Raw genomic sequence first — 144,179 nt, 5'->3', positions numbered from 1 at the left:
CAGGGCTCAGATACGGGATTCAAATCAAGGAGTCTGACTTCTGCCTATGCCCTGTGACTCAATAGTGCCTGACATGATGTGAGCACATGAACATGTTACCCGGAGTTAGTCACAAAACTTGGATTTGGGTCCTCCCTGGTGGCGCAAAGGGTTAAGCAGAGCACTGTGAAGCTATCCGCAACCTCTGCAGCATGAGCTCCATCCCCAGCCAGGGAGCTACCCATATGGTGTAGCAGACCTCTCCTGTCTTGCCCGCTGCTCCCCTCAGCAGTGCATTTCAGTCAGTCTGCCTATTCTGTTCCCCACTCTGTCTCTGGTGAATCCTCTCACCACCCGTACCTCTGGGCTGTACCCCAGCTCTTGTATGCATAAACAAATAAATCTTAAAAAAAAAAAAAAACTTGGATTCATCTAAGGAATTGGCATGTATCTACTGAAGTCTATTATTTACTCCACTGCAGACCTGGCTTCACAGAAATTCTCTGCTCCTTTTGCGAAGTCTTCATGGCTTCTTTTATCTCTGCACCTGCCCAGTATATTCTCGTATTATATATTGCTTTGTGCTTGGAAGAGCTTGTGCCCTCCCCTTGATTCTGCTGCAGCATGCTTTCCACATTTCAGCTGGAGGATAAATGCCCTCGCTTTGTATGGTTTATTTTCTCACCTCACAAGCTGATGTTGGGAAATAATGCTATTGGGAAAATTATTTGATTATATGTTGCACAATCCATTGAAAATTTCCTAAGAGATTCAAAATAAAAATAATTCTTTATCATATGCATTTTTACCACAATTTACTAGACATATTTTTCTTTCTGGTCAAGAGAAAAGGAAAGAATGTTTCCTTCAGTTGAATCAAAAGTCACAATCTCAGAAATCAATTATGTTATCCTATCTAGCCAATTTTTTAAATGTGATTTAGAAATAAACGAAAAATTTTTTTGGTTTAAGTGTTGTCTACTTCCTTTGAACTGATAAGTGGTTATGATGATAAAAATATATTTAATACATGTGCATGAGATGGTAAAAATAGAGACCAATTGTCTACAATCTAGAAGTAAGAAAAGGTCTCCAAGGATGGTGTTGAAAATATTTTTTCTCTAACCCAGGTTGTCTAAGTTGGCAATAAGGAATCCTATAGCCCTCCCAGGGAGGCTCGGAGAACAGAGAAACACAAAGTTGGAGCTCAGGGTTAGAACTGCATTGAAAAATAACAGGTATAATCAATGTCCATAAAATGTTTTCAAATATGTAGCTTCAAGCAAGGACTAACAATAATAAAGGTTCTAACTTATGTGCCATGTCTTGTTCCTTGGCATTAACAGCTCACCTGCCACTTGTCTCTCACAACAGAGGACCACTTAGGAATTTTCTCACACTTATATAAATGAGAAAATAACCTCCTGCTGTGCTAGAAGCACCATTAATTCTTCTTCCTGTGAAGATCAATTTACCCAAAAGAAGAACTAGGGTCACATTTTTTCTGTTTATTTTATAAATTCACAGAAAATAAAATGTTTATTTTATAAACAAATTTGTAAGTTTCTAAGTTTTTCTTACCTGGTTCCTGTTTTTTCCAAACTAATTCACATTGCTGGTTATATATGAAGGCTGAGCTTGGTCATTGTACTTCTGAACCCCCAAGGGCAAAGGCACTCCCTTTTCAGCAAAACCATCATGAGAGACATCACTAGACTTACATGGGAAATTTTTTGTGTGGAATAAGCTTCCAAATATATTTGCTAACTATTTGGAACTATAACATGGAAATATAGAAATGTGAGTAGAAAAAATATGAGAAATAAACCAGATATCTTTTTGGGTGATCTTACTGCATTGTGATTATTTCACTCAAAGAAGATTTGTTCAAGAAATATTTGTAGGGAAATTTACTTAATGTGACTGAAATTTCAAGGGGATCAATTTCCATTCCAATCTTGTGTGATAATTACACTATAGATTTCCTTTATGCCATAAAGAAGCATCTTTATGCTCTAAAAGATAAAATGCTTTTCATACCATGTATAGACTTTAATCTGCATCTTTTTTAAACTCCCATTGGGCTATATTCTAATATAATTTTACAGGAAAATTCCTATTAAGCCTGACTGAATTCCAATATAACATTAAAGCAATTAAACTTTATCAAAGGAATTGTGCTGTAGAATTACTCTGAATATGAATCAGGCCCAAAGGGAGTAAAACAACTATATCTAGGTCTCTGGAACTTAAGAAATGTCTTAAGTTCTACTGGCTCACTAAAGTTATACTGGTCCAGTTGGGGGCAGGCAGCAAGAAAAATCACAATAAGGCAGTCATTTATGCAGATTCACTTGTTTCAAAATACAGAAAGTTTCTTAAAACTCAATAGTGTCATTTCCAAATGAATATTCCTTTGCAACCTTAAGTATAAAACTTCTGTGGGCCTCCTGGTGGCACAAGAAGTTAAGCCTTGGCCCTATGAAGCTATCAGCAGCCACTGCAGCATGAGTTCAATCCCTGGCCAGTGAGCTAACCCACATGGTGCAGCAGATCTCTCCTACCTAGCCCGTGGTTCCCCTCAGCAGTGTATTTCAGTAGATCCACCTCTTCTGCTCCCCCTCTGTCTCTGATGAATCCTCTCACCTCGCCCACACCTCCGGCCTATGCCCCAACTCTTGTATGCATAAATATATAAATCTTTAAAAAAAAAAAAAAACTTCTTATAAACTTTATTAAAACATAACCTAATTCTGGTACAGCATAAAATTTGCAATTTAAAATCATTTCTTTTATGTTGCTTTTCTCTCTCTTAAAAATGTGTGAAAGATCATGTCTCACCACTTCCCTACCTGGGTGGTAAACAAAGGAGGGAACCTCAAACTTAAACAAAGGAGGGGACATGAAAAAAAAAAAGGAAAGACTGCTTCCTAGTACATAGCTTTAAGGACTCTATTACATCACTAATGTATAATGCCTCATCTTCTTCATAATATTCTGTACAGCCATCCAAAATTATACACTCTATTAAATTAGTTAAGTTGTTTTTATATAAAGATTTGCTCTATTAATATGTTCTAATAGAACATAGACTCATGGATGGAGTCAAAGGAAAAAAGTTTTATTGGATATCTATTTATGCCGTTTGGGAATTAAGTTTGTAGAGTTAAGACTTGAAAATCATTAATCAGGCCATACTAATTAACCATTTTTAATCAATTAGCTAAGAGAGAAAAATATGAGAGTAATTACCTGATTAAGTTAATAACTAATATTGTTCTATCAAGTTCATTTTCATTTTAAGAAATTTTAAATTAGGGGCCTCCCTGGGGGCACAAAGAAGGGGTTAAGCACAGCATGATGAAGCCGTCTGCAGCCTCTGCAATACAAGTTCGATTCCCAGCCAGCCAGGGAACAACCTACATGGCACAGCAGACCTCTCCTGACTCGCCCACTGCTCCCCTCAGCAGTGTACTTCAGGCAATCTGTCTGTTCTGTTCCCCACTCTGTATCTGGTGAATACGCTCACCCTCCTGTGCCTCTGGCCTATACCCCAGTGATTATATAAATAACATAATTTTTTTTAAAAAAAGGAAAGAAACTTTAAATTACCAAAAACATAACTCTATATTAAAAAACAATGATAATAGTTGCTACAAAACTTTGAAGAATATGCTTAAGCAAGTGAAAATTTCAAAAAGGAACTGATGCCCTGTCACTTTGAGTAATGCAGACTCAATGGCAATGTAAAGATTTCCAATACCTGCTAGTCACCAGTGAAAAACCATAAATGTTGGGATTGTAAAGAAGATATATATAAAGTGTTTGGAAATTCTATTATGGATATAGAGCACATGGAGAAACATTTATTCAAGAAATCCCCCAAATCTCATAAAAACAGTGACAGTACTTAATTTGAGCCACAAACACATACTCTCCCTCCCCATGTTTCACCTTAGCAAGATTAAATCTCTACTGTAGGTGGAGGATAGACCCCTTCAAAAGGGCTTCCCTCTTCCTATTAGCTCCCAGTAAAGAGATACTAAAAAGGTTGCAGAGATTAACTCTCTGAGGACTACAGTCCAAAAGGGCATTGTTCTCTTTCACCCAGCCCCCACTCACAGAGAAGCCCCATTACCCCAGGTAAGGGAAGCTAAGAACACTGGGGACTTGAGCACAGTCACCCCAGCTCACTGACACAAAAGTTCTACGCTGAAAGAGGCAAGTCACAAAGACCACAGGCTACTGTTCCTAGGCAGAAAGTTGTTAGCAAAACAGGAGTGTCATTACACAAGAAACAAACCACTGCCTTTAACTATAGCTCTAGAATTGTGTGTCAAAGGTTTTTGCTGAGGGCAACAGGCAGTCAATAAGAACAAAAAGTATAAATGCTCTCTACAAAAGGGCTGACCTTATTAGAAGTCTAAGCTTAATGATGCTTTGGAAAGCAGTGGGGATTTTGGTGACAAGTAATTAAAATGTCAGTAATATAAGGATAACAAGTTAAATGACCATCAAGAGTAACAGAAAGGGAAAGAACAATGTGGGGGGTTGGGGGGTATTTCCTTGGGAGTTAAAACAAACCTTAATACTATACTTGCAAAAGGGTATTAAAACTAATACCTGAATTAGTAGTGAAGAAATTTATGCATCAAAGCATTATCAAAAACAATAGAGGAATCAGCTAGTAATTAGTGGAGTTAAAAGCTACATTTGATAACAAAGGAGGCAGAAGTTTAGCAGAGAGATAAAGGAAAGAGACAGTAAAAGAAAGCCCTTTAAATCACTTCCATGACCCAAAACAAGTTTTAGTACCTACAGAAGGTGCACAATTAAAAAACTAAAATTAAATAAAACATAAGGAATTCAATGCCCTAAGTTACTACTACAAAGAGTTTTTCAAAATAAGGAAAACTAATGGCACAAATGAGCAGGCAAAATGCACACACACACGCACACACACAACAAGGCACCTTGAGACATCAAGGCATCAAGTGACTCTGACAGAACAAGATGAGAACAATTTTCTACTACCCACAAAGATATGGAATATTTGGGCCTCCCCTGGTGGCGCAGCAGTTGAGTGCCGGGCTGCGAAGCTGCCCGCAGCCTCTGCATTAACGGTTCAATCTCTGGCCGCTTCAAGGGTCCCACATGGCATGCAGAACTTTCCTGCAGCACCCGCTGCTCCCCTCAGCAGTGTATTTCATCACTCTGCCTGTTTTGCTCCCTGCTCTGGCTCTGGTGAATTCTCTCACCCTCCCGTGCTTCTGACTATACCCAGTACTTGTATAAATAAATAAATAAATCTTTAAAAAAAAAAAAAAGACATGGAATATTTTATCTTCCTATCAGATAGACAGTACAAAATTGTCTAGCAAATATCAGACTCCAACAATGTATCCATAAGATAATTCACCACGACCAAGTAGGATTCATTCCAGGGACATAAGGATGGTTTAACATCCGAAAATCAATCAACGTTATCCAACACATCAACAAAAAAAATATAAACACCATATGATAATATCAATAGATGCTGAGAAAGCTTTCAACAAAGTGCAACACCCATTCATGATAAAAGCACTTGAAATTCTTGGGATACAAGATACATACCTCAACATCATAAAGGCCATCTATGACAAGCCAACAGCCAGTATCATTCTCAATGGTGAAAAGCTGAAAGCAATTCCATTAAGATCTGGAACAAGACAAGGATGTCCACTCTCACCACTGCTTTTCAATATAATACTGGAAGTGCTAGCCAGGGCAATAAGACAAGAGAAAGACATCCAAGGAATCCAAATAGGAAAAGAAGAAGTCAAACTATCACTATTTGCAGACGATATGATAATATACATAGAGAACCCCAAAAACTCCACAGAAAAACTAATTCAACTCATCAATCAGTTCAGTAAAGTGGCAGGATACAAAATCAACATGCAAAAGTCAGTAGCCTTCCTATACACAAACAATAAATCTGAAGAAGAAGAAATAAAAAAAAATCCCTTTTATTATCGAAACAAAAAAAATCAAATATTTGGGAATAAATCTAACAAAAGAGGTAAAGGACCTATACAAAGAAAACTATAAAACACTGTTAAAAGAAATAGAAGACACAAAGAAATGGAAAGACATCCCCTGCACATGGATTGGAAGAATAAACATTATTAAAATGACCATACTACCAAAAGCAGTATACAGATTCAATGCTATTCCAATAAAAATTTCAATGTCATTCTTCAAAGAAATAGAACAATTATTGATGAAATTCATATGGAATCACCAAAAACCCCAAATAGCCAAAGTTCTCCTGAAAAAAAAAAAGAAGGGAATGGAGGCATCACACTCCCAGACTTCAAACTCTACTACAAAGCCATAATCATCAAAACTGCATGGTATTGGAACAAGAACAGACATACAGACCAATGGAATCGAATAGAAAATCCAGAAATAAACCCACAGATTTATGGTCAACTAATCTTTGACAAAGGAGCAAAGGATATGCACTGGAGCAAAGAAAGTTTGTTCAATTAATGGTGCTGGGAAAACTGGGTTGCTACATGCAAAAGAATGAAGCTTGACCACCACCTCACACCATACACAAAAATCAACTCAAAATGGATTAAAGAACTAGACATAATACCTGAAACCATAAAATATATAGAAGGAAATATAGGCGAAACACTACGTGATTTGCACATCAAAGACATCTTTACAGACACATCACCCAAAGCAGTGATAGTGAAGGCAAAGATAAACAGCTGGGACTACATCAAATTAAAGAGCTTCTGTACAGCAAAAGACACAATAACCAAAATAAAGAGAAACCCCACCAACTGAGAGAACATTTTTGCACACAACACTAATGATAAAGGACTGATCACAAAAATCTGCCAAGAGCTGATGAGACTCAACAACAACAAAGAAAATAATCCAGTCAAAAAATGGGCAGTAGAGCGAATAAGAAACTTCTCTGAAGAGAAAATGCAAATGGCCAACAAGCATATGAAAAAATGTTCAACATCACTTGTAATCAGGGAAATGCAAATCAAAACTACCATGAGATACCATCTTACACCAGTGAGAATGGCACATATTAAAAAAAACTAGCAACAACAAATGTTGGCGAGGATGTGGAGAAAAAGGAACACTTCTGCACTGTTGGTGGGAGTGCAAACTGGTCCAACCACTATGGAGAGCTGTGTGGAGATTTCTGGACCTACTAAACATAGAGCTTCCATATGATCCAGCAAGTCCACTCCTAGGTATTTACCCAAAGGACACAGAAACATCAATTCCAAAGAGCACCTGCATCCCTATGTTTATAGCAGCACTATTTACAATAGCTAAGCTTTGGAAACAGCCCAAATGCCCAAAAATAGATGACTGGATCAAGAAGATGTGGTACATATATACCATGGAATATTACTCAGCATTCAAAAAAGATAAACACATGCAATTTGCAGCAACATGGATGGCGCTGGAAGGGATCATGCTCAGCGAAATGAGCCAGAAAGAAAAAAAAATACCGGATGGTCTCACTCATAGCAGGAATCTAGAAAACTTAAATAAGGGACCAGGAAAATGAATAACTATAAGAAAGTGAAAATCAAAATCAACAAAAAACTATGAACCAGAGACACTCTTTGGGGGGGTGGGGGGAGGGAGGGGAGGGATTGGGGTCAGAATGGGGGGTTGCAATTGTATGGGGAATATAAAAATAAAATTTATTATTAAAAAAATTGTCTAGCAAAGAAAATCAAAGAAAATGCAGAAAATGCAGAAAAGAAAGTCAAAGTGATACAAGAACTCAGGGAAGTTAATCAAAATTCAGGAAGAAAAATGAATGACCAGAGAAATATAATTAACCAATAGAAAATAATAATTGAAGCTTTACACAAGAAAATAAGAGATACCTGGGATGCAAAAATCTTAATAGATGACATAAAAATTCTAGAGAAATCTGTGGAAACAGAACTGAACAAATAGAGATTCAAATCCGTGACCTGGAAGATAATAATGCACAAAGGACAGATATAGAAGAAGAAAGAGAAAAATCTGAAGAAACACGTCAAGAATTATCCCACTTCATAATAAAAGGCAACATAAGGATGATGGATACCCCAAAAGGGAAAAAGAAAGAGACAGGAAAAGAGACTATATTCAAAAAAATAATAGAGAAATACTCTCCAAAACTGGATAAGTATATTTGCTTAGCCAAATATAATGAAATTTACACAAAGACTCCTACCAGTGAAACTACCAATAGTTCATCAAAGAAAGAATAATGAAGGCAGTCAGTGAACCAAAGCAAGTAACCTGTAAAGGTACTCCCATATGGTTTTTTATCAAACTTCTCAGAAGAAACATTATAAGTAAGGAAAGAGTAGAATGACACATTGAAATCTTACTGACAAAACTGCCAGCCAATAGTACTATATCCTAAAACATTCTCCTTAGAAAGAGGGAAAAATAAGGGTGTGCCAATATATACATAATCTGAGTTTGCCAACACCAGACTTTCCCTACAAGAAATGTTGAAAGGAGTTCTCCTACTGAATTAGAATAGGAAACACACAGACACACAGACACATGACACAAAAAAAAAAAAATTTAACAAAGTAGTAGAACTGGAAAGCAAAGGTAAAATGGCAGCAGTAAAATCTCACATATCAGTAATCAACTAAGTGTAACTGGACTAAATTCAGCATTCAAATGCTACAGTGGTTGCTTGGGTCAGAAAACAACTCCTGTTTCCAGGAGACTCATCTGAGTTCCAAAGATAAACATAGGTTCAAAGTAAATGGTTGTAAAACAATCCTATGAGCTAATGTGACCCACCAAAAAGGCAAGAACAGCCATATTTATGTCAGAATAAATAAGCTTCCATTGAAAAAAATATAGCAAGAGGCATAAATGGACATTACAAAATGATTAAAGTATTAATCATGAGGAAGACAAGATTCTCATCAATTTATATGCACCAAATGTAGCACCATCAACACTTAAAAGGCAGTTATTGACAAATCTGAAAATAGACACTGGCAGCCACACAACAGTAGCAGGGAACTTTAATATCCTACTTTCATCAGTGGAAAGATAAACCAGACAGAAAATCAACAACAGCAACAACAACAAAAAAAAACAATAGCCTTAAGTGAGGAATAGAAAAGATGGTGTTAACAGACATTTATAGAGCACTGTACCACAAAAAGATGAGTACAAATTCTTCTCAAATTCAAAAGGATAGATCACAAGTTGGGTCACAAATAAGTGTCAATAAATTCATGAAGATTGAAATCACATCAAGCATCTTCTCAGATTACAATGGTGTCAACTAGAAATTAACCACCAAAAAAAGTGATAAGCTAATATGTAGAGAATAAATATCATACTACTGAGTGTAACAAGGAAATCAAATGAGAAATTTAAAAATATCTGGAGGCATATGAAAATACACATCCTACCAGAACCCAGACAATCAAAAAAGCAGTACCAAGAGAGAAGGATATATCAATAGGCCCACATAAAGAAAAAAAAAAAGTTAAAAAAAAAAACAAGCAAAATTTAAATTCAATAGATGGAAGGAAATAATAGAAATTAAAGGACAAAAAAAAATAGAAATCAAGAAGACTGTCCAAAATATTAAATGAAGCCAAAAGCTAATTCTTTTAAAAATTAAACAAAATAGACAAACTGCTAGATAATCTTGCTAAGGGAGAAAACTCTAATAAATAGAATTAAAAGACAAAAAAGAAGCTACAACACACATCTCAGAAGTATAGAGGATCATAAGAGACTACAATAAGCATCTTTATACCCATAAACTGGATAACCGAGTAAATAAGAACAAATTTTTAGAAGCACACTACCTCCCAAGACTGAATAGGAAGAAATAGAAAACCTAAACAGACCAGTTACAAGCAAAGAAATTCAAACATTTATCAAAACTCTTCCAATAAACAAAACTCAGGACGAGTTAGTTTTTTTAGTGAGTTCTACCATTTAAACCTTCAAATCTTTTCTTCTCAAACTCTTCCAAAATTAAAAGAGGAAATGCTCCCCCAAATTTTATGAGACCAACACACTGTCTGTCAGCAGACAGTAACATCACAAAAAATTAAGAGACTAATATCCCTGATAAACAGAAATAAAAATTCTTTTTAAAAAAAAAAAAGATTTATTGGGCCTCCCCTGGTGGTGAAGCGGTTGAGCGTTGGGCTGAGAAGCTGCCCACAGCCTCTGCAGCGCTGGTTCAATCCCAGGCTACCAGCCAGAGTCCCACATGGCATGCAGACCTCTCCTGCAGCACCCGCTGCTCCCTTCAGCAGTGTGTTTCATCAGTCTGCCTGTTCTGTTCCCCACTCTAGCTCTGGCGAATTCTCTCACCCTCCCACACTTCTGACTGTACCCAGTGCTTGTATCAATAAATAAATAGATCTTAAAAAAAATTATTTATGCACACAAAAGCTGGGACACAGGCCAGAGACCTGGGGGGGTGAGAGGACTCACCAGAGAGAGAGCGGGGAACAGAACAGGCAGACTGTCTGAATACACTGCTGAGGAGAGCAGCAGGAGTGGCAGGAGAAGTCTGCTGTGCACTGTGGGTTGCTCCCTGGCTGGCCAGAGATAGAACACACGCTGCAGAGGCAGTGGATTGCTTCATAGTGCGGCGGTTAACCCCTTGTACCACCAGGGAGGCCCAGAAGCAAAAATTCTTAATAAAATCTTAGCAAACTTAATTCAATAATACATAATAAAGCACTGTATCAATAAAAATGAAAAAGAAAAACTTTTTTAAAAGTATCATAAACCATGTGTAATTCACATTTATTCCAGGGATGCAGGACTGGTTCAAAATCAGCCAATCAATCAGTGTAATTCATCACATCAATAAAGATAAGAATTATGTGATCATACCAATATATGAAGCAAAAGCATCTGAAAAGATTCAACATCTATTTTTGATAAAAACTCTCAAAACTGGGGATAGAAGGCATATACCGCAACATAATAAAGATCATATATAAGAAACACACAGTGAACATCATAATTACTGATGAAAATGGAAAGCTTTTCTTCTTAGATCAGGTATAAAACAAGGATGCCCACTTTCACTATTATTTAACATGTTATTATAAATCCTAGATAAGAAACTAGGTAAGAGAAAGATATAAAAAGTATCCAAATTGGGAAAGAAAAATTAAAACTATCACTATTTTCAGATGATATGATAATATAGAGAAAACCCTAAAGACCCCAAAACCCCAAAACCCTAAAAACCTATTAGAAACAATATTCAGTACAATTAAGTGGCAGGTTAAAATATCAATATCCAAAAATTATTGCATTCTTACACATAAACAACAAACTACAATAGAAAAGAAATAAATCTTAAAAATCTCATTTATAACTACATCAAAGACAATGTAATACCTAGGAATAAACTTAGCAAAGGAGGTGAAGAACCTGCACAACAAAAACTGTAAGACATTGCTAAACCACACAGAAGAAGATCAAAAAAAAAAAGGTAAGATATTTCCTACTCATGGATGGAAGTATTAACCTCATTTAAAATAACCATCTAGGGTCAGGGGAGGAGAAGAAGGATTAGGGTCAGAAAAAGGGGGTGGGAATTGTATGGAGAATATAACCAAAATGAAAATGCATACATTATGCAAAAATAAAAAAATGATGTAAGAATTATATAAAATGAAATAATTCATTAAAAAAGTAACCAAAAAAAAAAAAAAGAGAGAGAGCAAGTTCCAGTGGTATATGATAAAGGGATATATGGGTGTTCTGGTGGTGGGTGTGACTTGGTGATATACATCTGAGGGTATGTGAACCTATTCCTCTAAATTGCATAGAATGCTATAAAGCAAAGTTACCTTAACAAAAACAAAATAAAATAAAGAATAAAGAAAAAATAAAAGAAATAACTTGATTATAAATAAAATAAAAAAAAACAATCATCTAACCCAAAGCAAAGCAGATTTTATGCAATCCCTATCCAAGTCATAGTAGCATTTGCCAAAGAAATGGAAAAGTATTACTGAAATTTATACAGAAACACAGAAGACCCCAAATAACCAAAATAATCCTGATGAAAAAAGGATACCAGCTCCCAGACTTCAAAATATACTGCAATAACAAAAAAAAAAGTATTAGAATAAAAAAAATAGACACACAGACTAATGGAATACAATGGAATAGAACTGAGAGCCCAGAATAAACCCACATTATATGGATAATCTATGACAAAGGAGCCAGAATATACAATGAAGAAAGAAGAATCTTCTTTCTTAAATGGTATTGATACAGTCAATTTCTAATTTGCAAAATAATCAAATGAGACCACTATCTCACAACATGCACAAAAATTAACTAAAAAAGGATTTAAGACCTGAATCAGGGAAATACATAGCAGAAAACAATCTGCAGCTTGGGATTCAGTGATGTCTTTGGGGCCTCAAATCTCACAACAAGGGTAAAACATAAAACCAAAAGTTTAAAAAATGGGACCACATTAAACTAAAAAGCATCTGCACAGCAAAAAGAAATGACCATTAAACTGAAAAAAAAAAAAAACATGCCAAATGGGAGAAAATATTTGAACATTTTACATCCCACAAAGGGGCTAAAATCCAAAGTCTACAAAGAACTTACACAACTCAACAAGATGAAAACCTAAAAAATCAAAAAAATGGGCAGAAGAGCTAAATATATACTTCCTCAAAGACATGTAATGACCAACAGACACAAGAAAAATTCCCATAGTCACTTTCATCAGGGAACTGCAAATCAAAATTACAATAAGATACCACCTCACCCCTGTGAGAATGACATATATTGAAGAGAAACAGCAAGTGATGGCAAGGGTGTGGCAATAAAGAAGCCCTCATATCCTGTTGGTGGGAATGTTGACCGGTCCGGTCCCCATGGAAAACAGTATGGAGATTTCTCAAATTATTAAATTTAGATCCACCATGGGATCCAGCAATTTTACCACTGTGTATTTAACTGAAAAATACAAAAACACTAATTTGAAGGGTAATTTGCATTTTTATGTTGACACTACTGTCAGCACTCTTTACAACAGACAAGCTATAAATAACTGAGGTGCCCACTGATTGACAAATGTATAAAGAAGATGTGGTATAGATGCATAACAGAATACTGCCTAAGTAGGAAAAAAAAGATGAAATCTTTCCATTTGCAGCAACATAGATGGAACTACAGGGTATAATAAATGAAGTAAGTCAAAAGGAGAAAGACAAACACAGGATTATTTCTCACATATGTGGAACACAGAGAAACAGAAGAAAGAACCAACAAAATTATACCAACTAGAAATATGACTTTAGAATTGAGCTGAGAGAGGCAGAGCGTAGGATGGGGAGCAAAGTGAGGAGCAGGTCCAATGGACTATGGTGGAGTATTACGAGTGCCTTGGTGATGCTATGTTATGTAACATACATGTGAAGAGATAGGAATCTATACCTCTGAAGCATATACAGATTTGTAAACCAATAGCACCTCAATAAAAAATAATATAATTACAACAAAACACTTGTCCATGAACACATATGGCATTGGTGCACTTGGTGACAGGGGTTACCTTTCAACTTATTTCTATGTTGAAAAAGAATTTTAATTGCACTTTTCAAAAACCGATAAGCATATTATTCACTGCCATGCCAGGGTGACTGCACACATGCTGAGTTGCAGCTTTCTGGGGAGACACATCATAAATGTCACATTTCAAAATGGTCTAGCCACATCACTAAACAAAAAATCAGGCACACAACAAATACATGTCCAGAAAAGGAAGGTGAGAAAATGACAGAAGCTCAGAGAAATATGAAGCTCTATTGAATGCACTAATGATGCATAATGGGAGCATCAGAAGAAAAGTGAAAGAAGTAGAAAAAAAATTTCAAAGAGGTAATTAGCAAAAAGACCCCAAATTTGATTTAAAATGTGAATCAAAGGAACGCAACAAACTCCAAGCAGGTTAAACATGAAAAGACAAATCATAGTAAGAATGTTGGGGGGTAAAAGAAAAAAGAAAAATTTGTAAGAAGTAAATAAAAATCATTGGTCATATAAAAGGGATCCACCATTCAATAGATAATATCTCCCAGAAACAATGTAGACCGAAAAGCAGTAAGATGTCATATTCAGAATACTGAAAGAAAAAGAAACAATCAGCAAAGAATCTTACACCACCTAAATTCTCTTTCATAATAGAGATGAAATAAACATATTCCCATATAAGAACTAAGAGAGTGTTGCTAGCACACTTGCCTTATATGAAACACTCAGGCCTGAAGGCAAGTGACCCACATAGCAATCTGAAAAGACTCTGAAAAACAAAGAGCACTGGTCCAAGCAAATATATAACTACAAAAGATAATATGCATGCGTATCTTTCCTGCTCTTATTTAAAAATAAATTCTATAAAATAATATTTTATAATAGTACTGTTAGGCTTAGAACCTATACATGTGTAACATATTTGACTATAAAAGCATAAAGGAGGTAGCTGAGAACAAAATATTTCAGTAAGAAAAGGACAGAAGATGGTAACTTATGTACCCAGCGCTTGTATATTGTATAAATAAATAAATAAATCTTTAAAAAAAAGAAGAAGAAGAAGATGGTAACTTGAATGCCTAAAACAAAACTAAACGAACAAGAAATGGTAAATAGGAAGATTAATATAAAAGATTATATTTATATAATTTCAAATTTTATATGTGTATGTGTGTGTACAGGCACATGTATATAATTGTCCTCCTTTATTACCTTCTGAACTGAATAAGTATTCAGTACTATAAAACAATAATGTTAAGACTATTTTGTTGGGATTGTCACATATATACATGTAGATATGACACGTAAAACAAGAGAGCACAAAGGTGGGTAAGAGGTAATAGAAAAAAACAGGGAGAACATCTCTAATTTTGCTTTACAATCAAGTTAATATGCATCTGAAGTTGATTCAGATAAATTAACAGGCATATTGTAATCCCTAGAACGACAACTGAGAAAATACACTCCACAAAATAAGTGAGGGAAAAATTAGAGCAATTGAAATCATACACTGGAAAATATTCACTTAATGCAAAAGAAAGCAATAAAGGAAAAATTGAGCAACATAAAAAAAGATGAGACATGCAGTAAACAGAAGGTAAAATGGTGGATATAAATCCAATTTTATCAGCAATAACATGAAATATGAATGGGTGAAGCAATCCAATGAATCTTAAATGAGATTGTCAGACTACAGAAAAAACAAGACCCAATTTTAAGTTGTCTTTAAGAGACACATTTGAGACTCAAAACTACAAATAGGTTGAGAGTAAAAAGTTACAAAAGACTTATATCATGCAAACAGCAACCATAAGCATGTTAAACTAATATCTAACAAAGTATATTTTAAGGCATATAGCGTTGCTAGAGATAAAGAGGACATTTCATAAAGACAAAATGATAACTCCATCAGAAAAAAAATATGACAATGAAACATAGATAAACCTAACAGAACCCCAAAATGCATGAAGAAAAAGATAATAGAATTGAAGGGAGAAACTATTAAACAATAACAATAAGAGACTTAAACATCCTACTTTTAGTTATAGATTAAAAATAGGGAGAAGATCAATAAGAAAATAGGAGATATGAATAATACCATGAACCAACTAGATCTAACAGACATTTGTAGAACAGAACATACCACCCAACAAAATACACATCAAGTGCGCATAGGCCATAAAACAAGACTCAATAAATTTCAAAGGAATGAAATGATACAAAATATGTTCTCTGACCACATGGAGGTAAATAATAAGTCAATAATAGAAATTAAGGTATTCATAAATTGTGGGAATTAAGCAATATACTCCTAAGTAATCACTAAGTCAAAGAAAAAAATCACATGGCAATTAGAAAATACTTTGAGATGAATTAAAATAAAATCATATCAAAACTATGGGATAGAGCTAAAATAATGTTTAGAGAAAATTTTCTAGTATAAATACCTTTATCTTATAAAATTATCTCAAATCAATAAGCTAACCTTATGACAATGGAAAAAACACAAACTAAACCCCAAAAAATCAGAAAAGAAATAATAAAGATTAAGACTTAATAAAATAGAGAATAGAAATAGTATAGAAAACCAACACAATCAAATGTTGGCTATTTGAAAGGTTCAAAAAATTGGCAATTCTTTAGCTAGATTTTCCAACAGAAAAAAAGAGAAGATTCAAATGACCTTCATTGACAAACATTTTCTGAGAACAATATTACTTGACACAGTCAGGTATATTAACTAGAATGAATCTGAAGTGCTTGTATTTGTGCAAATTATGTGACAAAGCACCTCAATTTATTGTCTTTTTTTCTTACTATAGGTGAACAAAATCCTGAATTAAATTTCAAGATCTATGAAATTTTCATTTATCTTTAGTTAACTCTTCCCCCTAAAAGAGTTTTGGGAGACTCCTTCCTCAATTTCCATCGTATAACTTTTACTTTTTTCCCATTTTGCCATCAAACAGGACAGAGTTGAGAGTAGTTACTTGAACTGAGAGCAATTACTTGACTGACAAATCATTCTTTCCAATTCATTCCAATAAAATGATCACTATAAACAGCATTCCTATTCAGAGTCTGAGGAATCTAGTTCTGAAATAACTTTCATGTGAAAGAATATTAAGCTTCCCCACAATCTCACCATAATCTGAATCAAGTAGCTCATTTCAGTTTTTTGTCTCAGCAAGTAAATTTGTTTCAATTTTTTAAAAACTTTTTTCCCAGAGGGAAATATGAGCAAATAGATACTATGCTGAAAGTCACCTGAAATTCATTTTTGTTTTTTATTTTGTATCTTTCAGATGTTGATGGCTGGAGATTACAAGAAGCATCAGAAGTCAAATCCCAGGACAGCCTCAGCTGCCCAATACCAACCCAATACCAGAGCAGAGAGGCTGGGTGCTGGTAGACTGTTCTATTCCAGGACCTGAACACAGGATTTACCAAAAGAGTGCTGACAGCGCTGCCTGGCTGGCCTCTTATCCAGGAAAGACGTTAGATTTCATCTTCTAACATTAACTACAAATGAAACTATAGCAGCAATGTTTGGTATGTGCATATCACTTTTAGTCTATAAGATGTAAATAAAAAATATGCCACAGTTTTTGTGCCATGTTTTAACATTTCTCCATTTTCGAAACTATAAAACTACAAAATGAAAGAATCTTTATCTACACTCAGAGGCTCTGCCTATTGCTATCTGGTCCGGTCCACCTCTGCTGACAGTTCCCTGACCTCACAAGTGTCATTTTTCCTCACAATGCTACAGCTCTAGTCCTTTCTCTCCCTGCCCCAGGCTCCACAATGAACTTTCTTTACTTCCTTTTTCAGGGATTTGTGGTGTGATTTTTATTTGTAGTTAATGTTTTCATTATTACAACTTCTACTCAACACATCCACATCTCTGAAAACATAGTTATTTCCACTGCATTAATTCTATTTCAAACCTAGATATTTTGCATCACAAAATTTCTCCAAATTAGGACTATGTGATGAAGTCATTAGCTTTACAACAGTAACAACAAATAACATTATTAGCATGTTTTGTGTCAGACACTCTACTAATTTACATAAATTATCTCATTCTGTCACATCTAACTGCAACTGATCTATGCTTAAATTTACCAGTAACACTTAAAATATTTATCATCTTTGAAAGAAATGTCTCAATACACTGAAGTGAAATCCATAGAATAAAAATCTCACAAAATGTGTAACACTCTATTATTACAGGATAATAATAAACTTACATTTTTATTCATGGAAAAAAAAACTACCCCTGGTATGTTGTACCCACCTTCTTTTTGTCCTATTTCTTTCTCAAATTCCTAGAAACCACAGTTTCTAAAATGTCAAATAAGTACAATTAGCAATTAAATTCTTTAAGATGGTAATATGTAAGTATTTTGTTCTTGCATTACTTCCAAATATTTTTCTATAGTAAAAAACCAGTCTGATATTGTGATATAAGTGGTGAAAAATGACAAAATAGGATTTTTACTAATCCTTTGCATTGAACTTTAAATTCACATGCTATTCTTGATCCAAACTCTTTATTTTATTGTCAAGAATTACATTTTTCTCCAGATGAGCAAATTTTCTGTCGTAGACAGGAAATAAAGGACAACTAATGCTTGGAATGTATTTTTCCTGTCTCAATATTAATATACTACATATATTCATATCACTAACAACTCTGACAACTAATTTTATTTCTTCTACATATAAGCAATAAACAGTATGTGAAAAAATATGAACACTAGCAGCAGTGATGTGGATATATAATATGGAGTTTCTTTTCAATGTACAGCCATTTCTAATATTTCATTAGAGCATGTATACAGGCAACTGTCACAGAAGTCCATCAGAGTTGGATTAAATGAAGACAAACAATGTTGGCTTTGAGAATAAACTGAAGTTGCAGCTCAAAAATTTCCACTTCTCATCCAAGGACATTTTCTTCCTCCTTTAGGCAAAAAGAATGAATCAATTATGTTACTGACATTTCTCCATAGCAGACTTAAAAGACTTTTTGCAGTCCAACCAGAGAGAGTAAAAATTAAAAATTTCTAATTTTAAAACTATCTTCAATCTTGCATTTGTCATTTCTGCAATTTTCCACAGTCTACCATATCTTTATTTCTATGGCAATACTTATTAATGTTTAACATCAAAAAAAATATTTTCAAACAAAATAGATAAATGTTTGAACTGTTTGCTAAAAAGTATGTATGACTAATAATGAATAAAAAAAAGAAGCGCTAAAATAGCAATAAGATAATTTCATGTGTAATCATCATAGATGGATACTAACCACAGACACAAAGAAAACTTCTTCCTAGTACCCAAATACCTCTAAAACTCTATTAACTAAATCAATATAAAATAACATATAAAACAATAGTACTTTTTGAGATAATAAATAAGTAGGCTTCCCATTTAGGAAACTGGCATCAGCAAAAATTTTTGTTGAATAAATAGTCATGTTTCTTGAGATAGCAGTGGGGAAACTAACAACTGTAAACTGGCCTAATGTTTTAGGAATAAAAAATATTACATTTAAAATGTGGGGAGGTAATCAAAGATGGCATCAAAGGAGGCTCCTTATTTTGTTCCCCAGAGGATCATCTAGGTTAACCAATGGAGTATTATAACTGGAGAGTCCGATGGCTTGGATTAAACTGGAACAACTCTTGGGACATCAGAGAGCAGGCAGATGGCACCAAGGGGACACAAAGATTCATGCCTGAGGGATCAAGAAGTGGTGGGCAGAGATGCTTGGAAGCTGTGGTCAGGAGTAGGACACTATGTAAATCTCAATGGAGGTACCAGGGAGGGAGAGCTGAATGGTGTGGATCCACACCCCTTTGACTAACATGACGGTCTTCAGTGAAAGGAACAAGGGCAGTGTTCTGGGGTGCTCTGCCTCTTTCACCCCTAGGACTGGTACTGACCTTGGGAGGCTCACTGAGAGTAAGCAGAGACCACAAAGACTTAGATCTGGAATTCCAGAGAAGAGGGCTCTAGGAGGTGCCACACACAGGAGCCTGTCCCCTCAACCAGAGTGCTCATAGCAGCAGCTTGACCACCACAAACACCTCTCCCTCCCCCTGACTCAGCAGCTGCAAGATCAGGTCTCAGATCTGGGGGAATCCCAGAAACGTTAAACATCCAAAATCACATAAAAACTACAATGCCACCTGCTGGAAAAGTAGAAGTATTTCAAATCTCTGGAGAGCCACTCTCCAGAATCCAAGCACAAAGATATGGACATTTGATTTTATTCAGTATAGTTGCCATCTGCAAACACATTTCAATTGATCACATTCTGGGGTACAGATTTGGAATCAGGGAGACCAAGTTCCAGTCCCAGCTCTGCCACCAACTTACTGTAAGATTTTAGGCAATCTAAGGGTTGAATCTCAGGCTAGCACCACCTGGGCCTGAGCTTGAGCAGCAGCTATGGAGCTAACCCACATGTAGCGCAGTCAACCTCTTATGTCTGGCCCACTGCTCCCCTCAGTTGTGTACATCGGTAGATCTGCCTGTTCTGCTCCCCACTCTGTCTCTGCTGAATCTACTTAACCCCTGTACCTCTAGCCTACACCCCAGTTCTTTCATGCATAAGTAAATAAATCTTTTGAAAAAATTTTTGAAAAGATTTTAGGCAATCTAGTTGCACTTTTTGAACCTCAGATAACAATACTTATTTTTGTAGGGTTCGTATGAGAATATAACATGACAATAGATATTATGTGACAATAGTGCCTCCCAGGCACATAAATGAGTTACTAATGACAATTTCAATTCATTTTACAGACATCTCACAAGCTAAAAGTTGAACTGCAGTATGACTGATTATTTTCCATAATACATGTTCGAAGTTTACTTTTCAGAATTTCAGAGAACACTTTCATGGGTCGAAATTACACTTTATCTCAACTGTACTTAGCTCCCAATATCCAGCATATTTGACCTAACACAAATACGCCAAGAAAATGCATGTGTGTGTTAAGTGTACATGTGTACATAAACATCTGTGTGCATGTACACATTTTAAAAGTGTAACAAAACAGTAATTCCCTATTTTTATTATTTTTTATTTGTATCAAAATTTGTATGGACATAGTTTAGAGGGTTAAATAATTCTGAACAGTTGTATCTATCAATTCTCTGTCCCATATGCCAGCAATTTCCTTTTCCTCCACTCTTTTGGCTGATTATTTTATTAACCCCTTAGAGTTAAGTAGCTTGACTGTATCTCTCCTATTCAATTTTCTATTTTAATACTATCTGTTGACTTTCCTATAACAAATGAACATTTGAACTTCTTTACTCTTGTCAGTCCCATGTCTCCACCCCACCCCCAAGCACACACACACACATACACACACATACACAATTATCATTTATACACATATAAACCTTTCTCTTCATTCTATCTTTCAAATATGGATATACAGTAATGGTCTGAGTTATTCAGTTTCTGTTGGTGTGGTGGTTTAAATATTATTCACAGCCAAAGGATCCTATCTGTACCAATATATCACTAATTTCCTCTCTTGCACAACTTTTTGTTTCTTTGGAGTAAATAATTTTTACTTCAGGGCTTTTTTCTTCCATCATATTTCTGTGTAATCAATCCAAAACTACCTATCAATTGCCTGATTCTTCCCTAAAGAAGTTAAAACCTATCATGTAGTCTATCAATTTCACCTTTCTGGAGAAAGCATTCTAGAACTTTCTCATCTGCTCTTTTGTTGGTACACCTAGACTGTACTTACAACCTCATTTCACCATCATTCCGGGAATTTCATTTGCTTTTTTTTGTTGTTGGATATCATTTATTTTTCTTGGCTTACTTCATTTTGGTAAAACACATCTTCTGGTAGCTTCTAGAAAATAAATTTTCTTTGCTTTTTTGGGAAGATTTATTTTTTATTTATACAAGAGCTGGGGTATAGGCCAGTTGCGCGGGAGGGTGAGAGAATTCACCAGAGATAGAGTGAGGAACAGAATAGCAGACTGACGAAATACACTGCTGAGGGGAGCAGCGGGCGAGACAGGAGAGGTCTGCCGCGCCATGTGGGTAGCTTCGAGGCCGGCAGGGATCGAACCGGCACTGCAGAAGCTGCAGACAGCTTCATAGCGCTGCGCTCAACTGCCTGCGTCACCAGGGAGGCCCAAGAATAAATTTTCAATCTAAAAATTATTCCTGAAAGTTTGACAGGGTGAAAAATTTTCCCTCAGAATTCTGAAGGCCACTTCAGTGACCTTTAACTTCCAGTGCCACTAAGTCTAATATGCAAATTCCAGGTACTTTAATATAATCTGTTTTTAACTCCTAGTAATTTTTCCTTCAGAGCAGAAATTTTTCAGTAATAGTTCCTTGATATGGCTGTATCTTGATCTGCTGGGCTGAAATTCAGTGGGACCTTTCAGTCTGTGAGTTTATGTCCATGTGTTCTGAAAAAAAAATGTGTTAATTGATTTTGTTGCTGGTTCCTCTCCTCCATTTTCTCTGATGTCTATAGTTTTTCTATAATTTGGATAATAGACCTCCTGGACTGGTACTCCAATTCTGATATTTTCTCCTCTTTTTGCTCTACTTTTTGCTCAGAAATCTTCAATTTCTTCAATTCTGCCACCCACAAAAAATTCACTACTGTTATCATATTTTCAATTTCCAAAACTCTCAATTTTTAAGTATTTCTTTTCTTAATAGCATCTTTTTCTTGTTTCATGATTCTTTGCCTCTCAAGATATGATTACTCTTTTGAAGTTTTTCTCTTCATAAGTATTTATTTCTTATACTTTGATTTCTGCTTCTTTTGGGTTTTCCAAAGTATAGGGGTTCTTTACAAAGCCTTAACAATTCAAACCTAAGAATGGAAACCACCACTACTGCAAGGGAACCAAACTGGAGGTGCTGAGCACAGCAGGGGCACTTACTGTTATGTCCCCACCATAGAAAGGCTGTACTAGTTTAGTAGAGAAGTTCCCAAGTTTGCTTAGATTCTCTGGGAAGATCTTTCCAGCTTCATGTAGGGAGAATAGAGGCCTTCCTGCCAATGTACTCTCCAGTGGAAGAGAAAGGGAGGGTGAGGTATGAGGATGTTGTTCAATAACAGATCTGCTCCACACATCTGCTAAATCTGTTACCATGAAACAATCTGATCTGCTTCCAGTTGCCAAAATAGTGTGGCCATCATCTCCCCCCACCCCCCCTTTTTTTTTTTTTGCTCTATTTTGGTAGGTATACTCACTTTAAAAAAAAAAAAAAAAAAACAAACAAAAAACAAACTCTTTACTGTTATTTTTAATGCAATTTCTGGTAAAAACAAAATTAATTGTCTATGGTCAATGGATTATTTGATACAAAAGTTCCTTTTATATATTTGGGTTTTTTGAAGTTTCTACAATACTACGTTACTGGATATCAGTTTATTTGGTAAAACAGTCTAAAGAAATGATACTTTGAATATATAAAGTTAATCAAGCTGACATTCTCCCTGCAGAACTTATTTCAAGTACCATTAATGTATGTATGTATGTATCATTCTATCTATAATAAAAAAAGTTTAACAATAAAAGGAAATGTTTTATTACATAATATCCATTGTTCATAATGAGACCTTGAAGTATGGCCATATCCTAAGAAGTCTTCTAAATCATCATCCATTTTAATATCTATCAATCTTTCATGTGACTATTTTTGAACCTTAAATTATCTTCTATGAAGAAACCCTAGGGTATGAGTGCAAATCAAATCACCACTGGAGAGGCCTACTGGTGGTCTAGGGGTTAAGTCTCAGTGCTAGCATGCTATCATCACTATAGTCTGAGTTCGATCCCCGGCCAAGGAGCTAACCCACGTGGCACAGCAGACATCTCCTGTCTGGCCCTCTGCTCCCCTCAACAGTGTATTTCAGTAAAATCTACCTCTTCTTCTCCTCACTCTGTCTCTCGTGAATCCTCTAACCCCCTACACATCTGGCCTACACCCCAGCTCTTCTATGAGAAAATTTAAAAAACAACAACAAATCACCACTGGAGAATTTCCTGAAAGCCATCAAAAATTTAAAAAGCATATGTGCATACATGTCCTTTTCAGAGGTTACCTCAGGTCACAGGACTGGCTTAGGTTCCAGTGAGTCCGGCTCAGCTACTTGATAATTCACTCAAGCACAACACTTAGTTTAGTATGGAATCTTCATGCTAAGAATTTCTTAAGAAATGGTGATGTGCTACACAAGAGCATACCTTTATGGACATGAGACCATTTCAGGATGCTCTTCTCCTATACTCCAGTAGGGAGTTTCAAGGGGCAGATTACACTTGCTTCTTTGATTTGAACTTAGTTGTATATCTGACTTATTCCCAACACTAATTTGTAAGCACCTTCAGGGTAGATCCTGTCTGATTATGCTTACATTTTCACACAGTCCCTAGAATACTGCCATACATAAAATAAAAGCTTAAAAAATAAATGACTTTCCATTAAAAGCAAGGGCATATTGCCATCTTTTGCAACATACCCACTAATAACAGAATTAAGTCAAAAGAAAGGAAAATAAAGATAGGTGAAAAGAGAAAGGAAAAAGTCAAGAGTGTTCAAATGCTTTTGAAGAGTTAAGGGAAAGAGAGGGGGAAAGCTATCACCTAATTTGAAAATAGAAATTCCAGCATATTAGAAATAACAAAGGTGTACCAGAAGCCACTGTTAATTGTTTATTATTCTTCTAGGAGTACTAGATGGTGCCAATAAAATAAGAAGTATAAAAGTTAGAAAGGAGGGGATAAAGTTGTCATTACTTACAGATGTGATAATGGTGTATTTAGAAACTCAGCAAAAAATGTTATTGGGGGGCCTCCCTGGTGGCACAAGGGGTTAAGCAGGGCACTGTGAAGCTATCCGCAGCCTCTGCAGCACGAGTTCGATCCCAGCCAGCCAGGGAGCTACCCACATGGCGCAGCAGACCTCTCTTGTCTCGCCCGCTGCTCCCTTTAGCAGTGTATTTCAGTCAGTCTGCCTGTTTTGTTCCCCACTCTTTCTCTGGTGAATCCTCTCACCACCTGCAACTCTGGCCTGTACCCCAGTTCTTGTATACATAAATAAATAAATCTTTAAAAAAAGTTATTGGAAACACTAAGAAGGTTAAGTAAGAAAATCAAAGACAAAAATCAATCCTTTTTTCAATGAAAAAGTATCAACCAACATATATGGGAATGCAAACTGGTCCCACCACTATGGAAAGCTGTCTGGATGTTCCTCAGACTACTAAAATGGAACTACCTTATGACCCAGCAGTTCCACCCCTAGGGTATTCCCAAAGGACACAAAAATGTTAATTTAACAGGATACCTGCACCCCTATGTTTACTGCAGCACTGTTTATAACAGGTAAGACTTGGAAACAACCCAAATGTCCAAAAATAGATGACTGGATCAAAAAGATGTAGTACATATACACAAAGGAATACTATTCATTAATTCAAAAAAGATAAACTCCTGCCATTCACAGCAACATGGATGGAGCTAGAAGGGATTATGCTCAGTGAAATAAGTCAGAAAGAAAAAGAAAAATATCGGATGGTTTCAGTTATAGGAGGAATATAGGGGAACCAGATAAAGGATCAGGGCTTCCTCTGGTGGCGCAGGCGGTTGAGCACAGTTGTTTTGAAGCTGTCTGCAGCCTCTGCAGCGCCGGTTCGATCCCAGCCCACCAGCAAGGGTCCCACATGGTGCGGCAGACCTCTCCTCTTGTGCCTTCTGCTCCCCTCAGCAGTGTATTTCATCAGTCTGCCTGTTCTGTTCCCCACTCTGTCTTTGGTGAATCCTCTCACCCTCCCGTGCATCTGGCCTGTACCCCGGTTCTTGTATAAATAAATAAATAAATCTTTAAAAAAAGGATTGGGGGAAAAATAATAACAATTAAAAAAATACAACAAAACAAAATAAACAGACAACTATAAGTCACAGACATTCTGCAGGGGATGGGGAGACAGAGAGATCAAGTTGGGAGCAGGAGGAGCACAAGGGACTATGATGATGGTGCATGGGTGAATTGGTGATGGGAATTCTATGGGACTACACTTGAGAAAAGAAAGCAAACACTGTAAAAAAAAAATCAAAAAAGAACAATGATGTAAAATATATATAAATAAAAAATATATATAAACAAACAAAAGAAAGTATCATCCCACATAATATAGTGGAAAATGACACTAATCAAAATTAATATGATAGCAATAACAATAGCAAAAGAAATAGAATAAATTCACATTTATCGATTGCTTATCATCTGCTAAGCACCGTGCTGTACATTTTACCATATTTCACTCAACCTTCACAACATCTCTAGGAGGTAAGATTCTTAATATCTTCACTTCATCGATGAAGTAGCTCCAGCTGAAAGAATACTAGCAATTTGCCCAAGTCGTGGAGTAGCAAATGGGGATGCCAGGTTCCCCATCAAGTCACACCCCACTCTGGCGCCAGATACCAAATTCACATCCTGCAGTCAATTAAGTGAGAAGAGAGAACCATCTAACATATGAATAACATTTAAAAAAAACACTCAATAAACTTTGATATATGCATTGTTCCTTGACAGAAAAGGTTCAATATTATAAAGACATTATTTCTCCATAAGGCACTCTATATTCAATGCAATCTACATGAAAAAGATAGCTAGCAAAACTTTTTTTCTCTTTTCTTTTTTTTCTGTTTCTCTTACTCTTTTTTTACCTCTTTCTTGTCTTCTTTATTTTAATGCTTCTGATAAAAATATTCTATAGTTCACCTGGAAGAACTAGACATGCCAGGAAAGTTCTGCAGAAGAGATAAGGGATCTTGTCCTAATAAACACTGAAACATGCACTAATGCTACAAGAATAGTGATTAATGCTCATGAATAGACAAATTAATGGAACAAAATAGGTACATCAGCAATAGAGCCAAACATTGACAGGACTTAATATAATGTAACAAATTATTATAATTTTAGTTCCTATTGGTGGGGGCCTCCCTGGTGGTGCAAGGGGCTAGGCACCGCACTATGAAGCAATCTGCAGCCTCTGCAGCACGAGTTCGATCCGCAGCTTCTGCAGCACGAGTTTGATCCCCAGCCAGCCAGGAAGCAACCCACATGGAGAGGTAGACCTCTCCTGTATCGCCCACTGCTCCCCTCAGCAGTGTATTTCAGTCAGTCTGCCTGTTCTGTTCCCCACTCTGTTTCTGGTGAATCCTCTCCCCCACCACATCTCTGGCCTGTACCCCAGCTCTTGTATGTATAAACAAATAAATCTTAAAATAAAAAAATAAATCAATCCTACTTGCAAAGATGAAAAAATTGAAAATATTCAGTGTCAGTAAAAATGAAGATGAATGTGGTTAGTGGGAATACAAACTCATACAACTTTTGGGACCAGCATCTTATATATAGATATTAAGTAATAATTAAACATATGTAATGTATGTGTACATATTTTACATAACAACTGAAACTCTCTAACCCAGTAATATCTTTGCTGAGAATTTTTAAGGAAACTGATGTATAAATTAGCTACAATATTGTTGACTATAAAAAAAATACTGGAAACAAACGTATGATAATAGAGCTATTGCTCAATAAGTTTTGGTACATATTAAAAGGTAATTTATGTGTGATTATTTCTATTCAATAACATGAAAATATATATCATCAGCTAGAAGTATTTGCTTAATATAAATTCCAGTAAGAACATTATATTCCTACACACCCATATTAGATGTGCAAAAAGTGATATCAAATGGGCAAAACAGTAATAAAGGTAATACATCAATGCTATACCGTGGATCAAAAATATTTTGAAACTTTAAATGTATACTCATTGCATCTTCACAACCATCCTATGAAGTAGGTTCTTCTATGGACTTCTTTGAATTGATGGATAAAGAGACTAAGAGATACTCGTAACTTTTTCAAGGTCACACACTAGCGAGAGGAGTCAGGAGGGAAGCCAAGTTATCCCTCACTGTGTTACAGTCCACATGTTCACCAGAAGATGTCAGTGTCAGTGAGTAGAGTTTAAGAAATGTTTGCTTCTTATTCATTTCATTCTGTATTGCCTGTTTTTTTCTAACATGAATGTATGTTATAGGATGACATGGAACAAAGAACAAAAATGTAAGAAATCAAGGTTGACTCTTGCCACAGAAACTTCAATAGGTAGATGGAGGGAAACACATCCCAACAAACTGGGAAATTAAAAAGGAGAATAGAGGTGGAGAGTATACCGAATGATTGATGAAAATGGCAAAAACGCCTTCTGTAAGATATTTAATCAAAGGTACGACATAAATGATCATCGTTATAGAGGTTATTTTAGCAATATGCTATACCCAAAACAAAAACGGGTATGTCCTTTTCCCCCAGAAATCTCATTCCCAGAATCTTATTAAACAGAGATAAGGAAGCAAGGATATACGAGGACTTCAGGAAGTGAGAGAGGGATTTTAAAAAATAAAAGGACTTCATAATTTTTTGTCCTTTGTTACTGCAATGTAGAATAGGGGAAAGAGCCCAGGGTTTGCAATTAAACCTACCTGAGTTTGAATCCTTGGTTTGCACTACAGGCTGTGACCTTGAGCAAGTTACTCAACCCCTCTCAGTCTCAGTTTATCTTTAAAATGAAAATAAAAGCATGTGCCTCACAGGATTGTGATAAGGATTAAATGAGATAAAAATATAGCACAGCATCTGATTTAAGAAACCATTTGTCCTTTTCCTTCGTTCACTCACTGTATATATATCTATTATGAATATATAAGCTTTCATCAAGTCCCTGGGACAAGTCATATAGCTTGATAATTTCTACATTATTTTTGCATCAAAATACCATAAAACATTAAACTTAGCTTTAAAAGTTATTTAGAAGTAAACCTATGTTATGATACTTTGATACTTTCTCAATCTCAATTAGCACTAAACTAATTAACAAAACTGTTTTATACACTACAGTGAGTCACATTTTTCTCTTTCTTCCCTAATCCCTGATGTGTTGTAAGGGTGATTGAGTATCTAATTACTTCTTAATTGAATGCACACATTATACATTTTTCACTAGTTCAAGCTTAATGCTTTTAGTCCAGAAATCTAAGTCAATGAAATTAAGTTGAATTGGGATTTGGGCACCTATTATAATGAGAGAAGGTTTGTATTACATCTAATTATAAGTAAATGTGGGTTTTAGCATAATTTCCTATGGAAATATTTCAGGTACAGGAATGTGGCATAAATGACTAATTTAGATGATTAATATCATTGTTATTTTTATTTACAATCTTTTACTCCTCATTACATTGATTTTATTGTTGGGACCCACTAAATAGAAAATCACTGGTTGTACCATACTAAAAATAAAATCAACACTCATATCTATGAATAATTATAGGAGTTTCTCTGCAGCATAAAGGTTATAAGAATCCTCACATGCAACTAAAAGAAGTAAAACATAAATCTTGGACTAGCTGAAATATAATCAGTTTTATTAATCAAAAACTTATTTTTAGCAACATAGAAATATTACTATCAAAATAGCATTCTGATTCAATTAAAACCTTAGGGTTAGAATATTTCAAGAGGATTTTTTTTTCCTGTTTGTATTAAGCAGGAGTGAAAGAAATTCTGAAAACAATATCCTTAGATAACAAAGGTTTGCTTGCTTGTTTCTACGTATGGGGAACCACCACCTGAAATACTGTAGTTGAAGAACTGTCAGGCAGAAGACTAAAGAATTTTTGAGATCCAATTGAACTCATGCTTCTAAGATGTCTCTGAAAATATTTTCTGAAGACAGGTCCTAAAGACTTTTACAAGTTTATAACACTAAAAGAACAAGAATTCAGAAATTTTAAAGGGGGTTAAAAATGTACTGTACTGGAAGGGGCGGAGCAACATGGCGGCGAGGAGACGCTGCGAGTAAGATCTCCCATTAAAAAAAGTTAATAGGGAGGAAAAGCGGCAGGTCCCAGTGAGAACCGGGACACGGAAGATAAACTGGCGACTCCAGCAAACTGCCCGAAGAAGAAAGTTGCCATAAAAAAGAGGACCAGAAGGGAGGGAAGCGCAGAACCCTGCTCCCCTCCCCCGCCCACAGAGTCGGCACTCTCCGACCGGCAGAGAGGAGGGAAACAACAAACCACAACGGCCAACAAGAACAAACGATGCAGCAAGCGGGACTGTGAGTGGAAAGGAACTATTGCAGCCACCACACCCCGTGAACGGGAGCTGTGGAGAACCCTGCAGGATCCGCCGCAGCGGTGAGCTCCGGGCGCCATTAAAGAGAGACCCCGCCCCCAGGGAGGAGGCCAGGACCAGCACACAGCCCCAGGCCGCCCAGTAAGCCTGTGCGGAAAAGCGGCGCGCTGGAAAAGCAGGCGCGGATCGCGGTCAGGATTGCGCACAAAAGCGGCGCGCTGGAAAACCAAGTGCGGATCGGAATCGGGATCGCGCGCGAAAAAGCAGTGCAGTTGAAAAGCAAACGGGATCCAGATCGCAGCTGCCCAGGTCCCTGCGCCTGCGACCTAGGCTTGCGGGGAGACGCGCGGAGGCCCTCACTGAGTGAGCAGGAACCAGGCACCCAGGCACGAGAGCGGGATTCAAAAGGCGCCATTCCCGCGCCACTGAACTGGGCTACAGCCTGAGTCCTGGAACTGAGGGCTTTGGAACTGACACCCGGGACACAAAATTAGGGGCGTGGGTTCCCCACGACGGTGGGGCACAAGGCAGACACAGCACCCCAAAGCCGTTGAGGTTTACCCTACCATTCCCGCTCTATTCCCTGTCCCACGGGGTGGAAAATCAGCTCCCCAAGGGCTCCAGGAGAGATCTCTGGCGCCACCTAGTGACTTGAAGTCAGCAGAGGCGCCTAGAGGAGCCAGTGGCCAGCTGGGGAGTTAGCCCACACCGGGCCCCTTCCGAACAAGTACTCTGAGCCCACAGGGAGAGCGAGCACCCACAGCCGGGGCAGACCAGGCGCGCAGAAGAGTGTGCCTGAGACCAGACGTGCAGGGAGTGTGTCCCACATCACCATCTTAGAACAGGGACATTTCTTCAGTAAAGACTACCTGCAGAAGGCTTCCTCAGGAGCCACAGGTGAGCGGGGTAAGTTCGCCCACGCCAGACCCCATCTGGCCTGCAGTCCAAGCCCAGAGGGGGAGCAGGAACCCACCGCTGGGGCAGACCAGGTGCACAGGGGAGTGTGTCCGCACATTGGCATTTTAGAACACGGACCTTTCTCCAGTAAAGACTGCTTGAAACTGACAGATGACTCCTGGAAGAACTAGAGGAGAGCAGAGAAGCTCACCCAAGATGCCGGCCAGTCCCAACTACACAGTGTCCCAACGCATACGGCAAATTAGAAAACAGACAGTAGGGAGGAGAAGAACCACACGCAACCTAGCCACTCCCCAGGGAAAAAGCACACCACAAAAAGAAAAGCAGCCCCCAGATTGCAACGACAGTAACTTGGAAGAACTTCTGAGCCTTCCAGAAAGAGAATTTAAAATTGCCGTGATTAAAAAACTGACAGAAGTCATAAAGGAAAACAATGATAAGGGAAAAATAATCAACGATCAGAAGAATGCAATTGAGTCCCTAGAGAGGGAAAACAATGGTCAGAAGAATGAAATTGAGTCCCTAAAGAGGGAAGTAAAAGAAATGCAGGAGATCAAAGAATTAATGGAAGAACTAAAGAATTCTGGGAAAAGCAATGAAAGCAGAATAGATGAAATGGAAGAACGAATAAGTACTCTTAAAGACACAGAAATAAAAAGAACCAAAACAGAAAAGGAAAGAGAAGTAAGAAGGAAAAAGAACGAAGAAAGACTTCGGGAACTATCTGACTCCATGAGGAAAGGAAATATAAAAGTTATAGGAATACCAGAAGGAGAGGAGAGAGATGTAGGAACAGAGAAAATATTCAAAGAGATAATTGAAGAGAACTTCCCAAATGTGAAGAAGGAGCTGAAAATTGATATACAAGAAGCAAGAAGAACACCAAACTTCCACGATGAAAGGAAAAATACAGCAAGACACATAATAGTAAAGCTCCCAAGAATCCAGGACAAGGAAAAAATAATGAAGCTGGCAAGAGGGAAGAAACAGATAACATTCAAAGGAAAGCCAATCAGGCTGACATCAGACTTCTCCGAAGAAACACTACGGGCAAGGAGAGAGTGGAGGGACATAGTCAACAGACTCCAAGAAAACAGATGCCAACCAAGAATTCTCTATCCCGCAAAGCTATCCTTCCTCTTTGAAGAAAGAATATGGACCTTCCCAGACAAACAGAAACTCCGGAATTTCATTACAACTAAACCCCCACTCAAAAAAATACTACAAGGAGTCCTAAAGCCAGAACCTCAGAGGGACGAATAACAATGAAATAAGGCCAAAAAAAAAAAGTTATTAAAAGAATAAATAAAATCAAAGGAAAGACAAACACAATGGCAAATACAGATGCTAACATATCAATATTAACTCTAAATGTAAATGGACTAAACTCTTCAATAAAAAGACACAGAGTTGCAGCCTGGATTAAGAAACAAAACCCAACCTTTTGCTGTCTCCAGGAAACACATTTAGCTACAAAAGATAAAAATAGGCTCAAAGTTAAAGGATGGAAAACAATCCTACAACAAATGGACCAAAAAAGAAAGCAGGAACAGCTATACTTATATCAGATAAAACAGATTTCAAACTCAAAAAGATAAAAAGAGACCCCAATGGTCACTACATTATGATCAAGGGAACAATACTTCAAGAAGAAATAACACTCATTAACATATACTCACCAAACGAAGGAGCACCAAAATATATCAGACAACTGTTGTCCTCTATAAAAACAGACATCAGAGAAAACACATACGTAGTGGGAGACTTCAACACACCACTATCAACAATGGATAGATCAACAAGACAAAAAATAAGTAAAGAAACCAAAGCTCTAAATAAGGACCTAGAGCAATGGGGCTTAACAGACATCTATAGAACACTAAACCCCAAAAAAACGGAGTACACATTTTTCTCAAGCGCACATGGATCATTCTCCAGGATCGATCACATACTGGGGCACAAGGCAAACATCAACAGATACACCAAGATTGAAATCATATCAACCATCTTTTCTGACCATGAAGGCATCAAACTAGAAATAAACCATAAAAAGAAGGCAAGGAACTTTCTTACCTCATGGAGATTAAAAACCACACTACTGGAAGACCACTGGACTAATGAGGAGATCAAAGAAGAAATTAAAAAATTCTTTGAATTGAACGACAAGGAGGACACCAATTTCCTAAATGTATGGGATGCAGCAAAAGCATTAATAAGAGGAAAATATATAGCAATAGAAGCTCACATCAAGAAACAAGAAAGAACTCAAAGAAACAACCTAATCTCGAAGCTCAAAGATCTAGAAAAAGAACAACAAAAAAACCCCAAAACCAGTAGAAGAAAAGAAATAATAAAAACCAAAGCAGAAATAAATGAAATTGAAACTAAAAAAACAATCCAAAAGATCAATGAAACCAAGAGCTGGTTCTTTGAAAAAATCAATAAAATAGACAAACCCCTAGCCAGGCTCACAAAGGAAAAAAGGGAGAAAGCACAAATAAACAGGATCATCAATGAAAGGGGAGAAATCACAACGGACACAGCAGAAATCAAAAGAATAATCAGTAACTACTATGAACAGTTATATGGAAACAAGTTCAACAATCTAGAGGAGATGGACAAATTCCTACAACTCTACAATCACCCAAAGCTAGATAAAGAAGAAATAGAACACCTAAACAGACCAATTACAATTAGCGAAATTGAAATGGTAATAAAAAACCTCCCCAAAAACAAAAGCCCAGGACCTGATGGATTTACAAATGAATTCTACCAAACATTCAGAGACGAATTAGTGCCTATCCTTCACAAACTCTTCCAAAAAATTGAGAAGGAAGGGACAATACCAAACACGTTCTATGAAGCCAACATTACACTAATACCAAAACCGAACAAGGACAACACAGAAAAGGAAAACTACAGGTCAATCTCCCTAATGAACACTGATGCAAAAAACCTCAATAAAATTTTAGCTATCAGAATCCAACAATGTACCCATAAGATAATTCACCACGACCAAGTAGGATTCATTCCAGGGATACAAGGATGGTTTAACATCTGAAAATCAATCAACATTATCCAACACATCAACAAAAAGAAATATAAAAACCATATGATAATATCAATAGATGCTGAGAAAGCTTTCGACAAAGTGCAACACCCATTCATGATAAAAGCCCTTGAAATTCTTGGGATACAATGAACGTACCTCAACATCATAAAGGCCATATATGACAAGCCAACAGCCAGTATCATTCTCAATGGTGAAAAGCTGAAAGCAATTCCATTAAGATCTGGAACAAGACAAGGATGTCCACTCTCACCACTGCTTTTCAATATAATACTGGAAGTCCCAGCCAGAGCAATAAGACAAGAGAAAGACATACAAGGAATCCAAATAGGAAAAGAAGAAGTCAAACTATTACTATTTGCAGATGATATGATAATATACATAGAGAACCCCAAAAACTCCACAGAAAAACTAATTCAACTCATCAATTAGTTCAGTAAAGTGGCAGGATACAAAATCAACATGCAAAAGTCAGTAGCCTTCCTATACACAAACAATAAATCTGAAGAAGAAGAAATTAAAAAAACCATCCCTTTTATTATCGAAACAAAAAAATCAAATATTTGGGAATAAATCTAACAAAAGAGGTAAAGGACCTGTACAAAGAAAACTATAAAACACTGTTAAAAGAAATAGAAGAAGACAAATAGAAATGGAAAGACATCCCCTGCTCATGGATTGGAAGAATAAACATTATTAAAATGGCCATCCTTCCAAAAGCAATATACAGATTCAATGCTATTCCAATCAAAATTTCAATGTCATTCTTCAAAGAAATAGAACAATTATTGATGAAATTCATATGGAATCACAAAAAACCCCGAATAGCCAAAGCTCTCCTGAAAAAAAAAGAAGGGAATGGAGGCATCACACTCCCAGACTTCAAACTATACTACAAAGCCATAATCATCAAAACTGCATGGTATTGGAACAAGAACAGACATACAGACCAATGGAATCGAATAGAAAATCCAGAAATAAACCCACAGATTTATGGTCAACTAATCTTTGACAAAGGAGCAAAGAATATGCATTGGAGCAAAGAAAGTTTGTTCAATAAATGGTGCTGGGAAAACTGGGTCGCTACATGCAAAAGAATGAAGCTTGACCACCACCTCACACCATACACAAAAAATCAACTCAAAATGGATTAAAGAACTAGACATAAGACCTGAAACCATAAAATATATAGAAGGAAATATAGGCGAAACACTACGTGATTTGCACATCAAAGACATCTTTACAGACACATCACCCAAAGCAGTGATAGTGAAGGCAAAGATAAACAGCTGGGACTACATCAAATTAAAGAGCTTTTGCACAGCAAAAGAGACAATAACAAAAACAAAGAGAAACCCCACCAACTGGGAGAACATTTTTGCACCCAACACTAATGATAAAGGACTGATCACAAAAATCTGCAAAGAGCTGATGAGACTCAACAACAACAAAGAAAATAATCCAGTCAAAAAATGGGCAGAAGAGCTTAAAAGAAACTTCTCTGAAGAGGAAATGCAAATGGCCAACAGGCATATGAAAAAATGTTCAACATCACTTGTCATCAGGGAAATGCAAATCAAAACTACCATGAGATACCATCTTACACCAGTGAGAATGGCACATATTAAAAAAACTAGCAACAACAAATGTTGGCGAGGGTGTGGAGAAAAAGGAACTCTTCTGCACTGTTGGTGGGAGTGCAAACTGGTCCAACCACTGTGGAAAGCTGTGTGGAGATTTCTGGACCTACTAAACATAGAGCTTCCATATGATCCAGCAATTCCACTCCTAGGTATTTACCCAAAGGACACAGAAACATCAATTCCAAAGAACACCTCACCCCTATGTTTATAGCAGCACTGTTTACAATAGCTAAGCTTTGGAAACAACCCAAATGCCCAAAAATAGATGACTGGATCAAGAAGATGTGGTACATATATACCATGGAATATTACTCAGCATTCAAAAAAGATGAACACATGCAATTTGCAGCAACATGGATGGCGCTGGAAGGGATCATGCTCAGCGAAATAAGCCAAAAAGAAAAAGAAAAATACCGGATGGTCTCACTCATAGCAGGAATCTAGAAAACTTAAATAAGGGACAAGGAAAATGAATAACTATAAGAAAGTGAAAATCAAAATCAACATAAAACTATGAATTAGAGACACTTTTAGGGGGGCGGGGTGGGAGGGGAGGGATTGGGGTCAGAATGGGGGGGCTGTAATTGTATGGGGAATATAACAATAAAATTTATAAAAAAAAAATGTACTGTACTGGAAAGCAGAGTCATCTAAAAGCAAGGTTATTTCATTGTTTTAACTATTTATTTTGAGAATGTTACCTTGTAGCAAATTTCTTCATTGAAGAAACCTCTATATTATTTAACAAATATTTTAGATTCTGTCCAAGATTTTGGGGATTGTTTAGATTATTTTAGCTTGGTATGTTATCCGAACAAGTTTTAACTAGAATGTTTAATTAACACTGAAGCAGACAAAAAAAATAAGGCAAACCTATTTGACCTAACATAGAAATACCTCCAAGACCTACATAATTAAATGAAAATTTTGTGTATGGTAGCTTTGTTTAAAGCTTTTTAAAATACATTATTTCTCATATCCATGAGGGTCAAGCCAGTAGCTAGCTTTCTCTTACATGGTTTATTCTCTAACTTACACCTTTGCCTTCTCTAGGAGATAGTTTCTGTCCTTAATAAAGTGGCCTGAGTTAAATTCCTTCACACTATCATGCCATCATACTTTCCTCACCTACATGTCATTTCATTTCCATGCCAAGATGTCAGCTTCCCTAGATACAGGCAATCTGCTAGCTACATTCATCAGCTACATTATTTCAGATAATGAAATAAAAATATTCAAAAGAGGGTAGATCAGAGGACTTTGGTTAATTCATCATATTTCTATATTTGGTTAATTAATACCTAGCTACATCTCAGTGGATCTAATGCAAATATATTTTCCACAGCCCATTTTCAAGACTCTGTACCTTTACAGTGTGACATTTAAAACAGATGCCAATAATGCTATTTTTAATTCTGGATGTCAGTAATAAAATAAATACCAACAACAACAACCCCCAAAGACAGTTGCTTCCAGTTAGTCATGTCACACTTTCCCACAATGTCCAGATGCAGCTCCAGAACCCTTCTCAACACATTTGGGACAGATCATAACAACCAAAGTTGACACGAAAGTTTGAGTGCTTTGTATTATCCTTGTCTTTTATAAATCTTTCTTTAACAACCCTATGCAGAAGAGAGGGAGGATGTTCTTGATACATTCTACATGGAAGATGAAGCTAACTTTATAGGTTGTGATGATGGAGATGGAGACGAATGGATCTGGGAGCTATCACAGGCTTATCTGCAGAACTGGATGATAAGTTGGAAATAAGAGGTGAAGTGAGGAAGGCAGGTGCCAAGGTTGACTAGAGTTTCTAAGAAAAGTAAAAGAGAGCCAGGTCTGTGAAGGAAAGTCATAAATTCAGTTTTGTATATACTAATTATAACATGTCTTTGATACATCCGAAAGAACTTATTAGATCTGATCTAAGAATATAAACATAAATACTTAGTGATAACAGAAGTTGTGGGTATAAATGAGTAATCTAATTATCTACAAATTTCTGGTGCCACAAGCTAAGTGTGAGGACTCCAAAAATAAGTGGCCTCCTGGAAGTCCCTTTATAGTTCTGTAATGACTACTGCTTTCCTAAGTCTCTATGAATTTAATCACAGAAAAAAATAGATTATAGAAAAATTAAGGACAAATTTAAATGACTGCTTCTTTATGAAAAAGGTGTTCCTAAGAAGTCTCAAATTAGAAAAATAAAACTAAATAATTCATTTGAGAAAATTAACAAAAATGAGCATCCATGAGCTACAATACATAATAAAACATGTTTAACCTGGTCTCAGTGGGCTTCATGATTTAAAATCATGAAATCTACTATATTGAAGGTATCAGAGTACATTAATGTTCAATATATTGGTTAATGACTGCAAACTGTTCTCTTTTCTTCTTTGTAAACACAGTTCTACTTTAATTTATGGGGGGAAACTAAATCATTCAAGAATCTTTATCCATAATAAACTGATGTTTCTTAAACATAAAGAGGATAAAAGGACAGATTTGAAGGCACTTATTTTCCTTTTTCAGCCATCTTGCGGACAAACCTATACAGCATTGACATTTTTCATTCTTGGATTAACAATAATTTTATATCACATAATCAAAACATAATACATATGTTGAACATCCTAGGGGTTTTGGCATTTTCCTCAAATCACTTTAAAACCATTTAGGAAATCCATTATATTTTTTATATGATACAGTAAATAGAAAACAGCTGTATCTACTGACCTCTCATTTCTCACCTTAATGCTGTGCATCATGTTAAATTATTAGTGTGAGTAGAGAGCAAATTCTATTGACTGAAAAATATGGCTTTGAGCCTTGCACTTACCTGTCAGGATAATAGCTTTTACCTACTTGCTCATTCAGAGTTGAGATTCTCTCTTTTCCCCCATGTAATGCCCTCCTTTCCTATAATGCTTTATGATCTTTTAACCTTTTATAACTCTTTTAGATTATAAAAATTGGTATGAAACTGATAGCTATAGCTTTATTAAAGTTAAGAAGACACCATCATTAATTGCAAAAGTGTGTGTGTGGAAGTCCAACAGAGAAAGATGACTACAAAGATCCAGAAAGAAAAATAAGGACAAATTTGACAAGGGGATTGTTCAGAGAGGCTTGCTTAATAATCCCTCTATTTTCTCCCTCACTTTTTTCTGTTTTCATTCCTAATTTATTTGAGGCATGTATTTTTCCTTTCTAAGGAGTAAAAAGAGGAAACTATCTCAAGAGGTTTGCAACATTGGTTTTTAAACAAAGTAAATAATTATGATTATATTTATAGTCGTGTGTAGTTCAACAATATGAGTCACAGGGGAAATAGACAAGTCTTGGAATAATCAGAATCATTTTTTTAATGGGCTAATATATAATGAAGCAAGTAGACAAACAATCATTTTATTGGAAGATTAGTACCAATGTTAAGATCTCAAGGGCAACAAGTAAACTGGAACTAAAATTTTGTCTTATTTTTTATTTGGTGTTTCTAAGATTTGATTCTCCTACATCATAAAGAAAGCTTAATGAGTAAAGGATCATTTAATGTCATTTGGATCCCAGAAATCTGAACTAGCATGGCTGAACTAAAGAATTTCAGCACCTGGATGAGTAATGTGCTAATTTTTTAAACAAGTACAAAACCATAGTTCACACTTCAAATGGTAATATAAAAAGTCACAGATTATTCATGGAAATAATAAGTCTTGGTTATCATAGCCATCCAGATGTCTAGACATGTCATGTAAAAGATGTAATTTTAAGTCCAAAAATTAAAATTATTTTAGTAAAACATAGCTAAAATAAATCTGAATTATTTTAAACATTTTTAGAAGACTACCAGAATTTTTTTTCCTTTTCAGTTGCAAGAGCTTAAATGAAACATTCATGCATTAAATTCAAAGCCTGACTGTCAAATAATTTCACTTTAATAAAAATTTGAATTACCTGCCTTAGGGCATTATTAAATATAAAATAAAAAGCACACATTCATAAGCTTGATTTCCCAATATAATTTTCATGTAGAACTATGCCTAGATTTGTATTACATATTTCAAGATAAAAGGATCAAAAATGTATTCATAAATGAATGAAGCCAGAATGAGTCCTCTGAAAGAATTTCTCATCATTTGTAGGAATTTGGGGGAAAATGACCCCTTTTAAGTAATCTCAGCCACAAAGATAAGGACACATATCCATCCTCTTTTTAAAAATACCTAAATTATAGTTAATTTAAGACTTTGAAAATTGCATACTATTCTCCTATATATAATGAATATGAAGCATCTAAAATATATATGATCTCATAAAAACATTTCAGTCTGTGTGCATTAAAAAAAGAGAGATAAAGCAGTGATAGCTATTTAGACATGTAGAGAGGCAACTCTGGTCTAGGATCAGATATGGATCAAAAATTCAAAGCAATAATCTTATTTCATAAAGTGTGATTCACAGTGTCTGGTAGTGACAGAGAGCATACTAAACCTGCACTGGAGAAACTGATAAATTCATGTTCACCAAACCTCATGGTACCTCACTGCCTGTCCCTCTTACTATAGCTCAGGCCAGTCTATCCTCCACCTTCCACCCTGCTCCAATCTCCCATCTTCTCTGCTGCCCTTGCCTCTTCTAGCTGCTACCTCATTCGTCCTTAAACAATGAGCAAGTAGCAGAAACACTAAAACTATAAATGACCACCTCCTACATCCTTTCTAGGTCTGCACAGACCTAGAATTGTGGGTCCAATTTCCAGCTCTGCTGTTCAATGACTGCATTTCTTTGGGCAAGTGATCTAAGTTCTCTGAGCTTCAGGTAACCATACAGTGTTGTGACCCAATGTTACTTTATTTTAAAAAAATTATGAAGATAATGAGGTAAACCCTATGTAGCATTTGAACATTATACATATATGAGATCATACATATTAGAATATTATTCATGAATATAAACACACACATATATGAAACCTCTACGCCAACAATGCCCACATTCAATTTAGACTTATTTTCAGATCTCTACTCTCAAAATTCTAGTTACCTTTATGAACCTTTATTATGAGTATGATTGTAATGGACAGATCTCTCTTATTCAACATGCTGCAACTCAGCTCTTTAACTTTCCATCCACAACAGAGCCTCTCCGCCTTTCCTATGTCACACTCAATGATACTCCATCCACACCTACTAAAGTCCCAAACCCAGACGTTACCTTGATATTTCTATTTTCTTCCACCCTCATCTAACTTATCACCAGATATCACTTTCAGCATCTGCATCACACATAATAACTTCTCTCCAGCTCTATTGCTCTTATTCTCATGTCTGAGCTCCATGACTTTCTCCTTGGCTACCAAGCAGACTTCTAAACTGTCGACTCCTGCCCTGGCTCACTATAATCCAATCTACTCATTCTCCAGCAACCATGATCTACTGAAAATAATACTCAGCCCTGAGTATGTCTTTATAGGTCCTCTACACAACGACAGTGAAATACGGATGTTTACTGTGGCTGGCAAGGCCCTAAGATATGGCACTGCCTAAACTTCCCCTTTAATCTCTATACATAGAATCACGGGATCTCCTTTCAGGGATCTCAATGCATCAAATTCTTATCTCCCTCACTGGGAACAGCCCCTCACAACCTTCCCAAAAGATATTCCCTCTCTCTGAAATCTCCTTCACTGCATTTCTTTGTCCTCTCGCTCATGGAATTTATTATAATTTTTAAATGTGTATTTTTGAAGTGTTTATGTTTCCATTATCAGGCTCCTCACATCAGACTCAAAATTATTATGAGGGCAGAGAACACATGTGTTCCTCTTACTTAAGAAATTCAGCAACAATCACACAGTAGGTGTTCAATAATAATTTCGAAATGAGCATTATTTTAATCATTTAAGTCATCCATTATGATTCTTAACTTAAACACTGTTGTATTCTGCCCTACTACTATATATGACTTACTGAAAGTTTCTTCTCATTTCAATAAAAGTCATCTTTGCCTAGCCCTCATTAGATTCAAAATTAGGAGGATGGAATGCACTGGCTAACTTAGAAACTGAGAATGGAAAAATGACTGGAATGGGGTTGGTTGAAATACAACTTGCATAGATTTAAGGAATTTCTAATGTGTCTGAAGAGCTCTATGACACAAAGTATTATGGATCACAGAGGATTCAAAGTAAAATAAACATGTTTCAATCCTTAGGAAGCTTAAAATATTCTAATAAAGATTTCTCCCTAACAAAGAAAATAATACACAAATATTATGGAAGAAAATATGAAATGACAATTACACTGTGAGTGAGAAGCAGAAAGTTCATACTGGGTATTTGAGCTAGGTTGTAGGAGAGCTAGAATTTCAGTAAGCAAAAGGAAGGGAGGTAAAGACTGTGTGCACAAAGTACATTCACAAAAGAGAAAAGACAGACTCACTGAAGTATTGGGCACATAGAGTAATAACAGAGGCAAGAAAAATGGGTTGGAACACAGGACAAAATGGTCACTCCTACAATTTCTACTATGTAGATCATGAGACTATGAGCTCCTTGAGGCCAAAGATTTCTATTCATGTGAACTCCCCAGTCCACTGCACTACTAGTCAGTGTAGAGTACATTCTCACAATGGTCTGTTAAACATCTATCTGTCCTGCTCACTTAGGGAACTATTCCAATGGATGCTTTCCCCTTGGGGAAACAGTGATCTGTCAGCAAAGTACACTGACCTATGTATGCATGCTTTGTAATTTACAACCTAAAGAAATAATGGAATATAGCCATTACGTATATTTTCTCTCTTCCATGTTTATGATGTTTTACTTTGTTAGCTTCTTCAGGGTAAGAAATACCTATATTGAACTCAATATGTTAAATGTATAGATTGTGTTTCAATGACTAAAAAAGCTTATCATATTTGCATAATTAAAGAGAGCTCCTTCATCAGGTGAAAGTTCTTCCCTAGTATTGTAACTCATGCCAGATCTACCCTCACCTACCCCGATAAATGAGTAAGTCTGCATTAGACAATGAGGATCAACATTTAGGTTCACCCCAAGTTCTAGCCTCTTCCTTTATTCTCCTCTGCAGGGTTCAACAAAGTACTAAAGAAGTATCTACATATTACTGCTTCTCTAACTCAGGACACCTTTCTTATGAAAGTCAACATTAGAGCAAAACATAGAATAAAAGGCTGCTCTGGTGAGAAAACATAAGGATTACAGATTTTTTTCAGCACTGCATGAAATACAAAATATAACTGACTTTGTAAGTAACAGAGATTGAAAATGTCATAAATTATATAAAAATAAAGTAAATTCATACTGCTAAATTATTAGGATCACCATGAAAGTCACTTTGACATGATGCATTTACATAACTGTGTACCTTACTCTGCACATACCAAGGTGAAGACTGACTTATTTTTGTTCTCTTTGGCTACTGAAATGCAGCTCTGATGACTCTGTCACTAAGTGGCTGAGTGGGTCTAAAATTGTCTCCCAATATTCCATCACAGCCTTCCACCAGTTCTGCTCCCTTAACATGCGTCCTCAGCCTCCGAAATTCTTCAATCTGAAAAAAAGAAAAAGAAAACAGATGAATCACTTACCAAATATTAACAAGATTGGAGTTTCATAATGATCTAAAATATGCAAAAATAACAAATTTTTAAAAAAAATTTAAACTTCCAAATGAGAAAAACAGACTTAATTCTTCCAGCACAAAGGCATTAGACACAAGTCCTGCAAGAGAAATGAAGACAACAGAAGTAAAGGAATCAAGGTGTCCAGACAACCCAAAGAGCCATTGAACCCACTATATTTTCAAATATGAAAATGAGATACACTTCTCTCAAAAACACTTATACCCACCGGTAACCAAATAAGAGTGAGTGAACAAAAAAGTAAATGATCTTAAATGATTCCCAAGTGCATCTTTAATTAATGAACTTTGGTGTTAGTATATGTTAACATTAGATATTAAATTTGTTGGATAGAGATTTGCTTCATCAAAACACTCTGCTGCTTATGTCACCCTTTGAAAAGCAGAGGCTCAAACATTACCTCTAATTTTCCAAAAGTTTAAACCCAAATTCCTCCCTAGAAATATCAATATTTAAGTTTATCTCCTTCTTTCGGGTGTCCTCTCCAGGGCCTGTGGCTTCCCACCACTTGTGCAGGGGCTCCTGCAGAACCTCCTGAGAAACTTTCCCCACCAGCGACACTGCACGACTTTGGGATTGCCAGATCTGCAGAACTTAAGAACCCACAGTCACCCAGACATGACCCTCTAGTCATTGATTTAAATTAGAGACAGGCACATTCCCATTTATTATTTGATTTGCTGAGAAAACTTTTTGTTGCTTATTTTATTTTAATGCTCTAGTGCCAGCAGACACAGGGCAGGTTCTTTATTGATTTGGGCAGACGGATAAAGGAGAGTCCCGGATTCCTCAGTGGGTTGTTCTGGCTTCAATGATCTCACAGGGAGCCAGGAACACGGGCACACCGGGCAGGGAGGCTGGCAGGCAAGGAGGCAGGCAGGAAACTGAGCCTCCCACCCACTCCTCCATGCAAGAATTTTTATGTTCTTTCTATGAGCTCTCTCTGGTGTTTTTCTCATTCACATGTCCTCTTGTGGTCTCATGCGACCACAAGTCTGTAGTCATGCCACTCATCCTCACTGCTGCCACCGCTGAAGCTTTCATCCCCAGCTCCTGGCTCAGGTGTGCATACTTGCACATGTATGCACATCCTTACTCCACATGTGCCCTATGCCCATGCACCTTCTTCATTAACATGATCAATTCTGCAGGTGATAAAGCCACAGGGGCTAATGGTGCAAAAAGTCTGATTAATTCATTTACCCTACAAATGCCATGGAGTCACATGACACAGACAATATTTTTCACAATAGGAAAAACTGAAGCTCAAGAGGTTAAGATAGTTTCCAAATTAGGTAGATCTATCAATTCCAAGTTCAACTGCTCTATTCCCAGCTCCACAGCTACCTCTTCAGAAACCTTGGCAATTTAATTTAACCTATATCTGGCATATATCCCAGCAGGAGGAGCAAATGTGATTTGAGCATCACTGATCCATCCAAAGTTCACTATCAAAAGGTTATATCTATAACATTTCTTTACATGTAGAAAGAATATGTATAATTATTTCATTCATAAACTGAAATGAAATGAAATGCAAGATATCAGGTAATTCAGGGGTTCTAATAAAAGTCTAGAAATCCCTACAGACTTAAAGGGGCCCATGAGCCCACTGAACAACACACAAAATTTTATATGCACATTTTCCCAAGAAAAGGATCCCTGATTCCAAAAACATTGGATTCTAATTCAGTCTACTCATAACATGACAGGAAATAGAGCTGGGGAAAAATGGTTTGTTTAAATGGTTTGTTAGATTACAATCCAGGTTAGAAATCTGACCTAAGGTTTTATTTTTTCGTGCCTCCAAATACTGTTTTGATTTCCCTAACTAGGAAAGTCTGATCCAACAGTGATTGCTTTGTTTTTTTTTTATATATAATACCTATATTCAGAATTTATAAATGTCAATCAGACAAGCAAGTAGCTCTTCAGTTAGCTGTTTAATCTACAGAGTAGTTTTTCATTAGACTTTCTCACATTCTTAGGACTCAGTGATCAGAATGGGGAGCACCTATTGTTCGCTGAATATGAAAAATTTCCAGAGACAAGACTGCATAATTCCCTGTAGTTATTTGTGAAATGTAGGTTTACTTAGGTTTCTCAAGTATGAAGTGGGAAAAACTTGTCCAATCAGAGCCCCATGCTTTTTCAAATAAGCAAATATAAAGGTGAAGGCCATGGGCTTTGTGTCCAGAGGCCAGTTCGCATCCTGGCTCTGCCAAACTACATTTTCTCTTTAAGCTTCAGTTTCCAAACGTGTACAACAGAGAAGACAACAGCAATATTCAAAAGAATGGTTAAGAATTAAATAACATAGTTCATGAAAATCATTTAGCATGGTTCCAAGCTCAAAGAAAGGGCATGATAAATACTACCACAACTTCTGGAGTCAAACCATTAGGATTGTTTGAGATAAATATTTAACTACAATTTTTTTGTTTGATTGACTTGATCAATTTTCCCCCAAAAGTAAGTGCTTGTTATTTCATATAAATTTACTATTTTTTTTAATTTTCTTACATCTTTGTTAGTTTTTGGACAGTATTTTATTTCTCCCCTCAGGTGTAGTCCCCATAGGTCTCCCACCACCATAGTACCTATGATCATCACCAGAGCCCCTTGTGCTCTTCCCTCCCCAGTTTTGCTATAATTTTATATACAAAGGTAGACTTGAAATAATTAACTGAAGGAGTATAGAGTCAGGGTCTCCCTGGTGGCACAGGTGTTAAAGCCTCAATGCTATCAAGTTATCACCAGCCAATGCAGCATGAGTTCAATCCCTGGCCCGGGAGCTAACCCACATGGCGGGGCAGACCTCTCCTGTCTCGCCCGCTGCTCCCCTCAGCAGTGTATTTCAGCAGACCCACCTGTTCTGCTCCCCACTCTTTCTCTGGTGAATCCTTTCACCCCCCACACCTCTGGCCTAGAACCCAGTTCTTGTACGCATAAATAATTAAATATTTTTTTAAAAAAGAAAATTGAGAGTCATGTCCCCTAGCATTCACTTCCCATGTATTTGTAGGTAACAGCTGCAATTAGAATCTCTCTCTAATCTAACAGGGTTACTTATGAGTAGTGAACAAGAAACTTTATAGCCTAAACATATTTCAAGAAATACTTCATTTTATTGATTTTTAACCATTTTTAAAGCTAGATTAATTTTATATTTATATATTCTGAACTGAAGACAAAATTTTCAAGCCCTAGGTCTTAGCAAGGCACATTCTGTGAAAACAGATTCTTCTAGAAAAGATGATGTGAATCAACAGCCAGTCTGTCTCAAATCACCACATTCTTAGAGAGAACCATTTCACAAGAAATGTTTTTCTCTGATCATAGCAACACTTTGAAGACTTCAAACATCAACAGAGATTGAGGGAAAAACACATCTTTTTGAAATGCCAATTTTTCTGAAGTAACCACCCCTCAAAACCCTTCACTCACTTCAAATGGTTTCAAGAACAGCCTGCATTAAACCACACTGAAAGGACAGTGAGAAATGGGCAGAATAATATTTCAGGATAAAAGTCTTCAAAAAATTCAAATGTCAGGGCAGTACAGAGACTATATAACATTATCTCAGGGCATAAGATTTCATCGATTTTTAATGCTACTCTACTTAAAGATGGTATAAGTTTTTAACCAATTTGAAAGAGAGAGAGAGGACAGTGGTGCAAGAGTTCAGGGACAAATCATCATTTTCTGAAGGCAATAACTTTGGATGGATGCCAGGTTACAATGCAATTGGTCTAAGATATTCACTCCAATCTTCACTGACTCATAAACTAGATTATTCATTCAAAGGTCAGCTTTAAAACTGCTTTTGTGTTAGTGTATTTAAAGGGGCAGTTGAAACTTGGCACTGATTTTAGAAGTTCCCAATTTCCTGTACACACTCTCAAATAGACTTATTGTGACCTACATCTTATGTGTATTCATGTTAAAAGAAAAAAAATAACGTAAAAATTGGTATTCACGTATTATTTTTTCTTCCTAGACAAAGAACTAGAGTAATATAATTCCTATGATGTCAATCAAATAAGAGTCAAAAAAGCAAACTGTACTAAAACAGCCCACATGTGTATACATAGTGAAATTTATATACATGACACACACATGTGACATATATGTAACACATGAGTCTCCAACTTTCATGTACTAGAGCCTGTTGTAGCCATTTCCTTTTCTTCTATCCATGTTCTAACTTTCTAAAATCATTGTTCCCTCTTTCTTACTGGCCTCTCACCCACAAACCAACTGTCACTCTGTCACTGACTCATTAATCAGATCTTTTCAGTATTTTTGAGGAAGAATTGAGAAAAGAGAACCTCCTTCCCCCTAGTAACCACGATGGTACGCTTCCTCCTATTCCAGTTCCCAGGCCTGATCTCTGCCACTGTCCTCTCTTCATCACTTTAGGGTGGTTACTGATGATCCACCACAGCAAAACTTACTCAGGAATTAGAGATTACAGAGTTCATGACCACAGGGGAAGTGCACTCTATTATGGTAGACACTAAAGAGATACAAAGTTTCCCACAAGTGCCTAAAATAACACCTTTTGAGAAAGGGAGAAAGGAGTTCTCTCAGGAGAGAAAATCCTATCACTGAACTGTCCAATAAAGAGCTCACTAGCCTGTGTGGCCACTGAGCATCAGTCTAGTCTGAATGGAGACGTCTTCAAAGGGCAGAATGTACACTGAAAGTAGGGCTTTGTAATCAGCACCAGAAGATATGAGGAAAGAGTTTCAGTTGGTGGGTCCCCCTCATGCATCACCTTTCTTGTGTTCACCAGTAAATGGCGATATCACCGGGATCAAGAAAAGGACATTTGGGAAAATAGAAAACAAAAGTATGATCTGATTAGGGGGTCTGGAGAGGTGGATTCGTGTCTAAATCTCTTATCATAAATAGTTCCATAGCCTAGGTGATGCCAGTGACCTCTGCCCCTCAGGGTCTGCTTCTTCATATGGAAAATAAAGAGTAGGACTTCAAAAAAAAAATGAAAGAAAAAAAGTAAGGCTTTGTAGGAAAATAAAGATAAAATAACCTCATCAATGATTTCTTATAGATTACATGTTAAAGTGACATATTGGATGTGTGTTACTTGAATTAATTCTACCCATTAATTTTGACATTTTTACTATAGCTAGTAGGAAATATACCTTTATATGTGTGGTTCCCATGATGTTTCCACTGGACAGGACTGGAGCAGTGGTGTCCAACATACTCACCTTCACAAACTAAGCATCCTGGTGTTAAGAGTGTGTATCTAAGCTACACATGAAGATAAATGAAGATTGATCAGAAGCATTGGTTCTCAAAGGGTAATTCCTGGATTAAGTTCCTATGCCAAACCTAATGAATCAGCCACTCTGGGGGTAGAAACCATCAATGAGTGTTTTATTTTTTTAAATTTATTTATTTATATTTTACATCATTGTTCATTTTTGTACAATGTAAGCTTTCTTCACTCAGGTATAGACCCTAAAAATTCCCACCACCAAATCACCCATACACCATCGCCATAGTCCCCTGTGCTCTTCCCTCCCCTGTTTTGATCCCTCTCCCTCCCCTTCCCTGCAAAATGTCTGATTTATAGTTGTCTGTTTTTTTAATTTATTATTATTTTTGATTATTTTTAATTTATTATTTTTTCCTGATCCTTTATTTGGTGCTCCTATATTCTTCTATAAGTGAAACCATCTGATATTTTTCTTTTTCTTTCTGGCTTATTTCACTGAGCATAATCCATAAGCTCCACCCTATGCAAACTCTTTCAAAAAATTGGGAAAAAAGGAACACTACCAAACACATTTTATGAAGTCAAGATTACACTAATACCAAACCAAAGACAACACATACACACACATACCCACACACATACCCAAAAAAAACCAAACAAACAAACAAAACTACAGGCCAATCTCCCTAATGAACACTGATGCAAAAATCCTCAGTAAAATCCTAGCCAATAAAATCCAACAAAGCATCAAAAAGTAATACACCATGACAGAGTGGGATTTTTGCAGGGGTGATGAGTATTTTAACAACCCCTCCAGGAGATGCTGCAGCACACTCTTCTTTGAGAATCACAGATACAAAAAAAAAAAAAAAATGTACCACAAATGTTCCAGATCATTTGAAATCATTTTCAAAAATGATCATGATGAGCATTTGGTCTTTATAATAATAGCCCCTCAACTACCAAAGGAAAAAAGGCCTGCTGCTGCGTCCTGGACATGATCAGACCTTCTCAGCCACTTAGGACCAGGGGTATACCCAGGTCCCAGGTGCCAAATATGGGCAACTGCCTGGTGGAGCTATGAGGGCCCCGTTTCTCAACATGTAGAAAATCATGGAACAGAAAGGAAGAAGAAAAGGCAAACAAAAAAATGAAAAATGATGAAAAAATAAATGAAATAGACAAACCTCTAGCCAGCCTCACAAAGAAAAAACAGGAGAAAACACATATAAATAGGATTATAAATGAAAGAGGAGCAATCACAACAAACTCAGTAGATATCAAAAGAATAATGAGAGATTACTATGAACACTTAAATGCAAACAAATTCAACAACCTAGAAGAAATAGCCAAATTCGTAGAACAATATAATCATCCAAAGCTGGACAAAGAAGAAATAGAACATCTAAGCAGACCAATTACAAGCAGCAAAATTGAGGCAGTAATCAAAGCACTCCCCAAAAACAAAAGCCCAGGTCCAGATGGCTTCACAAGTGAATTCTACCAAACATTCAGCTGTGAATTAGTACCTATCCTACATAAACTCTTTCAAAAAATTGAAAAAGAAGGAATACCACCAAATATGTTCTACAAAGCCAACATTAGCCAAAAAAGAAAATTACAAGCCAATCTCCCTAAAGAACACTGATGCAAAAATCCTCAACAAAATCCTTGCCAACAGAATCCAACAATGCATCAAGGGATAGTACACCATGATCAAGTGGGATTCACCCCAGACACAAGGATGGTTCAACATACGAAAATCGATCAGTGTAATCCAACACATCAACAAAATCATATGGTTATATCAGTAGACGCTGAAAAAGCATTCGACACAGTCTAACATCCATTTATGATGAAGGCCCTTGAAATTCTCAGGATAGAAGGAACACACCTTAACATGATAAAAGCCATATACGACAAACCCATTGCCAACATTATTCTCAATGGCGAATAGTTTAAGGCCTTTCCTTTAATATCAGGAACAAGACAAAGATGTCCTCTCCCACCACTGCTTTTCAATATAATACTGGAGGTCCTAGCCAAGGCAATAAGACAAGAGAAATAAATACAAGAAACCCAGATAGGGAAAGAAGAAGTAAAACTATCACTATTTGCAGATGATATGATCATATACATAAAGAACCCTAAAAACTCCACAGAAAAATGACTCAAAATAACAGCCAGTTCAGTAAAATAGCAGGATACAAAATCAACACACAAAAATCAGTAGCCTTACTATACATATTCAATCAATCTGAAGAAGAAGCAATCAAGAAAACCATCCCTTTTATAATTGAAACCAAAAAAATCAAATGCTTGGGAATAAACCTAACAAAAGAGGTGAAAGACCTATACAAAGAAAATTATAAAACACTGTTAAAAGAAATTGAAGAAGACACAAAGAAATGGAAAGTCATCCCTTGCTCAGGGATTGGAAGAATTAACATTATTAAAATGGCCATCCTCCCAAAAGCAATATACAGATTCAACACTATTCCAATAAAAATCTCAATGACATTCTTCAAATAAATAGAACAAATATTGATGAAATTCATATGGAACCACAAAAAACCATGAATAGCCAAAAGCCCTACTGATGAAAACAAAGGAGAAAGGAGGTATCACACATCCAAACTTTGAGCTATACTACAAAGCCATACTAATTAAAACAATTTGGAATTGGAACAAAAACAGACACACAGAAAATGGAACCAAACAGAGAGCCCAGAAATAAAACCACACTTATATGGACAACTGATCTTTGACAAAGGAGCAAAGAATATGCAATGGAACATGGACAGTTTGTTCAATAAATGGTGCTGGGAAAACTGGACCACCACATGCAAAAAAATGAAACTAGACCACTACCTTTTACTGTGCACAAAAATAAACTCAAAATGGATAAAAGAACTGGACATAAGACCTGAAACCATAAATTATATAGAAGAAAATACAGGTAAAACACTACAAGACATACATCGCAATAACATCTTTAAAGACTCATCGCCCAAAACAAAGAAAGTCAAGGAAAAGATAAACACCTGGGATTACATCAAACTGAAAAGCTTCTGCACAGCAAAAGAGACATTTACCAAAACAGAGAGACACCCCACTAAACTGGAAAAAAATCTTTGCACTCCAGTCAACTGATACAGGATTGATCACAAAGATATACAAAGTACTCACATGACTCAAAAAAAAAAAAAACAAAATAAACAATACAGTCAAGAAATGGGCAGAAGAACTTAAAAGACATTTCTCCAAAGAGGAAACGCAAATAGCCAACAGGCATATGAAAAAGTGTTCAACATCCCTTATAATCAGGGAAATGCAAATTAAAACCACATTGAGATACCACCTTACACCAGTAAGAATGTCACATATCAGAAAAACAAGCAACAACAAATGTTGGCAAGGATGTAGTGAAAAAGGAACTCTCCTACATTGCTGGTGGGAGTGCAAACTGGTCCAACCACTATGGAAAGCTGTCTGGAGGTTCCTCAGTCCTAAAAATGGAGCTACCACACAACCCAGCAATTCCACTACTAGGGATCTACCCAAAGGACACAAAAACATTGATTCAAAAGAACACTTGTACCCCTATGTTTATTGCAGCACTATTTACAATAGGTAAAACCTGGAAACAAACCAAATGCCCAAAAAATAGATGACTGGATCAAGAAGAAGTGGCATATATACACAGTGGAATATTATTCAGCAATCAAAAAGATAAACTCATGCCATTTGCAGCAACATGGTTGGAACAAGAAGGAATTATGCTCAGTGAAATAAGCCAGAAGGAAAAAGAAAAATATCGGATGGTTTCACTTATAGCAGGAATATAGGGGAACCCAATAAGACATCAGTGTTAAAAAAAATAATAACAGTACATAACACAACAAAGCAAAAATAGACAATTATAAATCAAAGATATACTGTCAGGGAGGAGGAGGAAGAGGGATCAAAGGGAGGGAAGGAGGAACACAGGGGACTGAGGTGATGGTGCACGGGTGCATTGGTGAAGGAAACTCTATGGGGACTACATCTGAGGAGGTGGGGGGGAAGCAAATATTGTTTAAAAATGAACAATGCTGTAAAAAATAAAATATAAAATAATATAAAAAATAAAATTTAATTTAAAAAAATAAATGAAAACAAAAGAGAAAATTAAAAATGGCTTTCAGAGTTATACTATATATGCACACAGTGAAAAACAATAAATATATTTACATTCCTTTGTTTCACTGATGTGCCCTGAAGTTGAAAGAGAAAGGAGGTGGGGGGGGGGGATTTAATTTGAGAAAATAATTAAGAAACAGAAATAGTTAGGTAAAGGGGAAAATAAGTAAGGGGAAAATACAAGAAAAGAGGGGGGTAAAAATATAAGGAAAAGGAAAGTAAAACTTAATGACCAATCCATTTCTCTGTGTGCATGCTGTGTGTGCATATGTATTTATACATATACCACTATATCTATACATATGCCACTACATCAAAGACCACATTTTATCAATTCTGAATCATGTTCACATTTGGGAACTGTAAAATCAGAATGTTTCTTACAATTTCTCCTGTCAGATTTGATAAAATTTGGGAGTTTTATTCTGTTCTTGAAATCTCATCCAAATGTAACAATCCAGGGCCTCCCCTGCTGGCGCAGCAGTTAAGCGCTGGGCCACAAAGCTGCCTGCAGCCTCTGCAGTGCCGGTTCAATCCGTGGCCACTGGCGAGGGTCCCACATGGCGTGACAGACCTCTCCTGCCACGCCCGCTGCTCCCCTCAGCAGTGTATTTTGTCAGTCTGCCTGTTCTGTTCCTTGCACTGGTTCTGGTGAATTTCTCACCCTCCCATGTTTCTGACTGTACCCAGTGCTTGTATAAATAAATTAATAAATCTTAAAAAAAAAAAGTAACAATCCAGCTGAAAAAAAAAACTAATTTTCACTTCCTAATGCTTATACCATTTTAAAGTAATAATAATGGATCACAACAAATAAAAGAAAATTACATTCACTCAAATCTATTGGTCATATTTTCTGCTAATATATGGTATACTAACCAGGAATAATATGAAAAATTCAACTAAGCAGATGCTTCCAGGTACATATTCTAGAGTTTACAATACTCCGGAAGTTGTAAATGGTTCACAAAAGGGTTGAACCCTCAATACTACACTTCAGTAGAAGACTACTACTCCTTGAATCCAGATGCTGTGCATTTCATAGGAAAGGCATCACGATTTAGAGTTTTTCTTTATTGATACTAGCACAGATGCTATTATCCCATGGAAGATGATGTGCTTCAAGCTACCAATTGTTCCCATAATACCCAGCAGCTTAATTATACACATTAAGCCTACGGTATAGGAAGAAACATTTTTTTCTTCAATATAAAGTTTGACAATTCTCAATATAATCAGCTATGTAGAGACTGCAGCAATTCCTTTTGTTACTTTAGTCATCAGACTTCCTCTCTCTCCTTGTATCCTCACTTCCCCTTTCTCTTCCTCTTTAACTGCTGGTCTAGATGGTAAAATCTCATCTTTTCCCTTTACTTCCCCTCACTTTTACTGCCCTCTGTGGACCTTCTCTGTTTTTCCTCTGCTTTCTCTGAAACTACATGACATGCCTGTGGGTGTGCGTGTGTGTGCGTGTGTGCATTAACTTCTCTGCCCTTTGAACAGATGCTATAATGGAGTTATGTGCTATTAGCATCTTAATCTTTTTCCTTCAGCTAATTGAAAAGTCATCTATTTTCAACAGCAGCTGAGATTATAACTTTAAGTACAGATTCCTTCGGTTTGGGATTCCCTTTTGGAAAATACAGCTATTTCTCAATAATCAAAGAATATGACTCAGTGAGTTAGGGTTAGACTTTGTCAAGGGTTCATTCATAGGGACTCTACAAAGTCAAGTCCTCTTTGAAACCAGTCAGACTTAGAGATACAATGATTTGCCTCTGGATGTTAGCCTCACACTGGTGAACACTAGAGCTCATGTTCACAGAGCATCAGCAAACAGTCATGATATAGTTCAACATTAACATTCCCAATGCTTTGCTAGCAAGAGAATCCTTAGAATTCTAAGTGGAATTCAGCATTTTCTTTTGTGTGGCTTAGCAAGGTTAATCCTGACTTTTAATAAATAAATATTGTGGTTATTGAGAAAATTTTTTTTCAATGAAAGGTTTGTTCTATATTTAGGAAATTACCCTTAAAGTAATGATAAATGACTGTGACCACAGACCCTAAGCTGCTTCTACTTCATTGCTAAGCCCAAGATCTTTCCTTGTGATTAAATCCAATAACCACTTTGCAGTCCTTTATTTAATGTCTGTGCAGAATCTAAAACTCTTCCTCTCTCTATTCCTCCATCTTAAGTCTCACACTTCCAGTGAGTTCCAGATATCACATTTATCTCTGACTTTTCCCACTTTTTAATTCATTCCTAAAGGACAACCCCTTACCTGTTGCCACTCCCCAAATTCTATACACCCCTTCTTTTCTCTCCCTGAAGGATGTCCTCTTCTGCACTTCAACCATCAGCTACATCCTTTCTTGGATGTATCAAACGCATCTCAAACTCTCAGCATTTACAACCATAAAGTCATAACATTTTCCATAAAACATGCTCTTTCTTTTTAATTCTCTGCTATGGAAAACAGCAATATCTTACACTCACCAGTCTACCCATTTAGTCCAAACCTGTATCTTTGCCATCAGATTCAAATTTCTAATTTCTCCCCTCTCCTTCACTATACTAACTCCCAATATTTTTCAGGAATGACTCTTTGGGTCACCCCTGCCCCTCCAGCCTGGGTGGGTGTCTTCCCTACATGTCTCTGGGGCACTTTTCTTGTCTTAACATACATGAGCAACAGTCTGTGTCCCCAACTCTATGGTGAACTTTTTGAGGGTAAAGCCTGTCTTTTAATCCTCTGTATCCTCTCTGCCCAGTTGGCACTTGAGAATAGTTTCTTGTCAGAACAAATAAAGCAATTCAGATTTGCTACATTAAAAATATGAAGGCCCAAAGGTAATATGATCAAAGTTTATGAAACAATGAAAGGATGGAGAAGCTAAATAGGCAACATTTAAAATTAATCCTTAGAAAAAGGAGAGGAAACTGTTAAATGTTGAAATAGGAATTTAAAGATTTACAGACAAACAAAAGAAGGCTTTACTGGGTAGTTAGTAAACTTGAACTTCTTGTAAAACAATAAGGGGTATAGTAAAAGTTTTCAAATGGATACTTGGTTTATTTAAAGTTTTTTCCAAACCTTTTGAGGTAGATTATGAAGAGAAAATACTACCTTCTAGAATACATTCCTTAGAAGGACCCCTGGAGAACAGGAGACATTTACAGTACCTTTCTTGTAATAATATCAAAATCATTGTTTAAACACATCAGAGTGATGTCCCCTCATGTTCCAATAGCTAACATTCCAGCGACAATTCACCTTAGTGCCTCCATACACCAAGTATTAGCATTTAGAGCACTGATGCAGAGAACAAGGTATGAGGGAGGTGACCAAAAGTCTAGAAATTTCCAAAGCATTTTCTCTAGACCCCTCACCTCTCTCCATACAGAATATTCTTGTGCAAGCCAAGGAACAACTATTACAAAGTCCACATATGACTTACAGAAATAACCTGTGTTCTTATTTTACATTCAAGATCTTTTTCCTCTGCGTGCCTGGAAAAACCCACATAAAGGGATAACTAGACTAATCAAAAGCCAACTATTTCAGTGACTTCAACTTACTCTATGAAAGCCAACTCCTAAAATACAAATGATAAATCCAGATCATAACTGGATTTTGTTCATCCTTTCTTGACCTTTTAATTGTTTTCACTGCTTCATGACATTTAACTTTCATCTGAAGATGTGGCTGATCTAAAGGAAGTTACATAAACATAAAATAGACACTTGCCTTTTTTAGAAACAATATTTAACCTTTAATTCAGAACCTCATGCAGAAATATTTAAAGTACTGTACTCACCTGTAGCTGGGATATGGTTAAAGGATATCGGAATAATATCCAGGTAACGCCTTCACTGCAAGGTGGAATGGTAAGAGAGCCTTCATACACCCAATAATCCCGCAGCAAAGGATCTGTGCAACCACGTGGACATGGCACAGAAAGACAAGTTAATTAAGAATAAGTTTGAAGATTCCAGCAATTATTTTCACAATTACAATGTTTCCAAATAATGACATCACACTGATGTCATTTTCATCTAGAGTCTCACATATGTATTCTTAAACTAACATCATGGAGAAAATAATCAATGGAAAACATGATGAGTCTTCTATTTGTAGTGATTTCTATCAATGCATCACCATAAAAATGCAAATCAAGATAGTTAATAAGGAGAAGTGCATACCAGATTTGGGCTTTTTTTTTTTTAAGTTTAATGGAGGATTCACCTGACTTATTCTTACCTAATATTTATTTACTTCTTAAACATGTGTGTTACTAAGCATTTGACTGATTTAGACCTCATTGAGTCCTATTATTAGCCCTATTTTTCAGATGGAGAAACTGATCACAGAGGGTTATGTAATTTGCCTAAGGTCACTCAGCTAATAATTGGCAGAACCAGGATTCAAATCCAAGCAGTCTATCTTCAATACCTCTTTTTTCAAGCATTCTGTTCTAGCTACCTCCTTGTTCTTGTCTAGAAAATATTATATTTTCTAGATATATATTTTTTCTAATATATGATATCTTTTCCAATATATCATATTATGCTTAGAGAGAATTAATCACTCTAATGAAACCTTTTAGATATTGAGGAATTCATGATTAAATATGACTGCAAAATGTTTAATATATGACAAAAACTGTTTACTATAAAGCAATTAAATGTAAAAAGTAAAAGATACACTGTATCGACCTATTCGATTTTGCTTGAAACACCAAAAAGTGGCACATAATTTAGAGAAGAGAAAGGTAAAGACCAAAATTTTGAATAAAACAACCTTTTCTGAGTATTGTATTCTGAGTATTATATGTACAATAATTCTAACTTTTTTCAAGCATTCCAAAATAACTAGAATAATATTATGTTATATTCCAAAATGTTATATTCCAAAATATTATGTTATATTCCAAAATAACTAGAATAATATTATGTTATAAAAATAATGTTTTATATATATAACATTTAAATAGTATCATTGCAAAGATGTTACCTTATAAAATTAAAATTTATATTTCCCTGGAGATGAATAAGAATTTCACTGATCAATGTTGAAGTATATGAAGGCTATGTTACTATGCAAATGCTTTACAAAAAGGCAGCAATTTTTATGAATGATAACCCTAAGAAAACCCTTCAAGAACTATCTAAAACTGGTACCTAAAGCAGAGAATGGTACAGAAATTTAATTAACTAATAATATATAGTGTTTTATATAATATATAATTATATTATATATTATATAAAACTACACATATATAAAACAATTCAGTTATACGCACAGTTAAAACTCATTTTATGCAATTCTCAGATGAACTCTTACCTGGTAATAAAGTGTTAGGATTAAAGCAAGGTATTGTTTTGGACTTCCCCTGAAAAAGAAAAGAATTCACCTCATCTTTACATATAAGCCAAAATTGTATAAATGAATTAAAAACATATTAGTGCTAAAAATTCAGTATGAAGTCTTTTTTGAATGACATCATGAACCCTCATAGATCTGTATCTTCTGTATTTTCATTGTAACAAAAGTGGTTGGTTCCAAGATTCTCCTGCTCTGAATCTATGGCTTACTATTTTGCTATTACAGTTCAATTTTTCCCATAGTTGCTGGTATGAAATGTAACAGTTGCCTGTCTACCATCTTTCAGTCCCATGGCAACTACTTTTCTGACTCCTACTTTTCCTTTTCAGTTAACAAATCCACATAACCAGAGAATTGGACCCTTGTGTAAAATCCCCAAACCCTTGAAATGACTTCCTCCTGCTGTTTTGAGCTCAGCTCCTAACCTACTTGCATTATAACCTGCTTCCCAATTTCTTGTTTTATACCATGTAGATTTGGTAACTCAGCTGTAGGATCTATTCTAGATGCTCTTCTCCAGAGAAAGAGATCTGACACTCAAAAGAAGACATTCAATGTCAATTAGCATTAATCAAACTAGATTTTGATTTCAAGGAAAATATTTGTACGCTTACTCAGTGATTCACCTTTATGATCACTATTTTAATAGTGCAGTTCCAGTTGCTCAAGTTCTAGACCTATCATGACAGATGGATATCTCTTGTAAGGTTCTATTAATGCAGATACAACAGGCAGCATTATGCATAATCTCTCCTCCTTACTTCTAAAGACTATTTGACATACCTGAAATTTGACTATGGACTGAGGCTACTACAGAAGCAAGGGAGGGGGAGAGGCAAGAGCAAGGAGGGGAGGGACCACAATGGATCATGGTGGTGAGCTACAGCAGTCCTGTTGGTAGCTGCAGCGTGATAACAAAACCTGACAGAGGAGATCCTATACTTCTAATACACAAATAAGGATGTAAGACAATGTTATAGCAAAACTAAAATAAATTTTAAAAAATTAATCCAGCCCTGTGCCCCTTCTACCAACTTCTTTGACTAGATTGTGCTTTCTCTTGGTAGTTGATTCATTCTGAGCCTACTCAGGAGATCTTCAGCAGAGATTCTTGCCTGGTTCAAGAAGGCCTGGCTTGTGTGCATATAGGTTTAATTGGACTTCATTCCCAAAATAAATATTCTTTAAAATATTTGTTTTGAAGAATGGTTTTTGTAATTTTTATTTGTTTCATTTTGACACCTTTCTTATAAATAATAGGTGTAAAGTTCAACTCAGCAGTCCTGAGTTGTTCAAATCCAGCACATCCACAAGAAAGACCTGTCTTCAAGATTGACCTTGGTTAGTTCCTGGGTGATAGCCTCTGAGTCCCAGGAACAGACTACAAGATAAGAGTGTTTTTGTATGTCTGAGGCCTTGGGCCATGCTATACCAGTTTGACCAGAGGAGTTCATCTTGACAATGTGATTTATGACAAAAGCCTGGTTTTGCTAGGACTTTGGGGCTGTGGGAGAAGAGACAGAGTCAGAAGGAACAAGAGAGGGGTTGAAGCAGAAATCAGATTAGCTAAGATCAGTCACAAACACTACCTCCTTATATAAATGCTGCCTAATAAAATCTCTGGACACCAAGGCTCTCATGAACTTCCCTAGTTGGTAACACTTTGTAGATGCTATGAAACATCATTGCTGAGAAAATTAGGTTCCTCCCCACATGACACCGCCCTGAGGAGACATCCAGAAGCTTGTGCTTGTTCTGTTGTAGGAACATTATGTCCTAAATGAATGCTACCACTGATGTTTTATGGACTCCACCCCACCTACACGCCAGAGAGATCCCAGGCGCTGAGGATTACACTTCTAAATGCCATTTGACTTCTTGAAGGGATGGGGGAGGAGGGAAGTTGCTGGGTACTAAGGGTGGAATTAAGCAGCCATGTTTGGTATAAAACCGAACACATGTGGGTTTTCCTTCTCTTGTTTTTTCCTGCTTTCAGCTTGTACCGGGAATGTCAGTTCGGATAATGTTACCAGTACCACATATTGGACAATTAATCTCTCTCTCTATTTTCCCTCTTCTCATTCCCTCTTGCACATATACCTTTTATTAACTTTTATCTGCATGGCTGCTTTTAAGTCTAATCCTGATTTCTTAAGCATGCAGGTGAGGACTCCCAATTTGGAATACCTTTTTTTATTTCTGGGGTTGCCTATTAATACTTTGAGCTAATCATTGAGCCTTAGGGTTGTTTAAGACTTCTTACATAGCCAGTACTTTCATTTTCTTTTAAATGATAACTTACCTTATACTGTATATCCTGGAGAATTTCAGTCACAGCCTTTAGGCCCACATGTTCTTTTCCTATCTGAAATATATAAATCACATATAAAAAATTCTAAATACCTAGGGTTTTTTTTTTAAAAAAGAGAGATTTATTTTTATTTTATTTATGCATACAAGAACTGAGGTATAGGCCTGTGGTGTGGGGGGTGAGAGGATTCACCAGAGACAGAGTGGGGAGCAGAACAGGCGGATCTACTGAAATACACTGCTGAAGGGTACAGAGGGCGAGACAGGAAGGTTTGCTGCAGCATGTGGGTTAGCTCTCTGGCTTGGGATAGAACTCAGGTCACAATGGCTGGTGATAGCTTGCTAGTGCTGAGACTTTAACCCCTGTGCCACCAGGGAAGCCCAAATCCTTAGGTTTTACTAACAGTAACTAACAGATGTGAGGCTCCAGTATATCTGATTGTCCTTGAATAATTAAATAACCTTTTATTAGTTATTATTAAAAAGTCAATGTCAACTAAAGTCAATTTACAAGAGATGCTAGTACAATGAAGTATTAGATATCTTCTCAGACATTTCTATGAATTCATTCTAAATTCATCTCACTGTGTATAGGTATCAGCCACTATAGAGATATCAAATGATATAGTAATACTGCAGTAAAAGTATTTCAAGGATATTGTTAATTTAAATTACTTAGTATTTGCCCAAATTTTACATTCTTTTTTACATTTGAAATTTACATTCAATTTTACATTTGAAATTCCTGGATCATTGTTATAAAGACACTATTTATGTTAAAACTTTATTAACGCAGAAAAGTGAGTATGTGCTTTCATATCTAGTAGCCAAAGTCAGAATATTTCTTGATTATGACTGTACATAATTCTAACTTTTTGTTCTTAAAAATATGCTGTTTAGAGCAATAAGACAAGAGAAAGACATACAAGGAATCCAAATAAGGAAGGAAGAAGTTAAACTATCACTATTTGGAGATAATATGATAATAGACATAGAGAACCCCAAAAACTCCACAGAAAAACTAATTAAACTAATCAATCCATTTAGTAAAGTGGCAGGATACAAAACTAACATGCAAAAATCAGTAGCCTTCCTGTACACAAACAATAAATCTGAAGAAGAAGAAGAAATAAAAAAAAAATCCCTTTTATTATTGAAACCAAAAAAAAAATCAAATACTTGGGAAAAACCAAACAAAAAAGGTAAAGGACCTATACAAAGAAAACTATAAAACACTGTTAAAAGAAATAGAAGAGGACACAAAGAAATGGAAAGACATCCCCTGCTCATGGATTGGAAGAAGTAACATTATTAAAATGGCCATCCTACCAAAAGCAATTTACAGATTAAATGCTATTCCAATAAAAATTTCAATGACATTTTTCAAAGAAATAGAACAATTATTGATGAAATTCATGTGGAATCACCAAAAACGCCGAATAGCCAAAGCTCTCATGAAAAAAAAAAAAAGAAGGGAATGGAGGCATCACACTCCCAGACTTCAAACTTTACCTCAAAGCCATAATCATCAAAACTGCATGGTATTGGAACAAAAAGAGACACACGGACCAATGAAATCAAATAGAAAATCCAGAAATAAACCCACAGATTTATGGTCAACTAATCTTTGACAAAGGAGCAAAGGATATGCACTGGAACAAAGAAAGTTTGTTCAATAAATGGTGCTGGGAAAACTGGGTCGCTACATGCAAAAGAATGAAGCTTGACCACTACCTCACACCATGCACAAAAACCAACTCAAAATGGATTAAAGAACTAGACATAAGACCTGAAACCATAAAATACATAGAAGGAAATATAGGTGAAACACTACATGGCATGCACCTCAAAGACATCTTTACAAACACATCACCCAAAGCAGTGATAGTGAAAGCAAATATAAACAGCTGGGACTACATCAAATTAAAGAGCTTCTGCACAGCAAAAGAGACAATAACCAAAACAAAGAGAAACCCCACTGACTGGCAGAAAATTTTTGCACCCAACACTATGATAAAGGACTGAGCACAAAAATCTACAAAGAGCTGATGAGACAAAACAAAAACAAAGAAAATAATCCAGTCAAAAAATGGGCAGAATAGCTGAAAGGAAACTTCTCTGAAGAGGAAATGCAAATGGCCAACAGGCATAGGAAAAAATGTTCAACATCACTTGTAATCAAGAAATGCAAATCAAAACTACAATGAGATACTATCTTACACCAGTGACAATGGCACACATTAAAAAAACTAGCAACAACAAATGTAGGTGAGGTTGTGGAGAAAAAGGAACTCTTCTGCACTGCTGGTGGGAGTGCAAACTGGTCCAACCACTATGGAGAGCTGTGTGGAGATTCCTCAGCCTACTAAAGATAGATCTTCCATATGATCCAGCAATTCCACTCCTAGGTATTTACCCAAACGTCACAGAAACATTAATTTCAAAGGGTACCTACACGCCTATGTTTATAGTAGCACTATTTACAATAGCTAAGCTATGGAAACAACCCAAATGCCCAAAAATATATGACTAGATCAAGAAGATGTGATACATATACACAATGGAATATTACTCAGCAATCAAAAAAGATAAACACATGCAGTTTGCAGCAACATGGATGGAGCTAGAAGGGATCATGCTCAGCGAAATAAGTCAGAAAGAAAAAGAAAAATACCAGATGGTCTCACTCATAGCAGGAATTTAGAAAACCTAAATAAGGGACCAGGGAAAAGACTAATTAATACAAAGTAAAAATCAAAAATCAACAAGCAACAATAAACCAGAGACACACTATAGCATGGCAGGGTGGGCGCCGGGAGAGGAAGGATTAGGGTCAAAATAAGGGGGAGTGCAATTGTATGGGGACTATAACCAAAAGGAAAATGCATGCAAAAATGAAAAATGATGTAAGAATTATATAAAATAAAATATTTTAAAAAAGAATATGCTGTTCGTAGTTTTCTATTTTAAAATATTCATGTCATTACATAGTTTATAAAATGTTCTGAAAATTTTGACACTGAAAAATAATCTGATATTAAGTATTCTTGACATTAACTTTCAAAATTATAAGTATAATCTGATTTCCATTTTTCAACCAAGTTACCGTGAAAATGTTCTACATGGTAATAAGAGGACAACAATAGTAGAGGTAATTTACAACCCTGGATAAGCAATCATTGTTATCATTTGCTTTATCTTCCACATAAATTTTTGGAGATGACCTATAAGGAGCTAGACAGGTGCTGTCCACATGTCAACATTTTCTCTCCCTCTCCCTGTGAAGCAATTGTGAAATATGCTAGGTAACAGGGAATCAAAAAGGAAAGAAAGACAAGAAACTTATATAATCTAAAGTCAATTCATGCAAAATAATCTAGATTTAACCTATTTTTCAAGTGTTCAAGATTCCCGAGATAAGCTCTGAAAACTAAAAATGAATTCTCTGAATTGAAAAAAAAAATTACCCGAGGCAAATTTTGCACTCATGAGTGCAAAAGCCCAAACCTTAAGAAAGAAGACATCACCAAATCTTCAAAGGAAATGGACCTTTCTTTGTTCTGTGGGTTTAACCATGCTATAACATTTGGATGCCTGCACCCATATCTGGGATCTGTTTTCATTTCATGTATCTCCCATCAGAATATAACCTTTTGAAGATACATATCTGAGTGTTGTAAGGCCACATAATTTAGAAGTCCAGGAGCAAGGTCACTTGTGTTGGATTCCTGAGTTCCGATCTTGACTCACTTTTTGCCTTGAGCAAATTTACTTAACCTCTATGTTCTTTGGCTTCCTCATTTATACAGTGGGGAGGATAAAAGTGATAGGGCTGAAGATAAGACTACATCAACAAAGAACTTAGAACAGGGTGCAGTGTATTGTCATTCAATTAATACCACCGCTATCATTCTTACCCAGCATGCCAAACATCATCAAATACAGATTTTACACATAGTAGTACTTAAGTGTTATTCCTGTCTTCTATCTATAAAGATTCTTTATGGGCAAAAGCTTTACGCCATGCAACAAACTCCAGCCCTCTCTCCATTTTTTACTAACAAACTCTCAAAGGAATGTTAACTTTCATTAAAGTGTGAAAGGCACCAGAACAGTGCAGTGGTTCTCAGACTTAGCTGCACCTTGGAATCACCTAGGAGTTTTACAAGACTATTGATGCTTTGATTGCATTCAATCAATATAGTGCAGCACTGGATTTCCATCTCTTCCCTTCTCTCCTCTGCCAAATTTCTGTATAAAGTGGCAACAATCACCAAAATCCAAGTCTGGATGCTACCCTGCGCTCCCAGGTCCTGAAATCCAGCAGCACAGGTGACTTTAATAATTCTATTAAAGTTCTCCACATTAAGAGTCTGTTTTGCCTTTGTAGGCACAGATGGCTGGACTCCTTTATAGCATGCAAGAATGGGGTTTCCAGGATGTCTCTTGGTCACACACTAACAGGTCAAACATTAACACTAACAAGTCTACCAGGAACTGTAAGCCCAGTGAACTTCCTACCTCTCACTTTTGTCATCTATCACAACGAACCAAAATGCAAACCAACTGGTCAAACTCCTCTCCTAGTATCTCAGTCCTGCACAGCCCTGTGTTTTTCCACTTCTAATCCAATTTGCCTTATTTTCCACCATGGAAATCACAAATGTGGGATCTGCATCTTTGATAAGCTCTCCCACAACCTCCTAATCTATATGAACCCCCTCAAGTGTCCCCAAGGTCACAGTGTTCCAGAGATATCTCCATTAAGGGGGGAGATACTATATTATCTGACCCCACTGAATGATGGGAGGAGCTGAGCAGACAGGTGAAGTTATAAAACACAGAAGGCAGGTGGGCTCTGGAGAGACAGAAGAACTCTTATTCTTGTGGCCCAACTTGCACCCTGGTAATGCTGCGAAAGAAAGGATATTTGGAAGGAGATTCTTAAAGGAGAGACACGTGGAGACACTTGAAGGAGACATGTGGGTGAGAGACATAGGGGGAAGGCTGACAGTGGCAGCCATTAGCTTGATGTGGTATCTCCTTCTGTCTCAACTTTCTGGGACCTGCTCTAGAGCCCTTTTTCCATGGCTCCCCTTCTCCTAGAAGGTTCCTTAGACTTGTGGCAAGCTTTCAGGCCTCAGCAGGGCTGCTTTGGGTCATCTCTGTTTGACTGGACATTTACCCACAGGGGATGGGCAACTTGGGGTATTTTATTGGGACACGAATATTCTTTCTTCTCTTCTATTAAAGTTCTATTAAAGTTCTCCACATTAAGAGTCTGTTTTGCCTTTGTGACACAGATGACTGGACTCCTTTATAGCATGCAAGAATGGGGGTTCTAGGATGCCTTTGGTCACTAACAACAGGTACCCACCACAGAGCTGAGATCTAAACTTTATATAGATTAATCCATTTGGTCTTTGCTGGTCTTATTTTACCAGGATTTTCTATAAGACACTTCAAATTACCTAGGAATGAAAATTATTAAAAACAAAGAGCTAAAGTAATCTATGATGTGATTATATTACTGATTTTCTCAGATTTTGCAGTAAGCCAGGATCCAAAAACATTTTTTGAAATTCTTTTTCATTAATATAATGAACTCTGCCTAGAAGACATCTTCTAAATCATTTCTTTAAGACCCTGAATGCCACTCTGTAGAAAACTTCTAATAAATAAACAAACCATTTTCTACCAATGAATATGACTGCTCTCTCATGACCCACAAAAATCAAGTTTCCTATTTTCAAATAATCAGTGTTCTCTGTATATATGTTTAATGTTACCTCTTAGTAACAAAATTGAGAGAGAACAAAAATCACACAGCAAAATGAATTACAAATAAAAATCCCTGGATATAACTACTGTATCAGGACATTCACCTGAACAAACAAAGCGATGATGGCGATTCCATGTGGCTTCCCCACAGCCTCATCAATGCTTCCAAACAGGGTGGAGTTCCAGTGTATCAGATGGAGCTGGGTGAACAACAAAAGAGAGGTCACCTCATTACTTAATGTACTTCTACTCAGAAAAACAATGACATAACTGTTCAAAGATAACTATATGGATACGGTGTCACAAGCAACAAGAGTATCAGATATAAACACAAATAAACTACTGTTTCAACACGTTTTCTGTATGAAATCCTGTCTTCTTATTTCTGAGCAGAAGTTATGCTTAATGGATTGCTGCCTTCTGAGTTCTGCTTTTGTCCTAATCAGGCGTACATGTAAAGAGACTCACAGATTTCACACTGCTTTAGTTGCATTTCTTTAAATGCCATGCCCTCTGGATCTCAATGGCACAGAACTCCAGGCCTGGGTACACATACTCGAACTCATCTAAAGAATTAGTACCTGAACAATCAAATACTGTGTTGCTCAGAGTTTCCATCAAGAGTAACACAAGACCAGTCTCAAATTCTGATAAATTATTTCACCTCTCTAAGAATATCCAGAGATAGCATCCTCTAAAAAGAAGGCAGTGTTTTTTAAGTCAGAGTAAAATAATAAATGCTGATGCAGAGCTCTTTAAAAAAAGGCCATTTCCTTCACTGGAGATAAAATTTTATCTGTGATGGGATGACAAACAATGCTCTGGAGGACTCCTTCACTCCTAGCCTCATAAAGCTCTACAGCTTTCAAGTTTATCTAGAATATGCACTTGCTCCTCTGTGCTGATAAAACACTTGAAAGAAGCTAAATTCAATTCTCTGGTTAAAATCAAACAGGCACTGAGGTTCTTAGTGTAACTTTAGCTAGGTAAACCTGCTTAGAATACTATCTTCATCACTGAGCTTTGAATCAAGTTATAATTGCATACCACCTTAAAACACTGCCTCATTGAAAAATTAGCTCTAATCAAAAATGACTTAGCTGAGAGTCAATCACCATGCCCTTTTACTATCCATATTAAAATATTAAGGAAAATTATTATGGGGATTGCCACAAATTTTGGTGTTCCTAATGCTGATTTGTCCAGATAGAATTCAAGATTATAAAGCTGACCACTAGAGGGAGGTAATGAATCCTCTGCAGGTAACAAAGGGTAATTTAGGGAAATACCAGGACTAGGCTAGATGAAGCTACAAAAAACCTCACATGGACTATGCCCTCCCAGTAAATGTAGCTGTCAAGTCACTGCCTTTAAGAAAACGATGCTCCTATTTACAATAGGTAAGCTATGGAAACAACCCAAATACCCAAAAATAGATGACTGGATCAAAAAGATGTGGTACATACACACAATGGAATACTACTCAGCAAATCAAAAAGATAAACTCATGCAATTTGCAACATGGATGGGGCTGGAAGGGATCATGCTCAGTGAAATAAGCCAGAAAAAAAAGAAAAATACCGGATGGTCTCACTCATAGCAGGAATTTAGAGAACCTAAATAAGGGACCAGGAAAAATATTAATCATAATAAACTAAAAATCAAAATCAACAAGCAACTATAAACCAGAGACACACTACAGGAGGTGAGGGGGGAGAGAATAGGATCAAAACAAGGGTGGTGGGAATTGTATGGGGACTATAACCAAGATGAAAATGCATACATTGTGCAAAAATGAAAAATGATGTGAAAAGTATATAAAATAAAAAATTTTTAAAAAGAAAACTGCTCTATTACTAATGAAAGCCAGATCAATTCTAACCTTTCCTTTTCTGGCTACAACAATAGCATAGGAGTCCCAGAATTATATGCAAGAACTGACTGCCTTATTTAAAACAGCAAAGAAGGTGAAATCTGTCTTTACTGGATAAATTACAAAGTTCAAATCAACACTTTTCTTACTTCTCATAGCAACATTATGGAGCATTTTTTCCTGAAACAAAAAATAAATGTAAAAGCATGGTTTATTTTGGGAGTGCTTTTCATAATTTAGCAACATCATTACTAACATCTGCCTTTCAAAAGCAGCTCCATATTTTTTGTGTTTACAAAATGAAGGTTCCGACTTCTTCCGTGTGTGCTGATAATGGTGACTTCATTTCAAAGAATGGGAGGCTGACTTTTGGTGGAGAAACCTGTCAGACACTGCCTGCATCAGCTGATTCATGTCAGTACCACCAGTCATCAAGCTGAGAATGGGCGCCCTTGATACCATGTCATGAAAATGGAATTTTACCTTTGTGGTTTTCCTCCTAATAACCTGTAACCCCAGTCCATCCATGAGAAACACATCAAGCAAATCTCCAGTAGGGGGACATTCTACCAAAAAACCTGACCAGCACTCATCAAGAACTGCCAGGGTCATCAGAAGCAAAGCCTGAGAAAATGTTTCAGCCAAAATGAGCCTAAGGAGACATAAGAACTAGATGGAACATGTTTCACAGGTGAGATCTTGGAACAGAAAAAGGACATGAGGTAAAGGAAATGGAATTAAATAAGGGTACAATGATATATTGATGTTGATCTACTACTTATAACAAATAAACAATTCTAATGCAAGACATTAATAAGGGAAATGGGATATGAGTTTTATGGGTACCTTCTGTACTATCTTTATAATTTTCCTGTAAATCAAATAGGTATTCTTAGTTTTTTAAGAAAAAGAAAGTAAAGAAAAATGAAGGAAAATGCAGGCAGTTCAGGCAACCCAACCTAAAAAGCATTAACGATAGTGAAAGATTGCTATGACACTACATGACTAAGCACAAGAACACAAAATGGAAATAGCAGAGAACCTCTACCAAGTGTCATTTATTCTGCTGATGGGGTCTTAAGTAATTACTTGAGACTTGGAGGTTCAGAGGAAGAAAGGATTCTTCCATCCCAGTCAACAAGGGACATAAGCTTTAAAAGCAAGGTTTCATCCTGGTACTTACTGAGAAACCCTCTTCTCTTGGAGGCTCTTTCTCTCATTTTAAGACCAAATAAAACACTAGAGATCCCCTTTCTACACCACTAGGAGATTATTAATTTAAGTATGAGGCAAACTTCCGACACATTCTGAAATCAGCTGTAATGTAGCAGTCAAAACATAGATGCAAAACCCACAGACACAACTCAATCATATTTTTGTTGACTCTCAGTTTTAACTGGCTCTTCTCCCTGAGGTCTTTCCCACTCCATCTGTATGAATCTGCTAGAACTGCTATAACAAAGTGCCATTGACTGTGTTTCTTAAACAACAGAAATTCATTTTTAATTTTCCTGTGCTTCACAACATAGGAAGTACATACACATGATCTGTGTTCCAAAATTTGTTTAAGAAACAAATGTGCATGAAAGAAAAGTGATATGATAATAAGAACATGGTCTAGAAAATGATCAAGTGCCCCAGTGAGTCTGTTAAAAGCAACAGACCCAAAATGAAGTCACTGTACTAAGCCCAGGTCACCAAACCAAGGTTTATCTTCAGTGCAGTTATAAGCCTGCTTGATTGCCTGGTATAACTTCCTTGTTACCACTCCCTCCCAACTATAAATGTCTTTCATTTTGTACAAACTCCTCAGAGCTCCTTTACATCTGCCAGATTAAATGCTGCCCTGTTCAAATCAATCTTTGCTCAAATAAACTCATAAAATTTTTGATATGCCTCAATTTATCTTTTTACAAGTATAAAAGAGGCTTAATAGAGGTCCAAGCAGACAGTTACTATCAGAAGAGGGAACTGGGAAGACTAACTTAAAAGCCTAACACTACAGATCCTCTCTGGGGTGTGTCTGGTCTTCAGCAGAATGTGGGATGGCAAGACAGAACACTGCACACTTATGCAACTCTGCCTAAAAATTCTTATAGGTAGCATTGCGCTCATAAAAGACCTCTGAGTTAGGAATCACAGTCTTACATTCTTGTTGCAGTTCCACTCTGCAGAACTGAAGTTCAGCTCTGCAAACTTCACAAGTCTTACTTCTTTGAGAGTCAGTCTCTGTCATATGAGAGTTAAATACTAATAGCTCAGGTTACACCTTTCTCTGTCCTTGGAGAGTACTCCCTTTGTTCCTGTGTTCTTATTACATTTTGCTGTGATAAGCATTTAGCTAGATGTAGCCTGAAAAGGCATAGAAGTGAGGTGATGGGAGCATGACTGAACACTTACAGTTTTGGGTGAAACTCAAAAGCTACATCTTACTGTTTCTAGAGAGGATAAAGGATAGGTAGTACATTATCACACCTGCTGCCTAAATGTAGACAGTCCTATGCTGTGTGGTCCCCTCGCTCCTTCAGGGTACCTCTGACTAAAGATGACTTGAGATTGGACTTAGTCTCACTAGGTCTTCTCTGCTTTGTAAACGCAGTGCAGCATGTGGTAGAGGAGTTAGTTATCTTGTACGGTTAGAACCCAAACTCCTCCTATGGCTACCAATAACAGTAGCTGGCATACAAATGAATGAGAATTCCTCAACTGAAACAATGGGCAACCCACTCTCCCTTCAGTCATTTTCCCTCAAAAGGCTAAAGTCCTTTGCTTCCTCCCAACACCAGCAGTGGAAGTAGGAGAAAGCAGTATTCTGTAACAATTCAAGCCAAATCTTCCTCAGTTCTTATCATCTTCTCCCTACCTAATTCAATATATGGCCACATGCATTCACAATGAGGTGTCACCTCACACCTGTGAGAATGAATATTATCCAAAGACACAAAACAGCAAGTGTTGGAGAGGATGTGGAGGCAGGACATCTTGTACATTGTTCTTGGGGATATTAAATTAGTGCTGCCATTTTGGAAAACAGTATGGATAGTCCTCAAAATATTAAAAATAGGAATGTCACACAATTCTGTTATTCCACTTCTGTGTATTTACCGCCCCAAACACAAAAACACTAATGCAAAGAAATATATATAAGCCCATGTTTACTGCAGCACTATTTATAATAGCCAAGAACTGGAAGCAATGTTAATGCCCACCAGTTGACAAATGGATAAAGAAGATGTGGTATGTATACCTAGTGGAATACTATTCAGTTATTTTATAAAAATGAAATCCTGCCATTTGCAACAATATGTTTGGACCTAGAAGGAATTATGTCTAGCAAAATAAGGAAGGACAAACACCACAAGGTTTCACTCATATATGGCACCTAGACAAAACCAACAAGGAGATGAATTAAATAAGACAAAAACAAGCCTTGGGACTTTGGGACTATTTAGTGGTTACCAGAAGGGATGGGGGAAGCAGAGTGGGTAAATTGGGGAAAAAAAAGGGGGGGGCAATGGTGCAGTGAAGAATAGAATTGGACTTTCAGTGGTGAATTTAAAGTACTGCATAGATGTTGATTCTCAATGATGAACACCTGAAATTTATATAATATTATAATATGTAATGTTACTTCAATTTTAAAAAATACAAAAATAATGTGTTGCAACGAAATAAAAAAATAAAGGTCCACTATTACTCTTTCAGCATCATGACCGTTATTCCTTCCTATTAAAAAATCTGACCTCAAGATAACTGTAAAATATCCTTCTATGGTTTCAAAAGAAAATCTTTGACTGAGCTCTTGCTATGGGGCTCACAAATTCAAATTTCCTGCAATTGATTATGCTGCTATGCCATTAGTACCTGTGAAACGTTAATCTTAATGTACTTAACTCATAGCTACAGATAAATTTGTCCAAAGTTATGAAACTGTGACAAGCCATAGCCTTATAATCATTTATTTGTCATCTAGAAAAATAAGTTTGAAGATTTCATGGCAGCCTAAGAGAAAGCTATCTTCAAGATAAATGAGGTTTATTATTAACATAAATAACATGACAGCATTAAAGTACAAACGAATGAATCATGAGAAATGGAAAAAGCAGTAAAAACTGAAAAGGCAATTATGACTCACAAATTTTTTTTCCCAATCCTGCACACTCACACAAGTTCCTACCTTCAAATGTATAGTAGACATTTTGTTTCAAATGGCTTCATCTCACTTCAAGCTATTTCTAGAACTAACATAAATTTCCTTCAAAAGTGCTTTCTTTCTTATTCTCTCTCAGTGGAACCTCCAACCTGCTGGGCTTTCAGCCTCCACCTTTTTATCTCCAAATGACCAGGCCTTTCCTGACCCTTAATCATTTGTATCACAAAGTTCAACTCATCTCTCTTTAAGGCAGCTTGCACCACTTTTTCTCCACAAGATGTGCCGCTTGGGCATGTGGATTATTTCAAGATAAGGTCAAGTGAAGATCCCCTCAGACTCAAGAAAAACTTTAACACTCCCTTGACTATCTAGAAGAACAAAATTAAGGTTATTACCCAGAATTAAGGTTACCCCTAGAAATAGCCTTTCTATCAGAGAAACCCACCTATGTGCAGAACAAACACATAATTATGGAGCATCTGGTCCTTTTGTCATGTGAGTGCCCCACTCCTATCTCCTTGGAGTCCCAGGCCCCTATTCCATTCCTTAATTCAGGATAGATATTGTCTTCCCCACCGAAAAGTGTGATCTTCATTCTTCATGTAGATTCCCTGTACATATGTAATTAAACTGATCTTTTTCTCCTGCTAATCTATCTGATGTTGTTTTGATTATTCAATCAACCAAAGAATCTAGAGTAGTAGAGGGAAATTTCCTCTCTGCCATTATACCATTAGCTACTCCCAAAATACTCAAAGTATAAGTCCTGACTCTTCACTTAGATGGAATGCTGTTTCACACCCTGTCCTGTCATTTATACAAATTCTACCTATCTTTCTAGGGCTCGACAAGCATTTGATAGACATCTAGATAGGCTGGAGATGGAGACAGCAACTTGAACCAACAGATATTAAGGAAAGAGGAACCTGGGGCTTCCATCCTAAATCACTTATCAATAGGAAGATGAGTTCAGTTTTAGATAAAATTTGAAATTTGTATTAGAAGAGTAGAATTAGTCTCCTAAGAGTAGGAGATAAATTAGGACTACCTTGAAAATAAAGGTACAGGTTGCAGATAACCTCAGATATCTACATTGTTAGCCAAATAGATAATCAGTTCACCAATGAATCAAGTCACCAAAAGGACTGACAAAGGGCCAAACACTGAGCTTTGGAAAATGGTCAGATGAGGAAAAGGGGAATATGAAATATACAAGCAGAAACCCAGAAAATTCCAAAGTCCTGTTAGAATAAAGACTCTCTAGAAGTGTAATCAAGAGTATCAAGACTATACTGGCAACAACATAACAGCAGCCACACAGGAGAAAAAAAATAAGGACAGAAGGGAGACTTGGAATATTTTTTAAGATAATTGTGTAACAGTATAATCTAAAAATGGGAGATTCCATAGTCCCTGTCCCACCTAGTGAAAGGTGAAGCTGAGCAGTGAGTAGAAACCAAAAAAGACTTGGAAGGGAAGGCTTAAGAGAGAAGACTTGGAGGACGTATTTATTTATTTATTTATTTATTTATTTATTTATTTATTTGTTTATTTTTATTTATTTGTTTATTTGTTTGTTTATTTATACAAGCACTGGGTACAGTCAGGAGCGTGGAAGGGTTAGAGAATTCACCAGAGCCAGAGCGGGGAGCAGAGCAGGCAGAAGGACCGGAGTACACTGCTGAGGGGAGCAGCGGGCAGCAGGAGAGGTCTGCGTGCCATGTGGGACGCTCCTCCGGTGGCCGGGGAGCAGCCGGGGATCAAACCAGCGCTGCAGAGGCTGCGGGCAGCTTCGCAACCCAGCGCTCAACCGCTGCGCCACCGGGGAGGCCAGGCAACCTTTATCTTGACTTGTACTTTCATTTTGCTCTTTTCCTATCAGACTTGCCTGAACGCTTCTGCCCCTATCCTGTGGTTCCCCAACCAGAAGGTGCCTTAGATTTGTGGCAGGCTTTTGGGCTCCAGTGGTCCTGTTTGGTTGGACATTTACCCACAAAGGAATGGGTGACTTTGGGTGTTTCACTAGATAACTATAGCCTGTCTCTTCTCTTCTTTCTATGGACACTAATTCTACTTAAGTCCTTTTCTACTGAAGGTCTTACACCCTAAGAGTATGCTTTGTCTTTATTCAGCAAATGGCAGAACTGACTTAGAGCATGCAAGTTTGGGAGTCTTGGGGTGCCCCTTAGTCTACCTACTAACAGTTGGAAATGCAGTTGCAGAGGACCAACATGAAGGCTTCTGGATAAAGGCAGGGGGGCCTTCATCCTGGAAATCAGGCAGTGAACATCAGAAAAGAGAAATCGAAAGGTAGCTGAAGCACGTGCTAAATAAATTTTTTTAACAAGGAGAATCAGTACTTTTGAGTTTAAGCAAAAGTGACCTTTCAACTTGGCATTCTTTTAATCTATTCTTTAAGTAAGCAAAATTAAAGCCCAAAGAAAAAGAATCGAGTTACTATAAATTTGGGAACTATTCAATATGGTAGGTAGAAAAGGATGTCCCACCGACAAACTCAGGTGTAATTGAACCTGAAAACCATTTTCCTGCCAAACCATACTTTTCCGAATTTTCCAGAGTTAGGTCACCTTATGGTATAAACTCAGGAGCAAATCCTGGTTACAATGTTCTGACTGCCCTGTTTTCCTCACTCCCAAAGAAATTCCATTAGAGTTACAACTGATCTCCAGCAAGATTCTGAGTTTCAGAAGTCAGGTATCTCACCTCACCCATACATTATTATTACCCTCAAGCTATCCATTCTCAGAGCATGGAGAAAACCTGTAAAATTAGAAAAAGCGTAACTAATGTCTCAACTATGCTTGTGATACTGGGGGGCTGAAAGAATGATGTTATTAGGTAATGGAATTTAAAAAATAAAGGAAAGGAAAATGGAACTGAGGTGTTGAATAATATAGGGGAGCAGAAATCTGTGCACCCCCCCATTACCCCCCCTCACCCTCTCCCCCCAAGTGTTTCAGGAAAGGATTTATTTCCTGGGAGGGGATCTGAAGGCTAAGAGGAGGTTGCTTTTATATGTAAATATAAACATCTCTGCAAGGGCCTCTCCCTTGAAGACCTAATCTCTCTTTTCAGAGGAGAAGAAAGAACATAAATCTGCATCTTAGTCTACTGTGCTTTCCCAGAAACCTCCCTGACACTCCCTTTTTGCCTGCCCTTACCTGCTCCCCAAAGTCCCTTGTCTTAGAGAAGGTATTTAAGACAAAGCCACTAGGGTGGGTTACGCAATCACACTGGGTCTCACCCATGTATACATGAGGTATACATATTATTATTCAACTTCCTCTTGGCTTTTTCTCTTATCAATCTGTCTGATGCTTGTTTGACTATTTGCCAGTCTAAAAGAACCCAAGGGATACTGGATAATTTCCTTTTCAACCCAACAGTAACAAAATGGGAGCATTAAATAACTGAAAAACAGCAGAGAAAGCACCCTTTCTCCCAGATCCACTCTTAATTATATGAAGCAGTCATTCATCTGCAGATAAATTGAGATTTAGTGTTTATTATTTTCAGGTGCTGCTGCACTTTAAGATGTCATTGTCAATATATTATGCAGCTATTACTCAGAGAAGGACATTCAAGGTGTAGACAGATATAATAGTGACAAAGCACTGCAAAGCATGGAACAGAAAATAAATTATTTGAAATTCTATCTCTAACTGTCACCTCCTTGTTATGTTTGCCTAAACTTAATTATGTATCCTTTGATATAGGTAAAAGAAAAATAGGAATCCTCCTATTATGTTAGAGCAACTTCATCCATTAATATATTAATATCAAAAGGTATGTATAGTGTTATTATGTTTCCAAATTCTCTATTTAAAAGACCCACTTTCTGTAATTTATAGAAAGACATTTTTCAAAGTAGAATTGTTAGAGGGAAAGGATGTCCTGAGCTAATTCCATGCAGGCTTTGTGGATTCCACCCCCACTCCAGACCAAAGCCATCAAGACATTGGGAAAGACAAATCCCATCACTACCAAAGGGAAGGTGGCTGGGACCTGAGGGTGGAGTTAAGCAGCCAGGTTTGGTATAAAAACCAAACACGTGGGCCTTGGGGGCTCTCTCTCTTGATTGCCTCCTGGCTTCACAGCTCTGGCTTGCGGCCAGCTCTCAGAGTGCCATTTGGGATTCCAGATCGGTGGATCAGGTAGGACGCGTTTAAAACTTTGTCTCCCACTTTTCTCCCTGAGTTGTACATTTCCTCATTTGCCCTTCCCTTGTAAATAAACCTTTTATTAACCTTTCGCGTGTGCCTGCAGTAGAGTATTGATAAGTTCTTTTAAGCGCATGGGTGAGGACCCACAGTCAGTCAACGCGTTTTGTATCGGGGCTGCCCTGTAACAGAATGATTTGCTCTTTGAATGCTAAGTTCCTTTCATTTATTACTGTCTCCCTCTTAAGAATGCGACATTGCAATACTGCTACATCTTTTCTTCCAAATACAAAACTTTCTTGAGGAAGTTTAGAAAAGGCTTGTTGGAGCAGTCATATGAATCAAAGGAAAAGATGCATCATGTAGTAACAGTATATTTTCAATATAAGACTACAAACAACTAAAACTCAATCTTTGACATTAATCTCATTTTCCAAGAAATACTCTGATACAGTGATTTATAAGAAACCTGTAATTGGTCCCTGAAATGACCAAAATATATTTCTCATATGTTTGGTTTGTCTGCAGTTCTTGGCTCTCACCTTCCAAAACCCTTGGAATTTCTTAAGCAATAAGATGAAGAGGAATACCTTACAGCATTTGTTCTCTTTTTCCCAGTTTCTGAAATCTCTTCAGAGCCATAATGGTGAAATGGGTGCCTTGTTATTCATAACTAAGCCCATAACTGGGTTTGTGCTAATGAAGGACTCTGGGAAAATTACCTAAGGATGGGGCAGGTTGGGAAGGGAACTGGGCCAGATTAGAGGACTGGAGCTTTCAGTTTCCTCCCTGATTTCCAGAGAAGGAAAGTAGAGATGGGGGTTGAATTGATCACCAGCTATCAATAATCTAACCAATCATTCTATCTAATGGTGCCTCCAAAAAACCTCAAAACCTCCAGGTTTGAACAACTAATGGGTGGTAAACATGTAGAGATTTCGGGAGAGTGGTTAAATGCCTAAGAAACCCAGACAATCTCCCCACATCTTTTCCCCATACCTTGATCTTTGCATACCTTCTGACAGTTGCTGGCAATAAAGCAGTAAAAGGTGTCTGTGTTCTGTAAGCTGTTCTAGCAAATTAATCAAACCCAAAGAGGGGATAATAGGAAGCTCTGATTATTATAGTCAGTTGATTAGAAATACATTTAGTAACAACTTGGGCTCACAATTGGCATCCAAAGGTGGGGCATGGGGAGATAGTCTAGTGGAACTGCATCCTCAACCTGCCCGGATGTTATTTCAGGGCAGATAGTGACACAGAGAGTTGAATTGTAGGACACCCATCTGGTGTCTAGAACATTTTTCCAACACTATTAGTTTTGGAATTGGGTGCTCAGAACCTTTTTATATACTGTCTTCTATTGCCAAAAAGAAAATCTGAATTATGAGTAATAACTGTAATTAAATTGCTATAAATTAAATTCTCTATATTTCATTTGTTATTTTATAAAATAAAGAAATTATCAAAGGTCATGGTGTTAAGAGAATACAAGACACTTACAAGTTGCATCTGTTCACTCTGTATGGTGAATCAGTGAATAATGGCTATATTCTTTGCTCCTCTACCCCCAAATTTAACAAGAGTTCTTCCAAACATTTATTGAGCACTCATAATATCAAGGATTCAGTTTTCACTGCTCTTTATAGAAGAATACATAATGCAAATAACTAAAAACATAAAATTGACAGTCCATCAGGGTAAGTGTGCAATGTAAATGATAGAGAATTTTTTGGAAATTTGTGTTTATTTAAAGAGCATTTATATTATATATACATATTATATATAATATTATATTTATATTCATCATTCTCCCTTTCTGTTCCTTACAAATATTAATCTTGCTCAATCCTCAATACTGTATGTATAATGGTAGATGCTACGGCTATTACCAACACTCCATTTTAACAAGACAGAAAGAGAGGCACAGAAAGTAAAGTAGCCTATACACTGTCGCACAGCAAACAAGTAACAAAGTCAGGAGATGAACTAGATGACTTGGCTTCACTACCATTATGCCAAATCTGTCCTCCAAAGTAGAAGTGTGGAAGACTGATCAGAGTAGAATTCACAATATGAACTTTCATATACCACGAAGAATGACAAGCAGTGCTCCTATAGAAACAAGAAAAACTGGGGGACAGAATGTATAACAGAGGCATCTCCATAAAAAAGAGAGGTATCATATTCTGCCCCCACTTACATGAAGCTGCCCCAGAATAACTATTGAGAACTAGGGGGCAGAACTAAACAAGCAGTTGAAGCTATATAATACACTTGAAGAGATGGGTTCAAAGAGAGACATGTGGAGGAGATGAGCACTTGCTTCTCAGCTTTGGACTTCCACCAGGGACTTGGTGGGGGGAGGCGGGGGGCATGGAAGTAGATGCATGGAGAAGAGAACTGTAGAGACATATGGAAGAGACATGTGGATAAGAGAGACATGGGGAGGCTGACAATAGCAACCATTATCTTGATTTGCACTTTGATTTTGCTCATTTTGGGACCTGCTTCAGAACCTCTTTTCCATGGTTCCCTGCCAGAAAGTGCCTTAGACTTGCGGCATGCTTTCAGGTCTCAAAAGCCCCACTTCAAACCAACCCTGTTTGGCTGGGCATTTACCCAAGCAGAGATGGTTAACTTTGGGTGTTTTATTGGAAATCAATTATCCTTTCTTCTCTCTCTGTGTACATTAATTCTATTAAAGTTCTTTTACACTAAAGTATGGTTTGTCTTTGTGTGCACAGGTGGCTGGACAGGATGTTTTACTGGTTTGCTCCACCTGACACCATCAAACGGTGGTTCTATTGAGGCACCATCCTCTCACTTCTTCTCTTCTCAATTGAGCAAAATCTTACTGATTGAACTTATAAAGACCAGTGTTTGTAACTGTCAAAATGAATATCTTTAATTTAATTTTAATTTATTATTTTGTAGTGAGGTAACAGTTTATAATACTGCATGTGATTTAAAGTTATAGAATCACACTTTTATACTTATGCTGCAGTGAACATAAGAGCACATACCCCTTCAAATTATTGTATTTGCATTCTTTGGGTAAGATAACTAGGAGTGGAGTTGTTGGATCATAGATAGATACACTTTTAGTATTTTGAGATATCTCCATACTGTTATCCACAGAAATGGCATACAGCCTTCCAAGTCTAAATCAGGAGGAAATAGAAAACTGAAACAAACCAATTACAAGCAAAGAAATTAAAACTGTAATCAAAAGTCTCCAAAAAAAAAAATAAATAAAAACAAATCCCAGAAACAGATGGTATCATTAGTGACTTCTACTGAAACTTCAAAGACAAACTAACACATATCCTTCTCAAACTCTTTCAAAAATTTGAAGAGGGCATTCCTCCAAACACATTTTATGATCCAACATTACTCTGATACCAAAAACAGGTAAGGGTATCACAAAAAAAAAAAAAAAAGGAAAGAAAACTACAAAAAGATACCCCTAATGAACATAAATCTAAACATCTTGAACAAAATCTTAACTTATACCATAACCAAATGGGATTTACTTCAGGGACACAATAATGGTCCAACACCTGTTAAACCATCAATGAAATTCACCACACCAACAAAAGGAAAAATAAAATTCCTATAGTTATATCAATAAATGCAGAGAAAACATTTTATAAGATTCAACATTAATTTATTATAAAATCTCTCAAAAAATGGGGATAGAAGAAATATAACTCAACACAATAAAGGCCAAATTTGACAAACCCACACCTAACATCATTCTCAATGCCAAATAACTGAAAGCTTTCCCTCTATGATTAGGTACAAGAAAAGGATGTCTATTTTCACCACTCTTATGCAAAATAATATTGGAAGTTCTAGCTACAATAATTAGGTAAGAGAAAGGTATGAAAGAATACAAATTGACAAAGTAAATCTATAGTCATTATGTACAGATGACATGATAATATACATAGAAAAGCCTAAAGACTCCACAAAAATCTACTAGAAATAATAAATCATAACAGTGAAGTGGCAAGCTATAAAACCAATGTTAAAAAAAAAAAAATCAGTTGTGTTCCTAAATGCAAACAACAAACTGAAAGAGAATGAAATAAAAAAAAAAATCCCACTTACTATTTCATCAAAAATAATTTAGTTCCTAGGAATGAACTTAACAAAGGAGGTGAAATACCTGCACGGTGAAAACAATAAATCGTTTTTGAAAGAAATAAAAGAAGACCCAATGAAATGGAAAGATTCCATATTGTGGGTTGGAGGAATTAACGTTGAAATGACCAACTTACTAAAGCAATATATAGATTCAATGCACTCATAAAAGTTTCAATGGCATTCTTCAAAGATACAGCAGAAACACTGCTGAAATTTATATGGAACCTTGAAAGACCCCAAATAGACAAAGCAATCCTAATAAAAAGGAAGAATCAAGGTATTACACTCCCAGACTTCAAACTACATTACAAAGCTATAGTCATCAAGACAGTGTGGTACTGGAATAAAATAGACAAACAGATCAGTGAAGAACTGAGATCCCATAAATAAACCCACATTCATATGGACACTTAGTCTGTGACAAAGGAGTCAAAGGTGTACATTGGAGAAAGGAAAGTCACTTCAACAAGTGGTGTTAGGAAAACTGGACAGACATATGCAAAAGAAGGAAATGAGACTACTACTTCACACTATACACACACACACACACACACACACACAAAAACAGCTCAAAAGGACTAAAGACTTGGGTGCAAGAGCTGAAACTATAACATACATAGGAGAAAACAGGCAAAAGACTCCATAGCACTGGCTTTAGAAATGTCTTTGGGGACCTAACTCCAATAGCAGGGGAAACAATAACAAAAATAATGAGACAACATCAAACCTAAAAGCTTCTACACAGCAAAGAAACTCTCATTAAAATGAAAAGACACCCACTAAATGGGAGAAGATAACTGCACATCATCTATCAAACAAGGAGATCAAAAAGCTGCTAAATAAGTTAAATAGACACTTCTTCAAAGAAAATATAAAGATGAACATAGACACATGAAAAAATGTTCATTGTCAATTATCATCAAAGAAATGCAAATAAAAACTACAATAAGATACCAACTCAGGGCCTCCGTGGTGGCGCAGGCAGTTGAACGCGGTGCTATGAAACTATCCGCAGCCTCTATGGTGCCGGTTCGATCCCCACCGGCCTCGGAGCAACCTACATGGCGAGCAGACCTCTCTTGTCTCGCCTGCTGCTCCCCTCAGCAGTGTATTTCAGTCAATCTTCCTGTTCTGTTCCCCTCTCTGTCTCTGGTGAGTCCTCTCACCCTCCCGTGCATCTGGCCTGTACCCCTGTATTCTTGCATAAATAAAATAAATCTTTAAAAAAAAAAAAAAAGATACCACCTCACACCCACAAGAATAGCCCAGATCAAATATACCAGAAACAAGTATTGGTAAGGTTGTAAAGAATAAGGAGCCCTCTACAATATTGGAGGTAATGTTAAATCAACGTTTTTATATTATTATTAATATTTAATGTTTGCTCTTCCATATCTCATTACTAAAGTACCTACTAAAATATTTTTTAAGTTGCTGTTTCACACTTGAAGCTCCTCCACCTTCAGATCTATGTCTCTATCTTTACTTCTACAAATGGACCCAAGTCAAAATTCTCTTCCATCTTCCTTTATTATTACAAATAACCACGAGCTCTCTCCTGCTATTTTCTACCTCCTCAAAATCTCCCAAGTTCACCCATATAGTTTACTCCCTTGGACAATTCCTTAATGTAGATATCCATAATCTATTGCTAAAATTATGACCCAGGTCTCTTAACTAGTTTCCAAACTTCTAAAGTTAACTTTTCAAATTCATTCTCCCTCTCCAGTTATATGGTACAAATCTGATGAACTTTCTCAGAAGGAAAGTTTCCTCCAAAAGGGGATACCCACAGAATATGGCCCAAACTTCTGAACATGCAATGCACTGAAAGAATATGTCTATAAAAGTGTGGCTAATTTGATTTATTACATATTAACTGTTTCAGGAAAGTTTGTAATAACAATCAACATAACAAGCTCTTTTCAATGATAAGAAATGCACAGAAAGTGATTTTAATTAGATTTAAAACACAGTATTATTTCATTTGTCATTAAATACCATTGATTACTCATTAAATACTGTTGATTTTCACATGCCACCTTTATGTACATAATACACTGCCTAATAACACAATTTTCAGGAACAATTTTTTTAAATCCAATTACAAATTCAAAATATTACAATTTACAACAAAATGCGGTTATCTGAAAATGTCAAAGAAAATCCATTTTAATCCTCACTGTAAGCTGAAAAAGCACTTGTCTATTAATACAGCATATTCAGATGCTTTCACTTTTTGAATTGCAATTATCTGGAGCAAAAATAAGAATCCTTTTAGTAGAAATATGGGAAGGCACATATTGTACAAAGAAAAAAATTCATACTTGGTTTCAGCCTCAGCCATTACTGTTGTAACCTTAGGCAACTTATTTAACGCCTCTTGCCCTGACTATTCAGGTGAAAAATGGACATAACCCTACCTGTAAGGGATATTTTAATGATTAAATAAGATACGGCATGTGCGTGGCACATAGATGGTCTTCATATGCTTTAACACCGCACATCCCTTGAGGGTTGCAGTAAGATGAATGTTGCATTAACTCCATGGCCATGAGATAATCCCAGGGACATAACTTTCCAACAATATAAACACCCTGTATCTTCAAAATAATGGGAGAAGAGTAAACTTGGACAGGATAAACAAATAAATATGTACATTGAGTCATGTAACAAATTTTCACCAAACACATTTCCCATGGAATGGAGGATTTGCCCTCACCCTGTGTACACACACACAGAATCAGATGAAAACAGAAAGGGACTACTTTAATCATTAAGACAAAAAGTTCTGTAAAGCTATGCTTTTCCACAAAGTGCTTTTCTTATTTGTATAAGTTTTGTAATTTGCTTTAAAATCATAATGAGCTGGGCCTCCCCGGTGGCGCAGCGGTTGAGCACTGGGTTGCGAAGCTGCCCGCAGCCTCTGTGGCACCGGTTCGATCCCCGGCTGCTCCCCAGCCACCGGAGGAGGGTCCCACATGGCGCGCAGACCTCTCCTGCCGCCTGCTGCTCCCCTCAGCAGTGTACTCTGGTCCTTCTGCCTGCTCTGCTCCCCGCTCTGGCTCTGGTGAATTCTCTCACCCTCCCGCGCTTCTGACTGTACCCAGTGCATGTATAAACAAAAACAAACAAACAAATAAATAAGTAAAAAACATGCCTCTAAAAAAAAAAATAAAATAAAATAAAATCATAATGAGCTAATGCAACCCGTTTGTTGCCTAAGAGAGTTGCACAGAGAACCATTCTTTACCAAATGCATCATAAGCCACATTACTTCCAGTGTTAAAGGGTCCTGTATTACTGAGATTTGTGTGAGATTCTCCTGCTAACACAGGTGTGGTGCAACCGGGAACCAACTACGAATCAAATTATTTTAAAAGACATTCCAGAAACCTGGATTTTAACCTACCACTGATCTAAAATACAATGGTCACATTTCTTTTTAATGTTGTGGTAAGGTAAAATATCACTTTCCTTGATTGAGGTGGAACTTGTACCAAAACAGCTAGGGTAAAAAAAAATGTCAACCAGGAACAGGAAAGGCATCAATGGGTGTGAACCAGAAAAAGCATAACAATTCAGAAAGGAACTTTAACCTTTGTTTATGTGATAATGTATTTCAATTTAACACAGCTCATATTGACTTGGAGGAAGATCATATCTAAAATAACTAGATTACATTTTGTACAAAATCCAAAATGTACAATCGTCAATGATGATTTAAATGTTCAGACGGCAGATTTAGGATCATCAGTTAGAAATGAGGACTTTACTTACCAGGCTTACCTATCACAGGGCCTGCCTGGCCAGGACTAGGTAGCATCTCCACTTCAAAATTCATCTCATGCTCCCGGCCTGCTTAGTCACACTGTATGATTAGTACATACATTGCACTACACAGCACCGTTAGCCTCTCAGCCATCCAAACCAAGTAATAAAAACAAAATAATGTTTGTTAATTATACTTAAAAGCTTTTATTATAGATAGCATATTTGTTTTGAATGTTTTGAAATATATGCAAAATGAGCAAACTACATTTTTATGTATATATGTACTTATAGATATGGGTCCCTTAGAAAAGTAAGGGTCTTCCTTGCTCTAAAGTAACATACCACAAGATAGTTTTGCCATCTAAAATTATTACAGAAGCATAAATTACTGTATTATCTTTGCTTTTACATAATACAGTATTTGATGTTTTTTATTAGTTTGTTGTCAGGCCTTGAACAGGAATGAAAGTTTAACAGATTTATAATTGAAACAAAAAAATCAAATTCTTGGGAATAAACCTAACAAAAGAGGTGAAAAACCTATACAAAGAAAATTATAAAGCACTGTTAAAAGAAATTGAAGAAGACACAAAGAAATGGAAAGACATTCCCTGCTCATGGATTGGAAGAATTAACATTATTAAAATGGCCATCCTCCCAAAAGCAATGTACAGATTCAATGCTATTCCAATAAAAATCTCAATGACATTCTTCAAAGAAATAGAACAAATACTGATGAAATTCATATGGACCACAAAGAAACCATGAATAGCCAAAGCCCTACTGATGAAAATAAAGGAGAAAGGAGGTATCACACTTTCAAACTTCAAGCTATGCTACAAAGCCATAATAATTAAAACAGTTTGGTATTGGAACAAAAACAGACACACAGACCAATGGAACCAAATAGAGAGCCCAGAAATAAAGCCATACTTATATGAACAACTAATCTTTGACAAAGTAGCAAAGAATATGCAATGGAACATGGACAGTTTGTTCAACAAACGGTGCTGGGAAAACTGGACCCCCCCACATGCAAGAAAATGAAAGTAGACCATTACCTCTCACTGTGCACAAAAATCAACTCAAAATGGATAAAAAAAAAAAACTGACATACGACCTGAAACCATAAAATATATAGAAGAAAAGAGAGGCAAAACACTACAAGACATACATTGCAATAACATCTTTAAAGACTCATCACCCAAAGATAGTGAAGGCAAAGATAAACACCCGGGATGACATCAAATTGAAAAGCTTCTGCACAGCAAAAGAGGCATTAACCAAAACAGAGAGACACCCACTAACTGGGAAAAAATCTTTGCACTCCATCCAACTGACAAGGGACTGATCACAAAGATATGCAAAGAACTCACAGGACTCAACAAAGACAAAATAAACAATCCAGTCAAGAAATGGGCAGAAGAACTTAAAAGACATTTCTCCAAAGAGGAAATGCAAATAGCCAACAGGCATATGAAAAAATGTTCAACACCCCTTATAATCAGGGAAATGCAAATCAAAACCATACTGAGACACGACCTTACACCAGTAAGAGTGGTACATATCAAAAAAAAAAACAAGCAACAACAAATGTTGGTGAGGATCTGGTGAAAAAGAAACTCTCCTACATTGATGGTGGGAGTGCAAACTGGTCCAACCACTATGGAAAGCTGTCTGGAGGTTCCTCAGTCTACTAAAAATGGAGCTACCATACAATCCGGCAATTCCACTACTAGGGATCTACCCAAAGGACACAAAAACATTGATTCAAAAGAACACCTGTACCCCTATGTTTATTGCAGCACTATTCACAAGAGGTAAAACCTGGAAACAACCCAAATGCCCAAAAATAGATGACTGGATCAAGAAGATGTGATATATATATACACAATGGAATATTACTCAGCAATCAAAAAAGATAAACTCATGCCATTTGCAGCAACATAGATTGAGCTAGAAGGAATTATGCTCAGTGAAATAAGCCAAAAGCAGGAATATAGGGGAACCCAATAAGATATCAGTGTAAAAAAAATAATAACAGTACGAAACACAACAAAGCAAAAACAGACAATTACAAATCAGAGACATACTTCAGGGGAGGAGGAGGGAGAGGGATCAGAGGGAGGGAGGGAGGAGAAAGGGGACTGAGGTGATGGTGCACAGGTTCCTTGGGGAAGGAAGTTCCTTGGGGAAGGAACCTGAGGGGGTGGGGGGAAGAAAATATTGTTTTAAAAAAATGAAAATTTTGACCACTACCTCACACCATGCACAAAAACCAACTCAAAATGGATTAAAGAACTAGACATAAGACCTGAAACCATAAAATACATAGAAGAAAATACAGGTGAAAAACTACATGACATGCACATCAAAGACATCTTTACAGACACATCACCCCAAAGCAGTGATAGTGAAGGCAAATATAAACAGCTGGGACTACAGCAAATTAAAGAGTTTCTGCACAGAAAAAGATACAATAACCAAAACAAAGAGAAACCCCACTGACTGGAAGAACATTTTTGCACACAACACTAATAATAAAGGACTGATCACAAAAATCTACAAAGAGCTGATGAGACTCAACAAAAACAAAGAAAATAATCCAGTCCAAAAATGGGCAGAAGAGCTAAAAAGAAACTTCTCTGAAGAAGAAATGCAAATGGCCAACAGGTATATGAAAAAAATGTTCACCATCACTTGTAATCTCGGAAATGCAAATCAAAACTACCATGAGATACCATCTTACACCAGTGAGAATGGCACATATTAAAAAAATTAGCAACAACAAATGTCGGCGAGGTTGTGAAGAAAAAGGAACTCTCCGGCACTGCTGGTTGGGAGTGCAAACTGGTCCAACCACTATGGAGAGCTGTGTGGAGATTTCTTGAACTACTAAACATAGAGCTTCCATATGATCCAGCAATTCCACTCCTAGATATTTACCCAAATGACACAGAAACATTAATTCCAAAGGGCACCTACACCCCTATGTTTATAGCAGCACTATTTACAATAGCTAAGCTATGGAAACAACCCAAATGTCCAAAAACAGATGACTAGATCAAGAAGATGTGGTACATATACACAATGGAATGTTACTCAGCAATCAAAAAAGATAAACACCTGCAGTTTGCAGCAACATGGATGGAGCTAGAAGGGATCATACTCAGCGAAATAAGTCAGAAAGAAAAAGAAAAATACCGGATAGTTTCACTCATAGCAGGAATTTAGAAAACCTAAATAAGAGACCAGGAAAAAGACTAATCAATACAAAGCAAAATCAAAATCAACAAGCAACTATAAACCAGAGACACACTGGCGGGGGGCCAGGGGTGGCAGGAAGGAAGAACTAGAGTCAAAATAAGGGGGGAGATGCAATTGTATGGGAAATATAACCAAAATGAAAATGCATACATTGTGCAAAGATGAAAAAAGATGTAAGAATTATATAAAATAAAATATTTAAAAAAAAAATTAAAAATTTATAAAAATTAAAAAATGAAATTGTTTCTGTGGAGAACTAAAATGAATATTCACAGCACATTTTTAACACAGTATTGTGATGAAAATAGGTGAGAACTATCTATCTGTACAGAAGTGGATATTCCATATGTAAGAGCAGACCTAATGAAAATACAATCTTATAAAAACACAAATTAAAAGTCAGAAAGAATAATCACATTCTTATAGAATATGTTTACTGAGAATTTACTATGTTTAGCTACTCCAAACCTAAAGTCCTAGTGAATATTTAAATAAATCTGGCAGAGAATCTTTTTTTTTTTCCCCCAAACATTTATTTATTTATTTATACATGCACTGGGTACAGTCAGAAGCGCGGGAGGGTGAGAGAATTCACCAGAGCCAGAGTGGGGAGCAGAGCAGGCAGAAGGACCGAAGTACACTGCTGAGGGGAGCAGCGGGCAGCAGGAGAGGTCTGCGCGCCATGTGGGACCCTCCTCCGGTGGCCGGGGAGCAGCCAGGGATCGAACCGGCGCTGCAGAGGCTGCGGGCAGCTTCGCAACCCAGCGCTCAACCGCTGCGCCACCGGGGAGGCCCAAATCTGGCAGAGAATCTTGTGGAACAAAGGTTACTTGTCCATAAAGGCATCAAATAGATTTAACTGATAGTTCCTTCTTTCAACAGACACAGCTGACGTCCACCCACTGTCGACTTCCTCTCTCCTCTTTCCTCCACATGAACGAATTCCCAATAACATTCATATATCAGGAAGTCAAGTGCTTTCATACACCTTCTTTGACTATGAAGTGAATTTTAATTAAGCTGAAACAGTTACAGTTTTGTCACGTTCCTTGAAATGACCCGTTTCGGGAAGCCGTTTCGGAAACAGAAATTCTGGCCAATGATAAGTAAGAAGAATTCTGCTGGAAGGTGAGACTGAAGACGACTTCTGAGAAAATGTTTCCTAGTTCTTAAAAATAGATTCATAAAACCGCTAAGTGTGGATAAGTGCGAACACTTTGGTTAATTGTCAGTATTCATTAGAGTTGACCTATAACCCATAACTGAGGTGTACTTTTAAGTGCATATTCACCAAAATGTTACAATAGTCATAGGAGTTTTATTCTAACAGACTGATCTGATTGTGACCCAAATGTTAACCAACAATAGAAAAAATATACTATGGATAATTCATCTAATGAAATACTATACATGAAAATAAACAGACAAAAAGTACACACCACAATATAGATGAATCTTTAAACACAATGCTGGGGGCAGGGTGGGGGGTGGAATAGACACATAATAACATATCTGATTCAATTTATATAAAATCCCAAACAGACAAAATGTATCTATTATATTAGAAGTCAGCGTCATGACCACCCTTGGAGCAGCTATGAAGAGAATCTCTGGGATATTGGCTATGTTCTGTTTATTAATCTGAATGCTGATTTCAGAAGTATATTCACTTGTGAAAATGCAAAGAATTATACTCTTATGACTTAGGCATTTTTCTCTATGCATGTGATTTATCTATAAAAAATTTACTTTTAAAAATAAAGGTATAACTAAAAGCATAAGCAATAAGAAAAAAATGATAAATTATACTTCTTTCAAATCAAAAATTTAATAAAGGCTTCAAGCAACACTACCAAGAAAGTAAAAAGATAGGCCACAGAATGATAAAAAAAAAATTGAAAATCATGTGTCTAATAAAGGATTACCATATGACCCAACAATTCCACACCCAGGTATATAATGAAGAGACATAAATACCTATGTCCACCCAAAAACTGGTGCACAAATGTTTACAGTCCCATTATTCATAATAGAATAGCCCAAAAAAGTGGAAACTAACCAAATATCCATCAGCAGATGAATGGGTAAACAAAATGTATATCCATATAGTGGAATACTCTTCAACAATAAAAAGTTAATAAAATACTGACACAGGTTACAACATGAATGAATGAACCTTGAAAATTTCATGCTAACTAAAGGAAAGCAGTTAGACCAGACCATATATTACATAATTTCACTTACATGAACTGTCTAGAATAGGAAAATCTACAGACACAGAAAGCAGACGAGTGGTTACCTAAGGCTAGGAAGAGGGGGAATGTGAAGTGATTGTTTTGGGGGTAATGACAGTGTTCTAAAATTAGCTTATAGTGATGGCTTCCCAATGCTATAAATACACCAAAGTCATTGACTTGCAAATGTAAATGGGTGCATTTTATGGTGGTTTAAATTATATCTCAATAAAACTGCTTTTTAGTGCAGCAGGATAAAGTCCCTCTTTCCACAGCCTTTAACCATTGCTTTATGAGGACTTGATTGCTTGGAGGGGATACAGCCTTCTTGCAACCATGAGTGAATAAATCAAAGGGTAAAAGCAAAATGCTGAAATGGCTTAGCAAAAAAACAGAAACAATCCTTGGAAATATGGTTGAGCAGAGCACTAACCAAACCTGGAACTGCCCCTTGGGACTTCTGAAAGTATGAAAGGAAAACCTTATTACTTCATAGATATGTCTTTTGTTTACTTTCCTGAAATCGGGGCACTCCTAGCATACTGGACAAGCCACTCCATTAGTTACTTGCATCAAATCTTTTAGATGCATGCATAGCATAAATATCTTAACAATAAAAGAAAAATCTTGTAACACTCAAAATTTGGGCTTCTGACAGAAAAAGTGTAGTATTATGTGAAAATAAAGTTTTGTCTAAGGGTAGACTAAAGTGGTTTGAACTCTTCACTCTGATAGAGCTTTTCATAAAAATATTCTAAGAAGCATTTTATATATCATTTTGTTATAATACCCTGATAAATAAAGACATGAAGAGTGTAAGCCAGTTGTCTCTGAGCACACAGTGTATCACCAGCTAATGCAATTTTGGGAGTATAAATCAAATCCTAAATCTATTGTACACACGATTATTTAATAATCAGCAGTTTGATTTGTTTTTGATTTGCTACTGAGGAAAGCAGCTTGGAAAGATTCAAGAATGGATTAATTATTGATGTGGATAAGAACAACACATGCTACTCTTACAGCTACAATCATAACATGTAAACCAAGGGCATAAGATAACCATTATCTTGGATCAGGAATATAATTTCCCCTTGGCAAAGTACTGCATGATTATGCTTACTCAGGAACATTACATATTCCTGTGATACCAATAAGCAGTGATGATAGGATACCAAAATAAAATTGCAACTGTTATCCCTTGACATTGAATGAAGATACTGGACATTCTTATATTATCTCATTTACCTAGAGTCAGATTTAAATAGATGCATAAGTAAATAATATCAGATGCTGCAGTAAATCCTAGTCTGTGGCCTCTCTTCTGAGTTACTGATCTGCATTTCCAGTCCCTTCCTAGGCATTTCCATTTAAATAAAGGGAAATGTCAAATTCAAAACATAAAAAATTATATACCCAAAGGAGAGCAGAACATGCTGCCCTAAAAGATGTAACTTTATCATGTGGATTATTTTGAGCTAAATGCAATTAAAACCTTGCAGATTCAGAAAAGCTTCTCACCTCTCCTTAAACCACCTAAAAGAATTTAGACAGGGGACCTGTATCAGGAAAAAAGGTATTGCCAGAGACAACCTTTTTTATCAGAAAAACTATCTGCATGGTATGGCAAACATTTGCTCTTTTCATCTTCCTGTTGTTCCCTTTGAAGCTCCAAACCCCTACGCCTCCTTCTCATTAGCTCAGGATGGCATACAGTCCTCAATTCTTGACTGTCTTTGGGCCTCGTGTCTTTGGTGCTCCCAAAATTATGAAACTTGTTTTCCCCTGTTAGTCTGCCTTATGTCAACTTAATTATAAGACCAGCCCAAGAACCTAGAAGGGAAAAAGGTAAAACTTTTCTGCCTCTACATATAATGTTCCACCAAAGAATCCCCTTTCTGGCATTCTTTATGAGCTCCACCATTCTTCCAGTGACTGAGGCTCAAATTCCAGAGGAATCACCGGCTCTGCTTCTCCCTGATCTCCAAGTAACCAAGCAATACCCTCAGAAAACATTGAGTGTTCTTGCCCCAGATCATTTCTAACACTCACTTCTTTTTCTTTGCAAAGGCCATCCATCATCATCCCAGCTGATCATCATTTGATTATCAGGCCTGGCTTTTAAAATGATTCCCTAAAGGGCATCATCATTTCATCATTGTTTGCAGATGACATTGTTCCCACTACTTAAAACTAAGTCATACATAGTTGATGCTCAACCTGTATTTGGTGAATCAATGACAAATCTGTAATTGTGAAATGGAGATGTTATCCTACCACTCTTAGTAAAATACCACATATTGGTTATCCATTTGATAAAAGTTTCTTGATAGGAACCTGACATTCAAGGGATTCCATTCTTTGTCCCCAGCCTGCCATTGTAAATTTATCTCCAGCTTCTTAATTTAGATATCTTAAACTCCAGCTAAAATAGATTTCTATAAAATAGCTGTTTATATGTTTATACAAACAGTATATATGTCTAAATAACTACATATATTTATTAAATCACTATAAATGCTATCGTGAAAATCAAATGAAAGAAGCAGGCTCAGATGGCAAGAAAGTTAGTCCTACTAAATACGTGACATAGGATTAGAAACCCAAAGGTGCTGAAGGAGCAAACTATGTAGCTATCTGGGAAGAATATTTCAGAGAGAGGAAAGAGCAAGAGTAGGTAGAAGATAAACATCTCTGTCCTATTTACATCTTCAGCATCTGGCACTATGCTTAGGACTTGTCCATCTATTTTTTCACTCACTTGATTATATTTATTTAAAGTTCACTGTATGCGAGGAGCTGAAATTCAATGAGAAGTGAAACCAAACATGAAAATTCCTAAAATTTTTCTTTGGGTTTCATTATATAAAAATCTCAACCACCCTCAAATTCAGCATGATGATGGTTGAACTTGACACCTTTCCTCCAATATCCTCTTTCTCTCCAGGTATCCCCAGGTCACTTACAACACACAGAGATCCCAGCCTCCCAATCAAAATCTTTATTCGTTTTTAAAAGGCATAAAATGTCATGTATGTTTATTGAATGTTATTCCATAAAAAATAGTTGGTCAGCACAATTTCACACCTATCATCTTCACTAAGTATCCCCAAAAAGAGGAGTAGGGAAAAAAGGGCAAAGTCATTTGCATTCTCTTGAATCTTTGCCCCCACTAAATTCAATATTTATTCAATAAGGGGTATAACTGAAATGCTTCTGAAATTAGATTCAAATAAGCAATGGCATTTCTTCATACAAAGAGGAAACAAGACTCAAAAAGTCTAGCTCTCCAGAGAGGGCTTTAGGTCACCCAGGTCTCAGTAAGTAAGACAAATCCTAATAATCTAAAATAAAATCTGTGCTGCTTGTACAAATATGGTTTTCACACTGAATTCAAAATAAAAATTAAATTGGGACTTAAGTAAATGTAATTTGACACATCTTGTAATTTGACACATCTTATTTGTTGTTTGCAGTCACTACCTGTTTCTTTTGTTCTGCCACTTTCTTTAATTTTTAAAATACAGCAACTTAAAAGAGCCATCAGGCACACTGACAGGATATGGTTGTCTATACTGAAAAATAAGACTAAGGAAAGGGTATGACAGAACAGAGACTCCAGGGACAGCAAGTGACAACAGCAAGCTGTGGCAATTCCAAGGGTCATATCTATCAAGAAAAATCTCAAAATATAATGCCAAAAAGGAGAGACCCTGTTTGGGGCTATGTAGGAAATCCAGGCAGAGATATATACTACCCTAAGAAGATCAAAAAAGTTCACATCACCAAAATAAAAAGAGGAGATGAAAATGCCAAAGCTAAAAACGTTCCCCCTGAGAACACAAATGAACTCCAATTAACAATAAATAAAAATTAAAACCTAGTGAACTTTAGTTTAATTCAATCTTCTGTTGTGCAGAAAGGCACTGTTCTAAAAGACTCAAAGTACAGAAGGCTTCATCTAGCTTCAAACATTTCCATTTCCTCACTGAATCTATAGCAAGGGGCATCTTTACATCCTATAGGAATTGCAACCCTGACTAATATGGCTTTTCATCAAATTGAGAGGGCTCTGGAGTTAAAAACAATATGGCCAGTGACAGCATAACTAATACTTGTCAAAATAGTATCAGTGAGTAACCCAATTCATCAGCTTCTCCCCACCATGATGGCACTTCACTCTTGACTCCTTTATTTTTCTATTTTCCTATTAAGTTTCCTTCATTAATTCCATCCTTAGCATCAAATGGCCTTTTCTAATTACTTACTTATCAAGCCCTGTCCTTCTTTCCCCATCCCAGGTCATCCTTTTTTATTTTTAAGATTTTATTTATGTATTTTGCATAGAAGAACTGGGGTGTAGGCCAGAGGTGCAGAGGGTGAGAGGATTCACCCGAGACAGTGTGCAGAGCAGAACAGGCAGATCTACTGAAACACTACTAAAGGGAGCAGCAGGATAAACAGAAGAGGTCTGCTCTGCCATGTAAGATAGCTCCCTGGCTCGAATCAAACTCAGGGCTATTGCAGTGGTAACGCTGACACATAACCCCTCTGCCACCAGGGAGCCCCCCCCCTCCCAATGTCATTCTTGTGCAGCAAACTTCTACCAAGCAAACTTCAAGTTCCATTTCTAATATCCAATCCTTTCCACAGTTTTCTCTGAGCCCAACAGAAATCCATTATTCTGTGATGTGTGTTCCCCTTCATATTTCATTCCCTAAAGCCTTTTTCACAGGTAATAGTCATTTTTAATAGGTCTGTCACCCCATTGGATATATAAACAACTTCTACATCTAGATCGATTTCTCATTCATTGTCATATGTGCAATACCAACCACGTCAGCGAATACATAGCAGTTGTGTTTTGAACTGATTTACATTTGATGCTTCAACCATGTTTTTGCAAATTTCTATCTTAATTCTACCTCTTTCAACCAGACTGTAGAGTCATTAACTAAATGCTGTTTTTTTGATATTTTCTATTTCTCACAGGGTTTGACTTTAAATACAGACTTAACAAATGTTTACTAACTGAATAGTACATACCACTCCACTTTCTTGCTTCCTAGCAGAGTCAAAATTCAGTAGCTTTCATTTCACCTATTTATGAGGAAATACCTCTGGAGCAGAAAGACCTACAAAGGAAGCAACCCAGGAGAGCTCAGCTGAGGGAAAGGTACAGACAGTACTAGTGATGTAGCCTTTACTTTACCACGACTCAAGCCATTGGCCAAACATAATCAAGCGATTTAATGCAGTCAAGCTTTAGATCAGTTAGAAAATAGTAAGATTGAGAACATAGTTACCCTATGAAGGGTAACTTAAAACAAGTCAGGACTGATATATTAATTAGGAAAAATGCTGCTCTGATAAAATTTTTTATTTGTTCTCCATGAGGAGGTGAAAAAGAGAAAATTATTTTTAAATTATTACAAAACATTTCCAGTGCCTCCAAGCCAAACTCAGGATTAGATTAATGATTTAAGCCCTGAACCCAGGTCATAAATTTTAAAAAATGAAATATCCATCAACTATATTTGGTTGTATTTTTTGGTTTAAACAATGATTGGCCCAAGCTGAGAGAGCAAATTGAGCAAAAACCCACCCAACTAGGAAGAAAAAAAATAAAAATTAAATTTAAAAAATTAAAAATGCTTCAAATTGCTTGCTCACTCCACCCCCAACTCCTTTTAGAAAACGGAAAACTGTATGACTATCTTAAGAACAATGGAGCAGCGAGCAAAATGACGTATACCCAGATAATTAAAATGGACAAGCCTGCAATGAAAGGAAACAGGACTTCCTTCACTGATTCCCAGATTTGACTGGTCTCTTGTTAGTGTCTCCTGCCACTGAATTTTAAAAGGTAAGCAGAAGAATTTTGAAGAGTTAGACTAATTAACAGGAAATGCCTCTTCCTTGTTCCTGGTTCCTATAGAGGGACTTTCCCTCAATAAGGCTGGCCTTCCACTCCATCTCTTCAACGAACTCTCCCTCTTTATTCTCCTTCTTTTGATATGTGAACTTCCTCTCAAGAATATATACCCTAAGTAGCATCAAAACAGGGTTGGGAAGAGCACAAAGGACTATGGTGATGGTACACGGGTGAATTTGGTGGTGGGAATTTCATGGGGATTATAACCAAGTTGAGAAAGCATACATTGTACAAAAATGAAGAAGGATGTAAAAAATATATAATATAAAATTTTTTTAAAAAAGAAAAAGAATATATACCCTATCTGGAAACCCCTTCTGCTCCCTCCTGTAGCTCCCCTCCATTGCTTATAACAGAGTGGGCAGATCCTTTCCTCCTCCACTAAGCTACATATCCAATGTACTTACTTTGCAATAGAGGTGACATTTTTTTTGTTCTCTATCTGGTGACTTGAATAATACTATATTTCCTAATTTGTCCAGAACTCAGGCTGCAAAGAAATGATCTCTAATATTGAATTTCCTCAAATAACGCACCTATTTCCTTGTTCCAAAAGAATATTCTTGGAAAATATATTTTTTTTTGCTTTTAAAAATTTTTTAATTAATTTTTTTATTTTTTACATCATTGTTCATTTTTAAACAATATTTGCTTCCCCCCACCCCTTCAGGTATAGTCCCCATAGAGTTTCCTTTACTAATGCACCTGTGCATCATCACCTCAGTCCCCTGTGTTCCTCCCTCCCTCCCTCTGATCCCTCTCCCTCCTCCTCCTGTGCAGGATGTCTCTGATTTATAATTGTCTGTTTTTGCTTTGTTGTGTTTTGTACTGTATTGACAATAGGTAAAACCTGGAAACAACCCAAATGCCCAAAAATAGATGACTGGATCAAGAAGATGTGGCACATATACACAATGGAACACTATTCAGCAACCAAAAAAGCCAAACTCATGTCATTTGCAGCAACGTGGATGGAGCTAGAAGGAACCACGCTCAGTGAAACAAGCCAGAAGGAAAAAGAAAAACATCGCATGGCCCCACTCATAGCAGGAATATAGGGGAACCAAATAAGATACCAGTGTAAACATCTATGCTTTTTGAGAAATTCTAAGTCGTGTTCTTTTCCAGGTAGCATGTGCTGGGAAATTCCTCTTATTAACCCCACTGAAGAAGTCCCCACTGGGGCTCAAGCTTGTGTGCCAATGATTAAATGTGGGACTCACTCCACATCCCCCCTGCCACCTGCTGAGGGCCACAGAAGATGGCGGGAGGGGAGGGATTGGGGTCAGAATGGGGGGATTGCAATTGTATGGGGAATATAAAAATAAAATTTATTAATTAAAAAAAAAACACACACAGAACTGGGTAACCAGAAAGGGAGTTCACTTTACTGTACTTAAATTTTAAAACTTCTAAATGAGTGTAGACACAGCGAAACATGGTCGGGGCTTTGGGGTCGCGGTACAGAAAGGCCACAGAACCCAGAATCAGCGGAGGCACAGTGTAGAACGACCCGGAGCCCAGGGTCCAATCAGCTCACAGGCACACTTGCCCCTGCCTTCAAGGGGCAGAGCCAAGCACTGCCCAAGCCTGGAAAATATATTAACTCTGAAGTCAAATAGATTGATTTCACTAAACTATCATATGAGACTCTAAGTGGTGTGTCTATTGCTGATTTTAATTCCCTTTGATTCCCAAGTGCAAACATTAATTGACAAAAACTAATCCAGCTTTCATTTGTCAGGTTTTTACCAGTACAAAATATCCTCCTTCTATACATAAGATTTATATTCAATAGTTAAAATCTGGACTTTTTCTATACATTTCAAGGCTTCTAAAAAATGAAAACAACTATGCTGTCTCAGTTACAATATTTACATGCAGTACAACTAATTATGCCCTTAACGTGTTTTTAGAAAGCAAGAGAAAACCAGATTGTGTTTAATAATATTCCCTACCACTAGATGAGGTATCAGTCTGTTATCTCCAATATTGTACCATTAATTTTATAGCTTCTCCCTACATTTCACAAGGGTAGATTCAATTGTATTATCTTTAGGAACTAGTGAAGGACCAAGGCCAAACAACTACACGAAGTAGTACAGCAAATACCCTGGTGAACTGGAACAATGCAGCTCTCCCTGACTGACAATTTACATCACCAGAGCAAGTTGCCTCCTAGGGAGCCATAACACAAAAAAAGCTCAGCTTCCCATAGGATTCATGGCATGCTCTACCAGGATTCCATGATGAGATTTTGTTGTATAGAGTCCTAGGAAGCTAAAAGAAAAAATATGTTCAAGCACAGCAATGCAGTAGCAAGGGTATAATTATCTTATTACTATTGCATTGCTATTTTAAGCTGTCACTATAAACATACCAAAAAAAAAGAAAAAGAAAAAAATATAGTTTTTATACTGTTAAAGATCTTCTGGAGTAAAAAGTCTCTTGACACTCTTCTATTCAATTAAAAATTTGATCATACTGCTAGTCTTATTCAAGGAATAATACTTACTGCTACTGTAACAATAAGATACTATAAACAGAAGCAGTAAGATGCTTATTGTTATATTACTCAGGAAACACTTATTTGACTTATACTAGATAAGCAGACAATACAAATTCTACGGCATATGCACACATAATAATCATAAAAAGATGTGTCAGGAAAAATGACTGGAAATGTCATACTAGCCTTGCATAATAAATTCAATTAAAAAGGAGGAAGAGGGTTTGAAAGAAGAAAAAAAGACTACTAATTTATTTCTCCATTTATATTTTCTGCATTTCTTATTTATAGTAACAAGAAAGACTTTGCATCCCCCCCCTAGGATATTTCGCTAGATTTATCCTCACAACCACAATCATCCCGTTTGATGTCCCGTTCTTCCTTACAACAGGATAGATAGACTGAATGTGTTTACTGTGTCAACCTCTAAACCTCTAGTTTTATCCCTTTTTATAGACAGGAACATCAAGCCAGAAGAGGTTCCCTTTTTGCCCAAGTGTATGGAGCTCTGATTAAATCCTGGTTTCTCTGATTTGGAGCCTAAATTTTATCAACTACATTCTAATTCCCTCCTACCCTATCCCTTTGCTAATGGACACAGTAGGACGGGTTCATGGTCTCTATAGGCATTCCAGAATTGGGACCTTCTCAACTATTCCCCAACATCAAAATTATCCTATCTTGTCTCATTGATTCTAATTTTATTATAGAAGATCAAAGCGAATCTAGCCTGTAGCTACTACAGGCAGTATAGCTGTTATATCCAACACAGTGTTTTCCATATATTAGTTGAAAATATTTTGATTGGTTGACAATCATTTACATCTCACACAACATGTCCAGATTCTAATAAGTGTCTTTAGAATCTTCTTCTAATTACCTTCTAATAGCCAGAATACGCATATTGTAGAGACTGGGTAGAGGAGATAAGATCTTTCAATGCTACAGAAACACTCAATTATGTCTTCTAAAATGTAGCAATTTAAAGATAAAGAGGGGCAGAGACAAGTCATATTCAGTACATTTGGACTTTTGCCCTGTAATAAAAACTCCATAATTTGGCTATGCACTCATTGCTTGCTGCATCCCTAACATTCAGGCTATGATCTGAACAGCAAATTGCAATGAAATACTTGTGATGAGATGGATGAATAGACAGTGAATAAATGGATAAAAATTAGTTATTCTGAAGATGACCAGCTGATTATGAACTATATATTTAAATCAGTCTATTTACTATTTAAAGTATATTCAGTGATATATTTTATGGTAGGATTTAGATCTGCTAGAACAAATTTAAAATATTTCCTACCTGCAGCTAGTCTATAACCATGTATATGTTAATTATATATCATATTTATTTATGAGAACTGATTTTTAATTTTCTGCAAATTTACTTTACATCATAAAATCAGCTATAATATAAATGCTTGTTTCAATCTTATTTTCCTAAGAAACTGATATCTTCAAACAATGGCAAAGAATTATCTACTAAATAAAATACTTTCAAATAATACAAAATGAAAAATAGATTCAAAGTGACCACTCAAAGGTCAAGTTGGCCTTAGACACTTCTATTTCTAGGTGCAAATAGACTGCCACACATGTGGTACAGCTAAAAGAACATTTCTGTTTGTTCAACATTATAATTTATTTTCTAGTCAGTAAAATCTGTTTTCTACAGTAAGTACATTTTAGTAAATGAAAATAAACATACAGAATCAAAAAAGGAACTAGGATTTTTATGGAGTAAAGATGCAAGTATTCATCAAAACAGAATATTTGTCCTTTTTTTTTAACCAAATTGTAAGAGAGTTTTTACAATTATGACCACTGAAGAGGTGATGGCATATACTTTTAATTTCTTTAGCTATTTATTCATGAGTTTCAATCTGCTAACTCTGGGGAAGATTCCAGAACACCAAATCATAATAACTGTAATTATTATATTTAGAGACAAATGTTCTTTTTTCTGGTCAAAAACTTCCAGAGATAATAATAATAATGCTTCCTAAGGAAGAGGAGCAGTCACATTTAAAATTGGTTCTTTTAGTATCAGTCTTAACTCCTCTCAATGGCAAGCTTTCTTTTTTTCCCTAACCAACCTCAATTCAAAGTACTATTGTTACAAATGAAATTTCAAATTAGAGTTGATGTTTCTGGTAAGAATACCTTTTGGAAGGTGAGCAAAAAGCACTCTTTGGGGAAGAATGGCTCACAGATGTTGCGTAACCACTCCTCACCATTTCCTGGATGTGGGATCCTCAGCTAGTCAGTCCTCCCAGATGTGGGTGAGCACATCCACAAATCAGCGAGACTCGATGACCCATTAAATCCACCCCAGTTCTCATGGTGGTTTCTATGTTCATGATACTACATTTCTTTACTTCACAAAACTATCCCGAAATTTGCCTTCATAGCCTGTAAGTTTTGGTAATGACGCCATAGCCACAATCTTCCAATGCCAGGCTAAAACACCCCAGCCTCTGTATGGGGGACTTTCAGGGTGGAGGCGGAGGTGCATGGAGACATAAATATCCCTCACAGAGTGGGGCTGGGATGACTAATCTTTCAATCTAAACTATTAGAGAGAAGACCAACAATAAAGGAAAATGCTTTCTTAAAATGAATATTAATTAACTATAACACACTCTTCTTCATCCAGGTCACATACTATCATTTTCTATAAACTGCCCTGTGATCCATCATCTTTTGTAACCTAATAATTCTCCAATGATAAACAAGAATTTGGACCAGATGATCTATAAATTTCTTTCAAAAATGAGAAAACTAATTTATCTTTTTTAACCTTTAATTTCTATTTTATAGGTCTAATTCTTATGTTCTGTTTCACTGAAGTCATTCTATTACATTTCTTTGAAAGTCTCTATTTTATAAGATTCACAAACATAGGCCTCCATGGTGGCACAAGGGGTTAAGATGCAACCTACGAAGCTATCCGTAGCCACTACAGCATGAATTCGGCCAGGGAGCTACCCTCATGGCGCAGCAGACCTCTCCTGTCTTGCCAGCTGCTCCCTGCAGCAGTGTATTTCAGTCAATCTGCCTGTTCTGTTCCCCACTCTGTCTTTGGCGGATCCTCTCACCCCCCACACCTCTGGCCTATACCCCAGTTCTTGTATGCATAAATAAATCTTTTTTTTTTTTATTCAAGACCCAGGGTACAGGCCAGATGCGCGGGAGGGTGAGAGGATTCACCAGGAACAGAGCAGGGAACAGAACAGGCAGACTGATGAAATACACTGCTAAGGGAAGCAGCAGGTGAGGCAGGAGAGGTCTATTCACCATGTGGGTTGCTCTGAGGCTGGTGGGGATCGAACCGGTACTGCAGAGGCTGCGGACAGCTTCACAGTGCTGCGCTCAACCACCTATGCCATCAGGGGAGCCCTGCATACATAAATCTTAAAAAAAAAAAAAAAAAGATTCACGAACATGACGATCTACTTGAAATACCCATGGAAGCAAAATAACTTGAAAAGATCACCATTTCACTATTAATTAGGCAAACTCTTCCTAGATATCCTCACAGTAGTAAAACAAATGAATAATAGTAGTTTTTTGGTCAGATGAATATGCACAAAACTTGGAAGGTAGCAACCAAAAAGATTAAGTCACTTTTTTCTGAGAGTACTTAAATGTTAGACCCCATTATCTGCCTGCAAAAAATAAAGACATGCAGGCTCTCTGGTGAACCAGTATATTTGTGGGGAGAAGGAAATGTACTGTTTGGGACTGATGCTATGACAACCATTCTTCATAATATTTTGATTGGCCAATTTTGTAATGTAGGCCTGAGGTCTTCACAATTGAATAATCCCACTCTCCACAATAAAACTCACTTTTTTTCTATTTACCTAATGCACTCAACTTTCCATAAACAGCTGGTATGTAGCTCAATTATCACTGAGCCATAGCTCAGAGTACACAGAGCAATAGCTGCTCTTCAAATATAATTTATATTGTATAAATACAATATGAAGTAAGATAAAAGTCTTTCCTACAATATGACTATGGCTCTTCCTTGATAATTCACTTTCAAATCAACTATGAGGCCCAAATGGCAAAAAAAATCAGGCCACCATACATGATCTCCTGGTGGTCTGAGGGCAGGGTCTGTGCCCATTTCTAAGATGCTACTATCCACCTGTAGCGAAATGAGAAAAAGGGAGATAATGTAACTTTTTAAAAGCTAAATCTATTCAATTATAGGCTGGTGCTTTATTCTGAGACCATATCCTTCCAACATTTGGTCATTAAAGATCCCAAAATGGGGAGAACAGATAATTAGAAATGTCTTTATTTGGAAAAGATAAAACTTGGTCATGCTGGTGGTCTTCTACCCCAAAACTTTTTTTTAATTTCACTGATCTAGTATCAAAGTTAAGCACCCAGGAGGTACTCTCCCAATGAACTACAAAAGTAGTGATTCACGTGTAAAGATTAACCACCAAGGGCCATAGAGACCACAGTTGAAAAAGCAAAGATGATGTGTTCCACAAATTATGAAAATGGAATATATAGTCTGAAAGGTGAATGTGAACTTAAATATCTATCTAGAAGTTCCTCCATCAATGATAATAGATTTGTAACAAAAACTAACATGAATGGGATAAATAATTCTAGTGGAATGACAGGTGTACGGAGCATACCAGTGTAAGTAAGACAGCAAAATTCACAGAGCATTAAAATTGGACGTCAAGAGCTCAGATGGCTAATGAGTCCAAAGAAAATATATGAAGCTTGCACAGCCACCAGAAGGACAAGCCTACAGAAATGAATTCTAATCTCCAGCTTCTTCTAAATCAACTAATTTCTACTCATGTTGTTGTCTCGATTAAATATCACAATGAAAAATATCCACACATTAAGTAAAAGAATTCCAGCAGTAGACTTGACCCACATTTCTAAGTATATAGTAATATAAGCACACCCATGTTGTTGTCAGTTAACAGGAACGGAAATACACACCATTGTTTTTCTTTTGTTAAGGCACTGTCATTTAAGCATAGCCCTGGAGGATTCATGATAAAATCCAGGGTTACCAGATGGAAGCAAGGGTAGAAGTGTCAGAGAACAGTGGAAGCATATACGTTTCTGAAAACTAAAAGCTAAAGATGGGAGAACAGAAATGACATGCTTTATTCATCTTGCTTATTCAAAGAGTGGAGAGCAGCAGTTTGAATTGTTGAGTTACAAAATGTGTCAATTTTTTAAGCAATGTGGATGCTGGCTCTTAGTAATAGCAAATATATTTGAGTGTTTTTTCTTTACATTATTTTAAAAAGTCAAAAAGGGAGGTTGATGAATTTCCATTAGTAGTCCATACTATGTGTTACAGATAAGAGACATGGTAAATATTTGTTTACAATGTTTATTTAACAGGCCACATTAAAATTTAAGTGAAATCAACATAATGGAAATACAAATGTATATGTGATTTCAAGATTAAAATTAGTCTGAAAAATGTAAGTAAAATATGGAACCTGTTCTCAAAAAAAAAAAAAAAGATTTTAAATTGCATACCCAAAGGGGCATCTAGTCTCCTCACTCTCAGCTGTTCTGCCGGGATGCCCTTGTGTTCCAGGAGGCCCTTAAGGTCAGCTCAGGACCAGGGATCAGTGGCAAGTAATCCATCTATCTCTGAATTAGCCATTTCAATCTAGCTCTTGTACTATTCTACATGAAGTCCCCACTCCTCTCTTCACAACATGTGTGTACCCTCTCCTCCATAAGACCCAGATCAATATTCACAACCTCCATTAAAAATAAAAAATCCTAGGGCCTCCCTGGAGGCGCAAGGGGTTAAGATGCAATCTATGAAGCTATCTGCAGCCACTGCAGCACAAGTTCGATCCCTGGCCAGGGAGTTACCCACATAGTGCAGCAGACCTCTCCTGACTCTCCCGCTGCTCCCCTCAGCAGTGTATTTCAGTCAATCAGCCTGTTCTGTTCCCCACTCTGTCTCTGGTGAATCCCCCATTCTTCTATGCATAAATAAATAAATCTTTAAAAAAATAAAGAAAATAAATAAAGTAAAATAAAAAATCCAAGTTTGCAAGTATCTCCCTCTAATTCTGCCTAGCCAGAGTAATTATGCACTCAATAGTACTAAATAAACATCAGATGTCTAATTCAAGTATTTTCTCTAGGATTGGATCTGGGATAGCAAAGAACATAAATATTATTCATCACCTATTTTGGAAAAATTACAGTCAGTAATTCCATTACCCTAAATATAAACATTTCTGCAGCAACAAAGACTCACAACCAGAATTTAATCTTCATTCAAATCAAACCATTACCTGTGCTTAATGGACTGGAGCAGTTAAACCATCAAGCAGCAGGACCAATCTGAACATTTGGTCCGGAAATTCAGTTCAGCTGCAGAGCAAAGAACACACCTCACCAACTCACATAATCTAGTTTAACCTTCCCAAGGCTGCAAATTCTGTGTCACAAGCAAAGTCATGAATCCCCGTCCAGAAGTTGTTGCCTACACAAATATTCCCATTTCTCCCTAAATTTTTTTTAGAATTAGAATGTGCTTTTAAGCACTGGTTGAGACAAAATAATGAAATGATCTTTCAAAGCCAGAAAGAGGGGATGGAGGAGGTCCTGACCATCCAGTGTTTTTCCTGCCCCTCATTCTGCCCTCCTTCACCTACTGGGTTTAAATGGTTTGGTTTGTTTTAATGTGTTTTAGTGTGAACTTTTCTTTTTCATGTTGGGTGAGGACAGGGCAGTAACTAGAGGTGACACAGGCACAGGGCAAAATAGTTTCAAGGTAGTGGAAGTGAGAGGATGTCTGCAGGCACTGAGGGAGAAGCCCCCAGAAAGGTAATGTTTGAAGACCCAACCATCAGGACCTTAAAGAAGCAGTCTTTTTTAATGAAAGGAATATTTTTGACTTCCAAATGTTTTTTTTTTAAGATTTATTTATTTATGCATGCAAGAACTGGGATACAAGCCAGAGGTGCAGGGGGGTGAGAGGATTCAACAGAGACAAAGTGGAGAGCAGAACAGGCAGATTGACTGAAATACACTGCTGAGGGGAGCAGCGGGCGAGACAGGAGAGGTCTGCTGCACCATGTGTGTCAGTTCCCTGGCAGGCCGGGGATCGAACTCGTGTTGCAGAGCTGCAGATAGCTTCACAGTGCTGTGCTTAACCCCTTGCACCACAGAGGTCCCCAAATGGGTATTTTTTATAATTATAATTAAAATAGTGTTGAGAACTACTTCCTCTAACTTCATTCTTTAAACCATACACATAATTTATGTAAATTATAGTGATTTCAAGTCACTGAAGTGGAACTAGACATGGCATCTGGCCACGAGCAATTTCATAATTAATTAAATGTGCAGTTGGAAATGACAAAGAAAGAAGACTGGAATTCTAGCAGCTCCCAAAACATTGTTACATGCAACTACCAGACTATTTGCACCTGTTGTTCCTTATACAAGGACATATAAACAAAGCCTGACTTAACAGGACAGCTACTCAACTCCACCCTCCTAACTGCTGCTCTCTCAGAGAAGATTCTGTCTTCAGGAGATGGCTGAGCAGCTCAAGCTACTGTAACAAATTCCCATAGACCAGGAGACTTAAACAACAAGCATTTACTTTTTACAATTCTAGAGGCTAGGAAGTCCAAGATCACGGTGCGAGCAGATCTATTGGTGACAGCCACTTTCTGGCTTGCAGATGCATCACCTTGTATCCTCACATGGCAGCAGCAGAAGGAAGCAAGAAGGAAGTGCTCTCTGGACTCCTGGAAAGGCACTAATTCCATTTATGAGGGCTTCACTTTCATGACCTCACCTAACCCTAATGACCTTCCCAAAGGCCCCACCTCCTAACACATCACATTGAGGAATAAAATTTTATCTAAGACACCTTAGATGCTTCTCACTTAGAAGGTTAGAAACCATAAGAGCAACATCATGACAGCAAACTACCAAGTACACTGGCAGCACAGGGAGGAAGAAAGTAATTCTTTTTAGGGAAGGGACTCAGAAAAAGCCCCATGGAAGAAACGATATGTCAACTAGATATTGATGAAAGAATAGGACTTGACTAAGAAGGGAGGAAATTCTTTGGACAAAAGAATGGCTCTAGAGAGCTCTCTTTTTTTAAAGAAAGCTCTCTTTCTTTAAAACTACTATTAAAATTGAGCCCTCTCTAGTTGCTTGGGGTGAATAAAACCAACCTACCAATTTTAATCAGTGCTAAACTAGACTTTTAATGACGTTTGAGGTTTCTCCAAAAGTTGTTTTCAGCTTGTCATCTAGTCATAGCATCTATGAAAATAAGCTACTGAATCTGAAGCGGCAGCAGAATTTTTACAAAAGTAATAATACTAGATGAAACATAACAGCAGATTAACTTTATGGCCAAGAGCCCATGTTCATTCTCCAAACTCATTAAAGTCCATGGGAAGTTCCCATTTGCTGCCACAAGCTTAGCTTTCATTCAGCAATTTTTGTTTCAATATAAGTTGATAAAATTCAAGAGCTATACATCTATACTTACAAATTAAACCATATTCAATAAATCACTGAGTACTTCACAACCACAACCAGTGTGGAGAGGCTTGGTTATTCTTACCTCCATGGGGAAAGCTTTGAAATTAACCGTGTGCTCAGAGCCACGCTGGTTTTCTCTTCCCCAATGAAATCTAACTTCATACAGTTCAAATTCATGCCCTTGAGGCAGCGGACCTCCCGACAGAACTGAAAGAGAAAATAAATTCTATTGAATTATACCTCAAACATATTCATCAGCACAACATGTAAACACTGAGGACAATTCTGACCAAAAAGCTTTGAGGAGTTCCATAGATTAAATTCATGAAGCCAAGATGAGGACCATATCACAATTGCAAGATGAATTTTAACCATCTAGGTTTGGCTTGAAATCCTTGAATTGGACATTGAGATACAGAAGTTCAAGGATTGTGAAATATTTGCTGATGATTTTTTTTTTTAGATTCTAGTGTGTTTTAGAAAAAGGAGCACACAAAGAAAACAAGTGCAATAGCCATATTCCCTTAGCTAATCAGTAGACAAGAATATAGTTTGAGTCTCCAACTCACCAAAAATTTCCTATAGACCTATAAGTAAATTAGAACAATTTTTATGATTTATTTTATTTATTTATGCATACAAAACCTGCACTGTAAGCCAGAGGTTGTGGGGTGTGGAGGTGAGAGGATTCACCAGAGACAGAGTGGGGAGCAGAACAGGTGGATTGACTAAAATACACTGCTGAGGGGAGCAGTGGGTAAAACAGGAGGTCTGCTGTGCCATGTGAATTAGCTCTCTGGCCAGGAATCGAACTCATGCTGCAGTGGCTGCCCATAGCTTCATTGTGCTGAAACTTAACCCCCTGCACCACCAGGGAGGCCCTAAATTAGACCATATTTATAAGGATCATTCATTGGTACCAGTAGGCTTTCAATTTAGAGGAAGAGGCATATGCTAACAAAATTTATCCATAAGGAGAATTATTATTGAGCTAATTCGATTTTTCAACAGTGTAGTCACACTTTAAAAATTCAGTTTACTGCTCAGTGTCACATACAATGCAAGAGAAAATCGTGATAAAATAGTGACAATACTAAAATATTAATATTATTACTATGGGTTCCAAACTATTTCTTATCTATCAATCTGACTGAAAACTTTGTCCCAAAGAAGGGACCACTGGTACCTTGGGGAGTCGATGAGTTGGAGGGCCACTGGCATGTGCAGGCTGTAGCCAGGCCCAGCTCCGGTGACATCAGCCTAGCTCAGGGACCAGCATCTGGCCCTGGCTGGCCATGACTTCGCTGAGTGCACAGCCAAAAAGCCTGACCAGACCTCACCACAGGTCAGATCTGGAAGCAGAGACCAGGGTTTCCCTTCTGCTATGACAATGGAGATGAAAATGGGCCAAGCTGGTGCTAAGCCAGCACCAAACACTCAAGAGGGTAAGCAGGCCAATCAGGTTTAACAGGTAGGGGTGTAAGCTGAGGTTCCAGAGAATTAGGATTCATTCAGACCTTCTGATTCAGACCTTGGGATTTACACTGAGACAGACTCATCAGGAAGACTGGTCGTGACCTCTGGGGAAGAACTTTGCGGACCTCTGGGACCTCCGCATTTAATCTCTGCTTCAAACTGCAGCCTAACCATTCATTGCTCCTGCCTCCGCACCTGCCCCTGACATCACCTGCTGACTGGTACCATTAGTCTGTGCCCATTTTCTTAGGCCCAGCATCTCTGTTAGCTGTTAAGCTGTTAGCTCACAAAGGGCTGTTAATACTAGTGTCTGTCCTCTGGCACCGTCAGCACTGCTGACCTGTGTCCGGCTACCTCTGAGAGCTGGCTGCCACTTCCCATCCTCCAGTACCACCTCCTGGTGCCATGGTCTCTGCACTTTGGGGCTCAGTGTCTGGCACGGGCCAGCCCAAACTTCAAATAGGTTTTGCTGGCAGCTGGGGTGCCCCCTTAACAGCACCACACCTCTGGCAGCCCCTGAGTTGAATCTTGGCCCGCCACTTGCCAGCACACCACAGCACCAGGCTCCGGTTGGAAGGGACAGTGCCATTTTGAATGAGCGGCCTTTCTTTGGGGTACTGAACACTGCAGACATTATCTGGGGTGAAAGAGTTGGCCATTTGTGAGACTCTCCTTTTGCCAGTCTCCCAATTGTTAGTAAACCCCATTGCTGTACCCTGGATGTGAGTGGTATTTTGCAACCATGAGCACACAGTGAGAACTCAGACAGTGACCAGCCAGCCAGCCTCAGCACTGTCTTCACTGCTGCAGACCTTTCTAGAAAGCACACCCCTCACATGCACAGCAATGTCCTTGGCTGAAGTTCTGTAACACTCTACTTTTAAAATACAAATACATATTGTGAGGTGAACTCTATGGGCAGTGGGAAAGAAGACTAAAAAATATCTTTCCGCAAGACCTCTCTGAGGACATTGAAACATACACACACACACACCATGGGGTTTCTAGGCACTCTCTTGTGGAAATGGATAATAGAACTGATCTTGACCGTGATTTTGTTAAGGACAGGGACAGGGGCACCCCTGCAACTTCCCCTTTTTCTACAGACCACCCTGTTACAATTTCAGGGGTCCAAGAAGGGTCCACGCCTCAATAATATACCTCCTGCCTGACTGAAACCTAACATTAACAGAAATAAGCCTTTAGTTTAAAACTGGGAGATAGAACATATTTTCAATGCCCTGGAAATTCTTACATGGCTCTGTCTTGACAGGGAGAAGTTCAAGGCAACCAGAGGTACATTTACTCATCTTTTTTTTTTTTTAAAGATTGATTGATTGATTGATTGATTTATACAAGTACTGGTACAGTCAGAAGCACAGGAGGGTGAGAGAATTCACCAGAGCCAGAGGAGGGAGAAGAACAGGCAGACTGACGAAACACACTGCTAAGGGGAGCAGCGGGAGTGGCAGGAGAGGTCTGTCGCACCATGTGGGACCCTCCAGTGGCCAGGGATCAAACTGGCACTGCAAAGGCTGCAGGCAGCTTCACAGCCCAGCGCTCAACCACTGCGCCACCAGGGGAGGCCCCATTTACTCATCATTTTAACGAATATTTTTTGAACACCTTCTTTGTAGTAGGTGTATTAAGTGCTTAAGATACACTGATTTTGGAGCCTCCATGGTGGCACAAAGGGTTAAGCACTGAACTATGAAGCAATCCGTTGAGCAGCATGAGTTCGATCCCCAGGGAACAACCTACATGGCACAACAGACCTCTCTCCTGACTCGCCTCAGCAGTGTATTCCAGTCAGTCTGCCTGTTCTTTTCCCACTCTGTCTGTGCTGAGTCCTCTCACCCCCCACATCTCTGGCCTGTACCCCAGCTCTTGTATGCATAAATAAATCTTTAAAAAAAAATACACTGATTTTGACCAAACAGATAATCTTACATTCCATTAGGATAAAAGGTAAAATCAGGGCCTCCCCAGTGGCACAGTGGGTTGAGCACAGCGCTGTGAAGCTGTCTGCAGCCTCTGCAGCACGGGTTCAATTTCCAGCCAGCCAGGGAGAAACCCAGGTGGTGTGGCAGACATCTCCAATCTCACCCATTGTTCCCCTCAGCAGTGCTTTCAGTCTGTCTGCCTGTTCTGTTCCCCACTCTGTCTCTGGTGAATACTCTCAGCCCCCGCACCTCTGGCCTGTACCCCAGCTCTTGTATAAAAATAAATAAATCTTTAAAAAAAAAAAGGTGAAGTCATACATTTATGGAGATGAAAGTTTTGCTATATGGTATTTAGTCACTAAATGGTAAATTTGTTAGCTCTGGCATCATTATGCTCAATAACATTATATTTAAACAAGATTCTCAGGGATTTTATACTTATTAGCTTGAAAATGAACACAAAGAGGGAAGGACTTTGTCCAGGCCTGGTACCTTGGGAGAGGTGACAAAGAGGCAGTTTTCAGTCAGGAATCAGGCTCTGGATACCTTTCACTTATGGTACACATGAATAATCCAAAGTTAAACCATTCTATAATCATATGGCTGCAACAAGCCATAAAAAATGACAAAATACAGAATTCAGAACTTTATGAGATGCCAGGTAAAAGCATTACCTATTCATCCACTAAGAATGATTGTGTTTACAGAATAAAAATAATAGCTCTGTTTTACCCATTTACCCAAAAATAAATAGCAACTCTTAAGGCATTATTCTCTTTTTTTACAGCTTGTTCTTTTTTTTAATAAGGAAACTAGTCATACCAAAAGGCATACATTTTGCCTACATTTATGAATATACAATTTTGTTGAACAATATTTTGTCACTACATGACAGGTTCATTAGTTGTGATGTCATTATGTTCAATAAAATTACAATGAAATAGCATGAAACTCTTACTGATGACATGCTGCATTTCCTTAGAATAACAAACTTGTGACAAGGGTATAAAATTAACTGATGCCATTGCTACTGCCTTCATTTTTTTTAATTCTCTGTGATTGCAGGATATACAAAGAGTTCCTTTTGAAAGCCTCTGCAAAATTTGAGCACCCCATAAAGATATGCTATATATACACACATTTACCTAAATCTACCAAAGCTTCTGTAAACATTAGCTTTAAAAAAAAAAAAGGCTCAAAGGCCACTGATGGAGACTTAATCTGACTTATTTCATTTGAGTTTAACATATTTTGAGGCTGATTCCATGCCCAGCCCTTGTGCTGACCACTGAGTACATGAAGAAAAGGATATCGTCTCAGTGCTGGCCTGGCATTCTTAAGGCTCAAGGAACTAAACTGAATGATTTAAGTAGAATGCATCAGGACCAGTAAGTAAAGCATACAAGGTACTAGGAGGACATACAGGAAGAGCCAAACCCAAACCAAGGGGCCCCAGAAAGCCAGGGATGACTTTCCGAGGACATGCTAGCTAAGTAGAATCTTAAGTAGTAAGCTAAGAGAAGTGGCAAAGTATGTTCTGAGAGAAGAGATGCTGCAAAGGTTCAGAAATATTAAACAGCTGTTTGTGATCTTTAAAAAAAAAAAAACACTCTTTTAGTTTTTATTTATTTTTGTGTAGAAGAACTGGGGTATATGCCAGAGGTGTGGGCGGTGAAAGGATTCACCAGAGACAGAGTGGGGAGCAGAACAGGCAGAGTAACTGAAACACACTGCTAAGGGGAACAGTTGGCAAGACAGGAGAGGTCTGCTGCGCCATGTGGGTTAACTCTCTGGTGGGGAATTGAACCCAAGCTGTAGTGGTGACAGAGGTGAGACTTAACCCCTAAGCCACCAGGGAGGCCTGTGAAGCCACCAGGGAGGTTGTGATCTTATGTAAAGTCAGAGGATACCAGCAGTGACCAGAGGTGTGCATCAGGGGAGGGCTTGCAGCATATGCTTAGGGGCTACAGTATATTGTGGAGGAAACCACTGTTGGTTTTAAAGCAGGGGACTAATATTTTTGCATTTAAAAACATTATTCCCATGGCTGCATAGACAGTGAATCAGCAAAGGGTAACCCCAATCTGTTAGAAAGCTGCTATCAGAGCCCAAGCATAGATGACCAGGCCAGGAGACAGAGTCTGGGAGACTCAAGTCCAACATGGAAGGAGACCAAAGCTAATGGTTCCTGGTGTGTCCCAGGAGGCTCTAAAGATCCAAATAGTTTATTTTCAAGAAATTTAAAGATTTCATAAAGTCTGTTTAATTTTTAAGAAATCCCAAATGAATCCATAAAACATTACAGGAATAATATTTAGGTTTTTTTAACATTTGAAGTTTTCAAAACAAAGATCAATATTTTTTTACTGTCTTTGTCTTTTAACCTAAAATTTTCTTCATATTAGAGATTAAATATTTTCAGCCTTTAAGGACAGTGATAACATCAACCATTTGGAAAGGAGGCCTTAGAAAACTGGGTCTACATTAGCAAAGTAAAGTAAAACTATTTTCCAAGTAATTCCAATCCCCCAAAGTTAGGTTGAAAAAATGCGATTACAGAAATTCAACCTTGACATTTCATACAAACAATATAGAGTAAAAGTAATTCTAAGTGAAAATAACTTTAAGATATTTTGACAATTTCATCTTTAAATCAGCAAGATTGCTAAGAAGTACAATAAAATGTTGTCATGCTTTTGAAAAAGAATGATTAATAATATGCTAACCTAAAATTAATGTTGAGAATTATAAAAGACCCAGATGTAAAATTTTCTAATTAAGGTTTCCATAATAAGTTACAATGAATGGCACAAATGACCTATCCTGATTAGCAATTTCTCCCACACCAAAGGCCCATTAAAAAAGTCATTACCCTTAACATGCTACTTGGTGTTAGATGGAATGGTATTCTGTTGCACAAGCTTAAGCTGGCTCACACTTTTTCATGACTTAAGTATCAAACCACTCAGGCTAGAAATCTATAATTATATTCTGATATTAAGCTAGTCTTAATACCAATGTAAGTATGTTCAATTTTAATTTGTCTGTGAAGACTGAAGTGTTAAGATCCCTGTAGTACACTGATTCATCTGTCCTGTCATATGTAACATGACCAACAGTCTGGTCAGGTCACACCTGGAATACCATGTCTGGCTCACCTCCACATTAGAGACACCATGTCACCTTAAAGATAGGTGACAGGATCCCAAATGTGGTCTGGTAACAGGAGCTCTACCCCAGCCCAATCCTTGGATAACTCCCTCTGTTCCCACTCCACATAACCAACCACTGAAGTTCTGTAGATGTTATCTCAGAGACTCTCTTGTACCAAGCCTGCCTTCCCACTGACACACTGCAGACACAAAGTTACCATCTTGGTAAATTGATTCTTTTGCAACAACCTTCAACTTGGCTCCCAATCTCTCCAAGACCTCTTCTTACCACATAAACAGGCTCTTTTTCCTAAAACAACATGTTAATTACAAGTTTGTCCTACAGGGAAAAAAGAAAAAATATTTTATTCCTTACACTTGGTTCCTTAATGAATTTGCTCCAACAAACCTTCTCCATGTGTTTTCTGTTAATATGAATGAATCTTTTCTCCAAATGAGTTTAAAGATTTCATGCTCCTGTAACAGCTCCAGGCCTTCCCATATCCATGCCTTTTTTTAAATACTGCTCCTTCTTTTAACACATCCTAATGTCCCCAATCCAAATACCATTCATTCATTAAGATTCATGACAAATGTTATACCTTTCACAAATATTTCTCTAAAGATTTCAGCCAAAAATGAATTCTCCCTATACAGCTATATTTTACCACCTACAATAATAATTTCCTTGAGGGCAGGCTTCAGGTCTGATATACATTGCTGTCATTCAAAGCACATAATATTTGCCTAAGCTAAAACTGATTGTGCCAATTGCTCCTTGAAGATCAGATAAAGCCAGTAAATGTGTATATTTGGGTCACAGACACATCTCTAGCTTCTCCTGACCCATTAAACGTCTATAAAATTAGGTATGTTCTCTGTATCTTGCCAATTTCCTACAGACCCCAACAATCCCTATTGTCTCCCAGCACAAGGCGAAGCAGAGGGTCTGCAGCTATTTACAAGTTTTGCTCTAGTGGCTGCTCTCATATATAATGCCTACCTGGCTCTCAGAGACAAGTGAGTCTGTAATTCCTAGAGTACATGATCAATAAATAAGTATTGCCAAGTGAAGAAATATCATATGAGGAAGAGTTGAATGGACTAAATATGCCCGAAAGATGGCAACTTCATGATGTGATGAGAGTTAAATCATGTGAAAGCATGATTATGTTTGTTCTGGTCTTAATGAGTATCCATGGTTTTTTGATCTGTGGAATTACTCAGAAGCAAAATGATTTCCTAACTAAGTGAAGAGTGAATTTCTTCTCCAGGGTTGTTAAAGTAAGGCTGCCCAGCAACTTGTCAGAAATGGGAGACTGTGTGGCTGCCCTCTCGGGGCTTATTCATCAGTGAGTCTATGACTTCAATCCCCTTCCTAAACTTATTGGCTTCTCACTGGAAAACAGAGCCCTAGATAATGTAGCATAGAGTCTGTAAGGGTACACTGTTTATGGGGTGCGTGTAGTGTGAGAGAAGAAGGTCAAAGCAGAAAGCTTGAGAAATCCCTTTATGTAAGGGTAATGAAGAATGAAGAACTGGCAGGGTAGAGACCATCAAAATTAAAAAAAAAAAAATCAAGAGGTGATGTGTCATGGAGCGTTTCCTAAATTTTTATTTCAAATGCAGCAGAATTAAAGTAGTGTAGGCACCTAATGGAGGAGAAAATCATCGGTGACACTGGTTTGAGAAGTACCAGCAGTATCACAGATATAGGGGGACAGGTAGAGGGTTCATACTCATGACATGCCTCACATTTAAATTAAGGCAGTATCGACAGATCAGATTATATATAGGATCTATATCATTAGGATTATGTTAAAAACTTTAAGTGTAAGCATTTAAATCACACTACATTGTTGTAACACTTTTTGGTAATTCTATATTATATTTTAGTATAAACAAACAACAAAAAAAGAAAACTGGACCTCTCCAGTGGTGCAAAGGGTTAAGACGCAACCTACGAAGCTATGGGCAGCCACTGCAGCACAAGTTCGATCCCTGGCCACGGAGCTACCCACAAGGCACAGCAGACCTCTCCTGACTCGCCCGCTACTCTCCTCAGCAGTATATTTCAGTCAGTCTGCCTGCTCTGCTCCCCACTCTGTCTCTGGTGAATCCTCTCACCCCCCACACCTCTGGCCTGTACCCCAGTTATTGTATGCATAAATAAATAAATCTTAAAAAAAAAGAAAACTAAGCAGCTCAAGCCACAGTCTCAGTGAGAAGGTTTCAGTGCAATGTTATGTATGAAGTGAGTTTCAGTGCAATGTTATGTATAAAAGGAAAAAAGTGCTTAGTCTATGAAATATTTTATTTAAAAGACAGCATCTAAAAACATTAATCTAAAAACATTAAATGAATATTACTAAGTGAAATAAGTCAACCTGAAAAAAAACACACAATTTGTATGGTACCAATTATATGATATCTGGAAAAGGTGAAACTATGGAAACAGTTAAAAGATCAGTAGTTGCCAGGGGCTGGGAGGAGAGAAGGCTGAGCAGGATTTTTAGGGTAGTGAAATTACTCCGTGTGACATAATAATGATGGACATATGTCAATACGTATTGTCCAAACCCACAGAATATACAATATCAAAAGTGAACCCTAAGGTAAATGATGGACTATAGGCAATGATGATGAGTCAACATAGGCTCATCAACTGTTACAAATGTCCCATTTAGACGGAGATGCTGATGGCAATGGCAGAGACTGTGCACTGCATGGACAGAAGGTCTATGAGAAAAATCCCCCTCAATTTTACTGTGAACTTTAAACAGCTCTAAAATATAAAATCTATTGTTTTAAATAAAGAGGGAAGGAAGGGAGGGAGGGTTAAAGAAAAAATGGGGGGAGCAGGAAGGTAGTAAATGACTTAGCAAAACAGAGAAAACTGAAAGCAAAGTAACTTCAGAAAGAGGGCGGTAATATGAGGTAGACCAATTCCTGTCACGAACCCCAGGAAAGACTCAGAAGTTGGAGGCATTATTAGAGATACAGAGTAAGAAACTGAAAACACGTTTAGTCTTTAAAAGGAGCAGATAAACTCACTATCCATCCTATCTGTGCCATATCCGGGCACCTACCTTTTACCCAGCCATGCGGAAGTTGAAGTGGAAATGGACATGCCAGCTGGTGACACTCCTGTTTGTGTTCAACAACCAGAACTCTGGCAGGCAAGTATGATTCATCCCCCACCATGGGGAAAACCAATTAAACCTACAAAGGCTCCTCTATCAACATGGCCACATCACAATCTGATCACAAGACGGTAAATTCACCAGCCTCCCTTCCCTGCTCACGGAGTTTCTAATCCACTTTTTAGATCCATTCCTAAATATGAATAATGAGTCAAAAATCACTAGAATTTTGAAAACTTAAAAAATTAAGACCAAAACTAACAGAATGAGTCCAAAAGAGAGATATGCAACACAAAAATAGCAATACAGAAAAAAAGTAGAAAAAGATCTTGAATTCATGAAATACAAAATGCCTTAGTTTTTTTTTTTTTCTTTTTTTTTTAGGAAACTAGCAGTTTTAGTTATGAACTATAATTACTTTTCTTATTGATACTCATGCCCAAGAATTCTAATATCTTAATTTATTTCACTCTAAATGATGGTATACATTTCTTTTTTTAAAAAAAATAAATTTTATTTTTATATTCCCCATACAATTGCAACCCCCCCATTCTGACCCCAATCCCTCCCCTCCCGCCCCCCACCCCCCAAAAAGTGTCTCTGGTTCATAGTTTTTTGTTGATTTTGATTTTCACTTTCTTATAGTTATTCATTTTCCTGGTCCCTTATTTAAGTTTTCTAGATTCCTGCTATGAGTGAGACCATCCGGTATTTTTCTTTTTCTTTTTGGCTTATTTCGCTGAGCATGATCCCTTCCAGTGCCATCCATGTTGCTGCAAATTGCATGTGTTTATCTTTTTTGAATGCTGAGTAATAAAATGCTCTAGTTTTTAAGTAATTCATAGGACAGGCATAGTTTTTTAGAAATTGAAAATACAAAAGCAAAAGTGAAAAGTTAATTAGAAGGACTAAAAAATGTAAGTTGAGGAAATGTACCAGAAAGGAGAAAAAAGACAGAGAAAATAGGTGTAACCAAAAGATGAAAAGGAAAAATAGGGGGGAAAAATGAATGAAATTATATAAGAAAATGTATGAGAAATAAAAGACACAATTATCCTGACTGAATGGGCCCACTCAGTAGTGAAAGAGTAAAAAAAGAGACATACCCAGGAAGCATGTGGTTGTAAAATTTCAAAGCAAAAAAATATTTATATATAAAAGCATCCAGAGAGCAGAAACAGACAAAAGTCACATAAAGAGTGTTGAAAAGCAAAAGGCACTAGATCTTTCAATCACAATAGTAGAAGCCATGGACTCTTTGAAGGAAGTACTTTCAGCCTGGACTTCTCTGACAGGTAAACTCCAATCGAGTATGAGGTGCACCAGGCACTACAGGCATACAGGGGATCCAAACATTTACATTCACACCCTTTCTTCTCAGGAAGTTACTGGTAGGAATAGGCCAAGAAACTCCCAGAAATGAGGTAAAAAGCCAAACCCACAAGAGGATGTCACAACATCCAGAGATGGGGCTGTACATGGGAAGCTGTGCGTGTGCAGGGCTTATGGTCCCGGGAGCTGCAGGTGATGGCTGTATGGCAGGCCCACAGAGCAAGAGACCTAATAGGGCAGAAGAACAGAAAAGAGGCCACCATGAGGAGGAAGGCGGAACCAATGAGAGGGTAGGAAGGACTTCTCAAACTTTTAATGTCCTGGGAGAACATCTATCATCTGTCCGTTTGGAAATGAAATCATGAGAGATAAATGAAAATAAAATAAGCAAAAATACATTAACTCCAGAGGAAAAAACCTACATGTTCAGTAAAGGACATAGGATATATTCTCAGATGGAAACAACAGTTACGAAGTCATAATAATACAAACATTGAGTAGTCACTTTAATAAAAATACAACAGAGAAGCAAAACCATCATGTAAGGGGAAAGGGTAACAGGAGAACTAACCTCATCTTCCATCCTATGAAGTTCACAGGGATCCTAAATATCAAAGCATGACAGGGCAAACATGTTATTAACAAATATAGAGGTGGGGGCCTCCCTGGTGGCCCAAGGGGTTAAGTGTCAGCACTATGAAGCAGTGCGCAGCCACTGAAGCAGGAGTTCAATCCCCAGGCAGGGAGCTACCCACATGGTGCAGCAGACCTCTCCTGCCTTGCCCACTGCTCCCCTCAGCAGTGTATTTCAGTCTATCTGACTGTTCTGTTCCCCATTCTGTCTCTGGTAAATCCTCTCACCCCCCACACCTCTGGCCTGCACCCCAGTTCTTGTATGCATAAATAAACAAATCTTTAAAAAAAATAGAAGAAATATAGAGGTGACAGCAGGAGAAACAGTTAAGAGTTGAAAGTGGTTGTTCACCAAGTCAAAAAGTTTCAGGTGAGGAAGAGTGCAGTATAACCAGAGGCAGAGAGAAATACAGTACTATTCAACTATTTAAATTATATTTCTATTCTATTTTGATAAAGATTAAATGTGAATTAAAGTAATAAATGACAGATCTGGGGTCTGGCAAACTATTCCTTTGAAAAGCTTAACTACTCCAGAAAAATAATGAACTGCTGTAGACATGATATTTGTTATCTTTTTAAAGCCTGAAGAAATATTTAAAGGGAAGAAACAGTGGAAGAAATTATTTTAGTGGTAAAATGGACAGGACATTTAAAAGAGCAAGGTCACCACAGAGCAGGAAGAGGTCTTGAGCACAAGTATCTATATTGAAACTAGACGAAAACAGAAATGATTCCTTCTCGTGGCTAGTGATGGAGGATGAAGGAAAATAAAGGCGGAAAAAAAAAAGTTAAATCATATCTTCTTGTATAGAACTGAGACACTGATTGATAGCTTCTACTTTGGGGTGAGGAAAGGAGTCAAGGGAAATTGTGACTGTTTCAGAAGGTACCAGAAGAAACTATTAAATTCAATTTGAGTATAGAGCAGGACGGCCATGTACTAAATTGACAGCATGTGTATTTAGTCATTCCTCTATGCTCCCATAATCCTTTACAACACCATATTATGTTTACACTAGTACTTTAAGGGATTGTGTTTTCACTAAGTTATGAATTCTCATGAACCATCTTATCCATTTGTAATATAGCCGATACTACTCACTATGGTACATCGATGTGAAATGCATATTTGTTTGTTGTACAGACATGTAAATATTTATTTCCAAAAGGACTAAGGCATGTCAAGGTACCAATATACATGAGTTACTTCAAAATGCTTTTATATGCCAGAAAATTCAATAACTTTGTTATATATTTTTTAAATAATACATAATGTTCCTTAGCAGATAACACTCCCACCAAAAATTCTGATCTGACTTTAAATTTACTTATGAAGCTCTTTGACTAATCACATACAAAATCTAGAATTTGTTTGGGTGATGCCCAAGATCTTAATTAAATTCATGCAGAAAGATGACATGAACCTCTGACTAGCTCACGGATTTCAAATTAAAGGTCAGGAACATTCATAATGAGTAAAAAAATCCACAGTTGGAAATCAATGCCACCCCTGCCTAGTAATAAGCTTGAAGATGATATGGTTGAAAATACTAAATTTATTGATTCAGAATTAAATGGAGTGCAGTCTCTGTTTAATAAGCACTTCCCAGTATTCCAACACACTCTACTTTTACATTCTTTTCAAAAGAGAAATAAAGTTTTTATTATTCACTATGAGAAGCATATTAATGCTAGTTCTTAAAATTCTGTTTCACTCTTCCTTATATTTAAGCTAAAACCAGTTTTCTTGGTAATTACCCAGTACTTTTTCCACAAAACAATTCACATCTCTCACAAATACAATAGGTCCAGAGGGGAGGAGAGGAGTTTAAAGATAAATAAATAAAAGCAAATATTTTGTTTGTCACTTAAATCCTGTGTGAGAAAAGGATGAACTGAATGAAGCAAAAATAAATGTTAAGACACAATTAGTGGTTACAGAGGAAAGAAGGGGAAAGGATAGACAAACTGAGTAAAAGGGACCAATTGTATGGGGACGCATTAAATGGACTGAACTTTTAGAGGCGAACTTTAATTTATACAGAGGTTGATTTATAATGATGCATGCTTGAAATTATAATGCAATGTTACCTCAATAAAAGGAATTTTGCTGATTTAGGTATTTTTTACATCTATTAGTCCAAATTCTTCTCATCTTAATATAGTAGAGAAATTTTATTTGAAAAGCTTATCTTGAATGCCAGATTAAGTCAATAAATTCTCACCTTGAGTTTCACAAAACAATAGAACAGAGAATACAATTATCTAAATGATTTAGGTTAATGGCCTATTGAGGATATAATGCAGACATACATTTCTTCAAATTCCATAAATTTAGTGCTATGTTGACCAACATAGTTGTTCCCTCTTCCTTATATTTAAGGAACATCATACAATGTATAACAGCCAAATTGACATCTTCATAATTTCATCTTTGATACTTTCAAAAATGTTTCAGAAAAATAATTCCCCAAAAATGCACTTCATAAGGCATACCCTGACAATAGAGCTATGTTAGTTCTACCTTTAAAATCATACAAGCTCAATAGCTCCAAGAAGACTTCTAGTTTACAAAGTATATGCAAAAGCATATTCTAAAATACCTGATTTTGACTTCAGGATAACCTGAATAGTGTGTCCATCATTGGTGACTTCACAGTCCCGACAGACCACATAATTTGGTGAGAGGCGGATATCCAGCAGAGAAGGGTCATATCTAGCTTCTCTTGAGTTTAAGTTAATGGGAGACTGGTATTCCCCATTAGCATCAGGAAACACCAAGCCCCACTCAACACCTAAAGACAAAAGAAGCAAATTCAGAATAAGTTTTTAAAAAGTCACAAATTTAAAACATAAAAACCAGCTTAAACACTGTCTTTTTAATATCTTCGATGATATTAAAAAGGTTATGTACTGTATCTTTACAAATGAAAGACAGTAAATGTGTGTGAATTTTTGCATTCATATTTTCCGTTATCTACTATTACCAAATACTACATACAAAAATCCTGGAGTAAAAAATATTCTGCTTGTGTTTATCCACATAGATGTGATAATTTGTGACACCAGGAAATTTAAGTGACTAGAAAAAATTATAACAAACATTTCCTCTGCTCATTAGTTCAATTATATACAGTACTTGGGAAATACTTGTAACTCTTAATTTGCTTAGTAATAATCAAAACCCAAAACGATTAAGCAACCTCTTATCAGAAATGCAAATACGGTATTTTAAAGTGTGACTATGTATATGGACACATTATACGTATACACTCTTGCTTGATTTTAATAACAAAATTACAAATTCGACATTCGTTTCAATAAGTGTAATCAACATCTGCACCAGCGGACAGCTCTATTAGGGGTTCTATGCCTTCAGGGATAAATTTAGGAAACTAAACTTTTTGGAAAGTCAAACTTCATCCTGTCAAGCCCACTGATTCAGCATGAAATTTAGGACATGCTTAAAAGAGTTATTCACTGCTAGTTTCCTTCATGAAAAGAGTAGAGGCAGATGTACTTTCTCCCCCACTGGGTCCTTAAAGCCAGCAAGTCACAACAGTTTTGCTAAAGCTCGTTTCTCAAGTTTTGGAGTCCAAAGTACCGCTGCTCTTCTGCGCTACACTGAAGACTGAAAGATTAGGGCCACAACCTTAAGGCTCGCCTTCTGCTTGCTGGCAGGTGCCAACCGCTGCCCAGCAGTAATGCCAGGCTACACAACTTGAACGTTGGCTCGCGCGGTCTCCCCGCAGCGCTGCTGGCCCAGAACCCAGCAGGGGTGCGGGAGAGAGCCAGAGAGATCCACGTGGGAAGCAGCGGACATGCAAGTGCACGGCGCAGACGAGAGCAGAACCGGGCTGAGACCCGCACTCCGCCCGACACACGCACGCGCGCAGCTTCCAGTGCGCCATCGGAGGACCCCGGGCACCCCGACGCGCTGCGGGTTACCTTCCTCGTATCCCCACTCCACACCCTCTTCTTCTTCCTCCTCATCCTCCTCTTTCTCCGGGAAGGCGACGGCATCCTCGATGAAGCTCAGGTCCGCCATGGGAAGATCGTGGGGTCCCTGTGCGCTCTTGCCGGCGTGCCTCCCTCCGCAGGGCAAACGAGCTGGAGCAGGAGTGTGCGGCGCGTGAGTGCGGGCGCGCGTGTGCGAGTGAGCGCGCGGAGCAGCGGTGGAGAGCGCGTGAGGGCGAGCGCCGCTGTGGGTGCTCGTGAGTGCGAGCGGGAGCGCGCGAGAATGTGAGCGCGCGAGAATGAGTGTGAGCGCGTGTCGCGACAAAGCAGTGTGTGAGTGTGAGCGCGCGTGGGGCCGAGAGTTTTCGGATAACCGGCGAGGCGAGCGCGTCCCCAGTCCCGGCAGAGCGCTAGAGCAACCTCACCTCGGGATCGGCCGCCAGCGAGTTATAAACCCGGCGGGGGCGTGTCTGGCACGGAAGGATCCGCCCCTATCGTCCGGTGGCCGGGGTGTCGCGGGTGGACAGCAGGAAATGGCCTGGGGGTTACCGGGCTCAACCCAAGGAAGAAGCAGAGACGCCCGCTCCTCCAGCCGGGTTGAGTCGGCTCTTCCACGCTGCCTGCTCCTGTTCGGCCTCCTGGGACGACCTTCCAGAACCTCAAGTCACCTACCATCTGCCCTCTAGACTCCTGAAGCCAGGGACTTTTTACCCTTTCACTTTTACCCTTAATCCAGGAGATATCAGAAAGACAGAATGAAGGTTGGGGAGGGTAGATTAACTGCAGTGGGCAGGGGGAAAGAAAGGGCTGGGAGACAAAATAGTTTCCCTCTCCAAATCTTTATTACTATTTACCTATTAATTCACCCTTAGAACACAGTGGAGGGATTGGGGTCAAAATAAGGGGGTTGCAATTGTATGGGGAATATAAAAATAAAATTTATTTAAAAAAAAAAAAAAAGAACACAGTGGAAGCATGAAAATTTTTCCAAGAAACTGTAGGTCCTAAAATCATTGGAAAAAAAAAAAAAAAAACTATCTTAATGAAGAGAAGTAGATAAAATTTAGGGACATTTTTCCATGAAAAAAAAATATTTCAAAAGTAAGAGTTGTGAAAGGCAATAACGAAAGTGTAATTGGTTTTAGCTTCAGAGTCTGGGGTGCTGCTTCAGGCACAACTTGCTGTGTACACAGTTCCCAATTGCGTGGTGAAATAGTGTAAATAATGAAATGCACATATTACGTAATAAACAGGAACTTTACTGATACATTGTTAATTCTAAAACATGTTTCTTCGAGTGTTGATGACTTCAGGCCCCAGTTCCAATGTCTTTTAATCAAAAACTCTTAAGCAAATTAACACTGCATTTTTTGAATGTATATTGTGTAATAAACTCAGATGTGGATAAGAAGTATGTTTGTATGTTCTGTGCCCTTTCAAAATCCGTTAATGGTTTCAATGGGCAGGTCCTAAATCTTTCTATACCTATGAATGCTTAATTCCTCCTAGGAAGAAAAGATGCTCAGTTTGGGGGCCTTAAAAGTTCTGTGGTGACTATCCTTCACTCCCTACTCAGCCCATTACTTTCTTAAAAAAAAGCTATTTCACAGACTTTTCTCCAGCAGGTAGATTGGGACTGAAAGAGAAGGAAAAAATCAATGATGTCACTTTCTAGAAAATTTAGCAAAATAGGTAAAAGTTATTAGTCAACTTTAACTTTTAGGATAACATGTGGATTTCAAACACTCGTGTAATTGCTTTTACTCCTTAACATGGAGACCAGAAAGTCCACCCACTCAGAGGACACAGTCTGAGAAAAACAATGTTAGTAGAGTTGATAGAAGCAGCAGTCTACTCTACAGAGGTAGCAATTAAAAATAACAAGCACTACTCAAGTTGTTAACTACTTTCCACTGAACTTTTAAGTGAAATATTTTGTTTCTCATTTCTTTTTTGAAAAATTTGTCACAGTCCTGGATTTTTATTAAACAGTGTTTTTAGAAGTATGTGCATACCTTAATTAAAAGCTGCAGCTAGCGGGTCCCATACAGGACATAAAGAAATCATTCTATCATTGGGAATTCAGCAGTGTGCGTTCTCCTTCACCCTCTAAAGTGCAGAGATGCTACATGGTAGCCATCGTGTGACTGCCAATTACACTGAAAGTATCGCATGAATTATAGAGATATTTACATGCCAGAAGAAAAATTTTTCATGGTGAAATGGTATGCCACATTTACAGCAAATAGACTGAATTGTTAATATTGAAATTTATAGCTAATAAATTATTTTGCATATAACCAATAATGTTTTATCATTCATAAATGCAATTAACTACTACTCAAACATGTCTAGCTACATTTGTTCTTTCTGAATTTTTCAACATAATGTGCATAACATAACTCCTCTCTGTAAGTGAGGATACCCAGTGCAGCAACATTGTGCATCAAAATATTCAATTAGCAGCCTTAATTGCTTTGAGACTCTGTGCTACAGATTTCTGCTAATTAACTACACCTTAAGACCTTCTCTTCTCAGATCACTGTACTATATTATCACTAAAGATGGAATTTCTATTTCTAGTTATTATAAGGATGTCTATCACCATGAAACCTACACACACAGATCAAAGATATAGGCCAATTCTTTGATTTACAAAATAGAACAAGCACACCTAAATCTAATACCACAGAATCTAAAAATATTCATGCTCTATATTACAAACATATTCCACATATATCTTTATGCAATTTTAATGCATTTCAATCTAATGTTATATTTGATTCCTTAAATTAACTTTATATTGGTCGCTCTTAGTGTTTGCATAACTGAGGTCAAAACACATCAGCAGGACAATTTAATAAAACTAAGACTTACATAACTAATAACTATTTGATAAGAGAATATAAATAGAAATACCTAAAATGGTCAAACTAATCTAGATGTTAAAGGAACAAAGAGGTACTAAGAGTACTTGACACCACTGCTCCAGACCTACACAGCTCTCTCCTCCCTTTGCCTGACTTACCAAGACTTTCTTATTGTATTGGTGAGTTTTGGCCCTTGAGTAGACACAGTTGTTACCTTCTTTTTGTGTCCACTTATGGTGTGGATACATCTCAAAAATAGAGCTAATGTGTATGTCAAATGGTTATTAAAGAAATTGTAAATGTCTGAACGCTGACTATCGTGCATCTTCATAGGCACTGCTCTGCAGTAGGCACTGGGGGAGTCCTCAAAATAAATGAAACACTGCTTCTCCTCTCAAGAAATTCACAGTTCTCTTGGGGAAAATTAAATAATTAACTATAATAAAGGCAATAATTTGACTAGAGCTGCAAGTACCATTATATCTAAGGAAGATGTGGTATAAACGCATAGGAATGACCAAGGAAGACTTCTTGGAAGAGATGATATTCACAAACCAAACAGATCAGTGGATTTTAGAGGATAGTGAATGAGCAACTATAATTCCAGAAATGAGCAGTAACAGGGAATCATGGAAGTGCTCATTGTAGATACATTTTCTCCTCTGATAACCTTGTGTGACCTGCCAAAACCGATAAAATACTCAGCATATGCATGCTTTAAGGGACCTAAGAATGAAGTAAGACACTAGTTGTTTTGTTGTTTTTTTCATTAGTCTGATTTTTGTTTTCCTAGTAAGGACATCAAAAATTTCCTCAGGGCCTCCTTGGTGACTAGGGGTTAAGTCTCAGCATTATCATGGCCAAGGCCTGAGCTCGATCTAACCGGGGAGCTAACCCACATGGCACAGCAGACCTCTCCTGTCTCCCCAGCTGCTCCCCTCAGCAGTATTATTTCAATTAGTCTGCCTGTCCTGCTACCCACTCTGTCTCTGGTGAATCCCCTCACACACACACCACCACCATCACCCACACTTCTGGCCCATACCCCAGTTCTTCTACACAGGAATAAATAAATAAATAATATATCCTCAATGCATGCATTTTAGTTTCTGAAGATTTCAGGCTTTGTAAGGCAAGAAGACCTGATTCTTTCATATTACTTTCTTCAACAGATTGATCCTTTATTTTACCTGCTTAAAGTTGCATTTAAAACCAAAATTTGGTCAATGTCTCCTTGGTCTTTTGACTTCACAACCACAATGTTTAGTCTTGGGGCTCAGGGTAACTGTGGCAGATTTTATTATTGTTAATGTTTTTTGCTACCTGTTTCTGAAATTATACTTTGTTGCTTGGTCTTAAGACTTGTTTTGACTAATTAAATATGAATAGAAGTACACATACTACTTCCCAATAAAAGCTTTAGAGTTATCAAGTAGTTCCTTTATCATTTTTGGTCCCTCTATGACAAAATTACCCAGTCCAAGATAGCCACTGCTCCTTCCATCTAGAACTAAGAAGATCTGTGATCAAAACTACAGCCAACCAGAAGTCAACAATGTAGTGTCAATGAAATAAATCTTTATTTTATAAACCACTGAGATATAGCAATTATTTGTTACAGCAACATAACCTAGTAAAAGGTGAGTGTTAGCATAGGCAAATACAAGTTCAAGGTAAATGCAATGCTCAAATGCTTTGATGTATGTCTTTTTCTTCAAAGTAAATGCCCCTCTCTGGTCTGCAAAGAAATAAACCCTTACGTCTGTTTTACAATTTCTTACTAATTCTTACCCTAACTAGGAACCCCACAATCTCACCAGAGTGAGAAATCCCACATCCTCTAAACAGAGCGCTACAGCTCTCATCTCTAAGTTATGTCTGTGGCCCTATTTCTACTTCAGAAGCAAGATAACAGCAGTTGAGATTGAGGTGTTTGAGATTATGATATTGATGGCTCTGAAATCTACCTTTATAGCAAACAACACCTTCTGGAGGGAGCCTTCCTAGTTTTCTGCCTAACATAATCTCCAACACAAGTGATTAAGGTGCTTCTTCATAGTGCTTTCATAATATCCTATACAGATCTCTGATCCTGAATTTAGGATTGTATTTGAAGTATGAATTTTATGACCTTTTCCTCAAACAATGAGGTCCCTAACAGCAACAGCTTCATCTTATTCCTCTTTTATCCCTGGAAGTAGCACATGGTAGGCACTTGGTATTTCCCTGTGCCATCAGTCATAAAGTGACCTGATTAAACTTCACAAGTAAAATAGTGCAATAAATATTATGATTACTAAGATTTAAGCATTCCGGGTGCAATAAGGCCACAAGGAAAGGGAGTGGTCGAATTTACTTGGTGGCAGGTGTGTCAACAGGGACTTCATCAAGGAAGTGACGAGTTTAACTGGATCTTGAAAGATAAATAGTGCTGTTTAGTCCTTAGAAGAGAAGTAAAAGGGAGGCAAGAAGCACATTCTAGTCAGAAAGAGAAACAAAGAACAAAACAGAAGTCAGCCTGGGTTCACTTTTTTGTCATTTTTCTTTTTTCTATGGTGTTAGTAGAGGTTTTCTATAGTGTTCATAACAGTGCAAAATGACATATTTAAACCATATTCTATGCTTATTCTAATAACATTAACAAAACTATCTCCAAATAATCTCATGATGTGAAATAAAATGCAGATTGTATGCTTAAGTGACTACATACAGTTGAGAGGACAATACTAAAAGTATATTGAGCCCTCAGTGACATTAAGAGAAGATGCAAGTAAGAAAGGCCCTTTGGTCACACCCATACTTCAGTTCCCAGAAATTAGGATGCTTCGTTACAACATGCTGTTGGCTGTGGGTGATGCAGGGGTGCATACAACATAGTATGGTGAAACAATTTGTAAGAAAATAGTAATGAATTTGAGCACGGTGGTCACCTCCAAAGATGACTGCCATAACTCCTGCCCTTCTGAAGCCACATGCTACTCTTCCCAATATGGGAAACTACTTACCCTTCCCTTGAATCAGAGCTGGATTTATGTCTTACTTCGTCCAATAGAGTATGATAGAGTAAGTGCTTAGCTCTCGACCGCACAGCTTACAAATGGAGAAGTTGAGAGTTGAACCAGATCAAATAGCCCTTTATCCAATGCTCATTCCATGACTCACCCTACCCTCAACTTAGAATCAGGTTTTAGCCACTATTATATCAAAAAGCACATTCAAAGTGCCATTAGTTATTCATTCATTCACATTTGCAACCAACTCTCAAAGGAATATGAATTAAGTACCTACTTAGCAATCTAAAATGCTACTCCTCAACAACAGAAAGCATTCAAGATGTTTTATATTAAATATTTCTATTCCATAAAGAGTTTGTGTAATGAGGAGGAACCAGAGACACTAATGAAATAAACAGAGCAATATACACTTTTAATGCTAATGGGACCCAGCATGTTTACATTCTGATTGGAACCCCATTGATAAGGCCTCACTGAATATTACTTTGAAAATAATTACCAGTGACAAGAGAAAGCCTAGCTTGGTGTTGAGTACATACAAAGCTCTAAACAAGACCGCCTGCACGAATTTTATCTGCATTTGGGGCTAAATCCTTAAAGGGGCAGTATGATGCAACGTGATAGCTTGATAGTCCCCACTTGACCAAGAAGGTAACAGAAAAATAGACTAAAAATAAAACATCAGAGATTTAAGTGAGACACAGTAATTATCAAATATTAAATACTTAAAAATGAAACTTTTCATAGTCTGATGGAAATCTCATCTTATTAATGCACTGTTATCATTAACATACATAATATGTTGAGAGGCAATATAGTATGATGACCTCTCTTTTTGATGTGTGGTTTTTTCTCTGCTCTCTGTACAGTCTTACTAGTAAGGTGCTCCCTTCACTTCTTATTATTGCTTTCTGGGATTGCAAGTTTCTCTAACAATATACTTAGATTCCTTAAGACTCCTTAACAGTCCTTTATAATTGTGGAGATATCCTGGATATTCATAACAAAATGAAAATTCACAGCACAGCACTCCCAGCAGTGACTCTAGTAGCTAACCATCTCTTTTCTTGGCAGCTTCACACTTAGACTAACATCTGCAGATCTGAGACTTGTCCTGCTGTAAAAAGACTTCTAATCCAGCCTAATTTGGGAAGTCATCCCAGGTGAACAAAATTAACTAATCTTAGCGTGTTATTTCTACCAGATAAAAGAAATCCCAGTTCATTTCGTAACTCGACAAGGAATTTCTCATAATGAAGTGGACTTAGGCGAAAAGTACTGAGAAACAGTTATATGACAATTTGAATACTATTTTAAATTATCCACAGGATTTTGCAGATTCAATGCATAATATAAAAGAGCATCCCTGTGGAGTTGATTCAGGATGTCTGAAAGCAGTGATTATATCCAGTCCTTGTGAAAAATTAAAAGAATGGCCCCAAATCAGTTTGATTTTCAGAGTTATTTTAAATAAATTAGCAGCAGTGGTTCTATGCTATGAGAAAGGGTGAGAGTCAAGTATCAAAATTTTTCAAAGCTCCACCCATTAATAACAATATACTACAGGGCTAAGAATCACTGGATTAAAGTAAACCTCAACTAATCCATCCCACAAGATTCTCTGATTTCTCCAGAGATGCCACAAAATTCTAATGGATTGTTTGTTTATTTAAATAAATTCATTGTTAAGACTATAAACAGGGCCTCCCTGGTGGCACAAGGGCTAAGACACAATGTATGAAGCTATCCACAGCCACTGCAGCACGAGTTCAATTCCCGGCCAGCCAGGGAGCAACCCACATGGTGCAGCAGACTTCTCTTGACTCGCCTGCTGCTCCCCTTAGCAGTGTATTTCAGTCAATCTGCCTGTTCTCTTCCCCACTGTCTCTGGTGAGTCCTCTCACCCTCCGCACCTCTGGCCTATACCCCAGTTCTTGTATGCAAAAATAAATAAATCTTTAATTACACTTGACACTAAAACAGTAGAAGCAGTTAGGACAGAAGAGATGAGCACATTGGGGCAGTATGATTCAAATCCTATTGAAATTATTTGTTAACCCACATGACAAATATATGATAAAGTTTTATCTCTATTTTATAAATGAGGAAACAAACATTCGGAGACTTTATATAACTTTATATAACTTAACATGGCAGATCAATAAGCAGTGAAATTGGAATAGACACACAATCTGCTAGTGTCAAAGACAACATAGCTTCCATTACTCCAATAATAGAATGCTGTAATTCCAGAGTAAGAGTTGGGCAGTCAATAAATTTCTACTGATTGACTGTTGACAAGCCAAAATCTGCTTTTCAAAATTGCATTTGATAAGCAAATTATGTTAGATCGCTCTTACTACGTACGTTAGAGTATGAGGATGCTAGCTAATTAGACCTCATCATTTCTCACCCCAACTACTGTGATTGCCTTTTAATGCTTCTCCATTTCTCTACATACTCTCCATCTTAATGCCCTATGCTAGCAAAACTTCCATGCACTTCACACAGTATCTATCTCCATTGGTTTGAATCAACACCTTCTACAACTCCTACAACACAAGATATTTTCTGGTCTCCACATTATACTATTTCTTTCCAATTATGTGTTTTATCGATGATGTTACCCAATATAGAACACCCTTTTTTTTCCCCTATTCCTTCCCACCTCCTCTCCCTTCCCAGTTCTGCTTAGCCCTTCACTGTCCGCAAAACTGTTCAACTTCCTTTTCTCTATGAAGTCTTTCCAAACTCCCACATTTTGCAAAAGCAGTTAGTTGCCTTTTTTCCCTCCAATGATGTTTATTGAGTAAAGTTGATTTAGGTCACTGTATTTGTTTTAGGAGTTATAGGTTCAAATCTCTACAAATGTCTTTTCATACCATGCTCACAACCAAAGCCTCAATAATCCTTCGCCAGATTCCAAGAGGTCCCCTACCATCTCACTACTTTCCCCTTCTAGTTGCCTCAGTTTTTCAGGCAGAGGTGAAGGGTTTATTATTGGTTTGGTTTTTTTCTGACCTTTTTTTTTGGTTTCTCTAATCCACAAATAAATAAAACCATTGAATATTTATCTTTCTCCTCCTGATTAATTTTGCTTATCACTGTCCCTTCTAATTCCACCCAAGTTGTCACTGAAGTCAAGAGTTCATCTTTTCTTATATAACCAAGTAGTGTTCTATTGTGTGTGTGTATATATATATAAATATAAATATGTGTGTATATATGTGTATGTATGTGTATGCATGTGTGTGTGTGTGTGTGTGTATCCCACATTTTTCTAATATACTTCTCTGTCCTTGGGCATTGAGGTTTGTCCATAACTGGGTTACTGTAAATAAGGTTGCAATATGAGTGCTATTCTGAAGCATTTATACCATAGTTACCTCCTGCCTGTCTAAGCTTCACAAGACAGTGGCTATATTTTATTCAGTGAATCCCAATGACATAGCAGGAGTTAGGTTCATAGTAGGTACTCAAAAATAACTGCTTGTTGACTAATTCACAGAACAAGATTTTAATCTTTAAAAATTATATAATGAAAAAAACAATTTAGAAATTTTCTAAGCTTGACCCTAAAATGAAAATCCTGGATCTTCTGAGAACAATTCGAATACTTCCCAGCAAAGATAACTGAACTACATTTTTTCCTATGCTGCATACTTTGAAGGCCAAAGTCCTATTCTTACAAGGCACCTCTGAGCCACAATACAGCTGAAAGAACTCCTTCTTTATAGAAAGCTTCATAAAAGTTAAATTTGCATTTTCAAGACTATCTCCATTTCATATTTTTAAGCTCTGTTGTTTGTCTTGCTTGAGATTTGCCCCAGCTTGAGGCTGCTTTCCTTCTGTCACAGGAGCCTGATGGGAAACTGGTGTTCCTGACTAGCAAGTACATCCAAGCCCAACCATATTTGGAATTGATGGAAACCTTGTGCACTTGTGATGACTGAGAATATGGCTCCTGCTGTATTCAGGAGCTTACTAAGAAGAAACTTGTGTTTCTTGGTTACCTGAAAATAGAGATCTGTTTTTATATATCTACTGAAAGGAATCTTTTGTCTACTTGGCTACCAAAAATAGCTAAGCCTATCTCCTTTTGCAAAACAATGAAATGTAATTCACTCTTACTCTCCTTTCCTTTGTATTACTGCTTTGGTACTAAATGATAATTATAAGGAACCAAACCAAAATTTCTTTATGGATAGAGATAGATATAACCAACAATAAACATCAAATGGTAAGACTCCAACTAGTGATCACAAGGAGATATGTAGACACATTCTGGTTGGGCGATAATGTGATATTAGTTAATTAGATATAGATCTGTTTATAAAATTCTGGAATAAGAAATTAAGATAAGTTCTCTTCAATATTAAAAATGCAATTTTAGGAAAAATAAAAAAGCTTGTATGTTTTGAGAAATTATAGTAGAGTTTGACAAATTCATAGTTTCAAGAAAGTTTTAGGTAACTTTGTGGGTTCACTAGTCAGACATGTTACAAAAGAAAAATGTAGGGATATTTATGCTTCTGAGGTCTAGCACACTGGGCAATTGTGTCCCTTTACTGAATTCCCTTTATAAGTATGTAAGAAACTTCAACTCCACTCAGACTTACGTTTACATCAATGTTTATATATTCCCAGTGAAATTTGTCAAAGTACCTCTGTTGAAAGTCAAATGCAGATAAAGCATTAAGAGCTCAAGTATGAAATCACGATATAATAAAGGAAACTTTCAATAAAGTCTGAGAATCATTTGGAGTCAGTACAGAAAGCATTACTTTCACTGCACAAAGGTAATCATCTCAAAAAATAAGTAACAAATGTCCAAAATGTTTACCCATTTTCCAGAGAAGACTTTTCACCTGATGTGTAACAATCTCAAGGTTATTTAAAGAGTGGTTATGAAATAACAGTATCAGCTTCATCTGAAAAATGAGAAATGCAAATTCCTGGGCTCCACTCCAAGCTCAGTGAATTGGAAACTCTGAGCCCGGAGACCACAACCATGATTTACCTAGACGTCAACGTAATGTGTAAGAATCGGTGGTCTAGACCTATGCTGTCCAATAAGGTAATTACCAATAAGGTAATTACTATCTGGCATTTGAAATGTGACTCATCCAAACTGAAACAGACTTGTAAATGTAAAATACACATCAGATCTCAGAACTTAGTAAAGACAAAAAAAAATTTCATTAATGATATTATAGTAATCATGAATTGAAATAATGATCTGGATATATCAGCTTATACAAAATTTATTATTGAAATCAGTTTAATCAGTTTCTTTTTTATTTTTTACTCAGGCTATAAGAAAGTTTAAAATTATATATGAGTTACATTTTATTTCTGCAGAACAACAGTGTCCTAGACCAAACTTTTAAAATGTAAAAAAAAAAAAACTCTACTCCAGTTCTTCTATGCAAAAATAAACAAATAAATATTTTTTTTAGCAGCAAAGGAGCCACATATCACCTATTTCTTTCCTGAGCACATCTTTTATGTATTAAGGCCTACTTTGTTAAAACTTTCAGTCATGGGTTTCCCTGGTGGTGCAAGGGGTTAAGCACTGCACTATTAAGCAATCCACAGCCTGTGCAGCATGAGTTCGATCCCCAGCCAGCCAGGGAGAAACCCACATGGTGAGGCAGACCTCTCTGTCTCACCCACTGCTCCCCTCAGCAGTGTATTTCAGTCAGTCTGCCTGTTCTGCTCCCCACTCTGTCTCTGGTGGATCCTCTCACTCCCCGCATCTCTGGCCTGTACCCCAGCTCTTGAATGCATAAATAAATCTTTAGAAAAAAATTTTCAGTCATGTTTTTGTTTTTTCTTTTTTTTTCAGGAATTATTTTTATTTATGTATGCATACAAGATAAATATGGGGTGTAGGCCAGAGGAACGGGGCGGGGAGAGGATTCACCAGAGACAGAGTGGGGAATAGAACAGACAGATCTGCTGAAAGACACTGCAGAGGGGAGCAGCAGGCGAGACAGGAGAGGTCTGCTGCACTATGTGGGCTAGCTCCCTGGCCATGGATCAAACTAATGCCTCAGTGGCTGGTAATAACTTGATAGCACTGAGACTTTAACCCCTGCACCACCAGGGAGACCCTGCTCTTTTTCTTTATCCTAGTTTTGAACTCTGAACTACACAGGTTAAGGTTAAACCTTAGCTTCATGACTGTTTAGTATTTTATAAGTTGAGTCACTGTTGACAGTGTATCTTGTCTTTGCCAGATGTAAAATATTCATCATTTGTCCATATAACATATGACTACAAGAGTTTCTGCTTTCACAGTTACTTCCCCCAAACTTTCTCCTCTTTGGTAATATTTCTCATGTAGGAAAAATGATCCCAATCTTAGAAATGGGCCAAATTGATATCTGATGTCCTTTTAGTGCCATTAAGGCTGTTTTAACTGGCCCTCGGGGTTAACTAATTCTATAAGGGTGTGTTTCCAGTTTACCTTTGATTGAGTAGGCAATTTTATAAATCTATAGGGATAGAGTTTAAGTTATAGAAAATGAAGAATAATGCAAAGGTTGTATGCTTATGGCGATGCAGGTGAATTTTGTCGGGCAGAGAATATAAATCTGTGTAAATCAATCCCATCTTAAGTGGATTTAATTAATGAGCTAAATAAAAATATTTTATACAAGTTCATTTTATTTTTGTGATTTTACCTTTGTAGAATTATATTTTAACACTCATAAAATAGGATTCCCAGAATGTAGTGTGACACACTAGATGCGATCTGAACACAAAGGATCCTCTATCCTTGCCTGGTTATTCCACATCTCTTAACTACAGAAATTTATAATAACCTTATTAGCAACATTGACAGTGAATTTTAGTGAAACAAAACATTTAATTCTTTTCTTCACAGGTTATATTCTAGTCAGGTTTCCGCTATCCTGTACCTTTAATAACACAAATGCTATGAATATATACATATATACATACATATTTACATTTATGCCTTTTAAATTTAATATTGAGAATTTGAGCACATTACTTCAACCTAAGTAAATGACTGCCATAACATTTATGTCTTTATCAAAATATAAATTGGATTGGATGCCAAAATTGCTCAGAACTCAGAAAGGTTTCTGGAAAGCAAGATCTGCTTCCAGATTGGCCAGAGGAGGGAGAGGAGAAGCATTCTCTCTAGAGCTAGGTTAAGCAGAGGCTGAATCAAGTATTGCAGAACTTGAAACTAATAGAGTTTGGGGGTGAGAGATCATTTTCAGAAGAATAATACAAAATTGTCCATTCTGCTTTATGTAATGATATACTTAAAATTATTCTCCAAAAAATATAAAATTAAGAACATGAAATTGCTAGATCCCCCCAAGGACCTTGTAAGGGACCCATAAAAAAGAGGGACTTGAGCACAAGCTTCTTTGGCTTCCCCAAAGTCTGCTCTGAAGTCAGCTAACTTACTAGCACATAGAACATCCTTGGTACCTGGTAGTACTGATTTTACGCAATGTCTATGTCATACATTTCGGTGACTCCCTACCTCTCAACAAAAGATATGCACAAGACTACATGAACCTATGTTTTAGAGTCATTTAAAAATTGTTCTGCATTCATTCTGTTTTTCCTTTTAAATGTCCACACTTAGTTATTTCCAAATGCCTTAAGTTTACTTGAGTTTTTTCCAGTGAAGCAATAGGAAAAATGCTCTGAAACCAATTGGTGTGTGAAATTGAGGCTATAATTTAAAAAAAATTTGTAGTTAAAAAAAATAATAGGAATTATCATATAGGAGTCACCTTATATGTGATCATGGAGAAGGTATATTTGAAGGGTTTTATACACTCTTCATGCTTAGGAAAAAGTTGGCTGCTATTATAACACTTATTCCCATTTTGTAGTAACTACTGTAACAGTGATATTGAGATAGAATTTATATAACATAAAGTTAACCTGTTAGAAGTGTATCATTCAATGGTTTTACTATATTTACAGGATTGTGGAACCATGACCATAAACTAATTTGAAAACATTTTCGTCATCTCAAAAAAAAGCTTTGCACCCATTAGTCATCACTCCAATCCCCACCACCTGAGGTACTTCCAGAATCCTGTTGAATAGAGGTGATGAGAATAAACATCTTTGTCTTGCCCCCAGTGTGAAGAGGGAATCACTGTTTTTCACCATGTAGTACAATTCCTATTGATTGTTTTTTGCAAATTCTCTTTGTCAGTTTGAAAAAGTTTCTTACTATCCTTAGCTTGTTGAACATTTTTATTATGAAAGCACAGTGGATTTTGTCAAAATCTTCCTGTGTCTATTAAAATGATTGTGTCATTTTTGTTCTTTATTTTATTAATATGGAGTATTACATTGATTGATTTCTATTAAACCAATCTTGCACTCCTGGATAAATCCTACTTTCTTGTGGTATATACTCATTTATATATACTGCTGAAATTTTCATGCTTAGTATTTTGTTGCATTCTCAAAAATGGATTAACTTACCCCAAATTGCTAAGTGCTTAAGATATGGCATGTGCCCTGAGGAGCTCCAGCTGGATGATGTCACATCCTAGTGTTAGTGAGGGTTACTGAGACCAAACTTACATAGACAAAAAATTTCTCTAAAATAATTATGTTGTAGAAATCTGCTGGGTTTTGCCTTTTTGACTACCAGATGCTACTTTCAAACATGAATCAAATAATGTAAAAATGTATTTAGTAAACAAAAAATAAAGTCAGATATAATGGGTACTTCATAAATATCAATTGATAGCATTCAAATGATATAAAGAGAAAACATGAGAAAAATAAAGGTTAGGAAAAGCGATCAAACATCTACTCATTTTAAAAGCATTTCTTGATCACTTACTTGCATGTGCCAAATTCTGGAAGTATACCAAAAAGGCAAAGATACAGTCCTTGTTCCAAAAGGATTCATAGTTTAGTGTGGAAAACAGAAAAACAAACAAATATTTATATTGCAGAATGGAAGCATAGAGATACGGGCAGGGCTCAGAGACAGCCTAGAAGGAGTAAGGAAGTAGCAGTGGGTGAGAATGTGGGGAAATCAGTCAAGTAGGCCTTGGAACTCATTCCCTAAACTTAATGGAAGTTTTAGAACTTTTTAATTAGACACAGTAACTTTTGGAAAAACATTTAACTAATGCTCATATGGCACTTATTGATATGTGCAACCACTGTTCTAAATAGGATAACCCAACGGGATGGTAATGCTATTGTTCCCATTTTATAGATGAGAAAATAGAGTATCTCAGAGTTTATGCAAGTTGTATTATTCGGGTTATAGGTGGTGGAAACAAGATGTGGTTCTTTATTTTCCATGCTTTACTGCGATGTAATGCTGCAGCAGAACTTAAGTTTTAACCTATTTTGTTTCTCAGGAAGTGCTTCTAAAACTATAATATACATACAAGGCCCTATGGATCTTGTAAATAGGCAGGTTTTGACTTAGTAAGTTTGTTAGAGTCTGACATTCTGCATTTCTAATAAGCTCTCAGCTGAGGCCAAGGCTAGTGGTCCAAGAACCACACTTTGAGTTTCATGGGCTAAGATCTGCTGCATATTTTTAAATATAATGTACTCATTCATAGATCTTTTACTCCATGTCTGCTTCTGTGCTAATGGGAAAATTATGTGCAGATTTCATGTTCTCATCACCAATGGCTCCATCAACATCCTCTAGCATCTGCCTATCTGTAGAAAGCAGGTGGATAGAGCAAGAGCATCGGCTGAGGGAAGGATTAGTTAGAGTGAGGAAAGCCTACAAGAAGGAAGTCAAGAGAATAGAGGTAGAATTGGAACCAGAAGGAAAAAGACAGAAAGGAGGGGAAATGGAAGGAAGGGTTGGAGGAAGGTAAGCCAGCCTCTTGTGAAGCTGTGATGTGTGTGTCTGTGTGTGTGTGTATACATCCCTTTCCGGATTTTAATTTCATAACAGATCATCTATTTCTTGGTCTTATTAGCAGAGCATTCTGTGCACACATGTTCCTTAGTCCACATAAAGCTATTGCTATTAATAATGTCTATGTGATGAGGTCATTGTGACTATCTGTGCACCATCAGTGGGTACATATTCATGTCCTCTATATGAAATATTGAAACTTAAATCACATTCTTCTTGGACTACCAGAACTGACTTTTCCAGTTCTAAGTTCAAAGAATCTGCAGTTCTTTGAAAGTTCCACACATGATTCTGTATTGTCCTCATCCCATATATTAAACAAGCAATTTTCCCTTTTCCTAGAGTAATTCAAGACTTATCCTAACTCTGAATACAAATGAATTCTAAAGGTTTACAGAGGGGCATCATTCTTGCTTTTGAGGAAGCTGAGACACAGACCACTCTCGAAGAATCCAATATACCAGTGCATTATTTCATAATTCATGACAAATTCCAGAAATTTAAATTAGAGAAAGTAGTCCCAGCTCAAGAAAGCATTTAATTTTAAAAATGATTGTGTTATGTTTGTGCCAAATAATAGTATAATAGCCACTGAGGTTCAAAGTACTCACCCAGAGCCTTTAGCTACCATAAGCACTTTGCACACAATGGCTTCCTCTCACCCATGAACCCTGCTGACTGTCCTCCAGCCTTTCTGATGGTTGGGCATTCTGAAACAGTTAACTGTTTCTAGTCCTTATAAAAAGTGACAAGTCTTCATCAATACCCAATAACAGCTATTATTATCCAATGTTTGTTTGACTAAACAGATGCATGAGTTGGTGAAACAAATTGCATGAGGCTGTAGAAATGGAAAATGTAAGAACAAAACCTGAAGCCAGGAAGTTGAGATCCAGACCCAAACACTGAACCACCATGTTTAGTTGCTCTTCAACAGTGAGTACTACTAGACTAGAGCCTGCTTGAAACTAAAAGTAGAGACCCCATTAATAATTATGTTGTGCATATTTATTATCACAAAGTGAGATGTATAATGAATCAGCCTAAGATTTTTCTAGTCAGTTGCAAAAAATGGAACCATTGCTTTTCAAGCACAGTAAGAGCAAGAACACTACAGACCTGGCCTCTGGAAGGAACTAAAAAGCTGAAGTCTCAGATGGAAAAATTGAATGAGGTGCCCCACCCTTGAAGAGCATAAGGATTGAAGTGGGTGCATTTGAAGGGTCTGCATGGGTATGAGCTCTAAGAGCTGGAGATTTTAGGTAGCAAGTAAGGCAAGGTTTGCCTAGGGTAAATTTGCCAGCATGAAACCCCCACACACACACATACAAATTCTCTAACTGCAGTCCTTTTCCTCACAAACTCATTTGAATCCCTGACCTTCTGCTACAGCTCAGACATTCAGTGAATGTTGTTCAATGACAGCCAGGTATAAGAATGCTTGAGTCAGGTTTGGTCAGTGGGAGATAAGGGGAACCAATTCATGAGTGCTGAAAGGGGACACAAATGGTACTTGTTTTTGATGTCTATTGCTGCTTCATAAATTACTCCCAAATTTCAGGGCTTTTAAAAAAGAAACACTTATTATTTCATGGTTTTTGTGGGTCGGGAATGTGGGTTTGGTTGACAAGCCCTCCTGGCTCTCTCAAGGCTGCAGTCCAGGTGCAGGCTGGGGTGCTATCATTTCAGGGCTCCATGCAGCTGTGTTCAAGCTCTCCTGCGTATATGGCAGCTACAGCCCTTGGTGACTGTTGACTGGAGCTGTGAGATCTTTTCTACGAAGATTTCTGCATAGAAAACCTCACAATTGTGTGTGTGTGTGTGTGTGTGTGAGAGAGAGAGAGAGAGAGAGAGAGAGAGAGAGAAAGAGGGAATGAAATACAGTATCTTCTTATAACTTACCTTTGGAAGAGGCATCCCATAGCCTGTGGTCCATTCTACTTGCTAGAAGCATTCACAAACTCCAGCCCAATAGGGGAATCTTAGAGGCAAGAGGAAGACAGAGACAATGACAGAGACTTGATACAGGGGAAAGCTTGCTAATCTTAAGATTAAGATTTTTTTTAAGATTAAGATTTTTGATACAGGGCCTCCCCGGTGGCGCAGCGGTTGAGCGCTGGGTTGCGAAGCTGCCCGCAGCCTCTGCAGCACCGGTTCGATCCCCGGCTGCTCCCCGGCCACCAGAGGAGGGTCCCACATGGCGCACAGACCTCTCCTGCCCCGCCCGCTGCTCCCCTCAGCAGTGTGCTTTGGTCCTTCTGCCTGCTCTGCTCCCCGCTCTGGCTCTGGTGAATTCTCTCACCCTCCCGCGCTTCTGACTATACCCAGTGCTTGTATAAATAAATAAATAAATCTTTAAAAAAAAAAAAAAAAAAGATTTTTGATACAAAAACATTTCTCTACATATCTAAGCTGTAAGACATATATCAATGAAATTATACAAATACATAAGAAAAAACACAGTAATATTTTATTTCTTTCTATCCAAATTTTCTGTAGCTTCTCAGCAATTTCCATTCCCTGGCTAAACACGTGACCTTTTAAGAGTTCATAACTGGGTGACCTGTCCATTTTGCTACTAGCACCACACATACATGTGTGGTGACAGTTTATCATCCTTACTGGGACAGCTTTAGAGTGAAGGGACACTTCCTAATTACTTGTGGACAACAGCCAAACAGGATGCATGTCACATTTTTCTTTGGCCTGGTCAGTGCTTTAAGGAGTGCCTTTTTTCCCTCTTTATTTCTCTCTCCCTCACCTCTATCTCACTTCCTTTATTTCCTTCCCTCATTTCCTCCCTACTCCTTTTCTCTTTTTCTATCCATACTAGTGTTGAAAGATGAGCTAGAGTCAGAAGCATTCACAATGAACAGCCAGCCAACAGTGCTCCCGTTCCTGCACACTGCTTTCTACAGCTGCTTTGGAAGATAAGGGAGCTGCGCACACAAGCTCCCTGCCACACCTCGGGTCCCAAGCCAACTGTGTCCTTCACTGCTGAATTTACCTGACACCTCTGCCACTGTCCAGTGTATCCTCTTCTCCACTGTCAACAACTCCAGGGTGTGTGTATAAGTGTGTGGGAGGGTTTGCACCGACATTGGTGGTGTGTGTGCATCACCATGTCTGTATGTGCATGGAATGTTCTAGACAGAGTGTCACTATTAGAAAGGATTAAGAATAATACTAGGGGGGAGGACTATGGGTGCCTAGATGGTGTGTGTGGTGTGGTAACAAAAATCTGAAGAGGTGTGACCCTAGACCTCTGAATTGTGTAGAGTGTTGTTAACCAAAATGATCTAATATATATATATATATATAATTTATATATATTTATATAATTTCAAAATGAATAATACTGTTAATATTGATGGGTTGATTTTTTATTTTAAAATACACTTTTTAAGCATCTCTGAGTTTAGAATATCTATTAACTAATGTTTATCAACTTGTGGTATTTCTTTTATTTGTTATCTAGAAATGAACATGTCATTAAAAATTTATACTCTGGTGTTAACCCAGGAAGATAAACTTTGTTACTGAAACTGAACATAAAGATGAACCATTGACAGCACATCCCCCTCTGTCCAAGTCTCGATCCCCTTTGTGGTAACAAATCTGCACCATCTCTTTTAACTATCACCAGTTGATCAATATTAGCCAAATTGTTGCTTGATCAGTGAAATTTCAGAAACTAAACCCATGAACTGAGTTACTCATTAAAATAATGCTGCTTCCTATTTATTCAATTACTATCCTGCCTTTTTTATAAATATCCTGTAACTTGTTCTAAGAAACCATGCATACGAACAGAATTTTTTCTCTACTAAAAAAAAATTTCTTATGATCTTAAGAGCAATTAATTCTGGATCAGAAACACAGAAACAATCTACAATGAAATTAATAGTTGCAGTTTACAATGATCCTGAGAAACCGTATGTCTTTTTAAGTGTTCACTTATTCAGGGCAAATGAGCACAAAAGTGAATTTTCTCCTTTTTCTCAACTCATCCAAATTGAATTGGCAACAAATGTGAAACCATTTTTCAGAGCTATTACAGAACACATATACAGTAATATCAAATATAGTCCAGACTGCTATTAGTTTTGCAGCAAAAAATGTTTCTATCATACAGTCCTTATCAAGAAAATTAAATGGAAAGATTGATAACTGCTGGATAATATTCTCTCATGAGCTAGCTTTTAAATGGGTCACATTGTTCTGCATTTATTGGAAACTGAAAATAGATGCTATATCAGCAAAGGTTGTGAAAAATAGCATATTTTCCAGAACTGAATGATGGTGAAGGTATATTTCCTTATAAATTAAGACTCTAGCAGAACTACAAAGTTTTTAAACTCTGACAGGGGCTTTGTGGCTCATCTATTACAAGCCCTCATTTTCTATCTGAGGAAGCTGACATCAAAAATTATTAAGGGTCAAAGTAAAACAATTATTTAGCATCAGAATTACCATTTCAGCTGTAAGAATCCATTTAACTTGAGTACACTGTGTGTAATTTCACCTGAATAAAAACAGAATGGAGAAAAAGAATATATCCTTAGGCTATTTTCTGTAATAAATATCCCTTACGAGTCTACAGATTTTATCTCTTGAAGATAGAGGCTCTTTGGGACCTCCCTGGTGGCGCAAGGGGTTAAGACGCAACCTATAAGGCTCACTGCAGCCACTGCAGCATGAGTTCAATCCCCTGGCTGCCAGGGAGCAACCCACATGGCGCAGCAGACCTCTCCAGATTCCCCTGCTGCTCTCCTCAACAGTGTATTTCTGTCGATCTGCCTGTTCTGATCCCCACCCTGTCTCTGGTGAATCCTCTCACCCCCCACAACTCTGGCCTGTACCCTAGTTCTTGTATGTATAAATAAATAACTCTTAAAAAAAAGAGAGAGAGAGAGAGACTCTTGAGTCTTAACTGTAATAAAAAGTCAATGAGATGAAAAAGAAGAAAATAGAGAAACAATTTTCCCCCAAAGAAAATGGAAGTGACATTTTCCCCTAACTTTGGCAAACAGGACCTGGACCCTGCATTGTGCCAGCCACACTCTGTGCCCTGAGCACTGGCACAGCTGCTCCAGGCCCCAAGGCTGCCCTGCAGTTGTCCCATCTGCCAGGACCCAGTGGGAACTGTGGCCTCAGTTATGGCCACTTCCATCCGAAGTCAAACATTAAGTGAAAGAGAATGAAATTAGGAAAGGCATTTGTTTCCCTGCTCTAAAAGGTCCAGCATGAATCTCTCTGCTCCTGCCTTGCACATGTGCTCTAAAGCCAGCCTCCAAAGAGCTCCTTTTGAACAAAATGGGATTTCCCCAAGTGCCAGATTGCCTTTGACCCCTAGGCCATCACCATACACTAAATACACTGCAGGTTGTGTTGCATGCATTTTGGGGTAGCCAAGGGCTGAAAGTGAAAATTTTGTGTGCAGATCATATTAAAACAAGCTCCAACGTAAAACAACCTTTTTTTCTTGTCTTCTGCTTGCTGTTAAGAATCATTTTGAAAAACAAGAAAATGAACAGCTGGAAGGCGAAGCAATTAGTATTTTTTTTTTCCTGAGTACTTGATCTCCTACATCTCTGCTCAAGGACATACAGGGAGACTCTGGGCTCTGCTAAATTAGTCACTAGTGGAAGTCCCTTGATAAATTAAAAAGAAATGAATTCATATCAGCTCTCTGTAAGGAGAGGCCTGAAGCACCTCTCTGGAAGAGATAACTTAGGATGACCCAGTTATGATTATAATGAAGGGTTGAATAGGATGATATTCCCAACAGAATTTCAAAAACTGGAAGATTGTACAATAATGGTAGCCCACATATAAACAATAGCTGACCTTTATGGAGCCCTGTCTGACAGACACACCGCCAAGCTATTTACAAACATTATCTATTATATCCTCATTGCACCCTAAGAGCTAAATTTGATTATTATCTCCATTTTTAAGTTAATGAATCAGCAGCTTATAGAGGTTAACACCACCAGGAAAAGGTAGAATTTGGTTTCAAATCTATACCATCTGCAGAGCCCACATTTTTAACAGCTATCCTATGATAAAAAGACATTT

The 144,179-nt window shown here is 37.2% G+C and overlaps 1 protein-coding gene across 2 annotated transcripts; it reads right to left on the bottom strand.

Annotated features, from left to right (window-relative positions):
• Positions 1 to 42,842: 42,842 nt before the first annotated feature.
• On the bottom strand, positions 42,843 to 122,392 carry CA8 (carbonic anhydrase 8; the record flags this gene model as incomplete). Of its 2 annotated transcripts, XM_084230031.1 has the most annotated exons (8): positions 42,843 to 43,038; positions 56,382 to 56,494; positions 57,908 to 57,956; positions 60,252 to 60,314; positions 66,145 to 66,240; positions 106,745 to 106,869; positions 120,948 to 121,139; positions 122,293 to 122,392. In XM_084230031.1, 8 exons carry the CDS (start codon positions 122,390 to 122,392, stop codon positions 42,904 to 42,906), a joined length of 873 nt encoding a protein of 290 aa, XP_084086157.1. In that variant the 3' UTR covers positions 42,843 to 42,903. The 2 variants fall into 2 exon arrangements, with proteins under 2 accessions (XP_084086157.1, XP_084086158.1); XM_084230032.1 differs by lacking the exon at positions 66,145 to 66,240.
• Positions 122,393 to 144,179: the final 21,787 nt, after the last annotated feature.

This window comes from Talpa europaea, assembly GCF_964194135.1.
Source record: "Talpa europaea genome assembly, chromosome: 3".
Classification (NCBI taxonomy): Eukaryota; Metazoa; Chordata; class Mammalia; order Eulipotyphla; family Talpidae; genus Talpa; species Talpa europaea.
This window is presented reverse-complemented; position numbering and strand designations above follow the sequence as displayed.